This window comes from Nasonia vitripennis, chromosome 1, assembly GCF_009193385.2.
Source record: "Nasonia vitripennis strain AsymCx chromosome 1, Nvit_psr_1.1, whole genome shotgun sequence".
NCBI lineage: Eukaryota > Metazoa > Arthropoda > Insecta > Hymenoptera > Pteromalidae > Nasonia > Nasonia vitripennis.
The window spans coordinates 36,490,371-36,600,436 of NC_045757.1; the positions used below are offsets into that span (position 1 = coordinate 36,490,371).

Sequence of the window (110,066 nt, forward strand, 5' to 3'; positions counted from 1 at the left end):
ATTTTAATAGAAGCTTTTAATTTGAAAACTATCGTATGTAAATTAAAATATAGCAAAGCTGCAAACCATATAAAAATTGCGATAACAATAGTAGTGATATGTAAAGCATGCAGGCAACAAGTTGAAAAATTAAAACACAAAGTACATACACATGAATGACTGGCGCTTCGAGCATAAACTGGTCATTTGATTTCGCAAGGCATTTTAAGTTTTGTCAATGTGCGAGAAATTGTTTGGTTGTCGGTGTCGGTGATGGTATTTTACTGTTTTTTTTGTTGTTGTTGTTTTTTTTTTTTATTTGTGATTTTGTTCGCTAGTTTACTGGGCTGCCGTAGCGAGGTGGTGCTGTGTGGACCAGTGCGGTGGGACTGAGGTGGTCGGTGGTCGGACTACGGGGGCGAAAGCACTGCTGTCCCCGGACGAATAGAAAATTCCGTACTGTTCGTGCGCTAAAACGAAAAACAATCCACAAGAAAAATCATAAGTGACGGCCAGCGACAAGGATTTTAAAAGCTTGGTGCTTGCATGCAATATTGAATTCTGAGGCTCAGAAAACCTGTCAAAAGCGCGACTTTGACTTTTCACAGATTTCACTAAACCGTAAGTATTGATTGTGCTTGGCTATATCTTTTTAGTTAGAACAAGCGAAAAAACAACTAACAGCCCTGCAAGCGTAATAAGCCTGCCATAGATTCTTGCACAATATCCAGAACAGTATGAAAAATCGTTTAAATAATATTTTCATGACCCACTAAGATCGTTCGAGCATACGATAATAATTGTAATGATAAAAAAGAAGCTTGAAGCGCCATGATTATGAAAGTTCGTCAAACTTACGAGAGGTGTAAAGCGTCGGACTGCCGGTGTAAGGATTGGCGACGGAGTAGCTTCCACTGGTGCTATGACTATGGGGCGTACTGGCGGAACTTCCACAGTAGCCCCCACCGCTGGAAACGACACCTCGAGGACTGGCACTGCTACTCTGTCGGTAAGCGTCGGGGTTGGCGTTTGCACTGCCCCCGTTGCTTCCAGGTCCGTTGCCGCCGCTATTGTTGTTGGCATTGTTGTTGTTGTTGCCGTTGTTACCACCCCCACTACCGGCTCCCGTGGTTACCGATGTACCGCCGTCTAGAAATAGAAACCTGCCCGTCAGACACGAACTCGCGTGAGTGATACCGTCTGCGGCACATAGTTCTGTGATGAAGTCTGGGATATATCTTGGGTTTGTTTTAAAATTCTTAGATGTATGCGTCGGTAAAGCAGTGCAGGAAAAGTGAGTTGAATAATTTTTTGCCGGTAAAACAGAGAGCATGAGAAAACTTTTCTGAATTCGAATGAATTATACGTTAGATAGACATTGAAAATCAAAGGTGTAAGGTGTTTGATCACATAATCGGTAACGCTAAAAAGCCCATACAAGAAACATTGAGAAAAAAGCAATATTTCATTTTTTTATTCTTTTATAAAATAAAATACAAGTTTAAAAGCCTATTGCACGCGATTCGCCAACTGTAACAACACAAAAACTAATCATTACTAACCGTCCGTCCACTTCGACGACGTGCCGTTTTCCTGCACAGTGACCGCCAGCTGGCCCGTGTACGAGTTGAAAGCCGTGGCGGAACTCGATGTCGGAGGCTGTGCCGCGTGACTCGATCCCGGACTCCTCGGCGCCGAGGACGTGATGCCCGAGGCGTTCGACGATCTCGGCATGCTGTAAACCGCCTCCGCCAGGTCGGCAGCTCTCTTCAATATTATCTCTTTCGGCAGCTTGTCAGGGTCACCCGGATGCCGGGGCACCAGCTTCTGTAGCCTCTCGAAGCCGTAGGCGATTGTCGGTTCGCTCAGCGCTTCGGGAGATATTGTCTCGTTAGCTGTTGTTTGTTTGATGATGTGAGTATAAATGTTGAAGCTTGTTGTTTAACGATTGTGCATATTTTTGTGTAGGGTGAGGAGTCGAAGACACCAGTGGGTTATACAAATAAAGACTAGATGGACGGTTTTGGTATGAAGAGTTTGAATTCTAGTTTTTTATGTCGTGTAATGATTTGATTCTCGCCCTAGTGTTTCTCTTCATGTGTGGCATCTTCACCCCCTCACCCTAAATAAAAGTTGAGCTTGGCTTATACTTACAGACATAGATGAATCTACCGGGGGCGCCTTTGCAAAACTGCTTGCCCTTGTAGGACAGTATGACCTCGACTACGCCCGGGATCTGCCGTGGCGGTGACTGTACCCTGATTGCGTGTGGCGTTAACAGCTAAAAGGAGAACAAATCGTAAGTTTACGCTAAAACCCTGGATGAAGGTAAAGTCAAGACTGTCTATGATCTTACCTCGCTCCAAACGAGCATAGTTCCGAAAACGACCTGCAGCCCGTCGAAGAAGTTATCTCCGAGAATAATGACCGACTGTCCTCCCGATGTCCAACCCTCGCTTGGCGCCATCGTCTTTATGCAGGGCGTCGCCATCTGCAGCGGCGGATAGAGACCTGCGAAGCAGACACGTAAGTAATTACAACACGTTTATGGGCTGGTCTTGTAAAATCATAATCAAAACTGTCTCTCGCTTTTTATCCATTCTCCAATTGAATTCCGAATCCGCGTCGTACCGTTTGTTATTATTATTATTTACCGCGTCCCGAGCCCTACGGAAAATTATTCGAGTATTCTGTTTATTCGCCCGTATACTAGACATATAGATATATCACATTCCGCGAAGCGAAGCTCGAAAAAGGAAAGTCGAGAGGGTTCGACTCTATGTATATATACATATACGTATACGTACGTGTGTGCAAATGCGGTAAAGGTGGGCGATCGGTGTCTCCGCTCGGAATTTATAACCCAATGATATCATTTTGTATACCCCCGAGCCGGCGTTATTCGTCGCTGTTTGCTCGGTCGAGAGGGTGAGAGGGTGTGTATATATACAGCGAGTGAACGCGAGCGAGAGAGAAAGGTGAGAATCGGGTATATGAAAGAATAACGAAGACGGAGCAACTGACGTCGAGGCTTTCTGTTAAATCTTTTGAAATTTTAAAACTCCCGCAACAACGATTACTCCATCTCGTAAATTGTGTTTTACGCGTCGTCTATACAGGTGAACAGTCGCGGGGAAAAAAGGCAGGGGCGATCGAGACGCGCGACGCGATTAAAAAAGGGCTGCAAGGCGAGAGGAGGCGCGAGAGGGGAAATAATCAGGAAGACAAACCTCGAAAAGAGAGAGCTAGAGCGTAGAGAGAACAAAGAGGAAAAAAGAGCAAGGGAAGCTCGTCGTCTCTCCGGCACACAGCCGAGAGCGAGAGAGTAGCTGACATTATGTTATATTGCCGGGGCGGCAGTGACTCTCAAATGCTCCGCGAATACGATAAATCTCCGCTCTGCCTTAACAAACTGCCTCCGTTGCTGTGCTAGAGGGTGAGCGCGCGAGCGACAAACGCGCGGCCGCTTTATGCGAGAGATTACACGCCGATCGTCTACCGCGAAATTAATATTTATGCAAGCTATACACTTATCGAGTTGTTTGAATAAAAATGTAGATTTCGCGAAGACGAGAGGCAGACGGACTTTTGGACGCGTGTGCAGTTCTCGGTGTTTGACGTGAGCAAAGAAGAGAATTCGCGGATTCCGGCTTCTCATCGGTGAGTGTCAGCAGGTTGAATTTTCGCTTCTTACATCGCCCCCTCACAAACTCAGCATTTAAATTCCTCGCGGACAAGGGATCCTGCAATTACGGAAAATGCTCGGAAAAAAGGTTATACGTCAAGCCTCCTATAAAAACTGGGCCAAACGAATTTCCTCCGCGAGGTAACTTTTTTATCCCGCTCACTTTCTCCCGGCGCGATCACAAACTCATTTCAGACCTTATTTCTCCTCGTCTCTCTCTCTCTCTCTCTCTCTCTCTCTCTCTCTCTCTCTCTCTCCAGGACGTAGAGAGTTATACAGATAGGCGCGTTACGGGCCATGATTCGAGGCGGCGCGCGACTACCACCACGTATAGAAAGTCGCGCGCGCGAGTGAGAGAGAGAGAGAGAGAGAGAGAGAGAAAGAGAGCGAAGGAGGGAGGAGTGCGACGTTCGCTTTTTGTTCGCCGAAGATAGAGCGCGCGTGTACACGTCTCACTCCTCCCGCTCGCTTTACAATTAAATTGCTCGACGCGCCTGCCTGCGAGAGGCTATAAACAGAATTAGAGGACGTCGTTAAAGCCGCCGAGCGCGTGATCCCGCGTGTAGGAGAGATTGCCGATGATTTCTCGCCGAGATTGTTTTCGATGCTAGCTGGGGTGCAGGTATTCAATTTTTTGTTTTTCATTTTTGAAAAACTCGCTATAGAGAAAGAAAGAAGAAAAAACGGGCGTATCCTTCGCTCCTTCTCTCTTTTGTACCATTGATTTACATCTTGTCTTGCGGACGGAGGGCGAGAAAGCGCGCCTCTCCCTCGGCGCGATATCAGCCGTTTGTATGCGCGACCGGCGCCAAACTTTGCCGAATTGCCCGACGGTATTCTGCTACCGGTCGTTATACCGATTCCACCAAATCACTCGCGCGGCGTCTACTCCTCTCGCCCCTCGTTTCCTCCGTCTTTTTTCGCCGCCGCTTTCAGCACCGCGAGAGACGAATGGGCGATATTCTTTCTTTCTGCGCGCGCGCCCTTGGAAAATAATAAGAGAACTATAGTAGACTCACTGTTGTACTCGCCAGGATCGCTGGGATCTAGTCGTTTCGCCCTGCGGCCGTGTTTGCTGTTGTTGTGGACGAACATGTTGTCCGAGACGGCCAGCAGTGGACCGTCGACTCCGACTTGAGTGGAAATGATGACCTGCAGCATGAGCAAACACGTTGTAAGCGTTGTGGAGAGGGGAGAAAAAAAGAATTCAATTTGCCGGGACGTAAAAAATCAACAACGCAGGAAGTTTTATCTATCCGCGGCGACTTGATTTCGCGGCGAGTAGGGAGGGAAAAGTCTGAGAAGGGCGAGCGAGCTGGAATTTTAATCCTCAACTTTCGGCAATGAGCAATTCCCGAAGAAATTCATAAGTGCTGTAAATAATTTAATTTCGCTCGCGTTCAAGTGCCAAAGTTTTGCTTTTTATACTCTCTATCTCGCAGCCGTCGGTGAATATTTTATGGAGAGTAAACAAACGTCTCGCGTCTAGCAAAAAACAATTCCGGCTCATTCTACTCGCAACATCCTTCCGTGGCATTTCCAAAACAAATTACGCGAAGCTCTCCCAGCGAATCTACTTAGAAATTCCGGCCGTTTTTTCCTCGCCCTTAGCTTATACAACACGGGTAGGGAGGGCTAGGCGGTTTTTGGCAATTTACTTTTTAATTTTGTCTTTTGTTCGGGCAGAGATAGCGCTCGCGAGAGAGAGAGAGAGAGAGAGAGAGAGAGAGAGAGAGAGAGAGAGAGAGAGAGAGAGAGAGAGGATGACGAAGGGAAGGGCTGCAGCAGTACGGCTCGTTACGAGGGAGGGATAAGGGAAGCCGGAACACGCAGCCAGGGCTAATTGCCAGCCCTCCGGATTACAAGTCTTCGGCTGCACGGTGTCTATACTGCGAGGGTGAGCATAGCGCAAGAGTATAAGGTGCATCGAGTGCTGAGTAGGAATTGAATTTTAAAAATTTACATATTTAATTTTTGTTACTCACCTGGAAGCGTCTCATGTCCCTGGGATTGCCCGCGTTCTTCAGGCAGTTCTGATTGCACTTGAGGAAGAATTTGAGGAAGAAGCTGCAACAGGCAAAGCAGAAGGGAAAACGTGAGCAACGGCTGTAAATGCTGTGCCGACGAAGTACTTAACGCTTCTTAATACCGGTAAACTTAATTAAATAGGGACACGCTGTCTTTTCTGGCCCGTGTGCGACTGCGTGGTACATATATACATGCGCACGCGCGAAAGTGCGTCTGAATAGTGCATGAACCAATCGTGGCCTCGCTCTGGCCGACTGTATTATTCAGTATTTCTCTAGATTAAAGTCGGAGGGTCGCCGCGCAGCCAGCCGAATGAGCCGACCTTTTAGAAATCGGCCACGGCTTCAGGTCGCATTTTTGAAATTCATAACAACATTTTTTTTTTCAAAAATCGAGGTTTTTTCAAAACCAGCCACCTTTTGTTCCCCGGAACACACATCGTGGTTTTCCAGAGAATCGCAGCTATCTCAAGAACTAGAAAGCCTCTCCGTGACTCTGACATCGACGAGGGTATAGTCGCGCGAGAAAGGGTGGAGAATAGACACACGCCGAGCGCGCGGGAATGTCTCGAAGCCCGAAAAGAAAGGAAGAAAAGCGAGTGGATGGTAGAGGAGCGGAGAGAGAAAGAGAGAGAGAGAGAGAGAGAGAGCCTAAAAAGCCGGCGGCGGCTCAATTTTCATGAATTATGTAGAATATCGGAGGGGGATATTGAATTCCGTGAAATTTTTTCGGGGTTGCGTGGGGTAGTGCTGGTAGCACTGCGCGCGCGGGGCGAGAAAAATGCCTGTCTGAGGGAACACACGTGTGTGTCTGTGTAGGTGCGAAGACAGAGGGAAAAGTCACCAGCCGCCGGAGGCGCGTCTTCGGCTGGAAAGGATTGAAAAGTGGAAAAAGTTTGCGAATCGAGTGAAGTAAAAGAAATTGCGAAATGTCAGCTCTGATTAGAAGAACCGGAAACAAAGGTGACGGCAGAAGGGTTGCAGTAGCCCCCTGATTGGGAAGATAGAAATCGAGAGTTTGAGAAAAAAAGAAATTAAGCACCGCGAAAGAGAGAGACGGAAAGCGAGAGTATACGTCTCTCGAAAACAAAAAGAAAAGACGAAGCATACCGAGTGATAGGAGAGTACAGCGGTGTGTATATACACGTGCGCGCGCCGTTCCCGTGGGAGGCCATTGTCATCCCCTTGCGGAGTGCGTCCGGTTCTCCGCGGAAAAATCAAACGCATACTTTCAATTTGTATTCTCCGCAGCTCACGATCCTCTCGATATCCCTTTTCTCGCTCTTTCAGGGATGCGTATTCATAGTTTCAACTCGACGCACTATCGACGAAATTTTATTTATTATAGACGAAAACAGTCGCCGGACTAAATCGTCGAAACAGCTAGTAGTAGCAGCCGAAAAGAATCTCCTACTGCTGCAGGCGCGTTTAATTCCGTTCTCTCGAAGCGAACGTTAAGATTCTATCGAGACGGCGGATGGAATGTGCAGAGGCATTGTGCACACCGCTGTACGGCTTATCGGAGGCGCGAATCTCGCTCTAAACACGACGTTCCCGAGTATAGCTCGGCTATCTGAAGTCGGCTCTGCAGTGTATAGACGCGAATTCCATTCGTTTTTGCTCGATATCGCTGCTGCAGCGGGCCTGCGGAATCGAATGGAAATTCATCGGTGAAAATTTCATGTTTCTGTTTAATCCGGAGGCCGTTATAGCAGAAAATACACTCTATTTTTATTCGCTATTCCGTGCACTGCTGGAAAGATGGGAACCACTGCTCCGTATAATACACTGCAGAGAAAAAAGATTATTGTCTCAGCCCGAGCTGTCAGGATCCATCGTCGATAATTCGCCGTCGCGCGGCAGAAGAAAGGAGATTCCGCGTGCTATGAGACGCCAATGCCCTTTATTCACGCGCATACATCCCGAGGGTCGGCTAATCGCCGGCGACACATCCGCGAGTCTAGATACACGTCTCTCTCGCTTTATTTTCTCTTCCTCGATCTATTTTCTCCCGTACATAGGCTCGTAGGTATTGGCTGTTAGCGGCTAATGGATTGCGTTACAGGGCTGATTCGAAAGCGAACTGGATTTTCGTTTTTCGCGCGCGCAACTCTCGCCAAGGAGAAGAGGAAGAAGAAGAGAATGAAGTGGCGACATCGATATTGCTGAGGGTGTTAGTTTCGGGGGGGGGGGCTCCGTAGGGGAATAAACTCGATTCCACTCGGGCGACTATTAGATTTTTATCCTTCTAACGCCTGGCCGTATGCGACACAGTATATAGAGCCGAAGAGTGGAATCGCGAGTCATTTCGCATCATGTGCCAGTCGTTTGACGAGATTTTTCCGAGCTTGTCGATCGCCGACGCTTTTATCGACGCGTCGCGGATCTAATTTTGAGTTTCTGAAAAATAACCGCTGGAAACGCGTACCCGGGCGCGGAAAAAAATATGCTCGAGGCTGTGCGAATGAAAAAAGCCAAATACGTCGGAGGAAGGTGGAGTGCGAGAAGTGCCGGGCACATACACCGCAGCGAGCGCCGCCGATAAATTCAATCAAACCTCGCAATAAATCATCGACGCAGAGTTTCTGTTTGTGCTTCCGTGTAGCAATTAACGGGTTTCCGCGCCGAGGGCCGCCGGAAAAAAAGAGGAGCGATCATCTATACGATTCCCTACTCCGCAGACAGCGGATGCACGCTACTGTTTTTTAATTTATCGACTCGCGTATAGGATGAAAAATGCGCGTCAAAATTTCACCCGAAGTGTAAATGCACCGGGCTTAGTGGAGGACTTTGGCGTAATAGAAGCAAATAGGGTGGCATTACGCGTATCAGAAATCCATTTTCTCCGACGCGTCGCGCGGGAGGATCCTTAATCATGTTTTCGGCATCAGTCTGCGCCCTTCTTTTTACTTTCTCTCTCGGAGAAAGAGAGAGAGAGAGAGCTACTTCGAGGATCCCTGTTTAAGCTGACTTTCGACTCGTCTATTTTTCCTCCTTTGCTTCTCGAGAATAAACAACGCTGGGAATTTCAAGCAGGAATTAATACGATCACCGGCAGTTCATCGACTCCCCGCCGGATTTTATTCGCTTAAGTGGCGTCGAGGGTAGCTTGATACACTCAGCGATGCCGCTAATCACCTATTAATACCAGCCCAACCTCTGTGTACTCGCCCTCCCCGTACCCATACACGTACAGCTCGACCCGAGGACATTAGAGTTGGACGTCTTTGTTATCACTCTCGCGCGAAGGAGGAGGCGGTCAGCGGTAGGCGCGCCAGCTAAGCAGTTTCAAAATATTTATGCCCGGCCCTAACATTTCAGTGCGAGAAAGTCAATAGCGTCGATCGTTATTATTTCCAAGTAGTGCAAGCCAGCGGTGCCCCCGAGGCTCTCTCTCTCTCTCTCTCTCTCTCTCTCTCTCTCTCTCTCTCTCTCGGAGGAATGCATAATGGAGCTATAGCCAAGAGTCTCAATTAATAAGAATGTGTGCAGAGGCTCGCGAGAGCGCGCGATATCGGTAGGTGTACCGGTCGTTGCGAGGTGTGCATATACCCCTTGCGTATACACCTTGCCGACAGTGCTCGAGCTATACACTCGGCTTCGGGAGCCGAAGGTATCAGGGGATGCTTAATGTTTAACCAGCCTCCATTACGCCTCCTTGCACTAACCTAACGCGCTTTCTCTCGCTGGCGTATCGCGCTGCCGGTGCTGGTAGTGCTGGTGCTGCTAGTCTTCTGAGAAGGAAGGAGTAGTTTGCAGCTGAGTGCCAAACATCGGCTGCGCCGTTCGCCGATACTTGCCGGCTTCGCGCTGCGTTTTAATGAAGCTGCGGAAATTCGAGAATTTTCGAACGAATTTCGAGCATCTACCTCGAGAGTTAATGAAAACTACACTACACGGCAACTTAGCGAGGCCAAGTAGAGAAGCCTCTGAAAAAAAATATCCACGCTAGAAAGGCAGGCTAAAATTGCCCTAAACCATTTAGCTGTCGTAATGAGCTTCGACAATACTCAGGCGCTGACTAGGTTAAGTTTTCCGTAGACTCTTCTCTTCCGCTCCTTGCTGACCGAGGCTCTCCTTCGCGTCGCAACGCAAGAGCAGCTCTCCTTCGCGTAATTACGAGCATGCAAGGTAGATTAGGCAGCCTCTCCAGTCCCGCGGGAGCGCGAAAAGAGCGAGAAGCCAGCGCGCCCACGCCAAGACGGAAGTATATACATATATAGACGTGCACGCAGCAGCCTCTGTGTATATTCGGCAGTGACTGTATATACGTATATACAAGTACACCCTTGTAAGACGTTGCATAATTCATGGCTAAGTAATACGTTTTACCTGGCGAAACAGCCGCGACGCGCGCGCCCTCTATTGTTTCGGCGCGCGTATGCACGCGTCTACGTATATTCGGGGGATTCCCTTAATGGCAGTCTATCACATTAGTCGCAATAGCGACGGTTTGTATGTACACAGTTCTGTACCGCGCGCACTACTGCTCCGATTTACCGCGTTGAAATTAGAAGCGATTTAGGCGAGAAGTCGCGCGTTTATTAGCCTCAACTGCCGGTTCAGTTCAAGCGGTTATCGTTTTAACTCTGTGATGCATGTGCGAGCGGCGAAGAAAATTTATTCCAACTTTATACGGGAAGTCTACTAACGAAATGCAGTTAGCTCGATTTCCCAGCGCTGATTTGGCGAATTAACGAGCGAACGTGAGCGCGAATGTGCAAGTGGACGTATTCGCGCTTATGGAAATGTCACCGCCGTGGTAGGACCGCACGCGGTTATATGTGTCGTGATACGCGCGCCACGCATTGTCCGCCCAAGGCGCCGAGATAATTTCCCGCCGCGGCGGCGGCGGCAATTTCGCTCGGCTGAATTTCATTCTTCCTCTTTACCACCTCTTTTCGAATATCTCGCGTAATCTGCGAGACAGTATGCGCAGTGGCGGTTTAATCGAGTATCACGGCTATTTCGTTAGATGCTGCCCTGGGATATGGATTTTAACATTCGTGAGTGCTGTGCTGTCCAACTAGTGCGAAACTATAATCTACTCGAATTTTGCGGTGAGTTTTATTAACGTTGTTTAAGGAAAATCAATGTTATTTATGAAGAAACTGCATAGAAGTGCTTCGATCCCGAGCTGATCTCAATAATCTCCGAATCCACTTTCTCAACACGACAATACATATCCAAGCCAATAACTCTCTGCATCGCGATTCATATTTCACAATGGTGGAAGAGGAATAAAAGCAGCCCGAAGTAGCTATAAAACTCCTCGAGGATCAAGCGATCCTTCCCCTCCACAGCTCTTAATTCACCTTTTCGTCATTCAATAAATGCGAAACACGATAATCAAACAAGTGGCAAGGATCGAGTGCAGAGAAAAGCAGGTGTAACGGGCCGAACGAGGTAAGTAAAATCTGATTTTAATATTCGCGCGCTTCTTGCTCCTTTGAGTTCGAAGTACACCGCCACCGACGACGACGAAACATCAAAATATACGCGAGACTACCTCGCTAACTCGCTTAGGAAGCTCCTCTCCTACTCCTTGCCACACTTTGCTTCCCCTTTGAGAATCTTTCTCTCTCTCTCTCTCTCTCTCTCTCTCTCTCTCTCTCTCTCTCTCTCTCGTTCTCTCGTGACGCTCTGCTTGTTCGGAAACTTGGTAAAATCCTGCGCGCGTACGTAAATTCGCTTTCGTCCTTCGTCTCGCTTGGTTTCTTTCTTTTTTTTTCTGTCGCTTCTGCTGCTCGGAGTAACTCTTATTTTCGAGCGCGTGCGAGCTTTAACTTTGAACGTCGAAGAGAAGGAGAGATTGAATCGCGCGGGGAATTGATTTTCCGGTAATAAGGGGTATACGAGTTTCGGGAGAACTCGAGATAATCGGACCGAATGTTGTTCTTGCTTTATTAGGGCTGTGTTTCGTTTTTTTTTCTCAAGAGTCTGCAGACATTTCAGAACGTTATTATAGCATCACAAAATCAAATTCCAAATAATACACAATAATCGATGCTTTAGTAGGCTAATAATACAATATCTGCTTTATTTCATGAAATAGTATCCGAATTATCAACGTTTCATCGCGAGAGTATTATTCGACTCTCCATTATTCATAGCTCGAACCCTTGCCGAAACCGCGAGGGCCGTACGTTAGCCATTCCCGCGTAATTTTAAAATCCAATTGGTCGAAATCCCGCAGCCGCCGCCTATCTTCTTCGGGACTGGACTGCGGCTATCGCCGGGCGCGTATCTCTCGGGCAATTATACGGGGAGAGGACGCGAGTAAGCGCGCGCGCGCGGATCGCTATCGGGCTTTATTAAAAAATTTGTCTTAATTTCGACGGTCTCTACACTTTTTTCGCGTTTTTCGCCGCAGAGGACAGCGGGACGCTGCGAGTTGGAGACGAAATTAATTTTTAGCTTCCGCGTGGCTCTGGAGGATAGTAATTGCGAGTGTAACTTGGTTTTATTGCGATTAAACATATCAAATTTTCCAGACGTATGAGAAGAATTTATTAACAAATTAGTAAAGCTCGAGAGTGCGATTCGTCGCCGTAAAAATAAGCGAGACAAAGAGGCTTCGCTGGGAAAAAGGAAGAACGATTGCCATAGCATCGAATTCCCAACGATCGAAAGCACAAGTTAAAAAGAAGAAAAGCTCCTCTAAATTCTAAAGCGAGCAGCCCCGAAAGCAGCGATCCAAAACCGACGGGAAGACGCCCGTCAGGCTGTACGCTACAGCGAGAAAAAGTAAGAAGTCGCGGCGTCGTCGGCCGGGGAAAAAATTGCGCGACATAAGCGGGTTATCGTGGTCGCCATGTTGCAGCGGCAGCAGGACACGGAAGCGTGTATATACTGGAAGAGAGAGAGAGAGAGAGAGAGAGAGAGAGAGAGAGAGAGAGAGAGAGAGAGAGAGCGAGAGAGAGAAAGCTAGCCGCGCACGCGACGCGCTCGGGTGTTGCCATGGCGATGTGCCGGAGAAAGAGAGGTCCTCTCTCTAACCCTCGCCGAGTCGGAGAGAGAGAGAGAGAAAGAGCCGGATGATAATGCCGGCTACGAGCCTTTTCTCCTCGCCCCTCACTGAGTCGAGAGAGCTTGCAATAAAGCAGCTCGATCTTTGGCGTAGTTGCTTATGTAGCCCGGCCTACTGTGCGGAGGAGGGTTGGAGAGATCGGGGGAGAGATTAGGGGGTGGGGGCTGCAGGTTTGTTTACGACGGAGTGTTGAAAAAATTGATTGCGGCGGAATGGAAAGGAGAGGAAACTTTTGCGCAACGAGAATGTTGTATACTAGACACGCAGTGAGCGAACAAGTGCACGAGAGCGAGAGGAAAAGCAAGGAAAATAAAGCCACCCTCGGACAAGCTCATACTCTCTATGGAGTGTTGGTAGTCCGAGAAATGTTGATCACGCGTCGATAACGATTATCGCGACACGACCTTATCGGATGCCGCTGGCGTTCTCTTGGCAATTTCGCTCCCCGTTCTCTCTCTCTCTCTCTCTCTCTCTCTCTCTCTCTCTCTCTCTCTCTCTCTCTCTCTCTCTCTATCTTTCTCCTATATGCGCAGGCTCGCGATTGCGTCAAAAACATAGCGCGTCGAGGCCCGTAATTATACTTGCTTATTGCTCCGAGATAGCGCTTAGCCGGATACGGCTCGTTTCCTTTTATTGCCCGGCCAAATTAAATATCGCGCGGGAATATCGACGCAGGAAAGTTCGTCTCTGACACACAAGAATTGAAAAAGTTTGCCCGAGACGCACTTTTCCGCGCCGGTCTCGCGACATGATTTTCTCGCGTATCTCCATCCCACTTGCATGTACACTGCATTTCGCGCCGTATCTGCGTATACATATGCAAGGGGGTGGTAACAACGCTCGCAGTTCCCGCTCTGCAGTGTCCCAGAGGTGTCGTTACAATTAGACAGGGCTGCCAACTGCGCGCAGCCTCAACCGCTAAATAACTTAGCAGTGCTGACAACCTGACCGCCCGCCCGCTCGCGAGCACGAGCTTGTAGCCCGTTATCGCGGCCCGTGTTACGTTCCGCAGTAGCGCACGTGTACGTATACGTACGAAGCTACCTGCAGCGCGCGCTAGTTCTGACCCTCCGCACCCCCTCCCACTTGAATGCCTAACTAACGTCTGCGCGCTTCTATCGGCGTGTTATGGTTTACGGGAACGTTTGCGCGTAAAGTGCGACGATTGTCCGGTTTAACGTTTATAGCCGTCTGTGTGAGCGCGATTCGACAAACAAAAACGGACGCGAAGCCTCGCAAGATCGTCAAAATCCGATTGAAGCTCGCGCGCGTGCCGCCCTTGGTTTTTCTCTCTCTTACTCGCGAATAAAGCGAGCCGCTCGTCGTCGTCGCGGCCGCGTAAGTGCGCTTGCGCCGAGTGTTTAGAGGAGTCGAATATCGGAGGGAGAGAGACAGAGAAAGAGGGCGTCCCTGCGGAATATCGACTCGCCCCTCGGGACTCGGCAGTCGATAGTCCCGCGGGAGATTCTACGTGTGCCACTACTACCACCACTGTACACTGCTCTCTCTCGCTCGCTCTCTGCAAGGGAGGCTGACTTTTGCGCGCACTCTCTCACTTCCTTTCTTTCGGAAATTCCTCGCGTGCGAGAAAGAGCGATGTCGTCGTCGGCGCTCTGCTTTCTTCGATTTTACCGAGATGCTCCGGGGGGATGCTTTGTTTGGGGATGTTTGCATCTCGGCAAGTTTCGACTCCGGAATTCGAAAAAATTGCTTGTTTTTTTTAAGGAAATTTCGGGTACGGATCGACGAAAATCAGTTTCGTGCGCGGCAGGTGAAAAAAGCAGCTGCGCGCGCAAGACAATTTTATACGCGTATACACGGCGGTAGAGACGGGAGAAACAGAGAGAGAGAGAGAGAGAGAGAGAGAGAGAGAGAGAGAGAGAGAGAGAGAGAGAGAGAGCGAGCGCGACTCGTCGGGAATGGGAATGGGAGTTTCTCCAAGATTGTATGAAATTATACGGCTTGTATTGCAGTTAGCCGTTCCTGCCTTGCTTTCTCCGGCTTCTTAACCGAGGGTTGCCGCCGAGAGAGACGCTTTTTAAAGCCCTCGATCCGTGAGTTTTTTTTGGGAATTATACATCCCTCGCTCTTGCCTCTTTCTCTGTTTTTATAAAATTGAAAAACGAAATAAAACAAGTCCCGACGCGATCTCCGATCCTCTCTTATTCGTTGTACATAATCTTTCTTCCTTCTAAACCTCCTGGCAGACCGCGCGCTACGCGAGCATGTACACTGCGGGGGATACGGATGAGAATGGCGAGTACAAGAGGGCTGCGCGCCGGCAAGGAAAATGAAAGTGAATCTTGAAAACGTTATATTCAGTACACGCGCCGGCGAGGCGCGACGTTTTAAATAATTGAGGCCCCCTTTAACTCTCCGCTCTCTCTCTCTCGCTCTCTCTCTTTGCGGTGGGGGTGTACACTCGCTTCAAGGGCTCGGTCGCGTGTCGCGGTTTATTTTTCTGCTTCTTCTTCTTTTCTGCGCATCGAGAATTCCTCGTATACACGACGTATTCATGAAGCGCGCGTAGATAATCGATGTTTGCTTATACACAATATCCCCTGCAATACGCGCGTTCTCAACTTTTTCACTTTGCTCGCACTCGAAGGAGCTGCGTCTATATGGGAGAAGAAATCAATGGCAGAGGTTTTTAAAAATACTAAATATTCGTCTCTAGGCGTCTTCGGCTCGTCGAGCGGAACTTCTATTGACAGGTACGCGACGCGGCGGGGAAGAAAAATATTCTAATTCGTCTTCGTTACGACGCAAGGAGAACAGCAAAACGCCATCCCATAAGTCAGTCATAGGTAAAAGCTTCACCCCCCCCCCCCCGTAGATAGTTCTGGCCGCACGCGTGTGTCCTGCTTTTCGGTAATACGTTACGCACGCAGCAGCCCCTCATCGCAGACTATACGCTGCACTACTCGGCCAAAGTTTTGTCCGGCCTAGTCCACAATGCCTCCACTCCTTGCGGAGGAGCGAGAGGTCTCTCGAGACTTCCATTTTGACTCTGGGGATTAGGCGTGACTCCGCCCCCGCTAGCCCGGCTGAGAAAGTTTTGTCGCGCGACGTGTATGTGTACACGTCTGTGTGCAGGGATACCCTTCATTCTATCTTTCTTTCTCCCGCTGTTCGCAGAAGGAGACTCACCGCGCGCGTGTGGGTGATCTCGGCCGTGGTGGTCGAACGCCTATAGACGACTTCTCCGCATCAGAGGTATAATGTAAAATTATTCAGAGAGACGCTCGTCGGCTCCTAAACAAATCCTTCGCCGGCGACACTCGGCACGAGGTTTCGAGGTTGCTTGGACAGCGCGCATCATAAGTCGAGACGGCACACACGTATAGGCACACACACGCCGAGAGGTCGAGCTCCCTGGAGGCGCGGCGGCACAAGCTAAATATATCCAGCCCCGGCTACACATACACACATATAGACCGGCGGGGGGAATGTCAAGACAACATGGCCGACGCCCGTCATACTCCCCCTCGTGTGTACACTGGCCGTGTTCGCGAGAGCCTCAAGAAGGCTCAAAGACCGATGCCGCGACGACGACTTATGCTTGCCTGCACTGCGAGGGATACACAGCTTGTTGTGTGTATGTGTGTGTGTGCGTGTGTTGTCGAAGGGACGCTGCGATCGATTCACCCCCGCGCCCGCGCGAGAGTGAGTTAATCGAAACGGGGATGGATTGTTTGCATGATAGAACCGAGTGGACCTATACAACTTTCTATATTTTTACACTAAACGACTTTCACGTACGTCCCATTAAAAAATTCCTAATTTCCTCGAGCCCGTTTATCACTGCGAGCTGCTGCACTCTTTCTCTCCGCGCGCTGCTGGCGACGCTCGTCGCGTCTCGAAAGCTACGCGTTGAAATCTGGAACGCGGCTTTCCCACATTATAGGCCGAGTCTACTAGTGTACAGTATTTACACGCGATAGGCCATTAAGGAGGAGTTTGAAAATTCGCCGAGCCGCTCGCCTCGGGCGAAGCGGAATTTGTGTATCGAATTTGCCCCGCTTCTGTTTACCCGGAGTTCGGAGCTGTGTAGGGGTGCAGGGGGTGGCTCGTTGCTTTTTAAGAACCAATTGAGTTTTCGTTCTCGCGTTCCAAAGGGATGGAATTTCTCGTTGTTCTGGGCTCGCGCAAGCGACGTTTAGACGACAAGCGGCGCAGGCGAATAAGAGCAGATTAAAAGTCGGAGGAAAAAAGAGGAGTCGATGCTCTGCAGTGGAAGGAGGAAAAAAGTAGGGTGGAAATTAGCTGCCTCCCCGACGTTACTCGGAATTAACAAATTGAAAGGCGTTTCCCCCCTGTGATACTACACAAGCCTGGATTTTTTTTCCTCAGCGATGCGATAAGCTTTATGCTCATGCAAATGACTATCCTTCGAAGACGAGAATGGCGGAGAAACGGCGCAGACACATTTAATCAAAATTTCCGGAGAGCCAGATGGAGAACTGACCCTCCCGGCAAAGTTATGCCGCCGAAAAAGCAACTCTGTCGCGCGTTACACACACACACACAGAGCTGGAAAAAGAAAGAGCCGAGAGACGACGGCGCGCAGCGCGAAAAACTACGTGCCGAGACTACTGGGGGATCTTTTCGCCCCAACGTGAAATAACTGCAGCGGCGAATTGTCTGCATAAAACATTCACGAGGGAAGTGGCGCCGAATCGGGGATGAGAGAGAGAGAGAGAGAGAGAGAGAGAGAGAGAGAGACGTTAGCCCTCTCTACAGCGTCTCTGTGTGCGCGTAACCCGAAGCGGCCGACCTCGATATGCGCGCCTACTTTATAGTACTGACCTTGTGCTACTGCTGCAAGTATGAAAAATTATTTCGCAAAAATAAATTCCCACAGCAGAGCGACATTCAATTCCTCGGGAGTTTCCGAGCCATCGAGATCTGTCGGTAAAGCGCGACGCGACGTCGGCGGCGTGTAGTGGAAAAAAAGGGAGAGTAAAGGTCGCCGCACGCGAGGGGGAGAGTCTAGCTGCTGCAGACAGAATAAGACGCGAAGAAAGAAAGAAAGAAAGAAAGGCGGCTGAAGCAATGGCGGCCGTAAACTCCTTTCGGCCTTTATCCTTTCGATGGATTTTCAAATTTTTTTTATGCTTCTACATAATTATACATTATATCCAGAAATTTCCAGCCATACGTGGTACGTTCGGAGTTAACTTTGTCCGGTCCAATCTTCTCAAGGGTCTCACACACATACGCACACTACGCGCGCAGCGACGTCCTCTATACACTCCCGTCTCGCCGTTTGCCGTACATTTATTGCCCCTCTCTCTCTCTCTCTCTCTCCGGCCGTTATACGACGTTATATTTGATATTGGATAGAGAGTGAGCGTATACGCCACGCTGTACTTTTACGTATATAGGTATCATTGTGCTCGTAAAAGCCGGGCCGTAAATAATATTAAATAAATGTAATACGCCGGCGATGCGTGCTTAGCTCTCGATCGGAGAAAAACGGCCGCGCGCGCGAGGGGCGACCAATTTTTTTTCTCTCTTTCTCTCGTCAGTTTTATTGCACGGCCATCAGGTTACGACTCCGGAGAATACGTTGCTTGGATAATTCGCGACATTTTTCGTGTATAATATTAAGACGCGTCTCTTCGAGAGCCCACACACACCGGATTGAAATTCTCCTCTGCTCTCGCTCACCTATATGTGACACGTCCGGCGCACACCCTCTCGAAGCTTCAATCGCGACGACGGGCCACTACGCAGCTCGAACATTCAATTAACTCGCAAGTTTTACGGTGGCCATAAATACGCTCACCTTGTTCCAGGTGACGTCGCACGCGTCCACTTGGAGGATCAGCCGGAGCGCGAGTAGAGCGGTGGACTATCGGAGAAATTACGATGAAGTAGCTAGCTGCAGAGCGCCGGCTCATTGTATTTTATACACACTCGGCTACCGTAAATTCTCGCTGTATCCTCCGCGTATACGACGGGGCATTTTTTCTCTCGCGCTTATTCGTGTCTTTTTTCATCTCGATAAAGCATAGGTATAATAGTGGCCGATGCATTAGGAAAATTTTTTCGTAAATACCCAGAAAGAATCTCCCCGGCGCGCATGCACGCTCTCAATTTCGCTAAATGGCACATCGCGTGACGACCACGACGACGAGCGGAGCTCCATTACCGGCTCTGCCTCTTTTTTTCCCTCTCTCTCTCTCCGAGTCGCGGTGCGGAAAGTGGCGTAATTTTTAATTCCGCGAAAAATGCAGCCCCTTTTCACGATAGAAAAATTTCTAAATTCACATCGGCCGATGGTTTACAGCAACAAATCACATCTCTCTCTCTCTCTCTCCCTCGGCCAAGCGCGCGACGACAAAAAGAAAAGGCCGAATCGGCAGCGGATCGCCGCGTCGATTTTAATTCGATGCGCGTTTTTGCCGACTCGTCGCTCCCGTTTATAAGGACACCGCGGCCATTAACCACAGAGAGCGCTCGCGAGCCGCTCGGCTCGCTCTCGTCGTCGCGGCGGCGCAAGAGAGCCGCGGAGAAAAAAAAAGCGACGACGAGAATCCGCCTCACCTGAAAACGCGCGAGGCGATCCGTCTTCGCCGGCGTACAAGGTTTGTGCGCCAAAAACGCGGCCTGTGCGCGTGCGTCACAAAGAGCCCTGATGGCAAAAAGGCCGCACGAGGGCATTTTTCTATAACGGCCGTGCTGATGTCGATGATATTTGGTCATGTCGATCGAGCGAGCTCTCTTTGCCCTAAAAAAAAAAACGAACGAGCGCTATGCGACTGCGCTCATTACGAGAGGCTCGGAAAATATTTGGACAGTTATAAATCCCAGCAGTCAGCGGCGGCTTCCAAAGTGTGCATCGAAAAAAGCGATGATCTCTCGACACGTGGCCCGCTCGGTAATTCACACTCGCGCGACCGGATGCATAAAACACTTAACGGCTAATTTCCCGGTGGGTGTGACTGTTTACCACGCGGCTGTTGCTTAGCGGGACGTCGAGGACGCCTGGCGCCTCTGCTTCTCGTCGCCTCTTCCTCCGTTCGCGTGAACCGAGATTCTTTCTTTTTCGGAGAAGGACCCGGATTTTTCATCGGGAGGCGTTGGATTTCGTGGGCAGGAGGTGAGAGAAGAGGAACAGCTTCTGCGGCGGAGGATCGAGTTACCGAGTGTCGTGACGTTGCGGAAGCGGTGTTAAAAGCTAGCTGCCTGTGTATTACGTGGAACCAGCGCTCGCGCTATGATCGATCGACTAATCGCTCTCTTCCGAAGCAGAGTTGTGTGTACGAAGACGTCAAAATCTACGTCATCTCAACACATGGCCGCACGCGTCAGCGACTGTACTCGAGTTCCACTCGGCAGCATTGCGCACATGGACATTTTCCTCTCTTTATCCCGGTGTACTACACCAAGCGAGCCTCGTGTCCTTAATCCGTGATGGATGGACGGACGGACGGATGGAGAGGAAGAGAGCAGCGAGCCGATCGCGAGATCGGACCTTATCTCGGCTCCGCGATGTCAATCGTATAGCGACGCGTAAACGAGATCGTTATACCCGAAACTTTCTCACCTCGTTAGAGTCAATCTAGCGGAGCGTGATTTTTGCGAACGCTCGCGATTTGTACCGACACGCGTTAAATTTTATCGCGCGCTTCAACTTTCACTGTAGCGGCTGTTCTCTCGTGCTTTTTGCCGCAGCCCATCGCGCGCAGAAGAAAGAGCGAATCGCGAACGGATGAAAAAAGACAAAGTCCAGGAGCACACGCGGCAATTGTATAACCAGAAGAGAGAGAGAGAGAGAGAGAGAGAGAGAGAGAGAGAGAGAGAGAGAGCGAGTCGGGAGAGTGAAGGAACTCGGCTAACGGACGACGTATACACCGCGGAGACACGCGTAATAGCTCGGAGCGAGGCAGAGCAGGAAGAATAAACGACTCGTCGTCGAGAGTCGAGTCGAGTCGCTCTTAAATGCCTCATAACTAACTGGCTCCCGGTAATCCTCTCTACTCTCTTTCTCCTCGCTGATGCTCTAGTCTAATTAAATATCTATCGTTTAATTAAGAATGATTTACCGGCAACTCTTTCTCCCTCTACAGCGGCGGCCAATCAATGCAGGAATTATCCTCATTAGGTCGAGTAGCTACTCAATGTCGGAGGCGTAAGTACGAGCGGCACAAGAGAACGCCGACGAGACGAGTAGTGGCAAGACAAAGACTTTCAAGGATCTCGCGAATTTTCGATAGAATCTATACTCCTGCACCCGGCAAAAATTCGCGCTGCGCGTCTTTACTCATCCCCGAGAAAACCCGTACCTTCTAGCTCTTTAATTATATTTCCTCCTTTTTCCCCGTAATACATCCTCTCCTCTCGTCCTTTTTCCCCTATATATCCCCGCGTACACTGGCAAAAAGAGGAATCGTCGCAAGTGACAACTTAGCGACTCGGCAGCTTCGACGTCTGCGGCCACACACGCACTACAGTCCCCACAGACGCTCAGCACACACTGCACGCGTATGAATGCATTTCTCCGCGGCTCGAGAGCAGATCTACAATCGGAGAGAGTACGTGAGCGGATCGTGACTATGATCATTTGTCGGCGCGTGATCTATCTTATTACGCTCGCTCGATCCGTACGTGCTCGCCTTGCGCCCCGCTCGATCGGGCTTTATATAGGATTCGCGTGAAAGTATATCGCTCGCGTTGGCTGCGATTCTGACGAAAGACGTCTGCAAGAAGTCGGCTCTCGGTGATTTTTCCATCGACTAGAGCTACACACCGTATGAAATTTTATACGCATATTATTGTATTCGCCTGTAATCGCGAGCTTATACATCCAGCAGCCGAACGCAAATCCACCACCGCCAGCAAATCCTTTCCAAATAAAGAAAAAAAAAGTGTATGCGCTCGAATTATGATCCCCAATGATTGACGTCTCGGCGGAACCCGAGTACACACGTACCGGCTTAACCGAGCCATATGTCGTGTAGGGCTTGTGTCCTCGGGCTTTTCGTCGTCGTAGTCGTCTATCTCTCTCTCTCTCTCGCCTCTGGCCACTTTGGCGGGATATTTGTATCTCCGATGCAGCGAGCGCGGAATTTCTGTTTCTCTCTCTGCACATGTGTGTATTATTCTCTGTGCACGGAGAGGTGTGGGGGGATCGATTTACATAGGGCGCGAGAGCCGCACCTGCGATGTAAACGAGGCCTAGGAGTGCAGTTCCGCGAAGAGTGAACATTTCAATTGTTATTTTAAACTGTACTTTTTGAATTTCCGAATAGTAGGCTATAATTCAAATTTCCAAAAATCCGCGACCCAGCTGCAGCAACACGAGAAAAAAGCTGAAAATTAATCGATAATCAATAAAGCTCCAATAACTCTGACCGGCGCACGCAACGCGCCGCAGCGCGCAGATGGGATTTTGGCAAAGTTTATCCGGCCGTAAGTATGCCTGTGCGCCGTTACGTATACTGACGCTCGTGTATCAGGGCTCGTGGAAACGTCCTGTAATTGATAGCGGCGCGTATACCACACACACATAGTGCGGGCTCGATGAGCCGTAGGAAAATAATAAGCCCCGCTGCGGAGTCGGACTGGTATTATTGGCTATTGTGATGCGTGCAGGGGTGTTATATGCGCCGAAGACGCGCACTGGAGGGTCAGGCGAAGAACTGGATTTTTGACGGAGAGTAAAAATAGCGTTTTTGAATATAAACAAAAGGAAGATGTGTGAGAGGAAGAAAAGCCGAGAAATAAGGAAACGAGGCTGTACGCGGAGCAGACGCATATATATACACACACACACACAGGGAGGGACAAAGGGGTGTTAGCCTTCGACACAATGTATGCACCCTCGCGCAACAACGTCTCGGGTCTTAGGGGGTGTGTCGGACGTCTATATTCCGCAGCGACTATCCTTCGCTCGATCCGTGGCTGTGTGTATACCTATACGTATGCGCACAGAGGCGGTGTATCTAGTCGGGTTGAACCGACGAAATTATCACTCGCAGACGCTCGTATCGCCGCTTCGCTCGAAATTCTCGGAATGTGCCGCTGTGTTTTCGCTGCGCCAGTGTAACTGTTAATAGCTCTGGCGTATAAATCGTGCCTAATTCCAATGGATGAGAAGCGAAAAATCGCGAGTCCTCGCCTGTAATCGAATCTCGGCATCCTTTCCCTCTCGTCGTCACAGCCGGAAATCTCTCTCTCTCTCTCTCTCTCTCTCTCTCGGAAAAGGGCTACACTCACTGCATGCGCGCGCGCAGTCTCTCCCGATTAGATTAGGTCGGATTAGCCAATCAAAAACTACAATGCCGCGCAGCAGTGAGGGTGACATTCGACGCTTCGCCGCTGCTCCGCGGGACAGTGGATAGTCTATTAGATTTGCGCCCTCTACGTACTACTACTGCTGCTCTAACGCGATACGGAATCGAATGATCGGGTGCTTTTTTTCGCGTCGCTCGAAATTTTGCCGGAAGCTCCAAACCAGAGCCGCTGCCATTAAATGGAATTTTCCGAATTGGAAAATCGGATACAGTATATGTATAATATATAAGGTTCAACGAACCGAAGAGCAAAAAGTAATGCTCGATCGTATCGCCGAAATTCTCGCGTCGTTACGCGTGCTCTTTTCCATAATTTATTCCTCGTGAGTGTGTGTGTGTGTGTGTGTGTGTGTATGTGTCCTTTATCGGCGGCGATCTGATCATCGGCGTAAAAGCCGAGACAGCTGCGATACGCGCGTCCACTCTAATTCGTATCAAAACAACGCAGTGCTCGCGAGCATCGCTACTCGTAATAAGTCACGCGACGCGACGAGGCTGTATTATGCTCGCGCGATCCTGCGTGGGCGGGTGTGGCAACCGCCGAGTAATTAGCTTCTTGCGTTTTTGTATGGCCGTGTGTGTGTGTGTGTGTGTACACAGTCGGATTTCGACGGCGTATTTTTGTTTTATTAATGAATTTTAAAAATAAAACACCAGTGCTTTAGAGGCTCTAAAAATTTCGATCGTATATTTATATCTCCTATAGCCAGCTATATAGCGCTCGATGTTTTTCAATTACATGAATCATAGATCCACGCGCTTATCTGCTTTTAATTACGCGATGAGAAACGAGCTCGCGTGCAGGTCGTTGGACTTTTATGTTCCACGCGAGCTGGCGACAATGCCGTGTACGCTCGGTTTTCGGGAATAAAAGCGGCGTTTCGGAGCCGCAGAGAAAGAGACTGCCGAGTGACCGGAGTGGACGTATGCTAATCGGAGGAACTCAACCCTTTAAACGACCACTTGAAATTAGTAGGGGATTTGCAATTGCGATAGGGTTACGAGAGAGAGAGAGAGCGAGTCGTTTACCTCGTGACGCTTTAGAGGCAGGTGTGACTTGGCTTGGATTTTACGCGGGGGTGCGTTGTTTGACCGATTGATTTCTTCATTACGCGAGCTGGCTTTTCATATCGCTGGAATTCACGCGGAATCGCGATCGCAATATTTTCGTTTCATAAATTTCGACACAGTCGCGCTCCCTCTCGCATTGTCTCTCACCTCAGAAATTTATGGCGTATCGCGTGGCGTACTTATGAAGCCCATAAATTCGAACTCGGTACACAATAAAGCGAAAATTGAGCCGCGTTTTTTCGGGAAAATCTCCGCTTTTAACGGAAATCCGCAAGGTGAACGCGTCGGCTCTCTCCTCGGCGGACCGACAATGGCACCGGACAAATTCGGGCCATCTGGCGCAGCAGCTCGAGTTCGTTGTCTATCGCGTTGCGTCGGAAACTCAATCTAGCCGGGAAAGACACTTTATACAGCGGGGATGAACTGTAAGAGGCTACACAATAGAGAGACACGATTTTCCACCCCTAAGCGGGCTTTTTCAGCTGGAGTATCATTGCTTTTTAATTTTTTTCCTAGTCAGCCCGTTTCAATAACGAAGTCCATATAAATAATACAGCTGCGCGAGAGATCTCGTTAGCGTCTTTCCCAGCGCTTGAGCGGCGGAACAATTAAGCGAATTTGCATTATATCTCTATCGAATTACGAGATTCGTATTATCGATAAAATTGGCAATTTGGACTGGGCGGGGGTATACGGCGGACACGTATCCAGCTGGGGAGAAGAAATTTCGAGGGAACGGAAAAGGGGACGAGATCTAGACGCGAGAAGCTGCGCGCGCCTGCTCATTTGATGTCGATATAGAATTCGGGAACGTATATCCAGGGGATACTCTGCCTCGCACTTTCTATATATAATCAGGAAATAGTCCGAGCCGGTCGTCAAAAATAATTTATCGTCCTGCTGCTGGCTGTTATTTTTTTTCTCCATAGCGCGTAATAAATCCCGTGACTTTTTTCGACCTTATAGACTCGCTCTGTCTGATGCTTACACGTCGAAGATACCTCGCACTTTAAAAAACCCACTCGAATCTCCGAAAAGCGCATTCGTACATCAATACCCGTAATCCAGAGAGTCGCGAGGGTGCAGCACACGTCCTTTATGTAAGGCTGCAGAACAAGACAGAATTCGGCACGGCAGTCGACCGCTACTGTACCAGGCATACACACACACGCGCGCGCATCACAGATCGGTGTAACCTGACACCCCTTCGGGGCACCGCCCCCCGCTGGCGTTCACTTTTACGGCCACCAGATGACTGCTGCTGCTGCTGCACATGCATACTTACTCGAAATCGCGTCGAACGAATTAGTCACGCGGCGGTCGACTCGAGATAAACGCATTATGTGTAGTAGTGGGAGTTATGATCGTCATCGGCGTGTATTGTTCTTAGATGCGCTCCGGAGAGATGCGTATCGTGTGATTAATGACTCGTGTGGCTTCGCCGGTAATTAGTCACGGGCAACGACGATTAGGCGAAATTGCGAGTGCAGATAAGCTTTCGTTTCGCTAATTGATTGTTTCGCTGCAACACGACGCGTAACGCAGTACATGCAACATTCAATCACGCATCGCCCCATCCCCCAACGCTTCCGACGAGCAGAGAAGAAAAAATTCCCCGAAACCGAATAACTCAGGCTCCTCTAATAAGACATATCCCCTCCTCCCGTGACTGCCCACCTCCATACGTATACGTCACACACACCGCTAATGTATTCCGTCCAGGCAGCGCGCCGCGCGTAAACGATAATGCAATCCACGTGGCGTAGCTACTAGCACCACCACCGCCGCCGCTGCTGCAGGGGCACAGATGGTCGCCCCGGGGCACTTACGCACGAGGGTTAGACGGTGTACTGGACGTATTTATTCACGTAGCCCACAGTTGACGTGCAAGGCGAGCCGAGCCTTCGGGCGCGAGGAAGTTAGTTTGCTGCTTTTTTTCACGAGGGAGGGGAGATTTTTTCTTCTCTTTCGCTGTATATGTATAGCGGTGCGCGCGCGGGATGGATTTATTATAGTGGGGTGGATTTTCCTCTTGGAAAATAAAATCGCGGTAACCCACATTCTCCTCTCTGCTCGTTCCGCGAGAGATGCGCCTTTTATCTATTTAAATGCCGCGCGCTCGCGGCAATTAAGCGGCAAAAACTGGGCAGGAATCCCGTTGAATTAATCGCCCGCTTGAACGAGCTACTCGGCAAAAAACAGCTGACGAAATAAAAAGTGTCGTCTCTCGCGCCAGTGGCCTGTTCGCGCCGACTCTCTGTGCTCTCTTTCTCTCTGCTCTGGTCTGTTTAGTATCTCCCGATGTACTGTGTATAAACGCGCCGACGACCAGATCACCTCGTGCGCTGCGTACGTGCGCACAAGCGTCAGATAAGTTTTGATTTATTTTAAATTTCAGCGCCGGGAAATCGAGGAAAAACCGAACCGTGTGACTTATTACGCTCTGGTTTATTTTTAAAGTGCGTGGTGATTTATACGGATGATTTTATAATTTAGGCTCCGGCTATCGCGCTCCTCGACTGCTTTGTTTTGTCGGGAATTAACGATGACGTTTCAGTGGCGAATCGAACGTTGTTCCAATTACGTTCGTACTAATCGAAAAATATGCGAGCCTACTATATACGCCTCACGAACCAGTAGTACAGCGGTGGCTCCGCTGCAAGCTCTCCCGCATCAGCCTCGCTGTTTGCCGCATTAATCATGGAGTCACCCTCTCGGCCCTCGCCGCCGTAGAGAAACTAGACCTAGCACACGTCCAAGGAGATTGCGTCCCGGCTGGTTTATACACCTCCGAATTATAACTGCGCGCGACCCCTCGGCCGAACTCCTTGATCAAAAGCTCGGGAACGCTCTGAATAAATCATCATCGAGGAGAGTGACCTTACGCTTATATCGATCGATTTCTCAAAAACTCTCTCCCGAAAAATAGGGGCGACGCATTTACTTTCCTCAAAGCGGCAGGAATTAATCGGGACTTGATTACGACGGCGGCCGTGTAATACTTGTTGCAGCTCGACTCGACGGAGAAAGAGGAGAGAGTATAAGAGCTGGCGCGTTAAGGGCGTAATAAGATTCCCTTTAATGGCATTACACGCCTCATTGGGACTTTCCAAGTCCGAAGTTCGAGCAGCGAGCGAGAGAGAAGAGACTTTGCGCCCTGTTTGACTTAACCGGAAGTTACTGCCGCTGCTTCACGGACGGTCGCCTTACGGATACTATTCGCGTGTCTCTTTTCGGCTCTCCCCACTGCCTCTACCCCCGACGATTTTATTTTCTATTCTCGTACACGGTTGACGAAGCGATCGAGAGAAAGAGAGAGAGAGAGAGAGAGAGAGATCGATGAGGCTCGTCTGGAAATCCATCGTCGTGTGAGGTATAATATAATGAAAATTTCGCGCTTTTTACCCGCGGCCTCCGACAAGCGCGCAATCAGCGCATCGCATGTCTCGTTACACACTCACTTATCGACTAGCGCGACTCTCTGCCGACATTGATAGCGTGCGCGTTTTCCCATCGTTCGACAGCAAAAAGCGCCAAACAAGCGTTTAATAGCTTAATTTATAATTCTCGCGCAGGCCGCAAGAAACTCCGCCGCTGATCCGTTCTTTCTATATAAACTCTCGAGACACACGCGGGCAAAGAAAGAGGCAGACACAGAGGGCCGACCGGTAAAAAGCCCGCGGTATAAGAAGAAGAAGAAGAAGAAAGCGAGGGATATATACTGTATACGCGAGGCTCAGCTTTATATGGAGCGTCGATGCGATGGGTGGTCCGGTTAGCCTGACGTCTCGCTCGCTCTCTGCTCGGCTGATGCACAGTTGTAAGAGCTGCTGCTGCTGCTGCGAGCATTGATGACGTAGTAGCGATTCCACCTGCCCTAGTCGGGAAATCGATCATCCATGCGCCCGCGAGACGAGTTTTTACCATCTGCAACGCTAAGCGCGTGTGATACGCGCTTGCCATTTTCAGATTTCAGCGCGCCACGGTAAACAGATTCTTTATGGCGTGAAGATCTGCACGGCTGCTTCTTAGCGCTCGATTTTTATCCCGGAGCTGAGGAATATAAATCGTGCGAACGATAAACAATAACGTCGTGTAGTAGTGAATTTTCCTCTCGTCGGTTCCACTGTCAACATCTGCAGGTGGCCTTTTATTTTTAGCCCGAGAGAGAGAGAGGGAGAGAGAGGCGACGTAATACCTGACCGAGCGAGCCCGCGGGGCGCCAAACGGCGCTCTCGTGGACACCTCCTGCGCGCACACGCAGAAAGAGAAACTGGGAGGCGATACGCGCTCGGAATCGCTGCACCTCGACACAGTTTTCATTCTCCGAGAGAGCTGACAGCTCGCGTCCATTGATCGTCACCAGCCAGCTTTTATTAATTGGATCCCGCGTATGTGTCTATATGTGTGTAGGTCTCTAATTAACAAGCTGTTTTGTGCCTGCTGGACGTGTGTCCGCGGCTAATCGAGACTGCGATTAGAGCTGCTTTGGGAGAGCGCTCGATTCGGCCTGCGGTGTAAACACAAGACCTTTTTCGTCGACGATCTAGCGCTAGGTCACGCATAGAGCTTCATGAAGATAACATGACTTTTTTTGCCGCGCTCTCGCTCGATTTCGAAAGTCCGCGCTTTTTAAATCTTTTATTCATTATACGAGGCCGCGGATCGATTAATTTACTAAATTTCGAGACTCCGCGGAGGCATTCTTCTCGCCGCGAAAAAATCGGTATGCGATGGCTCGCTCCGATTCGGATGCGCTGTACCTCGCGGAAATCAAGACGAGAGAAGGAGAGAGATCAGAGAGAGAGAGAGAGAGAGAGAGAGAGAAAGACGCGCACTGAATCACTCATCGTCGTTCTCCTCGCCTCGTCCGTCTTCGTCGCTCCTGCTCCGCGCGCTGTCGGTACGAGTGTTCTCCAGAGGCGTCCTATTAACTCGGCACAGTAGCCTCCGCTATACTGCACTGCCAAGGTTACATTATTCACCGAGAGCTGCGGCACTGCAGCTTCTGCTGTGTATTATCCCGTGTTCTCGACTCGCGAGAGATAGACTCGCTGCGTTATCGCGGCGACGAGACGGACAAGTGAATGCTGGGCTCTTCGGTATGTGGGTTATATTATTATACTCCGAAACGAACAAAAAGACAGCTTAATACGACGTCCACAATCGTGCAGCGCGCGATTTCCCGATTTGTATCGTGATTCACCGCGAAGGAAGCCACGTATAGGCAGGTCGATGATAAAGTATGATGCGTCGCCGATCGATGCAATTTATTTATCGTCTCGCGATCCCTCTCTCTCGCACTCGTTAAACGCACACGTGCGTCGCGCGCTCGCTGTGTTTCTCGGATCGCGCGCGCAGCGAGTTTTCTCCTTTTTACGCTTATCCAGCTGCACATCTTGACGATATACTTTACTGCGATGTTTTACGGCTGCTGCTCGCCTCTTTGAGATGTATCGACGATTACGCTATTATCGAGCCTACGACGAATGTGTATCCATATTTTTCGCCGTAAAAAAGCTGAAAACATTGACCTTTTCACTTTTATACTCCCATCCGCGCGCAGCTCTCTGGCTATTCTTCTTTCTCTCTCGCGTAGCTGGCACGCGAAATCCGGCAATTCTTTTGGGCGCGTCTTCTTCGGAGATGATATTTGCTCGGATCAATCCATATGGTCGCCATGGTAACCCGCGCGCGGCTCTCTCTCTCTCTCTCTCCCGACGGCCACCGTTCGCTCCTGTCCACCTTCCTATCCGACCCCGGTGTGTGCGTATGTCGGCTATGGATATAGCCCACCCCGGGAACGAACGAGAGAGGGAGTATAAGAGGGAGGTACACGCGTGCCTGGCTCTGCTCACGAGTTATTTGTTGAGTGTACTGCTCGATAATCGATAGTTCGATTTCAGTGAAATTCCTGAGATCAGCGAAGGAGCTTAGCGGGAAGCGTATGTGTCGCGCACTCGTTAAGTCCGTCAGTCGCTGAAGTCGTTTGCCTCACCTACTTCTAACGAAAGCCCGCGGTAACGAAGTGCGAATACCCGAGACTCGTCCTGACACGCGGACGTCTCTCCGCGAGGCCGACAGCTGCCTCGCGAGAACAACGAATAAATTAGGCTGACGATTTCTATGCGGAGAACTGATCTCGGTGGATAAACAAAATCCGAGTGAAAAATCAGCGGCAACAACAACAAAGTACCTATGTATCCATGCGAGAAGTAAACTCGAGGCCGAAAAAAGGAAAAGACGTCGGTCGGCCGACGTAAAATTTCCCGTGTTCTTTGCAGCAGCAGCCGAGGCATTCTACATGCAAATTTATAGAGATCCTTCTCGGACAGAGAGAGAGAGAGAGAGAGAGAGAGAGAGAGAGAGAGAGAGAGAGAGAGAGAGAGAGAGAGCGAGCAAGAGAGAGAGAGAGAGAGAGAAGCGGGAGAGTCGCCTCGAGGGGACCTGCTCGCGCGCGCTCTCCTATCCTCCAGGGAAGCTCACGCACACACTCGCCAGGACTAAGAGCGCTTCCTTGTACTGTCACTCGGCTGCTCTCTATATCTCTATCTCTCTCTCGCTCGCTCTCTCTCTCTCTCCCGCTATCCTCTCGAATCAATCGCATAAATCTCGAGGCATCGATCGCTATGCTCGAGAGAGAGAGAGTGAGAGAGAGAGAGAGAGGAAAAAGGGGGATCTGCGGCTGCACTCAGAAGCCCTTATTCTTACTTAGCTGAGTGCCAGCGCCGCGCCTTTGCATATTCGCTTCTCTGTATACTATACTAGGCGTCGCTGAAGTGGACGTATTTTCGCGATATTTTTCAATGCTCACTATACAGGCGCTTCGGGGAAGAGCGATTTCCGCAAATTCAGTAATTATATCCCGTAAAAAGAACGCGATCGGTGCTGGATCATCATTAACCCGCGGCGCGCCGGGGCTGATTGACAGCGCCGCGGACTTTGCGTTTTTCCTAAAGTCAGCGACGAGGGCTTCCAGGTAAAGTGTAAGTATCGAGCGAGGAATGCGGATTGTATACCTATAAGACTGTGCGCTGCAGGTGGATGGAACTGGATTCTAACGGAGCAGAGCAGAGCTGCAGCTGGTGCTGACGTTTGCCTCTGTACTCTGGTCGCGCGCGGAAAAGTGGTCATGCAAATCCCGAAGATTAATGCTCTGTGTGTTACTACTGCGCGAAAAAAGTCTCCGTATGTAGACGTCAATCTCCTGCGGAGGTGCGGGTGCAAAACACGTAGAGCGTAGGGGCTATCTCTATCGATCGAAGCGACGCGATTGATGGACAGTTAACTCTTGTTTTGCGTTTCCAGCGACGATAATGTCACGCTCATTTATCTCGGCGGTTCGAACTCTGGTATAGTCGAAACAATTAGTAAACGCGCACGTCTCTCGAAATAAAGACACGCTGCAGTGCCGGGGGATAAAAAGAACGACATATACTCGTCAATTTCCTAATCGAATTTCGAGCGGGACAGTAACACGGATTAACCGCGTGTTCGACAAAGGCAAATTTTATGGGAGCCAAGCACGGGATATTCGCTCGTCATCGATATAAACGCAATCGCTCTCGGTGAATCCGAACAATGCGCGAGCGCGTGTATGTGTGTCTATGGCTCGGCCCTAGAAAGTAATTGAGTTGGGCACGCGACTCTTCAAGTGGCCCCCGGCATGAGGCTCTCATATCCCTAGGCGACGCGACGCGCGAGCTGGTAACCACCTGTTTTCACTGTAGCTCTCTCTCTCTCTCTCTCTCTCTCTCTCTCTCTCTCTCTCTCTCTCTCTCTCTCTCTCTACCATCGTCGAGGGGACGTATACACAGTTGCATCGTGTGTGTCGTGTTTGGAGAAAGTCTTTGACTGGTCTTGTACTTTTTTAAAAGGATCCTGGATCTTCAATTCATACGCTGCGCTGTACGAATGGTTATCCGCTTGGAAACGCAACTTCGCACGATCTCGTAGGAAGACGAACAAAAGGACGGCACTGGATACAGTGCGAGAGAAGAGCGGATTGGCATATGGTTGACGGGCAGCGGTGTCATTCATCCCCTCGCTTATACACAGAGAGAGAGAGAGAGAGAGAGAGAGAGAAAACTGCACCCTCGTGTACGTATGTATCTCTGTTTGAGCCGACGGCGCTTCTTTATCGCAATAAACAGGCCATTCTGTGCGCTCGTGCGCGCATTTCGGCCTCGGTTAAATCGTTTAGCGGTTCGCTTCATCCTCTCTATCTCGTCTGTGTGTTTTGCTTTTTTTCGCTTCGAGTGGCACTGCGCGCGGCGCGAATCGCTGACACCGGGAATCTTCCGATTGGCTGTGCAGACGTCCAATTATGACGCTCTGTTGATCGTGAGCTTTTTAAAGACGACGATGAGTCAGTTCTGTTGTACACGAGTGTGTGTGGGATGCGAATCTCAATTAAGACGAAACTTCGGTAATTCGCTCGGAGCTTCGTCATAATCGATCTGCCCGAGTTTCGGCAGAGTCGATCGATCACGACGAATCAATAAAGATACAGCTCCATCCATCAACCGAAACGAGCGCTATAAATAAGTAAACATTTTTTCAACAATCTCTCCGTGCGTCTATCCTCGATTTCGACATCGTCGCAGGGGTGCTGCTCAACGGCGGCGGCGGCGGTGGCGCAGCAGATGCCAAGCGTCACGGCTCGTCGATGCCTGGAAGGGGGTGACTCGCTCTCCGGGATTGAGACACGGTGGATGACTCCAAATGGCATTTCGGTGCTACTGCCGCTACTATTCTCTCCTGTATATACTGTATAGACGTGCCCCGCGCGAAATCGATCTCGCTCGCTTTATGTTTCGAATACACACCGCGTCTTATCGTCGCAGAGAGGGAGACGACGATTGTAGACTATGCCGGTGGCTGATGCTTGATTATCGCCGGCAGTGAGAGCGAGATTTATTGATACTTTGTTCTTCGGAAGGGGAGGACTCTGTTTCGATTGGTGGCGAGGATTCATTTAGTCGAGAGCTTTTTGGAACTGCCTCATGGTTATAAACAAAGAGCTGACGTCAGCGTTAATCAGATATAGCTATGCATGGAGCCTGGCACAAAAGGAGCTCGGGATTCGCTGTACTGCGAGGATAGACGGAGAGAAGAAAAACCTAGCCAAAAGAGAGAGACAACATTGTCGTCGGGCAAGGGGTGAAAAGGGGTAGAACAGCGGAATGGAAAGCAGAGGAGCTGCGCGGGGGAGGAGAGATCGATGGCGATTTTTCACTCACTTAGCTCGGCGCGCATCAATATGCATTAAGCCGATCGGTTCCTCTCTCTCCTTCCCTCTTTCGCCTTTAGGTTTCGCTCGGAGGGAGGCATCGAGATAAGACAGGAGAAAAGAGAATATCCTCCTGCGGAAAAAGCCTGACTCCTCGAGAGAGAGAGAGAGAGAGAGAGAGAGAGAGAGAGAGAGAGAGAGAGAGAGAGAGAGAGAGAGAGAGAGAGAGAGAGAGAGAGAGAGAGAGAGAGAGAGAGAGAGAGAGAGATAGAGAGAAAGACGAACCTGTACTTTTGGATAAATTTTTCTTCCCGAAGAAAATTCTCTTAAAATTCAAAACTTCCCTTAATCCCCCACACAGCCAGCCGTGTGCTCTATACATATAGGTATATACACTCCGCTAAGAGAGAGAGAGAGAGAGAGAGGACAGTCTGCCGGATTCGAAAGGACACCCAGGAGCCTCGTATCCGGCGCACCGCGGAATCTCAGCGCCTTACGGTTATTCGCAGCTGTCGAGAATTACCCCGCGATACGGCTATCCTTATTTTCCGAAGCTGCGCTGCCGCCGCTATGCTACTGCCAGTCTCTCGGTAAATACATACCGCGAGAGTAGGTGTAACGACCGCGTTAGCGCGATAACGGGGATGTGCGGGTCATTATGAAGTACGTTTATTACACCTCGGGAGCAAAAAATATTTTTCTCAAAAGATTTTCACCGTGAAAATATTCGGATTCGATTGATTCCACCACGAGCATCGTAATAGATTCAGGGTCAGCAGCATCGGCATAAGTTTTCCATTATACATACATATATCGATAATATCCAATATACATTCCGGAGGTATTCCGCGGCTTTTCGGCCCCCGCGCGCATTCCCCTCGATCCGTAACGAAAACAAAGCGGAGGAGAAGAACGCGAGGATTCCGATCTTTCGGCGACGAGTCGACTCCTAATTGGCCGGATTTACGAGAGAGAGAGTAGGAGGCGAGCCGATTCTTTGGTACACCGGGAATCGCTTGTGTGTATGCGTCGCATATAAGAAGCGATCGCGAGGTATACTCTATAAATTCGCGGCGATCCGCGCGCTGCTTTTATGACGACCTTTTTATCAATCGCCGCGCCGCATTCATCGATACAGTTTTTTTTTTTGTTGGGGGAGTGCGCGTAGTAAGTAGTCGCCGGTAAATTGATTTATGTGAGAGCAAGAGCCATTACTCGACTCCGGAGTATAGGATTGTTTCTCATGTTCCGATCGATGTAATTTAAGGAGGGGAAAAAATGAATCGACGATGAGTATACGCCGCGTATAGCGTTCGCGACGGTGCTTTTTGCCGCGGCTCGCTCTTTTTCCGCGAGCGGGAGACAGGCGAATTATTGCTAAACATGAAATTGCGCTTGCATTTATGTAGATTAATTTTGATGCGTCCGGCTGATCGCGATTAAGCAAACAACACATTAGAGGAATAAAGCTCTTTTTGCCGAATTTTTGCGGCGGGGCTTGAAATTGACGGTAACGAATGGCGCAATTACAAAAATTATAATCATGAGCTAAAAATCAGAATAATTAAACCGGCGAGTAATGATGTGGCGGCGAAAAACGAGGATAATCATCGTCGGAGCTGCTGACGCGACACCAATTTCGAATATAATGCGAGAGCACACGGAAAACCGAAAATAATTAGCCGCGCAAATACGCATAAGGGCTCCGGCCATTTCTCGCTCGAGTTGCCGGCGTCGGTCCACCAGCAGTCTCTTTCCGGATGACGAGGGGAGAGAGAGGCATTTATTTCACGGGGGTATAGGGAGAGAGAGAGACTGCACCCCACGTACGAACAGCGCACGCGCCCATATGCTCGGCTACGAGAGGCCTGAGTGTGTTTTGATTTCCCTAATAGACGCGTCAGGAAATAGCTCGAGAGCGTCTACTGGTATATTACGAAGACGGAGTACAAAGGGACGAGGTGTCGCAGGAAATAATAAAAGCTGACTTTTTCGTTGAAGATACATTATAGCACGCGCTAAATTTATTCGAAATAAAAATTTCACTTCCGCGAGCAGTGTGCTTCCAATAGCGGGTAGGACGTCGAATTCAGCTGGAAGCGAGGCCCGACAGTGAATTATCGATTTTTTTCCCGGCGATTGTGTACTCAAACAATTGAACCCGTGTTTCGATAATTACTCCGTATACCGGACTCGTCGGCAAATATTGATGTATAAACTTTACAACATATAATAACGCAACAACAACGGTGAATTCTGCAAAATCTACATGGCGGTCCTTCCCTCTTCGGCAACGCCCACAATGCACATCCCGATCTTGAGAAGCGCCTCGTCATCGGGCACTTGTGCAGGGTCAGAATCGGACCTACAACCGCTCATGCATACGCGCGTATACACACGGTAACGGCGAGTCAGACAGAGTCTGGAGATTTGCATGCATCAACGCCACAAGCGCGACTGATTGTCAATCCGTACGTCATTGTGACGTCAGTCAAGCCTCTCCACTGCCTCGCAATCAATTAAGGTATAACGATTGATTGTACACCCGCGCGTAGTGCGCGCCGTGAAGCTGGACGGGGGACAGTTTCATTGTTGCGCGGGGAAAAAATCTTTTTTTTTCGCGCGCACTGGATGTTTCCACGCTGGAAATACAGCGAGTGTCAAACAATCGGAGGAAGCGTCTCGTCGGATTATAATTAGAATCGGAGGAAAAAATTGTTGAGTATCTCGACGAAAAAATGAGTAATTTACGGTGACTTGAAAATAGAAGATTGTTTGAAAAGCGGCCGCCGACGCATCGGCGATAAAATTCGGAGAAAAAGTGAGCGAAGCGGTAAAAAAGCGAGCGCTCGGAAGTTTACGGCCGGTCCTAAAATTAAAGGACAGTCGGAGAGAAATAGGCAGCTACACCTCTCGCGTCTCAATTACACATGCTAATAGCTCGTCCTCGACGCAGATTCACTTTTCAACTCCCTAAAATCGTTTCCGCAACTCCGCCAGCTACATGTGCGTCCTTTTCACTCGAGGCTGCGCGAATTGAAGCACCGCAGCTTGGAATACGATTCGACGCATATTTTCATAAACGCCGGCTCTGCAATACTCGCATTGTTCCGGCTGCTCACGGCTGAGCGAGCACGTCGCAATCGAGGACGAGCGCCTCAATCAAAAAGTGCCATTGATACCCCTCGCCCATCGCACGCCTCTCTCGATTGTGTGCGGCTAGACGCACTTTTTGCCGCGCACACGCGACCAGAAATTTATTAGCCGTATGCGGTACTCTCTGATTGATCGAGCTTCGCTTATAATCACGGTGTTTGTCCTTTTCGTCCCGTCGCGTAGAATCTCAACGACCACAGAGAGGAGGCGTTACGACACGCGACCGAAAGCGTATGTAGTTATACAGTGAGGCTGCATGCGTCGTTTTACGAAATTAATTTTTCCGTATCGTCCGCGGGACGATCGGGGGAGCGATGTCATTATCGAAGATTGGACGTCTGCTCGCGACGCGTGTGCGATTCGGGCTTCTAAAATTCGGTGTAATTCTCCCGAGATAAAAATTAGTCGCCGTCGTATCAGCCGGGAAAATACGCAGCTCCTAGTCTCAACCCTAGCCTCTCTGGCAAGATGTCCTCCTCGAAGGCTATCTCCTCTGCGGAGTGTCCCGAGGGACACTGCCTTCGCGCCTTCCTATCTCCCCGACACTCTATGGCCTATTCAGATACGGCTGCCGCCGCCGCCGCTGCTGCTGCGGCACACATGCCCGGCGTATCTCACAGCCGCTAGACAATGTACTTTGCGAGCCTAAATGGCGTCTCTTTCGGTTATAATATGCGCTATACCGCCGCTGTGTCTTGAGGGACTGGCTAAGGTGCGCAGCGTTTTTACAAAGGGATTATCGGCCTGATTGTTAGGGATTGAGAGAAAATTACTCACCGGTCGATGATGACGGGGTCGCTGGGAGTCTCGTTCCTGTTGCCGCAGCTCTTCTTGTCGCAGCATCGGCTGTAACGAACAAGTCGCTCGATCAATTATACGCGCGAACAGCCGGCGAGTCGTATTTATAACCGCGATGATGACGATGATTCCACGCGCGCATCAGTCGTCGGAAGGAGAGTGAGAAAAAAAAAGCCATAAGGGAAGAGGAGCTTTCGAAGATGGTCTCTGGAGACGACGCGGAGGCTGTCCCCAAAGGGGCCCTGTTGCGACCCCCTCGTTTTGTTCCTTTTTGTCGAGCTGCTGCGTGCAGTACGTCGCGTTTAGGGGTAAGAGTATATTAAAGTCGTGAATGAGAAGACCGACTGTATGCTTCATGTGTATGCGAGTAAATATAGGAGACGCGCGAGTGGATATATCATCGGATTACAAAAACGCTGTCTGCCGACGCTTACCTGCACATGACTTCGTGGGTGAGCAGCACTCGGCACATTTCGGGGTTCTTGTCCTGGCCCTCGTACATGATCGCCTGGAACACAGAGTGCGATTAACATATCGAACTTCGTCAACATCTAACGATATTCGATCGGCATGGCAATTGACTCGTTAGCATAAACGCAGTAGGCTGCGGCTCGGTATCGACTTTCAAAAACGGCACGCACTAGACACACAACAAAGAAGATGAGCGCGGGGGCTTTCCAGAAGGTAATTTAGTATATACCAGCAGCAGCGGAGTAGCCCTGACCCTCGAGCCGCAACATCTTGCGCGTAAGCCCTGGGCGGCGAAAGCAAATCCGCTAAGCCGCCTTTACATCCTCTTGATTGATTTTTATTTAATGACAACGGCTCGTCTCTCTCTCTCTCTCTCTCTCTCTCTCTCTCTCTCTCTTTCTCTCGCTCACGTATTTATGGACCGAGGGCTTGTTGCTCTTCTTTGATCTGCGGGGGTGACGCCTACCAGTGAAGCCCCGGAGACGCTCGTTGTTGTCCGCAAGCGGCTCGGGAGTTTGCGCGTTGGAAGGTGTGTAGGGTTTCCTTGCGGGCGAGCTGTTTGTCGATGCCGGACTTCAAAGGGGGTGTGATTAGTGGTTTCGGCTCACGACGGGATTATCGACGAATTAGTGAGAGCTAATTTTCTCGAAGAACAAAAAAATACGAGAGATCGACGTAATTACATCTCGTAGGAGTTTAAAATACAATTTCCTAATATACTCGACTGTGTGTAGTCGTCCACCTTATATCCATTTCTCCGTCTCTCTATCTGCCGACTGGTTTTAAAATCTTTTATCTAAATTGCAAAAGTATCGACTTAATGGTAAAAAGTCATGCGAAGGTAATGGCGCAGTAATTAACATAAGTGTTTACGCGAGCGAGCGAGCGGCGCTCGATGCCGGGCAACGAGCTGTACTACTAGGAAAGCTGTAAAGGTCGATTACATCGTCGCGCGCGGATGCTCTGCTCGCAGGCGCTCTTAATAAAATTAATTGTCCTTCCTTTTACGAGCGCTGACACACGTGCTGTAATCGCTTCTTTTTTAGCCGTGTATTTTCACCGGCGATTTTTGGATTTTCCTGCGTTAATGAAATTACCACGCGAATTTTATCGGCCGAAAACACGTGAAAATCGCGCGCGGAATCCTCTCTTCCTTTATGTACGTCTACACATCCTCTTCATATATTTGCTAATCAATTACTTAACGCGCGGCGCTGTTTACCCTGGAATCAGGCGAAAATTATCCGGCGAAGCGTAGTCGTGAAATTTTCGCGTTGCGTGCGAAATTACACACAGTGGGACGGTGCAGTACGTAGCCGGCGATAATCACCGGTTGTTCGCGTATGAGTAATAACTGCAACTGATAAGTCCGTGTAGGTGCGGAGCTGCCCCGCGTATATCCAACGCCGTCCGGCGCGAGGTCAGGCGCGTTATTCAAACAGACGCGTAGCACCTCGTAAACGGACTCTCTGCTTGCTCGTGAATCTTGCGAGTTCTTTTTACGCGCGGGGGTGTAATTATTCTGGCTATGATTTCGCGAATCGATACCGTGCTCGAAATTAGGCTTTAGTATATTTTTATAATTACATTTCAAGTGCGAAGAGGGAAATCCGAGGACGCGCGAGATTCACAGCCCCGCCGGATTCGAGCCGATAAAAAACTCCAAGACTCCGGCGAGTCTCCTAACTTCCTCGAAAACATTCGAATCCCCAGGCGGTATCGCGAAATCAGGGCAATCGCACGCGGCGGAGCACCCGGTGGGACTAGTTCAAGGTCGCCGTCGCGGAATCCCAAAGATAATTACGAGCTCTCTCACTCTCTCTCTCTCTCTCTCTCTCTCTCTCTCGCGGGAGAGACTATAGCGCGCTGCTCCTTCCGGTCCCGGGAGTCATCGTCGCTCGCGGCGGCGCGTTTTCCCTCCCTTCTTTCGGGATGCGGGCTTATGGTTTAGTCTCCCGCGAATCGCGCACCTATAGGATGACTTTACGTCCTAGGGGTGCGACCAGTCAGCGACGATCCCCGCGGGGGCCTTCCTCGCGGACCGCTACTGCCACATTGGGACAGAGGTCGCGGTGGCGGGAGGACAGGACGCGCGATATGTTCTCTCGCGAGTACAGCCGAGAATAATTCCCACGGGAATTACTCGCCGAGGACTAATAGCGAATTGATCCACGCCTGGTCTAGAACTTTTTTTTCGATTATCAGAGCTCGGACGGCTCAGCTGTTTCCTATCTCATTAGAAACTCAAAGTCCGCGCGCTACTATCTAGTTCTGGTTAGCGACGATAGGTGGCGCGTAGGCGGCTTTTTGCTTCCCTCAGCTCAATCCGCGCGGCGAGTCTACATATAGAGGTGTGCCGAAACTGGCTGGTTAGGATAACTGCTTGAGCCAGCCATGCTATAACTGCACTAGATTGATGAAAATAATTTGGTTGTAAAGAGTACCGACACATTCTTACGTGTTCTTATCCTAGCGCGTTTTTATCAGTTATTAGCGACAGGAAAAAGCAAATCTCATTAGAGATCTTATAAAGAGCCTCGATCCAAAGTGGTTTTGAAAAAAAAACTCTCTAGACGTTCCGCGAAAAAATCTCTCTACATCCTCGCGCGCTAAGCGTGCAACAACGAAGAAGCCTTTTCCACTCGCGGTCACGGCGAATCTCGAATCCGGTTGTCCGCAGTCGTAGCTCGCTTTTTCGCGTCGTTAATACGAGAGTCAGTCTTTCTCCCTCATAACTGGTTTCAATTATATCGACTCGCTCTGCACTGGACCATCTCCTGCGTCTAATACGCGATCTACACACTTGCGCTCGATCTTCCGCGACGTTTACTCAAATCCGAAGAACCAAGCGGATTCGTATCCCATTCGTTTACGCGCCGCGGGCGACAAGTCGAGCATCGCGTTTATCTCCGAAGAAAAAATCCCTCTGCCCCGAACGAGCAGGTATAATAAAAGGCGCGCTGAAACAAAGCAGCGTAGCGCAGCTTACAAATGAGAGCGGATGCAATAAAACTGAAAAAAAGAGGGCAGAAGACGACGGCAGCTGAATTCCGTGTATAAAGGGAGGGAAAATCGCGAGCGCAAAAAAAAGGAGCAACTCGCTCGGCGCAAGGAAAAGACAGAGGACGCGAGTGGCGTATATAGCGCGCAAGCGGCAATAAAACGGGATCCGGGCGTCATTCTCGTAGCTTCTCTATGCGCGCATACGCCGGAGTAGGATAGAGACTCGCTCGCGAGATAAATTCGAAGATAGTCATTCAAATCTGCCTGTAATGATTTCCATCCCAAATCGATTCGCCGGGGAAGTCCCCTGGGAATCCACTTCTCGATTCTCTCAACCCCACACACACACACACACATGTCCGCCCACCCTACCGTTCCTTTCTAGTTTTTAGCGAGGGCGGCTCTTTCTCCGTTCGCTCTTATCTGCCGGCGGGGATTAACTTATCTCGGGCTTATTATTTCCTTAATCTACGGTTAAATACTCATATTTTAGTATTAAGAGCGACGGACCGAGCCGAGATACATGCGCATATGTGTGCGTCTGTATGTACACGAAAAGAGATCGAGAGCCGGATAGTGTGTGACGGCTGTGTATCGATTATCGGGGTGGACGAGAGATGTTTGCTCTCGATCGAGTAAATCATTGATCGAGAGCCGAGATTCCGCCGCGGGGAAAGTATGATTTATGTGAACGAGTTTTGTATACGCGTACAAAAGAACAGCCGTTTTCCTCAAAAGTTTTTCAGCGAATTTACCCTAAATAATCACACCATCGGGCAGCTCGACATCAAAGCTCACCCGACGAGCAACTTTTTCCAGCCTCGATCTCTTTAAGGACAAAATTGCGAAGAGGTAGCATGCAATCTCGCGACGCTGATCTATTTAGCGAGAAGGAGGAGAGAAAAAAGACGTCGCTTCGACGAGCGCAACGCCCGGGACGTAGTAAACGTTTTCCCCGAACTAATTAGCATTTAGCATTTTTAATCCGGCGAGGAACGAGAGCACGGCGCTAATTTTTCAAGGAACGATTAGGCTAATTTCGTCGTCGCCGAGCGTCGAGGAGCCTGGGTGATAAGCGCGCTGATTGAATTAATTTTTTAATTGGAGCATCGGACAGCTGCATTTGCATACGCCGGAGGTGTAGTAAAGTTTGCATTTTTCCTCGAAAATGGAATCTTCGAAGAGAGTCGCGAGCGAAGCTCCATAAACACAATTATTCGAAACGCACGATTATTTCAGTATAGTCGCGTGTGGCTATCTCGGGGAAACGTACACGTAACTAATAGCCGCGCGGATAGCAAAGGGCATAACAGCTGCCTGCGGCTAAAAATATCGAAGAAAATCCCGTGGCGGGCGAAAGGGCCGAGGGCCAATTATCGCGGATTTATAACTGGCTTTGCGCGCGCGCGAGCGAGAGAGAAAGCCAAATCGGGCATTTGCATGGGCCGTTATAAAGTGGCGTCGGGCTCGTAAAATTTCAGATCGCGATCTCTCTCTTTTTCCGCGGCGCGCGCACACATGCACACAATGCGCCGAGCTAGAGAGGATTTTATCGCCGCAAGACTTATGGCAAGATTTCTTTGTAATTGCGACTGCCCTTATATGAAGAATTGAAGACGCGCGATGGGGATGATTGTTTGGAAAATTGAAGAGTTATGGCCGTATTAGCGCATGCTATCGGATTTACGCGCTTATTTTTCCCGAAAACTAATAGTCATCTCGATTTCGCCTTTGTTCTGTCATAGTAGCGCGCGGAAATTTAATAAGGAGCCGCGCACGATACTCGAATCAATTTTCTTTCGGCGAGAGGAGAATAAAGAGCCGAAGTAGCAGCGCAACCAACTGCTCTCTGCGACAATAATAAGCAGAGGAAGAGCCGCAGAGCCGAGAGTTATTATCGAATGGAAAAAGCCGCCGTGGACGCGACGCGCGCAAGAGAGAGAGAGAGAGAGAGAGAGAGAGAGAGAGAGAAAAAGGAGAGGCATTCTCGAGTCGATTAATATAAGGGAATGGACGGCGAATCTTGGCCGCGCAAGCCCGTCGCGGCTTAGTAATTTAATCAGCTAAAACTAACATCGACTACTCGGGGGCCGCTATAGGTGCAGAGTATAGTAGTACATCGACCGATCCGAGAGATGATTTAATCTCGCTAAAACGGTCGTCTTGCCCTCCTTTTTCTCTCTCCTCCCACACTGCCCCTTGGCCTGTCGCCTGTTCTACTCACAGGCCAAGGGCTCTGTGACGAGCTATAGCGCCGCGTACACTAAATAATTTGATCGGCGCCGAGAGTGATTGCCTCTCGTATTCCAAACTGAAAATTCATGCTTTTCCTGCAACGACTAGGTGCGAATGTCGGCGAATAATAAAAGCGAGCCCTCGTGCATTTGCTTCGGTTGGAGAGCTCTCGTGCGATCCTTCTTAGGGCCGCTTATCGCAACAAGGATCTCGCTCCTGGCGCGTGCCGTGTTTTTGCCGAGACGGGACCCGAAATCGTGAGAGAGATAACGCCGGATTATATACGTAGAGCGTAGTGAGGCAGGAGAGAGCATTAACAGGCGTATTATGAAGGGAGCTGAGAAAGGGATGGATATGTGTTTGGAGTCGTGAGAGAGCGCGGGTGGGTGATAATGTCGTGTCTGAGGATCGCGAGTGTATCGAATTTTAGTCAGACGTATCGCAGAACTTTTCGAAAATATAATCTCCCCCGCGATAACTCACGAAAACATTTCCCACGTCTTGACAGCCTTCCGCAGAATCGTTCCAAAACAAAAACATCAAAAACGCGCGCCAACTGTCACGCGGAGCCTGCAGCCCTGATCAGATAAAAACTTCGAGAAAATCCAAAAAACAAACACATAACCAGCCGCACCTATACACAGCCCAGATTCGCCACGTGGCCAGGCGGCAGATAACGGCCTTGCTCTCTCGCCCACACGAAAATATAGCATAGTCTTTACTATATAGCATAGACGACGGCAGCGGCGCAGGGCTGGAAATCAACCCCCCGGAAAATTAAACGCTTGTACCGGCAACGATAACGGCGTCAGCGGAGCCGACGCTCTCCTCTCTCTCTCTCTCTCTCTCTCTCTCTCTGCGCTGGTGTATACAGATATAGAGAGAGGCGCATGCGCGAGTGTATATGCGGGGGAAAACAGGGCGCGCGTGCGATTCGCCGGGGTGACGTTTATGCGCTAGGCTGGAAAAAGCCGCGGAGGCGGTTCTCGATGTCATATAGTGCAGGCCGAATGAGAGCTGATGTATAATTGCCATACGCCGATCGATATAATCCTTCGAGAAAAACATATTATCGGAGATACTCTCTTACCTGCTTGGTCACCGAGTCGATCAGCCTGACGAAGATGTCCTGCTCCTGTCTGACGCCTGGAAGAGAAAATAATTACTTTATACACGTTGACAAATTGAGTCGTAAAATAAACTCGAAGCACAGCAGCCACCCGATTCATGAATTTCTATCGCTCAATTGCGCCGAAAATTTCCTCAAAAGCGTTAAACGAGCGCCCTCGATCGATCTCCAAAACGGCTTACACACTGCGCACACAACAAACTCGCGCGGTAAAGGACACCGCTCGGCCGACTCGCCGAAAAGCCGCTCCGACAAAAAGCCGCATATTAAAAAAGCGCCAAAGCCAACGACCGCTTCTCTCCCTCTCTCCTCTCTCCTTCTTTTTACGCACGAATAGCCGGATAAGACCGTATAGAAATCTGTCCCTTGCGCGCGTGGCTACTTCGAAGCGTTAATTCATCACACGCGGCTTAATTGCCGGCGCGCTGAGACTTCCGCTTTTTGCGGCGGCCGCAGCGACAATTAAAATATCTGCAATTCCAGTTGCGCGCGCGAGAGGATCGTTATATGCAGCGGACGAGCGAGTCGTGTGGGCCTTTTTTGCGGCGCGGATCAGTCGGGATGAGATATGGGCTGTTCGGCTGTAAGGAGAGGATGAGCAATTAGCGATTCTTAGATACTTTGTAAGGAAGCCGGGTGTCGCTGTCTCGATCCGAGAGCTACTCCCTTATGTGCTTTTTACACGCGTCGGAGCTGGATTTGTGATTCATTGAGTCATTATATGGAGTTTTCGCGTTGTCGAATTTTAATTAGTTATCTCTCGAGTAGACGGGGAAGTTGTGTGGCAATATCTGCAAGTTTCGTCGGCCGGACTCCATACCGCAGGGCTTAGGCCGCGGATTATGATACTGCGAGTCTCTCACAAATTACCTCGAGAAACCGTCGCGGCTTAGTAGGGCCGCCGCGCGCGGCGCAGGCTTTACCTTTGCGGCGGACCCGCGTGACCGCGAGGTGTCTGTGGCCTCGGTCAACGAAGATTAAATTTTACGTAGTTGCAGGGCTCCCGTGTGTAGTGTAGCCAAAGTTTCTCCGAGTAAGTACAAAGTTTTGTTTCTCAATTACACACTACACACGCCGTCGGCCGCGTTTACCGCCTGCATTTTGCGAAAAAGTAATATTCCTCTACCGATTGAATCGAAAATATTGCCGAGGGAGTTACAGCCGAGTCTCTGAGAGAATGACGCTTCGACCGTTCTTCTGTTTCGTCGATATGTGGTTCCATTAGAAATCTCGAAAAAATAAGATGCGATAGATTCCTCCTACCTCCGCACAATATACGATTCTCCTTGCATTACACAAAGTCGGAGTTTCGGGCGCGGCTGCCGTCCAAAGGATCGCGAGCTGCTGGTCGTCCGGTAAAAAGAGGTTCGGTTCCGGCAAAAACGACGCCCACCCGATATGGAGCGACTGCGAAGGAGCTGCTGAACGTCGGAATTGGGCACAAAATATAAATCGCGTGCATTGCCTTATTTATTATTTATAATTATGGATTTTTTTTCACGTCACACAGAGAAATTCATCGCGGCTAATTAGTTCTGGCGCGCGCTTCGAGATGCTCGGAAACGGCCGAGTCGATGTACTTATCGAAGCTTAAAAGGTTTACGATGGTAGAGTTCTTTTTAAATGAAAGCAAAAACCCGCAGCGACGTCTACTCGCGGTAATTTTTCGAGGAATCGATATAGATTCTACGCTCTATCATACCGTCGAGCTAATTTCGCAAATCGTTTCTCCTTCTAAAACTACAATAATTAAACCGCCAACGGCGCTCATTCAATCCTCCCAATTAAACCGTACACAGGCATCCACCGAGCCCTTATTCGGACACCTGCGCGAAATCTCCTCTCCCAATAACTCCAAAGCATCTCGCGGCCCACATAAATCAATCATCAACGCGCGCACGGCCCAAAAGAAATCTCCCACCTGCGCTTGTCGGTGAGCTAAAAATCGTCCCGCGCGAAACTGAAATGTCACGCGGAATAAATTACGACAGGTGCCACGCAGCAGCGAAAAACCTCTCTCGCGGTAGCAAAAAGCTCCTGCGAATTCTCGTGAAACGCGCAAAATATGTCTCTGTTCGGCGGGGCTACTCTGGCGCGGAGAGAATTCCGAAAAATCTCGGCGCTTTGCGGCCCGATCCGAGAGAGAGAGAGAGGCGGCCTGGAATGTTGATGGCCCGTCATCGCGACGTTTGACGCGGCGCGAGAGAGGGACGACATTCCGCCGATCGATTCGCACGACCCGAAAGAGACTTTTCGAGGTTGTGCGGAGCTGCGAGGGAGAGTTTTTTCACTTTCTAGGCCAAGCGCGCTTTTGTGGCTTTCTAGGCTACATTAAGCTATACTGCAGCTGATGAATGTTTATAGGAAGAGATGGCTTACCGTTGGAGTACAGCAGCTGGAGGCGGTACTGGATCCCGTTGTTCGTCTTCTGGCCCTCGGATTCCTGCAAGAAAAATCGACGACACCATGTATTCCAAAAAGTGCAATAACAGAGACGCTTCCGTATTAATTATACTCTCAAGCGTTCACCCCGTCGCGGTCATCCCCGCCACACACGACACACAAATCAATCTAATAAAACAACGCGCTCAGGCCTCCCTCTTTGATTAATTAGCCAGCTACTCGCGCGTATAAGACGAGCGGAGAGAGAGAGAGAGTGAGAGAGCAACAACAGCGAGCAGCACTCCATCCCGAGCTGATTATTAATTTCTTGATGCGCCGCCGGCTGCCATTACGCATCGCGTGCATAATTATATATCCTGACGAGTCATGCGTGATGTGTGCATCGCAGGAGCGGCGGCGCCGCGGTGCCATATGACTCCCCCCCCCCCCCTCTAATGCATTTTCAACGAACCGGGAATTAATGCAAGGAGTTTGCCCGCGATGGCTCGTGACTTTTCGGCTGTGGTTCGGCATCGCGTGCGCGCTAAGCATTCGAGTCTATATGTATAGTGTACAAACGCAGACGCGGGCGTAGAGAATGTATATTTAACGCGGCGACGAGATGCAGAGATTAAAACTCTCAGCAAAAGTTCCGCCGCATAACAAACCAGCTCGAGCTACAGCCGCGAGTCGGAGATAGAGAGGAAAAAAGGAGGGCATACTCCATACACATAAGCGCCGCGGCGGATTAAAGCGAAACCGAAAACGAGCCGGAGTTTACAGCCGTGATAAGCGACGCAGGCGAAAGCTCTCTCGCCTTAAATAATTGAGCGACGCGGGAAATATGTAAATTCCGACGTTTTCTCCTCTACCCCGCCAGCTCGTGGTTACACGCTGAGGGATGTGTGTGTACGTGTGCAGCAGTACAGCGGAGCGCAGGTAAGGGGTCAACCGTAGGAGGAGGAGGAGGAGGAGGCGGAGAGGTGATGTATGTGCGTGGTGCATGACCCTAATTAATAGGGAGGCCACGCGCGATGCAACTGTCCGCCGCCCCGTGAATTATACAGCGTGTGTGGGTGTACACGGAGTGTGAGGGACACGATTCCGGACTGGATTATGTGCTCGCGCGCGCGGAGGCTGAGGGACCGTAAACATTGACACGTGCTTGTTTGTTGCTTGTTTTTTTTTTCTCCACACTCGCGCGGCATCTGTTCAAGTGGACGCGTGTACCGATGATCGATGTGCTTCGCGGATAATTGATGGGTCGGATTCTTCCCTATTTGGCTAAATGCACGCGCGAGATTGGGGCGATTTTCATTCGAGCTGTAGCCTGTAGCCTGATTTTCTTAATCATTGTGAGAGAGGGGGACAGATGGTAGGTATATATAACTCTTACCTGATCCTTCTCGACGAATCCAATGAAGGCCGTTCTCTCGATCTCTATCGGCTGACCCGTTCGGTCGTAGAGGGCGATAACAAAGTGGAAGAAGTTACTCTTTCGTAGATTACTCGGCGGCTGCTTCTCGAAGTGCGCCCTTCCGATCACGGCTCTGAAAGAAGACAATTTTTTCGTTTCATTCAACGACTCACTACAGTCAAAGCGCAAAGGTGCTAATGCCAATCAACCTTCTAATCGGAGGAACTCGATTTTTGAGCCTTGAATTCGGCGGATCTCAAGACGCGCGAGATAAACGCTTCGTGGGGAAGTATAGGTATACATGGGCGCAGGTGGCCCCGATGCCTTAAAATCCCATTAAGGTCTCATGTGCCGAGATTAAGCCGGCGGACTCTCGCCTGCCTCGCAGTCGCATCTTTGAGTAATGGCGCGGAAGGTCCCCCTCACGAACTGTCCCTTATAACGCGCGCGCCCGGGTCCAGTGTGTGCAGCCGGACACGTCTTTGTGTCTCGACTCTCGCGTACGTGGTACACAATGATGGATAAAAATAGTAAACGGGAACATCCCGTGCGCGTTGAAACACTGAGAATCATCTCCATACGCGTGCACTCTCGCGATAAAAAATCTCCCGAGAATAGAGCTGCAGCATAAAAGGAGGAAACCGTGGCACTGGGTTTCGGTCAGAGAGACGGGGGAGGGCGACGATACAACCGAGAGAGCGTCGTTTTACGCGCGCATAAAACGCTTCGCTCGCTATGCTTGCCCGGAATTCGAGAAAAGCCCCGAGAATACACACACACAGGAAATTCTCCAGAGGCCTGCCATCACTCATCTTCGAATATCTATACGCGAGGCCATCCGCGCGCAGCTCACGCGAAGATACGTGAACACACACTCACATACACACACATAAACGAGAAACAATTTGGCAACAATTTTTCAAAGTGTCAAAATAGGCATGGCCCCGAGTCGATGTCCCTCAGGGCTTTTCCCTGGGTTTTGCGGTCTAAGGTACGTGTCTGCCACCGCCTACTTTTTCCGGAGGTCTTTTGCTTCCTCTTTTTTTCTCTTTCCTGATGCGATGAGTTTGACGAGTCGTGAAAGGAACATCCTTTTCTCGAGGTGACGAGGATACGCGCGCGCGTTCACGGAAAGTCGCTGCGGCTTTTTGTAATTGTGACAAATTTCCGTGCCGACGACGACGTCCTTTCTTTTTGTCACGCGGATGGGGAGAAGAAAGGAAACACGTGTTCCGTAATTTGTATCCTGGTAATAGAGCGGGTAAAGGACAATCGATTTAAACGCTGAAATATTGCACCGCTTGTAAAAAATAAACAGCGAAATAGCACTCGACGAAATCTCCATAACTCTCGAGCTTTTTTCCCGCTCTCTCTTCCAGGCCATAAACAACGAGCGAATAAAAAGGAAAATAACCGGCGCGAGCCGATACATCATCTGATTTTCGGGTCAAATCACTGCGCGCAGCCGCCGCCGTGAGCAATAAAAAAGAAAAACCCCATGAACGTACCACCTCGTGTGAATCACTCGTTTATTTACGCAAAAAACGATTGCGACGTTGACCGGCCGCCCGCGCAATCGCGCGGGCTGTAGAGATACTATACGTACACCCTCGCGCGCGATTCGCACGCTGAAAATCGGATTATCGGCGCTGCTGGCGTTGCGGCTCCGCGCAACAACGGCGCAAAAAAGCGCCAAAAAATGTATAGAGGAGGCGAGCGTCGCGAAAATGAATAGCGGCAGTTTTGCCACGCATTTGCGGAATAAACGATGGTATCGGCGCTGCGTTTGTCACGCGGCAACTCTGCGATAGATGTGTGCGTATGTGTGCTTGCAAATGCGCCGCGCAAGCATCGATTATTGCGACGTCCATATGTTTCTCTTAGCGATGATCAATCTGCGAGGGCGAGTTTCCCTGCTTTAATGCTAAAGAGATTGAAATGTTATCCTGTAATACTGCAAAATAACTTCTCCAGCAGTTGTAGCATGAACAGCTCAAGGATGCCAAACAAAACGCAGTTTCGACAAAAATTAGCGCACTTCTATATCTACACTCCTCGTGCTGATTTACATGAGGCAGAGAGAAAGCTGTCTGTGCGCCACCTATCGTCACTGACTAGAAACTCGGAGCCAGAAAGTAGACCAGTCATTTCTCTACGTCCATATATACTAAGACTTTATATAAAAATTATATCATATTAATAATTTATATAATAATCGCACATCGCGTACAGAGATAAAAACTTCCAATAACTTGCGCAGCATCGACGAGCCTGCCCGAACCTCTCACACCTATCAGACCACAGGATGAGGAAGAGCCGAAGGGTGGAAAAGTCGCAGTCAACCCTCCGTACTACGTATATATATACTGCGCACGCACACACGGAGGGCCGAATCCTGCGGGTGGTTCGTTCGCTTGATATACTGCCCGTGTCGATAATTATCGGTGGCTGATTAACCGGCCGGCGGTTCGCGCCCCATAACTCTCGACGTCCGATTATTTTGCCGCCCTCCCTCCACCCCAACTCTCTCACCCCCTCTCTCCATGCACCAATTCGCGCGCGCGTCTCTCGCCTCAGCTGCTGCATGAGATTTCGCGAGTTACGCGCGATCGGCTCGTATTTGATTAATTACCGCGATTAGATCATTAATTCGCGTGTAATTAAACGGTCTAGCGCGAAGCGGGAAGTAAATAATTGATGCGCCGGCTGGGCTGACGCGTTTAGATAGTTTTTTTTTAAATGGTTCAGGATTCAAGCGAGTTTTTTAAAATTAAGGGAAACTATATGAAACAGCACACGACACGCGAAAACGAAGCATAACGCAAACAGAGCAGCCCACCTGCATTTCTACCACTTTCCGAATCCAGCAGCAAAACACGGAAACAGAGGGAGATGGACGATGTCCCCTTCGCGTGATATGTATACCTCGTTCCACGACTATGCGCTAGACCTCCGGCTGGGCCATCTCTCGCTGTGTAGTATTTGCGCGAGCCGCTTGTTTGCCAGTTTCGCGCGAAGCGCCTACACAGCAACACACACTCACACAGAGCAACGGCCAGGGCGCGACAGAGGTGATAATTACGTACGCGATCCCCGTTTATCGCGCAATTTGCCACGTGCACGGTTTTGCAAGAGCGAGTACGGAGAGAGAGAGAGAGAGAGAGAGAGAGAGAGAGAGAGAGAGAGAGAGTCGATAACGATTACGGCGATGTTCGCGGCCCGCTACGCACATGCATAGGCCTCTACTCGCATCGCTTTGCCGCCGCCGGGTATTATGCTCCGCTTGCCGCTGTTTATTTGCGCGCGAGCTCGCCGGCGATCCGCTACTGTATTCCGAATTGATCCGCACTGGCTTGTTTGCGTTGCTCTCTTTTTTCCGTCGGAGCTTTTTTTTATGCGGTCCGAGAACATTTGATGCTCGAGCTCGTGTGTTTCATTTTTTGCATTTCATACGCGTCGTTGTCAAAACGAATTGTTTTTCCCGCGAAAAATTCAAACTCGTCCCTCGTACAGTAATGCGAATGCACAGTCGAAGCTTTCGAAGCACACCGACGTGTAATACACACGCATTCGTTGTTCCGCAGCCTCGACGACGGCGGCACAAAGCAATCGGTCGGGGAGAATCGCAATAAATCTGCGCGTAGCCGGCGCTAATGCACGACGCTGAGAGCGAGATACGCGCGCGCGCGAGAGAGAGTCTATATTTATGCGGTAGGCTGCCGCCATGATTCATACAGCCCGCGCATCGCGAGAGATAATGAGCAATTTGTAATATATCCGAATATAATCCGCCGCTGCTGCTGCTGCTCTGCTACGCGGCCGAGCTTTATTTAGGAGCTTTGACCGGCAATTATTGGCTGATTCACAGATTTATCGCTGACTCTTGTGTATACTCTCTCTGTTTACGGCGGGAGGTATCGAGCGAGCTTGTATCTTTGTTTCCCTGCGTTTTTTCATTAACGCTAACTTTTTCATCGCTCGAGATAACTCGATTCGTTTGCGCGTTATATGAGGAAGACAGTCGGAAAGTGAGATTCGATGAAACGCAAGTGCGGCCGCTTAGAGAGACTCCGCTCTTTCGCCTCTCGAACTCTCGATTCGACTTTTAACCTCCGTAGCCAAGTGGAAAAGACACTGACGCCTCGGCTTCCTCCTTCTCTCCTTATTAGAGGCGTAACTTTTTCACTGGGTTTTAAAAGCCGCCGCGCCTGACTTTATGCTCCCGCAGCAGCGGGAAGAAGTTTTAAAACACTTTGGAAGCTTTCGCGCGACGCCCGCACTACTGCGCAACTTGGCGTAAAAGTAAATTGTTTGCTTTATCGGAAGGAAAGCGAAAGTTTGCGCGTCGTGTAGCTTAAAATTTCTATCCGACGAGTCGATGAATTATTTCGCGTCAAAGGGTGCAAATACTGAAATTTTAATTCTTGTACTCTTGAAAAAAATAATAGAAATAAAAATAAGAGCGGTCTGGTATAACGAGGCAGAGCATTTTTTATTCAAAGAGCAGAGCGTGTAGCATCTCTGTCGGAACTGCGAGCGTTAAGCTTACCCTCAAAATCACATTAACTCGATTGCGCAGCTACATTCTCGTCGCGCCACGGGCCGGTTGGTTAGTCAAGTGCTGCTGTACATCTACGGGGATGCGGATTAGCGAAAGAGCGAAGAGGAGCTGACGGACGGGGCTCGAGGCCTCTCGTCGACTCCTCTTTCTCACGTCGTACGCGACTATAGGTATGTACTAGCTGCTGCTGTATAGAGGGACCGCAATAAACTGCGCTTTATCGTCGACGCGCTGTTTCGTCAACGCGTGACTTGGCGGATCGACAGTCACGCCCGGTGCGAACGCTTTGTATCTTGTTTTATTTTTCTATTAACGAGCTGTACTGCCTCTCGGAGGATTTTATGGGCTGATGGGCTGTGCTTGTTAAGAGTGACGGATTTGCCTAGTTTGAAAAGTTTGATTCTTGCGATTTATTTTGTAAAAGATCATTTTGTACTGGCCATTTTTTTTTTTTTGGGAATTTATTTTTGGCATAGGTAGAGCTAAATTTTTTTAATCTACTTTTGCTATGACGAAAAATATAAAGATCAACTGTTCTTATTCCATAAATAAAAATGTTAAAAAGATACGTATACCCTGAACAGTAACTCGCGCTCCCAAGAAAGCAAACAATGCGTGCCAATATTTTTATGTTGAATTGATAATATTTAATATGTAATTACAACAAATGCACTGTAGTATCATTTGATAATATTCAGCACATAATAATCCAGCATCTTTAACCCTGTTATTGTTAAAAAATATATGAATATCATACTTTGTAGATGTATTAATTTTTGAAAACTACAAAATGCATTAGGGCATAAATGCGACTCATTAAGTGTACTCATAACAAGGTATTTTTTATTTTCCGCTCAGTAAGAAGTAGTAAAAAAGTTTTAGTGAAACGAGTCCGAGCGTGATCCGACGGCAAACAGTAGTACGATCCGACGGACAGTAAAAATACGTTCTAACCAAACATTCGATGTTTGTTTTCATTAACGTCACACACACTGAAGATATCAATCTTCATATCAATTAAAATCTGAATTATTCGTGGAACACAATATTGCCTTAAATTCATGCATTTGTTTACAATTTTGGTATTTTCACTGACTGACGACTGCTTTTTGTACTACTCGACATCGCGCCTTTTGAATCTCACGATTTTCGCCGAATTTAAGGTGTCCAATTCGTAAACGAGCAATGCAAACAAGTCTTCTTGACATCAACAACCCGTACTTTTCGAAATACACTTACCGAGGAAATTAATTGGCATTAGCATGGCACAAGTAATCAACGTAACAATTAAAACAAGCATCTGTACTCACGATCCGTTATCAGTGATGGAAGCTTGAGGCCAGGCTCGTGGCACGGGTTCCTCCTTGAGGATCTGCCTCATGTCCTGGGGCGCGAAGACCAGTGGCGCTCGGGGGTGGTGATGGGGCGGTGGTGGCGGTGGCGCCACGCTGGCCCCGTACAGCTTTCGGCCCCAGTGTCCCTCCAGTTCGACCGGACTGCCACCTGCTCCGGCGGTGCTCCCGGTGCCGCCTCCTGCGGCTCCCAGTCCCAACCATGGCGACCCGCCAGCACCCACGATTGTGGAGCTGGGCAGGAGGCTGTTCCACTCGTCGGACCGCGTCGTGAGGCCGTACGGCGCGTAGCCCTCGGGTGATGTCGCGACCGTGCCGGCGCCTTGCTGGTGGTGCTGCAGCAGCTGCTGTCGGTTGCTGCCAACGCAGCCGCGACCGTTAGTTGGCCGCTGCGCCGTCGCGAGGCTCCTGCACCATGCCAACCTACCGACGCAAGCCTCCTTCGCCCCTACGATTCCGTGCTCCTAGATGACGACGACGACGTCTCCTTCGAGTCCAGAGAGCTTCGTTCACTTTAAACTGCACCCGCACAACAGCCGATCGACGTACCGTCACTTGTCATTTGTTTACTTTGCTTTCCTTCGAGGTTAGGTCCAGCCTCTCACTGCATCGCCGCGCACGAGTGTGGTAAACAACAACCGCTACGGCACGTGGCACACGCGCGCACACGATCGAACGCCGGCGAGAGTTTCTTGTGGCTGCGCGTGCTCTTGAGGTTATCCCGAGAGGAAGCTTCCAGCAGGACACTGGAGTGTCGTTTGCTCCTCCAGCTGGCTCCCGAGGATCTCCTTAACGGCTCCTCGAATGACGATCCGACTGGACTATAACCCGTCGGAGATTACAAAGAGACAGCGACGCGCACAAAAAGCCGAGTGTCGCTGCAGTCCTCGAGTACCGGGAGAAAAGAGTGTACACACTGGCTAGTCTCTCTCTCTTTCTCCTTCTGTCTCTGCGTGTGCCGCGGAAGTCCCCAGCCGCGCGTTGCTTCCCGTTACGGCGCCGCTTGTCGAATGTGTCACGGGCTGGCGAGCCGGCGTGCCCGAGGGTCCCACGGGTCGGCGGCGCGCGCGACTCGCAGCGCTATCCCCTCTCCGCGAGGGGGCGGGACCGGATCGAGCGCTGCTTCGGCGCCTTGGGGTCGAGGGGCGGAGTTGCTCGCGGCGGCCAACCAATGGGGGAGCAGCCGGTCGGCCAATGGCGTGAGGGGGTTGGAGGCGGGAGCCAATGGGAGCGAGGCTAGTGGGGCGGTGGTGGGGGGGTGGAGCGGCCACGAGGATTGTGGCGCCGCAGCGGGAGTTGACTGCAGGCTCCGAGAGGGCATTGCGGCTCGAGCCGTCGATGCGGAAGGAGCCTCCGCGACACTCGCGGATCTGGCGGGAGCGCGAAATGTTGAAATGGTACGGGTGGATTTAATGAAAAATCGTGTTTTAAAACGAGTTATACTGAAATTCTTCAAATTTACACTTTTTAAAATTTTGTTGGTATTAATTTAGAGCTTTCAAACATTGTCGCAAAACTCGGTTTGGTATCGTGAAACTGGAAATTTTGTAATTCACATCGTAATATTTTTGCTCTATTTTATTGCGTACAAGTAACGTTGTATCAAAATAAATCTGATGTTGTACATTTAAGTTAGAACGCAAAAAAGTTAGGTTTTAATGTATCCGCGCCATCTTAACGTATTTTAAAATAACATTCCAAATAAATGTCAAGAATTCAACAGTAAACGGTTAGTTCCTCGTCCCGATTTAAATCTGCAATAAACAAACCAAACTCGACTTCTAACGCAAGAACTTCTGTCGCAGCGTACTCCCGACCTACGTCAACGAGCAAATCAAATTAAAATAAATGTAACGTTCCAGTTCTAAAAAGCCACCGCGTAGCGTTTCTTTGGCTAATGAACGTTAAATTCTCATAAATCGCAAAAAGTGCCGACGCAATTAAACCGCTCGCGAGCCGTCCATAAACTCCACGCCGGAGCCACTTAGCTCCCAATAAAAAGCATAAATCCCTCATATGCAAGCGAAAAAATTGCTCCAATTTGTTTTTCAATCCCCGCTACTTAGAAGTCAATTAAAATTCCGCCGAACACTTAAAGCAGTACCGACCGTCCTTGCATCTTTCATGCGAAGCTGAGAAAAAACGAAGAAACAGCGGCCAATGCGAGCTAAAGAGGAAAACTCATAGCCACGCCTCGATCGCAAAATGTATTCCCGAACGAGGAAACGAGCCAAATGAGGCTCTCGCCGATCGCGCAACATCGAAATCGGCAAGTCCATTGGCGTGTACGTGCGTCAATCGTCGCGGGAGAAATATATGAACTTGCCGGCGATCGGCAGGCCCTTATTTATCTCGGAGAGCGAGTCGCCGTATGTCGATAAGTCTCCGGCGCGTGGACAGACGTCGGATAGCTTGATGCTTTCCAGAGGCGGTTCGAACGCGCGAGAATGCTTGCGCATGTTATTGAGAGGAAAGTTTGTCGACGATCTCAGAAAATATACTCGAAATTCGTCTACGCAATCGACAACAATCCTACCAGTTTTGGTAAGCAAACAACCCGATAAAAAATCGCATTCATTCCCTTTATTTTCTTACCACTCAGCAGCGGGATTTCTTCTGCGCATTGGGCAGAATCGACAATCGTGCGACCACAGGTGCGGCGTCACGTATATCCGGACATGCGCGCGTGAGCGACACCTCCATCGCGGCGGCGGCGGTGACGATCGGCAGGTTTTTGTCTCGCGGTAATCGCGGCGCGCAGTGTCCGGCTAAGGAAGCGAGCTCGCGATTTCTCCCCCTGGGCCAAAAACACGCCAACGAGGTGGCGATTATCGCGCGCCTCGAGGACGATCTCGCAGGCACCTGAGCGGTCTTTTCTTCTTACTATACTCGTGGCTCTTTTTGCTCGCGGTGATCGGTACGTGCTACAATGGAGACTGTGAATGCTGGTATGGATTCTCCGTTGCTGCTCGAGATTTATATGGTGCGGAGTGAGAGGTGAATGATTCTGTTTTGAATTATATGTGTTTTATTGAATTTATATCGATTCTTCCCATTCGAAGAATAAAAGTTACTATTTTGCCTCTATAACATACACATTAAGTCCCTCTTAAAAATATTTAACTTCCACATGACCGATATACCCAGCCCTCTCTCACAGTACACAGCGAGCCCCCACTTCATTGCCGCGTTATTACATTTTCCCGCTAAAATATACATACGAGCCATATACACTCTCCCGCGCATAGACACGCGACAGAGAGAAGCCGAGCTAAGTGATGGATCGGAGTTTTCGGCACGTGGAGAATCTTCCCGCGCGCGCGTGTATCTGTACGGCACACGGGTCGTTCGGGGACCGCAGCCAAGCCCCAACATGGGGCGGCACTCGCTCTCATTATGTATACCTATATACCTGCGCGCGACTATACGCTGTCTTTAAGGCAGTCCCTCTCGCCCCCCCCCCCCCTCTCCCCGCTGCTCTCGCCGCAGTTTCGCGGTGCTGAACATGGCGCGCCGCCGACTTTACGAGGTCGTTTATATACAGCCCTCTTTGGCTATGCGCTGGCCTTAAAACGCTCGTTTTTGTGCAAGCAAGCTGACGAGTTTTCGAGGATAAGTAATCGCTCGAATGACTGTTCGGCACTCGATCTAAATGCGTCTTATACACCCCACGACTCTTAGCCTACAAGCCCACAAAACCAAATCGAGCTGCGAGAGGACGAGATGAGACATCAGCTACTCGACTGTGTTTGCGAATGCAAAGTGGCTGCGCGCGAGTAGACGGAACTGCGAGCGGGAGCGAACGAAGACATCTCGGGGAGAGAATCGGGGGAAGATCAAATTACCCGGCACAGAGCGCATTATCTCTACTTGATAGACTTTCCGGATGTACGTCGGTGCTCAATCACGAAATCCGCCCCTCGGACCTTTTCTGACGAGGTGCTGGCTTGAGGAGACTATTTGTGCGGAGTGTATACTCGGAAACCTAATTCTCTTTCTTGCAATTCACGCAATTGCGAATCGAAGCACTGTAACAATCAGTGCACGCGCGACTGTATTATCACCGAAGCTAATCGAGGTTGAGAAACTCTGTCTCCTTTACCCCCGTCCGCAGGCTAAACTTGCGATCCCCATAAATATATTCAAACAAATTCTATAATTACTTTTTTTTCCCGCGCGCGCCGCTCACTTTGCCGCGTCGCGCGACAGATTTATGTACTCTCGCGCTATATCGCTTCCTCGGCTCTGCTTGCTTTAAAAGAATCCACTACCCGCGAGCCAACTTAATTTCGCTCGAGAGTGAAATTGCGCCGAGGAACGAAATGCAAATAATCGCGTTTCTTTCGATGCCGAAATTAAAACCGAATTATGTATGACCAAGCACGTTATATAGACGAAACAATGGGCCTAATGGACCCTCGCCACATCGTTCGAAAAATAATAGGGGACAAAGAGGACGTATTATGTAAATCCACGAAATGTCACAGACCCACTGTGTATAACTCTTGCTCTACATCTGTCGTCGGCCGCCGCGATCGAATTAAAGAATTAAGTAGCCGCGCTCACGTCAACGTCATATTGTGCAAAGTGAGCCCGAGACGGGTTCGAGTGGCCATACGCGTGCCGAACCGGTTTCAATTTTTGCAAAAGCGCCGCTCCTGAGTGTATCTCGCGCGTGATTCACGGTACCTTTCACGTCTGCGCCTAACGGCCTGGAACATTGCTACCTCACGCCGGTCTCGGCGTCTATTTGTACGTTATATGTGTTTTATACAGCTCGCGAAACGTAAGCTACGAACTCCATGACAGGAGGCGGCCGAACCAAACGACACTTGTCAAAACCTTCACGCCCAGTTGGATGCGGCATTGGACTTCCTTAAACATCCCAATATAATCTAATTCTATATCCGTACGCACACAGAGCGTCACTTCGTCGACGGAAGCTCCTAAATGTCCCAATGATGTCAAATGAACATCAGCGCGTCGGCCAAATCCAATTATCCGTGTGTATAGTCGCGCGCTCAGCAGCGGGGAAGGGAAGTTGGTTCGCGCACCCCGCGGTCGTTCCGCTAAGCCTATTACCGAGCTATGATAATATTTCTGCGGGTTCGCTCGCTCTGTCTGTTTGCGCGCGGCTGCTGGACCTGCATATGTTGGCCTAAAGACCGGCGTTTGTGCGAAAGAGATGTGCTGCCAGGCTGCAAGTGGTCGAGCGCTAATTCGATTGCGCGCGGCGGGTGTATCTTGCGGACCTTTTGTGCGGGGAGACACGTAGCGCAGGAAAGAAAATTTAAGTGCGTAAGGTTTTATAGTTATGCCACAGCATTTGAAAGCGATCTAACCGCAATAATCCAACATTTAGCTTAAACACACTCAATATTCCATATTTATTCAAGCATTCCACCAGCTAAACTGCATAATCCTCGCTCGAATCCTTGGAAAATAAAGCGGACAGTAATCCCCCGCAGCCAAAGTGAATCTAAAGCCAACACGTCGTATAACTAGAGCTCTGTATATCCATCCATTCTTCGGAGCACTGCAGTGTGTGTATGTACGGGGCGGGTCGCGTGCGTGTCGCGCGCACTTGTCCCTTCCGTCGAAATTTCGCCGCGCGACAACGAGGGCGCGTGCATTGGGGTTAGCGTGCGTGATAGTGCGCCACTATGCGTGTCTCTGTCCCCCCCCCCCCTTTGCATCGCAGCCCCCTTTGTATCCTTCTGCTCGTCTCCTGATGTGTATCCAGCGGGTTTTCTCGTTTTGGAGGTAAGACCAGAAGGATTTTTGGGTGGAATCTGTCGGTTTCTACCCTGAAAACTAGATTCGTTTTCGTAACGAATTGTTCGATTGAAGCTAGATTGATGAGTTGCTTCTTAAAAAGTTTCGTTTATTCCACCGGCTTTCGAGCATTATTACTCCGACAACTTTCTCCTTACATAAACCTACTCGTTTACCTACATTCTCGTCGTCTCCCTCCTCCGCAGCAGCTCCGGAGAGCGATGGATGGAGGACATGCCGGTGGGGGACCCGACATATGCGATACTTATGGGGAAGAGCATCCCCGCACGCTTTGAGATCGCGAGTTTGCTCTTTGTCTCTGTCGCGCTCCTCTCTTTGACCCGTGGCCTGAGCGCGACATGTGCGGAAAATACAGAAGCATCTCGAGTTTTATATCGGCTGTGCGCGTTTGTTTGCTCTTGCACGAGTGTTTGATTATTTTTGTTTTTTCGAGCTTCCTGCCCTCAATTATCAGCACAGTGTCAATCGCTCGTCTAATAAGACAGCCGCAAGCCTCGCCGCACTTGAAAGCCCTCCCCCACGAATTATCTCCTAACTAGCAAGCCAAATCCATCGCCGCTCGTTATTCCCGATAAAAGAAGCCCACTCGAGCGTTATCTCGAAGAACGGGCCGTCCGCACCTGCTCGATCAATTACCATCGCCAGCACCCATGATGCGTGCGTAGGTGCAGCAGCAGCTATGTGTATAGTATATACATCCTCAAAGCGACTGCAAGAGTAACGACGCGTAATGGATCTCCTCCAAGAGATACAAGGGCACAAATGCATACTCCCCAGTGTGGTCTTCTGCTACAGCTCTCGCGGCATTTGGTATGACAATGCGCGACGGTAACGCATCATCGGCCCCCCGATTGTAATGATAATAGGCCCTGCGAGCGCCTCCTGCGGCGAGGCGTGCGCGCAGATGTACGAGAAAAACGCGCGGCCCATTGAAAAAGTTACTGCGTAACAGGTTGCAGTACGGCCGCGTCATTAGTGCGCGGGTGAAGAGGATACAACCTATATGTATATACCGCGCACTTGCGATACATCCCGAGGGATGATGACTCGAGTGTAGTGGCCGGCTCTTTCGCCTCTTTTTTCGCTGATACCCGACGTCTATCGGGTTTCGCGGTTGACAGGTTCCCTTTTTTGCCACACTTTCGGCTGCATCTGCGCTGCTGCTGGGAAATTAATACGCGTATATAGGGCTCGTGTAAGTTTTTCGTTGAGCTATCGTCGAGGCGGTCTTGTTTCGTTGTTTCCGTGAGTCGAATCGACAATCGAGCCCTCTACACTCGCGCGTTTATTTATCAAACTCTCGGCAACTTTTCCGAAAAATCGAGAGAAAAAAGCTCCAGGTCTCATTATGCGCAAAGTCCGACGGGATTACCGCACTTTTTACCCCCAAAAAGGGAAGGGGCACAACCCTGCCGCGCGCACGATTTATCTCCCATAATTCCCGAAAGGTCCGCGCGCGCGATGACGATGATACTTTCGGGCGTCCGTTTCCATAAAGCGAATTATTTTTGTACATGCCGCGTGAATTAATGATAAGCTAGCTCGTGTGTGTACGTATGGCTCGGGGTCAGTTGGGTATAACATGCTGACCGCGTCGTTATGACAAATGCGAGTAGCTGTGCGCGCAAGATTTATCCCCGGCGTCTTGGTCGCGCGCGACGCGTACGTACATTCAATCATTTTGTGGGCAGTTTTTTTTTTCGTCGCATAATACACAGCGTATAGCTGACTTTTGTACAAAACAGGGGGCGTTTGTCAAGCCGTGAGTGATACGCGTCGCTATTCGTGGACGTGTAGGTGTTCCACGGATGGATTAATTTTTACTCCTGGGACGCGCTGAGGTATTATACAATACTTTTGCTTCCATTATCCGGACATCAATTTCGCTGTGTGTGTGTGTGTGTGTGTGGACTCGAACTGAATCGGTAATTAGTTGCTCTACACACAGGAAAATTTTCCGAGCGTCGAAATCGTTGTGCAGCCCTCGTAAATCATAAAATCACGTCAGCCCGGCGCATTAGCGCTCACAAAAGAGTTGCGCTCTCGAGAGCGCGCCGGCCGGGATGTATAATGAGATGCATGTGCTTATATTTATGTGCTTTTGCCAGTAGGCGCTTCGCAGTCCCCACAGCAGCCCCTCTGACGATTCTTTTGTGCCGCCGCGCGCGGTATATGCGCAGCGACGCGTGTCGGGCTGGGATACGCTTGTTACTTTTGAAAACTGCGCGGGCTTGGCTAATTTACTTTTGCGAGTAGGCAGCTTGCGATTTTCATAATTGCCTCGCGGACTCTTGCGGCTTAATTCGGCTAATTGTTTTTATTCGATTTCGCCTAATTTTCCGCGAACATAATACCGCGAAATTTAATTCCTCGCAGTTATAAGCAGAAAGTAGAGACACACGAAGCGACTCCTCCCCCTGCTCTCGCGGTATAAGTAATCGGCTCTCGAGTGGCCCTCGAGCCCGAGAAGAAGAAGAGCCGCAGACGGAGAGAGAAAAAGGCAACTTATGTAGGGCATCCTTCAAGGGGAGGAGAAGTCTAGTGCTCCGTGTGCTCTCTGGCCATCGCGTGCGCGGAGCTCGGAAAAGTCCTGTGTGTATCACGCCAATACTGCCCTCGTGGGTGCCCTGTTGGTCGAATAAGGAGGAATGCATCGTTACGCTTTGGCGAATTTCGGCGAGAGCTGTGTAGTGCTAACGAGCGAATGAACACGCGAACGACTGTCCCGTTTTCTGGAGGAGTAGGAGGAGGAGCGATGACCGGGAAATTGAGTGTAAGAGCGTGAGCTGGGATGCTTATGTGCGGATGGAGTCGATTGCCGTGGGTGGGCGATGCTTTTTCGAATTGATGCCTTGCTGATTCGGTTCTGCGGCTTTTCGGCTGATTAAAGGCTATGGGTTGGGAAATGGATCGTTTGCTGGCGTTTGTTGAATATTGATAGGATCGAGACTGTTAATTCGTGGTAATCGAAAGTTCACAGAGTGATACTATGAATAGATGAGAAGTTTACGAAATCTACTCACGATCACCTTTCATACACTCGCTAAGACAAAGCAATCTCTCGTGGCTCTGAACTAAAACTTCATTCCACAAAAGCCAGAGTATAGAGGGCGAACCGGCCGCACATCCCAAGATTATTTTCCAAAGCAAGTCCGAGTCCGTCCGCGGCCGCAGAAGCACTCGGGCATCGGCTAAATTAGTAGGGCAGAGCTGGATATCTCCCTGAAATCGAGCAGCTCATCGCTTATTTAAAGCGAAATGCCGAGCACGACGTCCCACGCGAGTACACATACACGTACCGGACTAATGACTCGACTGGATTGCCGAGCCAACTACTAATATCCGCGGACAGGTGCGCAGCCTCGACGTCTCCGAGGCTCGGCTCGCGTGTTTCTTGTTTGCAGCTCTCGATCTACGCTCACGTATGTATAAGTATATTATCGACCGGTCGGAGATTAGGAGAGCGAGACGACGCATGAATCTACATTGTGTGTGTGTGTGTGTGTGTGTGTGTGTGTGTGTGCCGAGGGTCGTTTACAAACGCAGAAATGTTCAAAGCGCCGAAGAAAACGCGTATAAGGAGAGGCTATGTCGTCGACAGGACGTGTATATACACTGGATTGCGGCCTCGTTCGAGGAGGTCTCCTGGGAAGCTGCGCCATCTTGCCTGGTCCCTCTCTCTTCCTCTTCCCTCCATACACATCTCGTCCAGCCGGTCCTTCGTCCTTTTTGCTCGGCTCGCTCTCAATCTCGAAAACGTTCATCTTTATTTATCCGCTATTGTTCCTCCTTTTTCCTGCAACGCGTATAAGGCCGCATGTTAGCGCACTACGTTAAATAGAATTACGATATACATAGAAAAAGATGCTGTACGTACACCAATTTATGAGAAACGCAGCAGTAGTCCATTGTACCGACTTCCATCTCCGCATCCGTAGTGGGAAGGGGTGCGAGGCCCCTTTGCATAAACTTGTGGACCCGCGGCGAGTTCCTTTACCGGAGTAAACGTCGTTTGCATTTTGCAGAGAGAGAGAGAGAGAGACGCCGTGAAAAATGGTCCGCGATGCTTCTGTCGTCCGGAACGAAGTTTCCACCTGAAATCCGGTTAAATAATGATGGTATGTAAATTCCTTGGGATTGAATATCGAGCGTTGATTAATCGCCTTTTTACAAAAATATATCCACACAATTTAACCACAGCAGCTATATAGGCATGTATACTTTTTGCTCATCGACGCGAATCGCGCGTAAAAGCGCTTATTAGGATTAATGAGCACTCGGTCTCTCGCAGCGCCGCGCATGAATATTTGCGCGTCCGCGGCAGTTTCAGTTTTGCAAATTACTTTCCAGTCATCGGGGAAGGATTTCGTTATGGCCATAACCGCGTCCTGCCGCTGGCGGATTGTTATTTATTCGGAAATATATGCACCAACATCCGCGCTACTCGCGGGATAAACGAGGATAATAATGCAACGCGCAGTGATTTTCTCCCATAAAGTTAAATCATTCTCCTGTTGATACTTTGCGGTCGTACATCCGCTGCGATATGGCTTTTAATACGCTGATCAATATTTATTGTTTATTGCTCACTTTCGAGACGTTTTTACACGAATTGAAATTCCGCTGAAATTCGGGCACGTATAACAGTGTACCCAACTCTCGCCGACGCTAATTAATTCTCACTCGGCAGCTCATTTAATTTCTCGACTATCTCCCTCGCCGATAGCGATAGTATTCCAATCTAATATTCGACACTATATCAATCCCGCGCAGATGTATACTAAACACACAGACAGAGGCTCGCTCGTAAAAGCAGCGATTCCCAAGAAAATTCAGAGCAATTCAAACGGATGATAAATCAGCGCAGGAAGCTCATTTCGCCCGCGTAATGTCTTATTCGTGTGCCGCGAGACAAATCGCTACTTGTTTGTCATTCACCCTCCGCCGCGAAATTTCGACGCCGTTCATTAGACTATATAGGCGCGCGCGTATGTATGTGTGTGTTTCTCACATTAGTCGTGTTTGCACAGGACCGGGTCGTGGCGCGCAATATCCGGTGGTGTTTACCCCGAGAGCTGTTGCTTAATTCGATGCCGAATGTCTCGTTCGCTGTTTTCTCTGTAAATCCATTATTGCGCGAGGCTGACGCGTGCGACTTTTGGCTTTTGTGTGGTATACTTACTCGCTACGACTCGTTGTGGGCAGATTTCGTGGGATGGGAGAGTCACGATGAGGATGTTGGAGGTTTATACGGAAAAAGCTTACTTTATGTTGCATCGTGAAAAGACTTTGATTCTTGGTATGAGACTTTCAGTTTTTTAGGTTATGTTCAGTCTGCGATTTTTTTAGTACGAATAAGCGGAAACCCCCTATCGTGACTACCCGTTATCTCCAGCTCTTGTTTGGACAAAATCTCGAAAATTTCGATTCGAGATCGAGTTTGACTTTGACATTTCGCTCTATCTATAAGTTGATTTATTTTTGTTGGACGAGCGAATAAGGTTTAATAAATTGTACAGAATACACTTTTTTTAAAAATCGTTGTATTATAAAAAGTCTTTGATTCGTGGTATAAAAATCTTAGCTTACATTTTGCATAAATACTAATCTACATGACAAATGTAGGCGAAATAAATAAGTTAATGACATGCGCGCTCAACGTGAGTTAATTATCTACATATTTACAATTATGTAAATAAACTTAAAAACAACGAGCTTAATTCATCTCTCTCTCTCTCTCTCGTATAAAAAATCACCTATATCCTATACGCTTTCCCTCCTTCGTGAGAGTTGCACATTCATAGCTTTGCAGGTCGCAATATCACTATGTCCGTCGGACTGACTTTGAGTTATCGTTTTTGTTCTTCTTGGCTTACAAAGGCACTGGTTTCGCGATGGCTTCCGATTTTCGCTTCAGTCTAATCACTCAGTGAATCCAGGGGATCGACGCACTCGCAGCCATTTGGCAGCAGATCGAGCCTGAGGTGTTGTCGGTACTTGTCGTCGGTTAATCCTAGGGTTATCAGTTCGTCGGTGTGCTTGAAGTACTTTTGCCTGCAATATCGTGGTCTGCCCTCTCGATCGGCGGTTGAGTCTCCGCATCGTGCCTTTACATTGCTGAAAACGCAGAAAGATTCGATGAGTATGGGTGCGGAGTGTAGATGATGTGAAATAAGAAAAGCGTATTTTATGCAAACTTACAGGCATTTTGTCAGCTTGATTTTTTCCTGATACACTCCATCGATCTTTAATTTGAAGAGTTCTCGGCCCTCGTCAGTCAGTACGGAGTACAATGTATCAGGAACAGTCTGGAATCAGAGTTGAAAGAAAAAATAAAATATCGCGTGTAGATTGGTGGTGAAAAAAATGGAGTAAAAATCGCACGAGATCTGTACTCACCTCGCATTTGCAATCTCCGTAGTCGTGTCGTCTGAACCTGTGACTCCTGGGCTCGTCCATCCTCAGCGCGGTAATCGTGCGACTCGAGACCGAACGGAAAATCTACAACAAAACAGTAAGTCGCACACATGAGTCACACTGCGTCAGTCTCGATAATTAAAAAAAAAATCCAAAAGAAAATCTACTCACCACCCAGGAGAATATCGCCGACACGAAAAGTAACTTGGGCGTCAAACAGCTGTGGCTTCTCCCCATCACTCGCGAATCACAAATCACTATCACAATCTCGAGTGCAGAATAGACAAAATTTACTCTCCTCTATTGTCCTCCTGCACTTATCAAGCTAATGCAATAGTTTTGCGGTACAAAAGAGCGAGACACCGCGTGGTGTTGCGCGTCGGGATGCCTCGTCACGTCTAATTGCTTCTCCGGACCTCGATCCTCCTTTTATTTCAGAATTATCATATCCAAGCGGTTATCTCGCTCGGCGGTCGTTCATATAACACGCTTACCCGCTCGTGCGTATAGCGCCGACGACACACGAGAGCGAGCGACTGCACACGAGCTTTTCGACTTTTTTCGTTACTTTATTTTTTGATACACACAATACAGTCTCCTTTTCGCTCCGCCCGGTAATTGTGCCTGATAATTCACTATTTTTAAACGGAGTTTAATTAATTTTTACGGGCTGCCGATTGCGAGGAGATTTCACGAGCTTATCGCTCGTCCGTGCATACATCTTTTTTTTTGCAATTTTCACCTAATTTTCTCTCACATAATAGAAATCACAAGGAGCGAGACCGATAAAGCTCATTAGTTGCTATGCGCGTACCGCGCTATCGTCATTTCCGCAAAAAATCTCAATCTCGATCCCTTTTGCGAATTTGTCGCGAATCAGCGCATGTGTACACAAGCGACCAGCTAAAAGTCCCAGCGTGAGCCTGTATCGGCGCATTCTTATGACAGTATAGTCGCTATATCATAGATACACCCCGTATCAACTTGTTCTTCCCAACGAGCTGCGGCGTTACGTAAGCGCCGCTTAATTAGTCACAGCACACACGACTAGTACAGGATCGCGACAGATATCAATCATCTACGTGCGATCCGTGACTAACAATCGCAGCCGCATACGTAACCCGTGCAGCGGTATCGCCGTGGGCTACTCCGAAAACCACATTATGTGGCCAGACAGGGATATCGCTCTATCGGCGTCGACGTCCTTGATAAAGCGCTGCTCTTTCGTTCTAACGTGCGAGATGCCCCATCATAGTAGTATGTGGAACCTCCTGACGTCACGTCCGACAGCACGCGGATAGCTGCTTGTGTATCCGCTTTTTTTGCGTGACGTCTTTCGTCGATGTTTTTTTCGGCTTTCGCCGAAGATTTGCAAAAGCTCGCACGCTTACGTTTGTGGTCGAGTCTACGTAAGCAAAATCCGGCGGCGTATTTCCGTTCGTCGCGATAGCGCGACTCCGTGTCTGTGTATGTTAATTAGCCGAGGATGTGCGAGGAGCGAACGCGCGTGTGTGCGTGTAGGAGAGAGAATTTTCATCGGAGCCGATATGTCGTTCCGCGTACGAGCTGGGTGAGTAACGATATTTAGTAATAATGCTTTGATTCATCCCGCTGTGTGTGCGTGTATTTATTTTCATCCCAGACTCGGATGTTGACACTGCGCTACTTCCTACGAGGATACATCAGCGTTAGAGATCGTATAGTCTGCGTCAAAACACATTCGAGAATCGGAAGTAGAAAAAATCGGCGATTGTTACCGTTCGAAAGCTGAGCCCGTAAACAACCGTCACGCTCTGTGTAGGGAAGGTTTGAAATTCCGAAATACCGTCATAGTCACGTTGAATATCGTTGAATCAAACGATCGGGAGTGCAATAACAAGTCGAGGCCCGAAAGTGAAAAACAAAGGAGGAAAAAAGTGGCGCTTCGGAAAAACCTCGGTAACAGCCCACAGACGTAGGTAGGTTCTATCTTATATCCGAGTTTGAAGCGCGCAGCATCCGAGTGAGAGCCCCCGAGTGATGATAAAACACGGGAACAATCAGCCGGCGCGAGCGAGCGAGCGTATGACGCGCGAGGCTTTTCCTCGGAGCTCGCGCAAGCAAGCAAGCGAGCGAAAAGTGCGCCAGCGGTCAGTATGGTACTGTTTCGCGGGGGCGGGACAATAAAAAGGCGCTTTTTACGGCCTGCCGGAATCACCGTGCGAGAGTAACGGTTCCACTTCTTCTTCCTTCGACTGTATCTTCTTTGTTTCATCCGCGGCGGAGCTGTACACACGGCGAAATTGCCAGCGGGGCAGTAAACTTCTATGGGCGCGAGTGTGTGTGTGTGTGTGTGTAGGTATCTGGTTTCGGGAGAGATGTGAATTATTAAGGTGTGCGCGAGATCTCGCGTGCGCACGGATTCGATTCCGGCTATTCTTTTTATGCCTCCCGAAGAGTCGGTGTAGTCTGTGACGTGGTTAGCCGGCGGGATAAGGAGACTATCTAACGTGTCAACCGCGAAAATTATGGCCCTGACTTTGGAGGATTCGGTTTTGCTTTTAAGAGAGCATCAGCCTGCAGCTGATGGCCCGCATTCTAAGGCCGAAGCTGTATTTATAGATTTTATCGGCTATACACGCAAAACTGATAAGGTACTCCTACATGGAGGAATAAAACGATCGTCATCGCACTCATTACACCGCGGCTAATTAACGCAACTCGCTCTCGATCGCGTAAACAAAGTTTTCATTAGCGTCACGTATCCCTCCGCCCGCGCGTCCAAAAAGCAACAGCTCTCTCGCAAATGAAATTACCCAGCCGATACACTCCCATTCATGCCTCGACGCTGCACTATTTCGCGCGATAGCCGCGCTTCGTCGTATTTTTACACACTCCCGCGCGCGTATTAATATATGCTCTCTCGCGTCACACGCGCTCGCACGGCGCGCCGTATAATGCAGCCCTGGGGGCCAGTGCCGTGATGCATTTGCGCGAGCGAGAGATAGAGAAAGCGGAGAGTTTCCGGCAGATCGGAGCGGCATTAACAAGCGAGAGAGAGAGAGAGAGATACCTATGCGTGTCTGCGTGGAAATTCGCGCGGCTGTTTGCTCGTGACTAGCCAGGCGATACTTCGCTAATTATGCATCTGTTTATTGTTCGCAGCGGGGTGACGAGAAGTTTGCATGTTGATTCGGATCATTTTGATTCGATGTACGCGCGCGCGAGTCCGATTAATAACAATTAATTAGCGCCGATCCGTCGGTGTTTGCGTGCGGGCGTTGGATCGATCCGCGGAAAGTTCGCCGAGTCTCTTTTGCGCTTCGCAATTTGTTGAAAATAAAGCATCCACTTTAAAACCGCCGACGCACTAATCAATCCGACCAAAACAAAACCAAAAAATTAATCCCTCCGCGACACCCCGCGAAGTCGAATCCCATCGCACTGCAACATGCGCAGTCGCTGAACCGCGTGTCTCGATATTGTTCTCCTCTCGATCGCGCGAAAGGCGTGTTTCCAAACAAACAATCGCAGTACATTACAGCAGCTATATAGCGCTCTGCTCTCGAGCCGTTGAACGGCTGAGCGGGCCGGAGATCGATGGCAATTGCGCCGGAGCATTTTTCTCGCCAGGTGTCCGCGCAGCAACGACACAATAGCTCGAGCACAATGCTACTTGTTACGAAGGCAGCGAGATGTCACCGAACGTGAATTAGCGTCCTGATCGAGCCTCGCTACGTACATACAGGGGGCGATCGCAGAGAAGGGTTTATGGGCAAGACAGAAGGCTGCGGACAGAAATTTCAAGGGTGACTTGATTCTCGTCGAGAGGGATTTTTAATTTTTGTTTTTCGCTTGCCTCGTTGGATTCGAATGCGCGGAGATCGCGGTGTTTACGTACAAGGTACAAAGGCCTGGTGATTAAAGAATTATGAAGCTTTGGAGAAGTGCGAAGCACGTGTTTGGACCTGCATGCGTGTAATCAGCCGAGCTGAGCGCACGGCAGTCTGGATCTCTTATCACGGACGCCGCGTCGGTCACAGCTCGCACTCGGCGAGCTGCATGTGCTAGATTAATTTTATCTACATAATATACACCATCGGTACAACTGTACCGCAGATAAATTCTGTCTCTCGATCCTGAAAGTAACTGAGTTCGATTTAGAACAAAAAAAGATAAGTTTCGTCGACCGATAAAAACTAGTCTGACCTTCATCAATTAAATCGTCCTCAAAAAAAGAATAACGAAGCGGAGCATAGAGAGATCGGAATCGAGCAAAAAGAAGAGAAGACCGACCGGTCGAGGGTGTGAAAGTGCGAGGGGTAGCATCCGGCGAAGGGGTTGTTGCCACTCGCGCGACTCCGCACTGCAGTATGCCAGAGACAAATGGCAGCGAGACAGCAATGAAGCAGAGGACATAAAGAGAAAACCAACTCTTCCTCTCTCTCTCTCTCTCTATCTCTCTCTCTCTCTCTCTCTCTCTCTTGCGTAATCGCTGCAGATGCCCGAGCCAAATGGCGCTCTCGGTGCACAAAATTCGAGATTTATGGGCCTTCGCTCATCGATACATCGGCGATCGGCTCTCCCTCCTCGTTCTCTATACAGCCTATGGATGTATACGCGAAGTGTATATAATGTACTGCTAGACAGTCAGTCGGATGCTTAGCGGCTTCGTCCCCGCGGAGTGATGTAACTCGAGGCGAAGTCGAATTTACGAGGGATTTGACGAGAGTACGCCATCTGCGGCGCGACTGCTAATCATTCGGATTGCGGAATTACGGCTTAATTTTCGAGCTTTTTGGAGGATTAGCCAGGCTTGAGTGGAGAGAAGCCCTCGAGGAGCTTGATGATTGCGATGAATGATGCTTTTTGACGGATCAGGCATCTGCGGGTATCGACTATCAATATTAATTGCGAGGAATAGCTGACTACGAGGTTCTTTGTTTTTCCGTCTACACAGTGAGAGGATGTTTTTGGACGATTACGAGATAAATTGTTTATCTTAATTAGCTGCAGCGGAAGCTCGTGAGTCCCTCCCTTGTATACGTGTATAAAGCAACTTTCAAGGCGATCGCAACAATATGTGTAACCGTAATTTTACAATGCGGTCCAAGTTCAATGCACTTTCAGTAGTCATAATATTATTTTTGGTTGCTTTATCAAGTATTAGTTGCTGTGCAAATAAGTCCGCCCTACTTGCATGTGTTCGGCGACATTGTTTCAGACGCTGATAAAGCTACCGTATAGTAGCACGATAACGCAGAGATGAGATCATTCTCCATGCGCTCTGTACTATACATACACTGTATGATATGCGTTAAAATTTTTATAAGATAATTCCTCTCGATAATTAAATTAATCAAACGAAAAAATTTCACTCCTGCGGTTTCGACAAGATGCTGCCAGCCACGCGAAGGTACATCCCACACATAATACGCGCGCGGAGAACAACACATGGCGAATGGTTACGGCCAATGCACACTCGCGCACCCTCTGTTTGGATTACGGCCTCGGCGCACAGAGCAGCCAGCGACCAAAGAACCTCTGCCGAGCGAGTCTATAAACAGCGTCTGTACTGTATAGGAAAGAGAGAAAAGGGAGAGAGAGAATCGACGGAATGAAGATATAGGTGCGGAAGAAAGAGAGAGAGAGAGAGAGAGAGAGAGAGAGAGAGAGAGAGAGAGAGAGAGAGAGAGAGAGAGAGAGAGAGAGAGAGAGAGAGAGACAGACAGAGGCGAAGGATAGGGAGAGAAGTGAATGCGGACGCTATGACAGATCGAGAGGAAGAGAGGCGTTTGTCCTTTGGTGGCCAACGAGGCGTCGCACGACGCCATGACTTCGACCCGACTTTGCTTCGGGACACAACGGAAGGCTGCCTCACTGAGATTCTGCACTTGCTGTGGCTGTGCTGCGAAATGAGCGTGCACTTTGTGGTTTTTTCTTATTTTCAAATGGAAATCACATTTTTATTTTAAATTTTTCGGATCGTAGTGTACCATGCAAATAATTCATAAAGAAAATATCGTTGAAAGATTCGCAAATTCTATCAAAGGCCACAGACAAAACTCCGATATGAAAGTTACAGAAATAGACAATCACGATTATTTCTGCACGCAGCGGCGCCAGTATATCCTGTACATCGAACTACGCGGACATTTCGTTCAAGTTATAAAATCGAATTAAAATCATCGCACTCGATCACCATCCCCCATCGCAGAAAAAAAAACCAATCCCCCGTATGCATTATCCCTCTTCGATTTTATCAACCGAGCCGTAAGCAATCAAACTTTCAAAAAGCCATCCCGAAACTAATAAAAAAGACCCGAGCTCAGCCCGGCAGCGATAAGAAAAAGTAGTTTGTTCGATGATCTCGCGGCAAGACATTAGGGTTGTTTGCCGGCTTCGCCCTTCAAGATGCCGCACGCGTATGATATGATACTCGAGTCGTTGCGCGGAACAATACGCCGCGCCAAAGCGCACCTCAGAGCCGCGGCAAACGGCCGACTTTCATTGAAACATCGCCGCGGCCGCGCGATTATCCATAACGCCAATCGTCTTTTCGCGCCGTCGCGGCTCTCTTTCAGCGTTTGCTCTATTGTTTTGCGGGGGGAACAATGGGTCGAGATGTGCTCTCGAGGCGATGTGGATGCCATGTAGATTTTTGTTTTCTGATAATGGGCTCGAAGCTGGAGGTTGCTGCCGGCGGGTAATTGCGAAAAGTTGAGCTATTTTGAAGAACATTATTTATGTTATACGTTCTATTCTTAGGAAGGAAACTCGTACGCTTTTCTACGATACGATTGTTAAAGATAAAATTTTAAATTTGTAGGTTACGCTTGATCTGCGATTTTTTTTAGACGCAAAGTCGGAAACCCCCATTCCGACCTTCGTTACCTCCGACGCCTATTTGGACAAAATCTCGAAGCTTTCGACTAGAGATCGAGTTCGACTTCGAGATTTCAATAGATCGACAAAATTTAAACTGCCTCAACATAAATATACATTTCAAGAGGAATTCACATTTTTTAAAAATATTTTGTGAATTTACTGACCTGTAAAATTATTAATTTTTAGTGATTTAATATTTAAAATAGATGGAAGAAAGTGGATCGCTTACGTATTACTGGTTTACAAAGGTTCATCTCTTTAATTTGCTGCGTCAAATCTAAATGTAGCTAAAATGTAAAATATTTTGCCTCAGTTGATCACTTTGAAATGCTTTAAATGTCCTGAATATATGTACGTTAGTTACGTTAGTTATAATAATTACCTCAATAATGCGATACGTAGTCTTGGCTTCGCGTGTCCATCTCGTCATCTACAGCGTGACTTGCAAAAATTCTCACTGCACAAGTAAGTGCGCCGTCGTGTGTGAGCAACTGTGCAGAGCAAAAGTAACTATAGTCGAACTTCGAGAATCGAATCGACGAGAGAATCGAGCAGAAAGGCCTATCACTAAAGTATGTAAGTAATGTCAAGAACAAAACCAACTGTCCTCTATAAAGCTCGTGTCCTCCTAAATCGTCGCCCATATCCCTTCATCTCTTATATCTCTCAATTCCGTCTCCGAAAATTAAATCCAGCATAGCACAATGCATACGCACACGCGCATAACGACCGCAGACCGATCGGAAAACGCGATTACACCCGCGCTCGCAAATGGACAGCTCCTAACCTCTTAATCGCGCTTCGAGTGGCCATCGTACAAAACGGCTTGGACGTCGTCGCGCGCTCTGCAGTGTAGTGTCGTGCCATCCACGCGTTAACCGCTAAACCCATAAAACCCGGCGAATCAAGCCACTCGTTTCAATTGCAAACAGATGTGGCAATGTACACCCGTATCGCGAACTTTCCAACCCCCCCGCGGGCACACACATACACACATAAATATACCTATACGTAAGTGTGTATGTTGCCGCTGGTGCAGGAGACTCACCCCTACTCCCCCTGTCCTTCTCCCCCTTTTCTTCTTTCGAGTATAGCTCGAAGGGCTATCGCTCACGTGCTCTTTTCATACGTCAGTTGCGACCGATTTTTCATCCTCTGTCTTCGTTTTTGTGTCCGACGCTGACTGCGGCTGCTGCTGGGTGTTTGCTTATCTAGGACGCCTAGGAAAATAAATTTTGGTACGTACATGATCCGAAAACTACACGAAATCGTAATTATTCCAATATATTTATTGCAATAAACTTACATTATGCGTTAAAAGCGAGTCGAATTAAAAAATGAAAAATTAATCCGATCCAATTATAAAATTAAACAAACTGATCAGCTCTCACCCTAGGCTGTGTCGAGTTTCAAAGGAGGCCGTCGCCAACAATGCAGACGCACACGCTCCACAAAAACCGAGGCACCATCCGTTTCGCAGCCGCATGAAAAACGGCAACAACAGCAGGTCCAGCTCTCATTGTAGCAAGTGCAGCATCGGCCCTGCTCTGGTCCATTATCCAGCTACTGCACCCGATGCCGTGCCGCACTTCGACGGCCACCGAGCCGTGAAGAGACCGTCATATGTGCCTGCTATCTCCTATTACTCATATGATTGTCGCTTGGAACAGGGGATTCTCGTCCAGTCTATAGATACGCTCCGAGGAGGGGAACTACACGCGTTGGCCGACTTACTTTTTTCGCCGTATATATACTCTGCTCTGCTCTGTCTAATAGAATTTTCTTGTAGCGCGAGGTCGTTCGCTTTTTTGGACGATGCGCGTAGGGGTCCCGGGCGAAATCTGATATAGGTGCGTGTATTGTTAGGAGGTTTTGCTTTCGGACGGCTGTGCGCGCGCGCGTTGTGCGGTGAAAAAACATTGTTGCTGAAGTGAACTTTTATTTTGTGTTACATAATGAGAAAATCCCTGGCAATTAGTCAGCGGCCAGTGACCCGGAAAATCATCATTTGTTGACAGTTATTGACTCGAAATAAGAAAATCCCGTGGGCGGGTATAGACTGTCGGTCACACAGCAAAGCGGGTCTCAAATTAATTGCCGCTGAGAGAAAACGCCGCGAGCGAGCTGCGCGGAGTCAAGTGAGGAGACGACGATGAAGGCCGACTTAATCTCCGACGAAATCCCAGCGTCTAAGTCCCGGATAAGTCTTTGTTTAAGACTCGCGCGGATAATCTCTCGCCAGGGAGACGTATCCCGAACGGACGGCTGTCGAGAAGAGAGCCATGGAATGCGGATAAGGGTGCGAGAGCGAGGCAGGTTGGTTCTGTAGGGAGCGAGGTGGAAATGTAAGCAGGAAGTGAGAATGTGCTTTTGGATTTTTTCTGATCGCTGTAGACTCGCTTTCGAAAAATATTAAATAAAATAAACTTTTTTTCTTGAAAATCATGTATAGCATAACATATTCTAATCAATAAACAACATTTGAATTTATCGTTAATCTTTGTCGCAGACTCGTCGCACGTATAACCAACAAATCTCCGCCAAATTAATCTGAGCGCAGAAGCATCAACCACAGCGAGAGCCGCAAAACATCCTTCCTCTCAAACCTCAAGCCCAAGGGGAGAGGTCGGAAGAAATCACGATACTCCGTCGGAGAAGCTCACCTACACGATTTGCCGCAGCGAGAATCTTCGGCAGCTATGGTGGACGGCTTGGAAGGAGGAGGTCTATAAGACGCGAGCGAAATGAATACAAATGATGCCCGGGTCACCTGCGCCGTAATTGGATGATCCCCTATTCCTAGGATTATCCTTCGCTGAACGTTGCCTGCTACGTAGGAACGCCCCACTCGGCTCTCTCTACACTGCAGTGTCTATCCCGTTCTCCGAGAGGCCAGAATTGAGGTAAACGCCCACGCTTCGCCGTCTTCTCTCTCTCTCTCTCTCTCTCTCTCTCTCTCTCTCTCTCTCTCTCTCTCTCTCTTTCTCTCTCTCTCTCTCGGTGCGCTGGCGCATGTCTGACAAATTTTGAAGGTAAAGGCTGTTTTTGAAATTTGTTTTTATTGTCCGGTGGCTTTGGGAGTGCGAGAGGAGGAGTAACGTAATTTGAATTTCGTTTGTTTTAGGATTTTCTCGAAGACTGTGCTGAGGTAATATTTTTGTATTGTTAATGTGAGTAAATTTTATGAATAATTTATATTTTTTCAGATTACTTTTTAAAAAGTTTTGTTTACAGTTTGATGGTTTGAATTCTCGTTTTCAACTTTTGAAAGAAATTCAGCTGGTCTTCGTCGAACAATTGACAAGCAATTCCCTAAAGCTTCATACGTGAAAAGCGTATAGAAACCGAGCCGGCCCATCGCGTAAACTCGCACAAAGAAACAAATTTCCCTCAAAAGTCATCGCACACCTTTCCAGCATCTTCATTGTAATCTCCGCATAATACAGCCCATAACGAGTCGCTTAGTACAAATTCATCGGCACAATCGGTTCCGCGCAAACAACGCTTTCTGGCTGAAAACACGGCACTCATAGCTCCGACCGCAGACTCTGCCACTCACAAGGCCGCGCGCATTCTCCGCAAAGCACGAAAACCGCAGAGCGAGAAAATAAATCCATAAATCAATTGCGCCTACCTTCGGCTTCGCGCATAATGTCGTGCGTTGTTCCGACAATGCTCTTGCATGATGTCTTTACGACGGTTCGGCTTTCTTGGTATTATAGGTGCTGCTCGTCCGGCGAAATTGTCGGATTACGGCCCGAGTAGGCGGGCCGAGAGATTAGGCGCCTGTTAGTGGGTTGGCCGGCAATTTTTCACGCAGTCACTCTCGATTGTGCCGCAGCTCGGTGCGGTCTTTGCGCCGAGAGATGCTCGCCAGAGATTATCTCCTGACTTTAGGAGTCATCATTACTGCGGTCAGCCGATGGATTAGCCGCGCGAGCTCTCGAATAATTAGCGGTGCCTTTGGAGGTATTTCACGCTTGAGAGTCCACTATACTGTGGCGCTGTTGTGCTAGAGTAAGAACGAAGAGTCACGCATAAACAGTTTTGCGAAGGGGTAAATATTTTGCGAACGCGCTAATGAATAACGTCTACACGCTAACCGTATAATCACCTGCGAGAAGCTGCACGCACTGCTTGACACATTGGGCCGTTACTCTCGTCTAAATTGATCTCAGGGCGATCGTCGTCGCGCTGCCTCGTCTGCATAATCCGACAATTAAAATTCCCGCTCGCAGACTGCTCTGTAGTAGGTATATACGTATAAACAAATAAGAAGAAATTCAAATGAATTCGACGTCGCGGATCCCCAGGAGGTATTATTCTCGTCTCGTTGTTTCGTCGTACGTCGCGAGCACGTAGCGATAAAAGGAAAGTTTCCGTTTTCGCGGCGAAACGAGGACGCGCGCGGAGTTAGGGGACTGCTGGGACGCATCCACCATATTGTCGTTCTCTCGCATTAATCGCCTGCGCGCGAGGATACCGCAGCTTGAGCTGAGAAAGATAAGGAGAGGAGGAGTGCTGCGAGTGTCGTCGGCTGTCGTTCTGATGAAGAAGAGAGTTTGGCTGGGAAATTCGTAGTTTTGATTAAGGGAGAATCTAACTTGCTCACTGCGTGATCTGTCTTCGTTTGATTTTTAGTGGTTAAATAAAATCTAAGCAGGACTTGATCGCGCGTAGGGCAGCAAAGAGTCGAAAAACCGTTCGCACAAGCTCACGCTTTGCTATGTGTCGAATATCGGTGCCTCGAGTCCCACGCCCTCAGCTGTGGGTACAGGTATAGCGATGAGCGAGCCACACTGCCCCTGTGGGGGCAACTACGCTGCACGGTGGTCTGCGCGGTTGCGTGTGCCGCGGCTACGCTGCCGACTTGGCTGAAAAGTCTTCAAGACACTCGGCGCTCGTGATTCGAATCTCGTTGACGTGCGACGCTCGCTTTTATTGCTTTGTTTTTAACTTTGCACTGCGCCGATTGCGCGACGCGAATATATACTTCAAACCGCAAACTTTCCAAAGTTCGAATTAATAAATCCCGGCAGGAAAATCCATATTTATACATCAACACATCAGCGGCGTAACTTCCATACAGCCGCTCGCCTTGTTCCTCTCGGCCACTTTCGCGCGTACCTCCTCTGGGAGATGCAGCGGAGGACGCAATAACTTTATTAATATCCTTATCAAAAACAGCAGTAGCGCGAGCGGGAAGCGAGTTCCCGCATATCTCGAGGGCACAGTGACCAGTCTGCCGTGAGAGTTTGTCGTAGTCCTGCAGGTCTCCTCGCTATCGCTCGCTGACCGTGTGTCGCTCGACTTAGCCTAAATGTACGACTGACGGGGGACGACGAGTTTCAGCTACATTATTTTTCTCTACTAAACTCTACTAAATTTTTCAGCGTGAAATCTAGCGGGAACACGGCAAATTCGAAGACATTAAAGTCTGCGGCGCGGCAACGAGCCGAGCGAGAAAATGGAAAGCTTGTGTATATGGGCTGTATATGCATACACCGGTGGACACATCATCCCGCGGGCTCGCACTTGATTAAGACCCTCGTGCGGTAAACACGCGGAGAAGTAGGTATACTACTACGGCGTGGGTGGAGGAAAGGCGCGTTAGCATATTACGACTTTGGGGGAACATCAGCCGACCTTTAAAGCCCTTTACGGTCCAGAGCGAACGACGCCGAGCGGAGTGAAGAGTGTCTTTATGCGGCGAGAGAGACTCTACTTCGCTTTCCGATCGGCACGAGCTTTTATCCCGAGGATGTATTAATAATCGAGTTCGGTAAAAATGTGCGTTATAGAGTTTTCGTTTTTACGTCGAGTAATGGTTGCTTTCGCGATTATTACAATGTTCTTGGACCTCGAAGTGGCTCGGTCCCATGTTGGCTTATAGAACAGCGCTACTTAGATGCAAGTAATAGTTCCGTATCTCGCAGCAAAGCTACTTACCGAAGTTTACGAGGTAAGACGTTTACAGTAACCTCTTCCATATACCCGATACAGCGATGCAAAAATATTGCAATATCATTTCTAAACGTTCGAAATGCAAAATAATCGAAACCGACGAGTTATCGACTTTGCAAACTCGAATAAACTGCAGCAGCCGAGCGTCCAAACAGCCGCTATACAATCGCGCATCCTCAACTTGTCCACTTGCACGTCACGTCCGCGTTAAACGGTAATGGCTCCCTCTCTCTCTCTCTCTCTCTCTCTCTCTCTCTCTCTCTCTCTCTCTCTCTCTCTCTCTCTCTCTCTCCGAAAGATACGAGAGGCGCGAACGAGCATAAAGTTATGATGGTTTATGAATACCCCGTAACGAATGCGGCGTCGCCCCCCACAAGGGTATAATGCGAAACTATGACGCGTGATTTTCTATGCTGAAAATTGTTTTACGCCTATAAACGCACTGCGTGCGTATGGGACCTGCAGCAGCGACAGTTGGCGCGTAAAAGTATAATGACCATTTTGCCGCGTCGTGCGCTTTATTCCTACGGCCGCCTGAATGCTTGCTCGGCTAACTCGATTTCGGCCGGTGCGAGCGTCATTTGTTTCTACTTTTTGCAGCTCGTAATGAAATTGATAGCGGAGGTGGCTGCGGTCTTTTGGGCTCTTTCGAAGGATTGTCGTGGGTGTAAGCAGGTGAATTATATGCGCGGAAATTTTGAATTTTTAGCGATATAGACGAGCCTTCGTTGCGATGATTCATCGTTGTTTTTTCCAAGCAGTCGACGAGGCCCGTAAAATTTGATTAAACCTTCAACGCCTCTTGTATACGAAAATCTTCTCCGGAATAAAAAGTCATACATATTCCGCGTCGATAAAGATAGTATTTCTAACGAGACAGCCATAAATTTCGGACTTCGTACCCTCCCCTGCGCAGCACAATACGAAAATATCAAAAAAGCCCAACGCGCCCATGAAAATCGAGCCGGCGACGGCTAATTTATGCCCTTTTCGTACATCGAGCAATGACGAACTCGAAAGTATAGGAAAGAGCGACGTATCATCGACATTCGAGGGGGCAGGCGACTGCCAATTTGTAAGCGGACCCCATACTGCGCCACGACGTATACTCTACTGCTGCAGCCAGCGCCGCTATACTACTGTACGTTTAGCTCGAGTGTGCGCAATATGCTGTGCGGCACTTGATTAAAACGCCGCGTCGATATGTATGCGAGCGTATACATATGAAACGCCCTTAAGTGGCATATCGCGGATATGCATATATGAGAGGAATCTCGACTGCGAATGTGTTTGTGCTATAACTTAACGAAGTAGTTTGCAGTTTAGTCGCTGCTCGAGGGCTTTGGCTGTACGGAGGTGGCGTAAAAATTATCTCCGGAAGTGGGATGAGTAGGTTAAATGGCTGATGAAATTTGATTGGGTATGGGGTATGGTAATATTTTGAAATTATGAGTTTGACTGTTTTTTCGCTCAGGATCTTCTCAAGCTTGCTGCACTTTATCGAATAAAACTAAGCTTACGTCATAAGTTAAAACAAATATCTTCAACAGTAAAGAAAATCTACAAAGTAATCAAATAATAAAACCAAAGTTTTATCCATGAAAAAATCATGCCCGAATTCTGAAAGCTCTTTTTTATACCTCGAACTCTCTTGCCTTCTCTCGGTCCTCGACCTCGTTCATCCGTTATATAACAATCATTTTTCAAAGCCCTAGAATCGAACAGCAAAGTTGATTTTGCCCGAAGCTCCAAACACAGACACACGTACACCTCGCCATAAGGCCTCTCGGCTACATGTAATATGACGTACTAACTCATTGCATTGAATAGCTCTCGAGCCAGACAGAGAGAAGACTCTCCTGCTAGTGTGTACTAGTCGAGACTTCACGAGGGTTAGGGACCTTCGGCTAGATATACCAACAGATGGAAGTGTTAATAATTGATAGTCGCGCCCCTATAGTTGATACTCTCTCTCTCTCTCTCTCTCTCTCTCTCTCTCTCTCTCTCTCTCTCTCTCTCTCGCTCGCTGGCTCGGTCTTCGGACGAAGATCTGGCGGGGGGTGAGCACAAGGGTGCGTTGTTTCGAGCGCACAGAGAGGAGAGAGAGCTGTGTTTTTACCACCTTGCTTTTTTCGGGGATGGATGGATGGAGAAAGCGAGAAACACACGCGGCGTCGTCGATTGATTCGTGCTCGCGAGAGCGGATCATTCTCGGACCTCTGCTCTGTACGCCAGCCTATGAAATATTCAGGCCTCCGTAGCGAGATGCTTTTTGAGCTCGGTTGCGTTCTGATTGATTTTTTGCGTTTTTCCCTGCTGGTTCTTCATGCAGTTTTTTATTCTCTGAGTTGCGGAGCTTTATTTTTCTTATTTGTGAATTGCTTCGGTACGAGTTTTGAATTCAATAATTTTTAGGATGTAACATAGGGTATATGAGTTAAACATTAACGATTTTAATTTGAGTACACCTTCTTCGCCTCTAAACTCAATCAAATCCACAAAAACACTCCCTAAATAACAACCCCAGCCAACCGCGCGCAGAAATGGACACCGTCCGCAGATGTCTCAGAGTCACCTCTCTATACACTCCTCGCGCATACCGAGAGGGCCACTATAATGGACGCATTAGATCCGGCGACCTCCAGTTTAATTAGTTTACATTACGTGGGAGCCTCTCGTCGTCACGAAAGGGGACGACTGCTCGACGACGTGGACGCGAGAATGGTCGGGATCTCTCTCTATCTCTCGGCTTGTTGATTAATCGGGAAAGTTTGATACCGGGATAGAGCCGCGGGAAACGATAATCACGCCTCGTTTAGCGACATAACGGCCACCGCTAGCCTTCGCGCGATCTTCGTCGCGCTATCTCCTCTGCATGCAGGTATATACATATATACACGTCGCGAGATATAATACCTGCTCTCGGGTTTGTGCAGATGTCTCTCGGGAGTCCGTCATTGAAAGTTTATTTTCCACGCGCGCGCGCGCGCGCGAGAGCCGAGAATTTCGCGGGAGTTGACGCCAGATTTGCGCTCTGTATCGTCACGCGAGGGTTGCAAGGGTTTTTAAATTATAACGTATGAGAGTTGAGGAGAATATTTAACGCGCGAGTCACTTGCGCGATGAGCAAGCTCGGCATTGACTTTTGAAATTACGCGAACTGGATAATAAAATGTAATCGTTATTGAAGAAATGGGTCACGACTGCGCTGTCGTTTGCCTTCTTTTCGAAGCTACTGTATTTTTCCTTGTATATATATAATATTCTAGAACGAAATATTGTACTTCTGAACACTAAAAATTTGTATGTGATACTCCGACTACGTATTCTTAAATTATACGCAGCTCGGATTCATAAAACGTACACTCAGACATAATGAGCAAAGTACATCAAAAGTACCGAGAGCCTCTCTCGTACAGCGTAATTTCGTCCGCCGTAAAGGCCGCCAACGTATACCTAAAGTTATTACCGCGTCCTCGTCCGCTTCCCATATCGAAACGGCCGGGCAATATCGAAATACATACAGCTCCCTGCATGCTCGCTCTCGAGGCGTCTTGTTAATTCTTAATTGATCTAATATTTATAAAATCTCGGCCGGTCCGAGAGAAAGAGAGAGCCTCGACCGAGATTTCCCCAGGTGACCAGACGGTTATTGAAAAATATCCCGAGCTCACTGACTAAACGTTTCCCTTCCGCGCGTCTATTTTTCTTCCTTTCCTTTTGCTTCCTTCGCTACCACTGCGGCGCATGAGTGAGCTTTGCTTGCTGTTTCTCGGCAAAAAAGGGACAGCGAGGCTCAATGCTTTCAGGTGCAGATTGCTTCGATCCGGTTTTTTTGGATGTTTTACCGGTCGATGAAAATAGCTGAGGGAAGAAATTTCCCGAGTTCGTCAATTTGCGATCTTGTTGCGCATATCGATTAGAAAAAAGGTAAATAACGATCGCGAATGATGTAGGATGCAGCAGATAAAGTGAATGAAAATTTAAGTCTCGCATCAGCAGGAATCGAAAACGCGGTTGACGAATCGAGCCTCTGCGGGGTCACACCATCCGGAAAATGAATATTAGAGAACCCAGTTATCTCGCCGGTTAACATGCAAGGGGTTAATACGAAGGCGCGCCCCCAGGAGTCGTAAGGTGGCTCTCTTTCCACCGAATAAGAGTCGCTTACCCTAGCCACACACGTATGCGCACGTACGTGTCGAGGCGGGAAAGAAAGAGAGCGAACCCTTTAACCTCGCATTGGAGACAAACAAACACACGAGCGTTCTCTGCATATTTCATATTTATATTAACCTGATTAAGACATGTTGCCGAGAGAGCGGCGCCACCGCTTTAATGCAGATATGTGGAGTTTGTTTCTGAACTGGCATTCATTTTAATGGAATTTGTAATTAAATGAGCTATACGCCCCGCGCGAAAGTCCTTCTCTTTCTCTCTTTTACTGGGCTCTGCTGTACCCTTACCCCTTTGTTAATTTTGACCTTTAATGCTGCGCGAGGTCCCTTCATCTAGATACTCGAGTTATCGAGTGTGGAAACGTTTCTGTTCTTTTGGATTTATAGACAATACAGGGGCCGTGTCTCCAACTAAGATTGTTGATTTATTGTAAATATTATTTTGATTTAGTAGCTGAAATTCTCATATAGTGAAACTTATTTATTAAGCTGCTGTGATTTACTTCAAGGCTATTTTTTAGGCCTAAAAACGTAGAAATCGTGCATGTTTTGCATGAAATATTTCTTATTAATTTTATAATTGTTCATTAAAACATACATAGACAGGTACGAAACAGTAAAATCCACGGCACGACGTTTCGAGTATAAATACACGAACATCTTTCAAGAATGTATTATTCTCTTTTCACACGTTAAAAGCTTAGGTGAGACAAGAAAGTTTATTAGTAGTCAAAATGTCAAAAATTTTGAGAGTCACTCTGCTTTTGCTAGTGGGTAAGTTCGTCATACACTCTTTAGGCATTGAAAGTACTTAGATAGAAACGAGCCAAATATTCATTGCATTATTCTTCCTTTTAGTGTCCGTAGCTGCATTTTCATATGCCGTAGCAGGTAAGATACTGATAAAATATTAAATTACATTATTCAATAACGCGTGTACCATTATTTTTATATAAATATTAAAAATATGATGTGTACCAAGGGCTAAGCGCGCTTTTTGACCTCGTGTGGTTGTAATTGACTCATCTTGGGCTCGGAAACGTACTCGCCTTTGGCTCGTGCTACCGCGCCTAGACGCATACTGCAAACTCCACACTCGTTCTAAAAAAGCTCACTTTACGCCCTCGGTACACAATCATTATGCACTCATCAACATTAATTGTAGTAATTAATTCGATATTTTTGTATTTTTGTACAGATAATGCTAATGATCTTCCACATATTGGTAATACATTTTTTTACACTCATTATATGTATAATGCCTGCTAAGTGTATATATTTAACGATAATTCTATTACTTTTTTAAGACAATTATGGCGAAACCAACGAATGTCCACCTAATGAATCATTCATGGATAAGTGTAATTACTGCAGATGTGGTCCTGAAGGAAAGGATGCTGCTTGCACTAAAATGAATTGCCCTTAGGTGGCCAAGTATTATTAATTTATACAACATTAAATAAAGGTTTCATTGAATAATTAATCTTGATTTCAACATATTATTAAACCACATAGTTCGTAATCGTATCTAACAGTATTGTCAAAAGTTAATCAGCAGTCCTTTTAAATTCGAAATAATTAGGCTAGTAAAAGTAGGTCATTTTTTGCTCTTTGAGATATATTATGATCAAAATAAAAAAAAATGTATATTTTTTATTTATTTTGACAATGTACATAGAATTGGGCAATACTTCAACATACGCATAGTGAAAGGCTCCCGCCTATACTTTGCCAAAAAATATATTTAATGAATATTCTAACCGTCAACAAAATAGAAAATATGTAAAACTTTTTTTATGGAACAATAAAATATCAGACACGACCATCCATTACAATGTCTCTATCGGTGTTGTGCATGCACACCTCGATTTTTATGATAAATTTTGAGTATAAATACAGGAATTCTAATGAAAGCTACTCATTCTTCTTCTACGCATTAAGAGGTTGACAATTAACAAGTCTTTTTCTTTGATAGTCAAAATGTCAAAAGTTTTGAAAGTCGGTTTGCTTTTACTACTGGGTAAGTTTGCCATACACTTGATCACATGATAAATATTTCAAATAAAAACGAGCCAAATATTTCTTTCGTTTTCCTCCTTCTAGTGGCAGTAGCTGCCTCTGCATATGCCGTAGCAGGTAAAGCATCAACGAACTATTATTTATTATTCAAAGCACGTACTATTATATCCAAATTAATTTTAATAAATTTTATATTGAATTTGTAGAAGAAAATGGAGCGCCAAAAGAAAACAAGCAACTTCCACAAATTGGTAATATACTTTTATTTGTAGTCATGTACAATGTTTGCTAAATTTGAATATTTAACCGTAATTATCATTAATTTAGACGACTATGGCGTAACCAACAAATGTCCAGCTAATCAGCCCTTCAAGTGGAATTGTAACTATTGTACTTGTGGTCCAGAAGGCAAGGATGCTTCTTGCACACGAATGGCTTGTCCGCAACATTAAGTTGCAATTGAATTGTACAAACTTGAAAAATAAATTTACTTAGTATTCAAAACCATTATTTATATTATTTTGACACGTATTTCCATTAATCCAAGTAATTATATCAATTAAATGATGAACTATTTCATTACATTAATCATAGAAAAGAATGATACTCAGTTGAATATTGAAAAAAATTGCATTATTATCATCGACAGAATACTTTTGTGTTTATATTAGTAGAAAACGTTTTTCCTTTTAGTAGTGAGCATTTAGAGCACAAAAGTAGGTCACACAAATGTTTAATCAGTGGGTATTTACATTCATTTTATTATTGTATTACTATCATGTTTTTTCCGATAGTTATAAAAGCAACCGACGCTCCTGAATTATCAACGACTGCGGTCAGTATGCGTAGTGCGTTTGTACAGTTGAATAATTGCGAATGCTAAGAGTTGTAAAATTTCGATTCATCTACATAGACTTATTTGTCTGAAAGCATACTACTTTAAATATGATAGCTTACGTTTTCGCTATGTACGTTTCTACGTTCTTCAGTAAGTTTATACATTGTTTATTTCCAAATTACATTTTTGCTTAAATTTTACATTGAATTTAAATCATTATTCTTATCAGTTTCTGACATTTACTCAAATTCTGCTCAAAGCGTACCAGGTAAAAATATTAAAAACTAAACATGTATTCTAACTACATAATATTTGCAAATTATTGCATATTGATTTTTGACTATTCGATTCTTACTAGGTCGAGACGACTGGTACAAGACTGGATTGAAATATGACGATCTTCCACGTGTTTGTAAGTATCTATATAAATTACATGCAAATTAAATTATTTTATTTATCATTATGTTTGTTATTACTTAAAAGTCAGCTTGAAAGCCGGATGTCCAGCAAAAGAATTCTATCTAGATTGTAATATGTGTAATTGTGGAGATTCCAATGAGCCGGCTTGTACCTACAAAGCTTGTCCGCAACCCCCTCAGATAGGTAAATCAAATTTTATCGTATTATATCTGATATCAAAAAAGAATATACAAATGCATCAATCATAACTTATCATTCAAGTTAACTGGAGAAGTGGGAAGTCCTGTCCAGCGGGTCAACATTTCTACTGGAAGTGCAACGACTGCTCCTGCGAAGAAAATGGAAGAGAAGCATCCTGTACTAGAAATTTCTGTCCAGACTTTGGAGACTCTCCTTCACAGTAATTCCGTTTTTGATAAAAAAACCATATTATACATAAACTAGCCAATACACGCATGGCTCACCATTACGCATCAGCCACAAAAATCCCTTCCTCGAATAAATTTGCAATTCCTCCATCCAACTCGGAACTAGCTCTATAATCACATGCCGCACCTCAATCCTCCCGAAGAAAGACGTATCAGCATATCCTTCCCGCATTTGTCGCGCGTCTTCTTGCTATTCCGCGGACAGAGCCCCTCTAAAAGAGAAGGAAACGAAGGAAGCAGCGGCGGCACGTCGTCGCGAGGAAGAGCAAGCGAGACAGAAAGTCTCACACACGTACGCGAAGGAAAAGCGAACGAGAGAAATCGAGCACGAAAAATAAAGCGAGACAGAGCGAGAGCTTGCGCGCGCGAGCGCCAGGCAAAGAATGGAACTTGCAGGAATTTGATGGAGAAAGAGAGGGAGGGAAGCGCCGCTCGAGCTAGGGGAGGAGAAGTGGCGAAAAGAGAAAGAGAGAGTGAGAGAGCGAACGAGTTGGTACGTTCGTGCGTGGTGCGGTCCCAGAGTCCCCGAGCCGATCCTGCCAAGTTATTTAAATTCAAATTCGAAATATCGTCGAGGGTCGCTAACATATTGTTTGTTTCGTTTGCGCGAGTAGCGCGCGAACGCTGCTGGCGTGCCGAGAGCGAAAGGGCCGCGCGCGGGCTTTCGAATTCGCTGACCTTTCTCCGACCGGTGGGTTCGCCGCTTTTTTTCTGCTACTTTCGACGAGGGCTATTTTTCGTGTAATTTGACGGGGCGAATGAGTTAGCAATTTGAACGAGTTTTAGGGTGTCGATTTATCGCGTTGCATAAATTTGCATGCGTTTGGAGATTTCGTTCTGTAGCGACGATGACGAATTGTGCACAAACGCGATTTATTTTTATCGGTGATTCCGCGGAGTTAACGAAGAAGCCTCTCCACCTGAAATAATTAGGTTACACAGCCGTGAAAATCGACACCCCCGGAGAAAACGAGGCTGCGACCACGAGTACACGGTAGCGCATTACCAAGCAAATAAGATGCTGACAGTGCAGCAGCTCCGCTCCCCGAAATAGACGCCCCCGCGGCGAATCCTCTTCGACATGCTACCTGCAAATTGTTAAGGGATAAGGGAATTGCGCGACGAACATGACACTCGCTGCTGCACCGGCCGAATTGCGCGACTCGGAGGAAACGGCCAACTCTGTGGGTGAACGCGTGTTGTCGCGTACATCCTATGCAAATAAGACAATGCGTTGATGCCGGCTATGTGTCGTGACTTGGGGCGGATCAGGGAAGCGAGTGATTTTTGGAATTAGGATTGACGGGTGCGTCGGACCGTGGAGAGTTGTTGCGGGGCTGTGTGCCCGTTAATAGGTGTATATGCATGATTATTCTGCCGAGTCGCGCCGGGATGCTCAATATTTTAATTCCATCGACCTTTTTCATACCGCGAAATTAAAAACCCACACAATCCGATTTCCCTCCAGAGCAGCCGCAACTTAATAATCCCAACCTCCCTCACCGACGAACAAAAACAAGCCCCGACACCTCGAGCCTCCAAAAAAGCTCCCAGACACCAAGGACGGCTGTCCCTCTCGCGAAAGCTCCATTCGACATTATCAAGTAGTGGCTACTGCACATACGAGCAGTCTTTTTAAGCCGGGCACTTGTAAGGGTCAGCAGCCGCAAAAAGACTTAATTAATGAGCTCCTGGTCCAGCCCTCTCTCCTAGCTCAGAAATGTCACGCTCTTTCGTCTTTCCTCCCCGAGGGCGACGAGAGAGAAGGCACATACGTAGCAACGTATATATAGCTGGAGCCGCGGACTGAGATGACGGAGTGCCCTCCGAGGAGCAACGGCGGCGGTAGCGGCGACCCTCTCGATGCTGCAAACTCGAGCTTCGTATGAATATGTCTCCGCTAATTCAAACTCTCCGTCCCAGAGGTGAAGGGGCTGCGCCGTTCTCTGTTTATGAGGAATATTAAAAACTTCGGCGCGACGCGACTTCTCCGCGCGTAGATATAGCGTATGTACGTGCGGTGTACGGGAGTTGGACTTTAATTAGGGCCGCCCGAGTCAAAGAACGATGGCGCTGGACCGAAGGGATCCTGGGATGACTCTTTTCACCTTCATTTTTTCGTCGTGGTGTCTTCTGCGGCGTGTATGGGGAAAGGCTATTGGCAAAGGAGGAAATTGAAATTTATATTCGTGTGTGAAGTCGGGTCTGATATTTTACGTGATTAATTACCCCTTCGTTCGCCGCGCTTTTCAAATTTATAGAAAAAATTTGGTACACAGTAGTTAGACGTGCGAATTAAAACTAAAAATGTGAGATGCTGTAATCCTCGTTCGCGCGATGGCATTAAAATTTTACGCCACTTTTAGTTTCGGAACGTATAACTCAATTCGAACTGCGCATACACATAGCGATCCGCTCGTTTTTTTTCTCGCACCTTCGCCTTTTTACGCCGCCTAACTTTTCTCATCCTGAAACCTATCTGCGGTCGGTCGTATTTTATTTACGCGATAATTGAAAATTCCACGGTATACGACCGATGGATTTGTCACCAGCGAAGGTTTTATGTCGTCCCTTAAATTTCCTGCCTCCTACGGCCGCGAGCCACGGGCGGTTTATACAACTTCTATCGATCTATTTCAGATAGACGTGAAGCTGTTTAACGCTGCCAAACACTTTCACAATCATGGGAAGCGATAACTTATGGACATCTGCCTAAATTAACTACAGAATACTCCATCGGTAAATAGTAGTGCTCATAGCTGTAGGCCAGTGTCCGAATGTCCGTTATTCGAGAATAAAGAAAATTATTTGCCGAGCGAAATTCATCACCATCAAGCATTGCTCCAAAAGGCCTGGAAGTAACAGATAGCCAGAATCAATACCTTTATCGGCGCCGCTTAAAACCCGTTAAAAGATCGCCTCTCGAAAGACACGCGGTTCGATCCATCTCCGCCAAAGCCGCTGCAGCAGCAGGTACACAGCGGGCAAAACAGCTCTCCACATACACTACCAAGAGTTTTGCACGCGGAAAAGCGGATACGAGTTCGCGGGAGCAGGAGAACATGGATTGAGGAGCCCCCGCGGGCTCGTGAAATCAGTCAGACCACGAGCCTTAGCCCGCGTGCTTTTAGTTGCTGCTGCTACTCCTGCTGTTGTAGCTGTGGGTTCATAGTAGGTGGATTTTGAAGAGGACAGCGCAGGAATTGAACGTGACGTGTTGTCGGGGGTCGGTTGTTCGCAAAGTGGAAGAGGCAAGTGCAGAAAGAAATTCGAAAGTGATTGATATGTTGGAAAGAATCGATGAAATTATACGAGAGAGAACTCGCTTGTGTGGAATAAAAATTGCGAAAAAAAGTACGAGCCAGAATTTCATTTTCGAAGCTATAGTAGTAGCGCGACTGCACAAAGCAGAGAAGAGAAAGCCGACGATCCATTCACAATTTTCAATTTTGCAGGCAGCCGTTACATAAATACAAACTAAAACTTTCCTCCCGCCTCCGCCGTTGTCGTCGTCGGCGTCCTGCGAGCTCATGAAAAAATCTTTGTTCCGCAATGAAGTATGGCGCGCACGCGAGCTCGACTACCGTCGCCAAGAAGAATGGGTGACGGGACTCCTTAAATTTGAAAAATTAAATTACGCCGTCGTAAAGCTCGCCCCTGTGTGTACGCTTCGAGCCGTTGAATAAAAACAGCATTAGTCCGTGCATAATGTATGGGTCACGGGGAGGTTTGAGCGTAGGTACGAGAGCTTCGTGTTTCGCACCCGCTCGTGCGCGCGCGCGCGATATAAAATCCAGGGAGTGTGAGGCTGGAAGGTAAGAGTCGCGAGGAAAAAGGCGGAAGCGAGAGAGAGAGAGAGAGAGAGAGAGAGAGAGAGAGAGAGAGTCGAGTTTTTATCGCGCTTCTTTAACCAATTTCATTTTCGCTTTATGCGCGGTTGCTGGAAAGATTTTAATTACCGTTGATGATGCTTTATGGTATGCTTCATTTTTGGACCTAAAAAGAGGATTCTTTTGATTCGCGTGAAGCTGTCGTAGTCAATGCTTGAAACAATCGCAAATAGCTTAATTTTAAGGAATTTTCGCATTTAGTTAGTATACCGAAAACTAAATATCTTTAATTGCTTTATAAACTGATTCACTGACACTGAAATACACATTTGAGAAAGTAATAAATATAGGATCCACTTACAGCTGATATGAAAGTATACATATATGTGTTTGAGAATAATACGTTGATATTCTGATTTCAAGGTTACGGCGAGGAAATCGTACAATGAATAAGAAAATTTTAGTTTTATGTGCTTTTTATTAATACACTTTTTCTGCTTACATTTGTATAGCATGCATCATTAAATGCATGAAATTTCAGTACTAAAAACTCTTCAGAGTTCGTTAGTACCATCTAAGATATAATAGAAAGATACTCGGTATATACAATCGAATTGAGTGATCTTATCTCTATACTATAATATAGTGCTACGCTTGTTTTCCTAATAATTTACTACAATACGTCATACATGAGTGATATTTTTCGCAACTCTTTTCAATTCATGTCTGGCAATCTTAGCAGAAGTAACCTTAGGCAAATCGTCTAGAAATACGATGCCACCTCTTATTTTTTTTTCTTCTCCAAGCACAGAAGATAATTTAATCAGATCTCTTCCAGGTACCTGAATTGAAAATTTAATTTAATAAATAATTTTATGCTTTCTCAATGAATACAAATAGCATTAGAAAGCAGTGCACATACTTTACTTCAAAGAATTATCTTAACAAAAGCTATGGGCAATTCTCCGTCTTTTTTATGAGAGATTGGTACCACTGCAACTTCGGTGACGGCTGGATTAATCATTAGTGCTTGTTCGATTTTGTTTGGAGATAATAAGTGGTTTTTGTATTTTATCAATTCATTGACTCGATCAAGTAAAAATATTTCGCCGTGCTCGTTGTAGTAACCGAGATCTCCACTGCGGAGCCACCCTTGAAAATAATTAATAAATTCTCAATTCTTAATGTTTAAAGATAAAAAATAAAATACCTTCTTTATCAAATGACTGTTTTGTAGCTTCAAGGTTTCCAAAGTAACCTAGCATCATTGATTGTGACTTGAAACGTAATTCTCCAATGGCATGCGGACCCAAAATTTTTCCTGATTTCAAACTAACTACCTTCATTTCTGTATTGCTGACGACGAATCCAATTGACTCGTACCTTTTACATTTTCTATATTGACATGCGATACTGCGACCGAACTCTGTCATGCGTACAACAGATATCCGCAGCAGTTAATATACAAAGTATTTAATCTCACCTGTCCCACATGATCTGGTTTGTTTCTCAAAAATTGTAAAATAAGTTCCCCAGTACAAAAAGGTACATTGATCGGTTCTTGAACACCTTTTATTATATTATTTTCTATTACAAAATCAAGGGAAGCCTATTCGCAATAAATACAAACATTTATAAACGAAAAGTAATTGATTATCGTACCAACATTTTTACTTACAAATATTCGATTATTTTGCTCTGTCATGATTTTGACAACGAATGTCATTGATAACTCTTGTACGGATGTTGATTTTCCTATCCAGCAAGGTGCGATAATACCCTATCAAATATTATTATAACTTATCAAGTAGTAGATCACGTCTTCTAGCACTTGTTTATTGTTATCTGATGCTCGATGAGATATTTCAAAAGAAACTATTTTAGACATACGACGTTATTTTGTGTACCAAGGGCGTAAAGTAGGCTTTTTGGAACATGTGTGGAGTTTGCAGTACGAGTCGACGGCGAGCTAGCACTAGTCTGCGAGCAGACGATAAATGCGTAGCGCGTGTTTTAATTTCTGCGTGCCTTGTGCCACTACTTTGATTTTTTTCCATATGGCACCTCATAGTATACGAGCGTTTATTATTTTACATTTTCTTGACAAAGCTGGCAATAAAGGTTTTATTTTTCCACTTGTCGCAAAAAGCTATGGGCCGTTTTTTAGGACTGTTAAAATGCAGAAATCGTGCATGGACTATAGAAAGAAAACCTACTATTAGTCGATATCGATGTGGATAGCAAACGCGTCATAACTCAAATCACTAGGTAATAGGTGCAAAAGTAGATAACATATAAAATATGTGAATTTTTTTTCCGCGAAGTCAAACATTTCACATCAGACAATCGCACAAGTGCTGAATGTATCCTATCTTCGAAAATTCTATTCGCTAGACCTCACCTATTCAATAAACTTCTCCTTATACCGCCTTATCTCATCGGAGCATTTGAAGCGAATTCGTCAAGCATTACATAATGGCACCGCCATAAAATACGCGGGAAATCATTTCTCCGGTGATATAAAAACTCCGAGATAGAAGAAGATAGAAGGAGAGAGAGAAGTCGTTACATCAGCGCCGTGAGCCTTAAGCGCGTTTCTACCACTGACGGAATACAAAATTACTCTCGCGCATGCGGATCAGGCCTTGAATATGCGGCAAAGCCGTCGCGCGCAAAGAAGTAAATCCCGAAGAAGCGCGAGTTATCATCGCCGAGGACGATTCGATTTATCAAGCGCGGGCAATCCTGTACATCCCGACAAGACTTTTCACTCCGATCTTTTGATTAAAATGCGCGAGCTTAATCATCAGGCACTACCTGGGGACACCTTTCCTCTCCCTTTTCTCGGCCGCCTCTAAACAGCCGCGCGTTGTACACACAGCACAGTCTTTTCAACGCCGACGGAGGGGAGGACAGGTCGAGGAGAAGAAAATCCGCGCGCGACGCGAATAATACGCGAGGCGGTCTCTTGTTGCTTCGCGCGCCCGGATATCTCGGAATGATAAGAGGCGCGCGCGCACCTGCAGTCTCCCCGTTTTAAGATATTAAAATGTGTCATCAGTTGATGCGCCTTCGTTACGTCGCGCGAGCTTGATTGATCCGGCCGTACTCGAGGTGTTTTTTTTTCTCACTCTGCGGGATGCTGTGTAATTTCCTTTGTCTGCGCGGAGATGAGACAAAAAGACGGGCTGTATTACCCTGAATTGGTCTCACGCTCGCTCGTCGTATTATTCCGTCTTATGAGTGATAGGCGCGGCAACGTTTCTTTGTGCTGCTTCTCTTAAGAAATTGATGAAGGCTCGTTCGCTTCCCGGAATTTCGAATTACGAGTTATCCACAACCTCACTATACCCGTTAATCGCGACAGCGCGTTCGATCGAATTAAACATAGCGCGCTGCAACAGAGTCAATACTAGAACAAATAGCCGAATTTAATCAAGCACCTCGTCCAGGCGCGACATTACGAAATTTTCAATTCTCGGCTGCTGATACGCATTCAGTCGGCGGCCGCAGCGTTATTACCCCGTTTATTAAAAGCCCCGCGAGTAAACACAGCGCAGCGGTGCGGCAGCAATCGGTGGCGCGTGTGCAACGGCGCGTGCTGCTGACTCTCTCGCCCCGACGGATGTCACGCCTCTCCATTCTGCTGCCGCGCGGAAATAAGCCGATCGACGCGACGATTGAGGAAATACACAACCACTCTGTATTCTACCCCTCGATAAATCAGTGTCCGCGAGAAGGAGCTGAGAGAGGTGAGGAAAGGGTGCGGCGATAATTGTCGTAGCGATGGATTTTTCCAATTCTTTCGATCTCTTTGACTGAGCAATTTATAGCTAGTCAAAGACATCGCCGATAGCGAGCAGCTCGACACATAGCTAGTGCAACTCGTCGCCTGGTCGAGAAGGGGTGGATTCTCCACCCCCGCACAGAGTCCACACGAAGCTCGACAGGGCCTAGAGAAAGAGAGACAGAGAAAGCAGCATCGGAAAAGAGAAGAAGCCAGCTCGGCGCGAGCTGCTAGCTGCTGCGGAGGGGTTGGGGGTCGATGAGAGCGAGAGACTCGGTGGAGTGGGGAGGAGTAGAGTCGAGAGAGGAGAGAGTCTAGCGCGGTGGGTTCGCTGCTGCAATTTCCGCGGCACGTGATTGGGGCAGCCTCCTCGGGGAGCAAAAACTCCATCTACAAATGAACAGCCGTGACAAGAGCCATAATTTCTCGGAGCCGCTGCCACCGCTGCTGCTGCTGCTGCTTCTTCTTCTCTCTTTTGATGCGCGAGATTGAGGGAGAGAGATATACTGCGAGCGAGAGTGTAATACGTAAACGCCTCGCGTGCACTTTGCCGTTGCAGCTTTTGGGGTCGACGTTGTTGTCCGCCTCGATGAAGTCGACGGGACGCGACGAGAGGCCGGATTAGGTGTGTACATTTTCTTACGTCTTTGCTGTGGCTGCGTGTATAGACGGAGGAGCTTTTATGGGTAACAAAAGCTGCGTTAACGGCCGCTGGATTGAGCGGGAACGGGTACTTCTTGACTTGATGTAGTCGTTAAGGTTTGAGATGAAAAAAGATAACTCGTGTTTAATTTATGGGACGATGATTTCAAGATCGACGAAGTGATCATCAAACTACAGCCAATTTCACCTGTAAACCACCCTCTACGACCCTCTCTGTTGCCATCAGTTCCATCAGCCGAAAAAAAGAGCGAGACGAGAAAAACATATCGGCGTTTCATTTCATCCACTGAATTCTCGTGCCCCGATACAGTAATCCCGCCACGTCTGATATGTTCGCGAGAGCCAATCCAGAGAGCTGGCTTCGTGCAGATCACGCGCACACCTCGGGATGATGTACGACTTTGGCCGCGAAAAAATTAAACGTATAACCTTTGATAAATAGACTTTGCCCGACTATCTCTTAGTCCCTCTTGTGTTTTAAACGAGAAGAAAATATCCGATGCTACGAGTTATTTTACAATTTCAACGTTTTAGTTTAGTGGTCGATTTAATGCATACGTTCTATTCGGGGCTTCGGGTATCGATTACGTGTCACTGCGCGTGATCAGCGGACGGTTCAATAACGCAATAATTCACAGCCACCAAAAATTACGTCAAAAATGACGTGTTTAACGTTCACACTGTGCATTACGGCTCGGTGCATAAATTATGGTAAAACCGCTGAGATCAAATAATGAAATTGGGAAATTACTCGCGTAAATTTACGGCTGCTGTTCTTGCACCGGCATGAATATTTTTAACCAATGCACTTTCAGCTCATGATTAATGGCTGACTTTGCATAAACTAGAAGTGCGCGAGCTTTTCAATCCAACTTCGGGAATAATACATGCTTTTGTCCAGTGTTTTCAGTCGATGTCTATGAATTTTTTCAAAATTGAAAAATGATTCGGCTAGGGTCACGCGAGAATGTAAAAGCTCATAGAATATTAATCCAACGATTATTGCAGCTCGAAAGATTCCCCGGAAAATATTATCAACATCGAAGCGCTTTCCCACTCGCGGGATCATTCCCCCGAGCGTTAACCCAGATAAATGAAAAAGTAACGTTTCGATTTACATTGTCCTCGCAGTTTAAAAAAGCCGGATGTATAATGGAGATTGAAATTCCCTGCGTCCTCGTCGTCGGAACAATCCGCGAATCCCTTGCGCCCTTGAAAAAAATAAAACGCTTAATTCGTGCAGTTGATACATCCCAAGCAGCGTAGAATCAATCGCCGCGGAATGAAATCGTCGAACCGCAACTCGGCCGCGCACCTCATACCTCTTATAGTCTCGACAACAAGAACCGCTTGCTCCGGAGATTGCAGCAGCCTTTCCTCGAGCGCGCAAGTCTAAGAAGCGAAACTTCCCTCGGCCGTATATACCTGTATACACATCGAAGCTTCGTCGGTGCCGCTGGCCCCGGAGGAGCCGACCTCCATTACGCGAGGTTAACCGCCGCGCCTTGGCACTTCCGTGCGACTTTGATTGGCCTCGGCCAATCCCATTAATTCGGCGTCTTCGCGGGCGAAATCGCGACGACCACGACGAAGACGACGGAGAGAATTAAAGTTCGACCGATAGACGTGCTGTGTGTGTGTATCTCTCGATGCTATCCTTTCTTCCCGGCGGCGTTCGGGGACCAGAGCGACGTAGTATACACGACGACGACTGCTCCCTCGAGTGATATTCCCTGATTTTTGTATCGCCTCGAGTGTGAGGGCTCAGGACGACGCTGATGTGCGAGCCTCGATCGTGATTCGTCTTTTAGATCGAGTTTGCTTTTCTTTTGTTTTGCCTCTGCCCCGATATGGCGTCCTTAGCATTTTCCTTGCTGAATAATGCGTCGCGCTGACAAATACTTTAAAAGTCCCTCTTCATCAGAAAAGAGCGTCTTCGCACCGAGGAAAAAGGCGGAAATTCTATACATCCTGCAAGAGAGCGCAAAAGCCTTTTCCATACGGCATCGTATAGTGCACTATTCAAATCCGTGTGGCGTTCATGCATCCCAATGTCGAGAGTCTGCATCACAGTCGCGAAAAAGCGAATGCTTTTTCGAATGCGTTGCGCTCCGAAGAATTCGAGCGCGAGTCATCCTCAAAGCGCTGCTGCAACCTGATAGATGAAAGTACACCAGCAGCAGCAGCAACGTCGTTTCTCGCCTTCGCTTCTCTTTCCGTGCACTGCTGCTGCGTCCCCCGAGGAAAGCGCAGTACGAGATGCATACAACCCGGTATACAGTCGGGCTTTAAATTATGCACGATGCGACCGTGTGGAGGCGTGTGCATTTTTTCCTACTCGAGGAATATTAGAAGCGCTGTGGGTATGGTTTTACGATTTTCGCGAGAAAAACTACTTTTCGAGACCTTCCGCGATTCGAAATGTTAATTTGCTAATGAGACCAGCAACGGCTCCTCCGCACATCCTCCCGAAAACATCAGAAGCATTTTACAACATAAACATCCTCTTCCCGATACCCCACTACGGTATAGTGGAGCAACAAACTGAACTCCCCACCCCGAGTCCACCCCTCCGGAGTAGCCGCTCTTCTCCAATTAAACGTCTCGCCTCTCGGCCTCGGGGCTCTCCTGGCGAATTAAGTCGCAGCAGCCACTGCACCGCGAGCGCATGTAGCTATAGGTGAGAGGGAGAGCGAAAGCGCAAGTACGGCGGGGGTGGCGCGCACCTGGCCGTGCGGGGGTTGGTCGGACACGCCCCCGCTCGAGTGCAGCTCGCCGCGCCCTCGCGGAGACCTCGACGTTGGTTCGCCGCGGAGCTGGAGAAGAGCTCCGGAGTCGAGTCTATGCAGGAGAACTGCAGCGCGACGACGCTGCAGCGAATAAGGGAACGGAGGGAGAGGCTCTCTCCGAGGTGAGGCTTCGATTTTTCGAGCAGAGAGAGGGTGTGGTGCGCTTTTGAGATTATTTCAGAGTTGGCTATGCTTGTCGTAGTTTTCGCTCCGAACCACCTTGATTCCGTGACAAGTATGTAAAATCTGTCCTGTATAAGAACCTTTCCAAACTTAAAAAAAGCAGCGATGCACCCCTAGCCCACGCAACCTCGGTAAAAGCTTCCACAGAGATAATTGCGTCGACCGGCATCGGCAGAGCGGCGACGAATGCAGCGCAGAGTATACAGCCGGTCATAAGTTCGCGTCGTAGCCCACCCTCTTGGCAGGATTCCCCGGAGACGTCGAACCCAGCGCGCAAATTGTTGCGAGGGAGGAATGTGCAGTAGGTATATGAGTGAGAGAGAGAGAGAGAGAGAGAGAGAAAGAAGCGCAGGTCAATTGTTCGCGGGAGCGAGCGAGTGACGTCGAACAAATGACGCACGAGATTTCTCCGCGCTATATACATGTACGATGCAGCGCGAGCGAGGGCGTGCAGTTTTATTCTCTCGCTGCGCACCGATTGTTCGCCTCTCTCGTTTATATACGGGCAGGCAGTTGGTGCGCGCGCGCTCGTGTACTTAGCGGTAATTGTTGAAAAGCACTCAGGAGGGATGCGCGTGCGTGGTTTTCGAACATTTTTTTGTGCGGTGTAGCTCATTGGAAAATACAGTCGATCAAATCGATCGCTTTGAATTAATTCGATGATTTGCACAAACACTGCGTGCTGATAAGACTTCCTAAATCAACCGGATATGGGATATATTTTACGTACTCCGTGATCAACATCGTAAATATATTACACAATACTATGATATTCTGCAAAATCTTACCAGCCGTACACTGAACTATGCAAATTTAAACAAACGAGCTCCCACACCCTCGATCACCCGCGGAGCATCGCCATAACACGCCGAGATGGTTTACATCCCTTTAAGAAAAATCGCGAAAGCCTCTATTCGCGCATGCAGCGCGCTTGCGGTCGACAGTTCTCATCAAAGATTCAGGCCGCAATCTCATTCGCTATGATAATCCGCGCCGCCGCGGAGAAATATTCATTACGGCATTTTTCTTCTCTCGACACGGTGTGGGCAATTTTTTTCCGCTGTTTTTACCGCCTATTCCCAACGTAACGCAGATAGCCGAGTGTGATCACGAATCGGTGCGTACACGCACAATTGATTTGATCAAGTACGCGGCTTATCTACGATGATCGATAAGAACGATAAGGAAGGCCAAACGATAAGGCCATCTAGATAATATAGACGCGTTTTTACTTTTCAAATAGTGCGTGACGCTCTTAAATAGCCTGAGTCGGCGGTTTCTTTTTAATCACTTGTTTGTCCCGAAATCCTGCAAACTTTCCGAGTAACGAAAAAAAAAGAACGAAAGAAATAGCCGTGTAGAGAGATACACGAACGCGGAAGTGGAAGAACATGCAAAGAAGCTCTTCGAGTCCGGGCGAGAGCTGACAGATAGAGGAGAAGGGAGCAAAAAAACTTGTGTTTTTCCGAAAGTTTTACGCCACCCCCCAAGCTGGATGTAAACGGGATTACGCGGGCTACGGTCACGAGTAAATGATGGATCGTTCCTACTTGCGCGAACACTGAATGTAAAACTCGCGTAAATCTTGAGCTTCTGTTGCTTCTGCCGCCGCTGCAGGGAAAAAGGAATGTGATGGTCGAGGCGCTTTCTCGCGTCGGTGGGAATTTTTCATGGGATTATCAATCGTGGTCTTCGCTGTGTCCAACTTGGATCCAAAAGTTCGGGGCTGCTGCCTTTGATAGATTTCATCTTTATACGCGAGCGTGAAAAAATTTCAAAATTACGCGTTTATAAATGGAAACCTCAGGCTAGGAAAATGGAGAACGAGCGTACAATGAAGCTTGTCATACGCCGATACTCAAAAACCAATTCATCCCGGCAACACCGCGCAGGCGAAACAACCAGCGGCAGCTGCACTCATCCACGCCACCGCCTCTCAAAACACACAGAGGAATCCAGGCGTGTACCTGTAGAACAGCCTATCCCCGCGCGCGAGATCCTCGATTCGATGGCAAAATATTTGGACAGTTCGCCGAGTCATCGTCATCGTCGCGGCCACACACGCGCGCGCGATCTTTCACTGTTCGACTATGCTCTCTCGGAAAGAGGAATCGGCATTTTTCCGCGATTGTGCGCCGCGGCGATCGAGGCAGGAGTAGAAGGGAGAAGGCTGTGCGAGTCGCCACCCCAGGGACGACGGCCGGCGCTGCTGCCAACAGCTGATTAATCGTCCTGGCCCTTCCCACGAGGCCTCCACCCTCTTCTTCTTCGTCGTCTTCTTCTTCTTCGTTTCTTCTTCCTGTAGCACTGTGCGGCTATCCCCGACGAGAGCATCGAGGTGGCTTCTTTTGTACGCGATTCTGCGGATCACGAGTCGACTGTATACCACCTCCGAGGCTGTACGTCTTTTTGTGTGCGACGTGGCGTGCGGACGCTTTGGCTGCTGCTGCATTGACGGGACTTGGCAGGAGTTCGAGTGCGAACGTGTGTGGCGTTTTTTTCTTTGGTTTTGTCGTATGCGGATTCGCAAGGACAGGCCGCATGCATGGGTGATCGAGAGCTTTTTTCTTATGGTAATGCGTCGTTTCCGTGTGGGGTGCTTTTTCTATGCAGAGTAGGCGAGTGTTTGTATACCGGGAATTGAGGAGAATAGATGGAATTATTGTTATGTTGAGGTTTACCTAGATTTTATTTCATTTGAGAAAAAAAAAACATATTTGTCTGTACGCAAAAGCTCCTCCCTTAAAGTATCGAAATCCCTTGGCTCCTCGTACACAGTTCGCGAAAAAGCGCCTGTACCACTGCAGCGGCTTAATTTGTTCGGCCGCGAAAAAGCATACAGAGGCTGCAAAGGAAGTCTAGGCCAGGAATTGCAGACCGATGTTTTATTTAAATGCGCGCGAGACAGCAGAGCGAAGCCCCGTGGGTGTCCTCTGGACCGGCACTCGCCTACACTTAATATGGGGAGCGACAGTGCCATTTTTATTTCTCGACGAGCGCGCGACGCTTCCTTTCCGGCATGGGACGTGGTGGACGGAAAAAATCGAGACGGACAGGTGAGAAATGGTTGCGGACGCGATTGTCTGGATGCCGGAAAAACTCGATGGTATACGCGTTTGTTTTTATGATATGCAAAAGTCGAATCGTTAAACGCTGCAGTTTCGAATCGACGAAAAGGGAATAAAGAAGCTGCAACACATAATTGGCGGCGAAACTAGCATTGTCCAGACGCATCGTTCGGAAGAGTGCACGTACCCGCAAGGCAGTCCCTTTGTCGCGCGAACAAAGTCGATCCCTGCACTCCCGCGCGACGAAAGGGAAATATTTAAGGCTTTTTATAAGACAGCTCGTATGCGCGGCGCTGAAATTTTTCTCGCTGCGCCCGTCGTCGTCGTCGCCGTCGTCTGAAAGGACTGTGCATGAATTCTAAATCGGCGATTCCCGCGTGGCGCAATTTGAGTTAATTCCGCTGCAGGGAGTACGAGCACTCGATTAAAAAAAAGCATTGTCTTCGCTCCTTTTACAGAGGCCGCGCGAGAGAGTGCGCCCTGGGGCTCGGCCAATTTCCGCTCGGCGCAAACCTCGTAAAAATTCATAAAAACCGCGTGTATCACGTCGGCTCATTATATGCCGCGAGCGTATGTACGCGGATACACGGGGCCGGTTAATTGAAAAGTGTCTTTGTTTCTCGAGGAAACGCAAAGCGCGGCCGCATAGCTGATCGTCTGTTTGATCGGTGCACACAATGTAACGACTTCGTCGCGGCGTGTAATTGCGCGGCGCGATTCGATAAACTTCTATTTTATTCAGAGCCGGAAATCTTTTCTATTCACAAAGCCGCTGCACCAGATTCACCTGCCCTAGCTGTAACAACCGCGCGCAAGGCAGTGCTGCAACGAGAGAAAGACTCGCTCCGCGGTACAATTCAAAGTTGAAGCCCGTGGGGTTTCCCGGCGTCTACTACTAGTTCGTACTTTTATCGCGAGTCCGCAAACACATGCTCACACACGGCAAACACGGATACGGATCTAAGATATGTGCGCGGCGAGAGGACGTTTTAAATTGGCCATTATACTATTTAACTTGAGGGGATAGGTACGGTATCGCGCGCGAGCGCGACTCGAGTGTATAGAGGGAGATCGCTTGGACTGCATTGGAAAGCCGAGCAAACATAGCTAGAGTTAACCGTATTTGCCTACGTCCTCTCCTCGTCGCTCTCTCGCTCCGCCGATGTATCTCCTAATGCCTGTAGCTTCTTACGCTCTCCTCCGCCCAAGGATTTTCCGGACTCCAGCTACTCCGAGTCTATTTCTCGCTAGATAGCAGCGGAGAAGAACAGAAAAAGGATAGACTTCGGAAGTCGGCTAACTGGACTCGAAGCGAAACTTCCGTCTTGTTTGAGGAGGTGAACGCGGCGGGGGGAGGTAAGTCAATGGGAACGTCTTTCCATTGAGACAGTGAGGCAGTTCGATCCTTCGGGGACTTCCGCGCTACCAGAAAGAGAATTTGCAATTATAGCCCGAGACGCTCGACCACGTTGTCTCGAGCGAGAGTCGCTCTGCATAAGTAGTGACGGCCGGGGATTTGCTTCCGCTTTACATGCATGGCCGATCATTGGCTGAATTTAAAAGCTCGACTCGATGTTTTACTGGCGCTGATCGATCGGAAAATTATGGCTGCGTCGAGACGATATTTCTTAAGGGATTTCGCCACGATTACATCTCTTTCTCTCGTACACCCGTGGTTATCATCCGTATCGTAAATATCGCCTCCAACCGCAATTTTCGTCCGGCTCCGTATACCGCGGGCAAATTGAATATCTCCGAGTGTGCGACCCGGTGCTTCATTATTTAGCGGCAGCTTCCACGGGTTATTTGCAAAATTATTGTTACGGAATTGGAGCAGACGAAGAAAAGCAGGAATAAGAGAAGCCCGGGCTTTTCCGCCGACCCTCGATTCGACCGCACTCGTAAAGTACGCGAACTTACACGCAGGAGCACTCAGGGGCCGCTGCAGCAACTCGTGATCGAAAAAAAAGAACGAAGGCTGCCGGGGTGTATATACAAAGGATGTTACTTACTCTCTTTCTCTCTCTCTCTCTCTCTCTCTCTCTCTCCCGAGCAGTCCGTGCGCTTATATGCGCGGGAGAACATTTTTCTGGATTCCTGGGCAGGACGATAAATTCTACATAAGGCCGGAGGGATACTTACAAGCTTTTTATGTTTACCCACCGCTCGCGAGATCAGCTCGTACTTTTTGCTTTCGGCCAATTTGACTATGAGCTCTCACTCTCTCGTTTAGCTTATTGTGAGGTAGAGTACTCACGCAGTGCGATACATTTTTATTATTTTTTCTCCTGCAAGTTTGAGCGTCGTCGATAGATCGAGCAAACTTTATAATCCTGGAAGACCAACTTTGCACGCGAGAAAAATACGAGCCTCCATTTTTCGACAGTCGAATAAAAAACACCCCCAACCAAACGACAGTAATTCATCTTTCCATTCGTCGGGGCAAAGTTGACCACCGCGCACCGGCTCTCCCGGAATACGAGAGATGAAAATCATCCGTCCCACAGCAGCGGCAGCAGCTCTCGCTTGCGCGCGAAAAGTAAGACTAATATCGCGCTAGCTCCTCTCTCCCTCTCTCTCTCTCTCCTTTTTCCCTTTGTGTCCGTACGAGGGCGAGCGGTATCGGAGAATAAAACATCGGAGCGAGCACCCCGTGAGACATCGGCGGATGATTTGTGAGCGGAAACAATAAGCGCCCTCTGCAATATTCATCACGTGACCTCTCCTTCTCTCGGCGACGATCTCCTTCTGCTTCTGGTGTAGCACCTATACGTGTTCTCGGCTTGCGGGGGAAAATTAAAAAGGTGGAATGAAATATTACTCCTCTCTTTTTGCCTACTCTATTATGGATTGGATAAAAGATGGTGGTATGTTGTTTCTTAAAAATTCGTGAAAATACTAGAACGATGCAAATTTTATTCGAATCAAACAGCGGGAGTGCGTCAGTAAAATAAAGAACGCAAGCGCAACCAGCGCCACCTACTCGCCTAACCTATAAATAAAGAAATCAGTAGCCGCGAGTATACGAGGCGCGGTAGTCCGCAGGAAATAAAGGAGTAATAAAAAACCATAAGGAAGGAGCCGAAGCCGACGCATCTCCCGGCGAAGAGAAAAAAGAGCGGGCGAAGAAGAAGAATCCACGCGCGAGTCCGGTGTACAGCGGCTAAAAGTTTGATGGGTTACCGTTGGGGGTCGCCCTTGGGAGAGGAGGCCGCGCGCGCTTTGCTAGGCAGTCCGCGTCGCCCGTTTCGTGGGCCACCTCTGAAGGATTTTGGGATTCTATCAAACTGGACAATGCAATAATGCGTTCCTCCTATTTTGCTGGCGCCGCAGCGCAGGCCGCGTGAAAAATAGGTGCCCGCGAGAGCGCTTGGGTCTCCCGGGGATTCCCCTTACCGTATGGCAGAGTCTTGGACAGCCTCGTTCTTAGCCGGACTACGTGTTCGAGCATGTGCGGCTACCCGAGACTTTAAAGCTCGTGTGAATTATTGATATTTCAAAGAAAAAAATATCTCCGGAAAGAAATTGCCTGGAAACGACGAAAAATTAAATAAAGCGCAAGAGGCGAGCAGGCAATTGCAGCGCGACAAAAGCCACTCAGCGTCCCGTCACCTGCGCCACTGCTCTTCTTCCGACCGTCCTGTTTACCTCGCGCCCCGGCGAAACTAATTGCGCGTGCACGATTTTATTAAATTCGTCCACAACGTTACCTCGTTTGCATTCGTTAATGAGTTTTCGCGCCGTGACACTCTCCACTCCTCTCTTCGCGCGCTGTGCGAGTGCATGTAACGAGAGGAGGAGAGAAAGTGAGTGTACAGTCGGTCGGGCGTCGCTTTTTTTACTCGAATTTGCATATTTTTCGCGGTAGGTTAATTTCGACGGGAAAATCGCCGGCTGGAAAAATTTGCCGGCTCAAAAGCCTGATGGGAGTTGGCTAAGTTGAACGGCGCGAGCGCGATATTTAAATTTGCACGCGGGAGAGCAGACTAATTTTTTGCCGATCTGTCGGGCTCGCGCGCGCGCGTGTCACTTTGAATTGCGAACCAATTTTATTTCGCCGTAATGATATTTGCATATTCCTCGCTTTCGTTTGAAATACATGGCGAGCGTTATTTGTTTGCAATTTCGGCGGATCAAAAACAACGTTTTTATAGCCTCTTTAAAATCAGCCGTTAAAGCATCGGAAGCCGCATCGAGCCATTTAAATCGGTCTGCAACAACACGCCACTCCAAACAAATCCCGAAGGAAGAGCCCTTCGTTCGAGCTGTATAGGTACTCGTCTTCGGCGTTCTCGGACGTTTTTCCTGAGTCGCTTCCGTTTTCCCCGAGCGCGACCGAAGACTGACCCGCAGCTAACGTCCCTCGGAATAAGTGAGAGAGCAGAGCTGCGCGCAAAGCAGCAAGGAGAATGTGATAGGGCGTCGTAGATCACTCGCTGCTGCTGCTGCTGCTGCTGTGCAGCATCTCAGGGGTCGCATTATCCTCTCGGTTCTCTCGAAACCCTTTTTGTCGGTTTCGGACCTCCTCCTACAAATTACCCCGTGTGTCTGGAGAAAAGTTTAATCGCGCCGGGCGCGAAAAAGATGGGCGTCTAAGCGATTCTTGCCGCGATGGAGGGGATGGGCTAAGAGTTAAGGGAAAGAGTTTCCGGGGGAGTCTGCTGGAGAGGTGAGCCCCAGTTTTCGCAGTTGGTCAAGGCGGACTTTTTCGGCCGACGGAGAGTAGGTGAAACTACCCTCATTTGAGGGTGATTTGTGGAATTCGACGATTCGACGATTCTGTAAAATATCAAATACCCGATCCAAAGATACTCATCGGATGATCATTTTTACTCACGCATCAATCATCCGCACGATATCGATAGGCAACTCGGCTCATAGAATACTAATACCCGCACACGTCGATTAATCTGCATATTATCACACTCACGACCTAAAGAAATCGGCGGCGATCGTATAACGATAGGCATCATCGAGGCGTTGCATCGCATCTTCGACTCGAAAACTTCCCTCCTTTACGAGCTCCGCGAAGTTTATCCGCGATAGCAAAGCCCGGGAGAGTAAAAAGCGCCGCCGCCTCCGCAATATTCACGATACGCGTGCATAATCCCTCGCCCGGCGTGCGCACATAAAAATGTGGCAGAGCGATAAAGGACATTATTCAAATTTCAGACCTTCTTCTCCCCGTTTCGCGTGTTTTTTTTTTCCACCGACTCCGTCAAAGGCATCAGCAGAGCCGGCATATAGGAATGTCGGTACGGATGAGTCCGGCTGAAGTCTGAGCAATATCACGGGGACATGGTCATCTTAATGGAGTCCGCCGCGGCGCAAAGCGCAAAGCTACGCACCGATGATTTTAATGAGATTCACAAGTCGCCATAGAGTCGAGGGTATCACGCGCGCCGAGTTTTGCCTTGGATGATGAGATGCCCGTAGAGAGCGTGGCGGAAACCGGACATTTTATTTCTCTGCTTATTTTTCACGCAGCTGTTGCGAGGTTTTCCAGTATTTTTAAATTCCAACTATTCCATCGGACGCGCAACGCTCTCGCGTTTCCATAATTACGTTCCGCAGCTCTTTCTAACTGCGCGAATAAATCTCGAAAACTTTCCACCGGTTAATCAGCATCTTCGGCCATAAAAAACCCTTTTTCCCCGATAAATCAAACTCTCTCAAAAGTTGCGCGCATCAACAAATTACGCGGAAAACAATTTCGTCGGCTATATCGTTGAGTCGCTATGTACCGAGTTTCGCTCGTTCGCGGGCGCACAAAGCGGTCTGCTGGACTAACGTGATTAGCAGAGATACCGAGAGCTCGAGACAGGAGGCTCCTATTATCCGTGGTCCAGACGCCGACCCTCGATCCGCTGTCCGACTATCTCTCCCTCCCACTACATCGAGCTCGCTCCTTTACACCCTCTTTACCTTGGTTTAACCAAGCCCTCGGCCATCCCGACTTTTGAGCTTTTTGTTTTCCGCTTTGAATAAAAATCAAGTATAAGCTCGATTAATTAACCACAGAAGCGGTGCCTATTTTAAAAATCCTCAACAAATACGCTACACTCTTCGCAGCAATACGTATACCCCATCCCTACCTCAGCAATTCCAGGAGAAACATGTAAAGTTAGCCAGCAGCGGAGTCGTAGCTCCCCATCTCTCCCTTACAGCGACTCTCAGCGCGAGTATGAAACTCAATTTGATTCCCGCGTCATCCCCGCGAAGGGGCAAAACAGAGAGAAGGGAAGCAGCAGCAGCTCCTCAGGCTGAAAATCCCAGGGGCGCGCGACTGACCCGACGACTAGTCCTGCGGAATCCAACGGCGCAGCCACTCATATTGCCAATTACCAACTCGGCGGACCAGTCGGAGCGAGACTTTGCCTATGATTTCCGGGACGACGAGGAGGTACGCTGCGCTGCAAGAGAGATCGAGAAACGGGATATCCGCGATATCTTCGAGGCGCTGGCGCGTGGAGAAGTGGCCCTGCTGCGCATGTAACTCGAGACTGCGTTAATATACGTTTTAATAATTTTTCACTCGGATTCGCGCGCTAATTGCAATCTCGCGATTGAAAGCGATTCACCAGCTCGTCTCGAGTTTCATATACAAAAACGCGACGATCTCATTAGGAAATTAAAGCTCTCGCGCAGCTCGTCACTTATCGGATGTGAATATACACGACGTCGCTCAGTCATACGTTTTCCCGGGAGGCCCAGCGCGCGACAACAATGATTCGCTAAAGCGAGCTTCATTCAGCGGCCTAGCTTCCGGAGAAAAATAAATGACACCAGCGGAATTCTCGCGCTTCGGAACAATCGGGAAGTACTCCGCTGCTGCCGAATCAGGTGACGCGTCGCTGACGCTTTATACGAGGGACGTGGACTGCGTTTGGTTTTAATTAAGCTAGGGTATAGTGTGCGCGTCGCTTTTTTCGATCTTCGAATTGGAGAGCTGAAATTATGTCAAAACCGCGCGAAAATACGAGCTCGAAATCACTTAGCTTTATTGGTAGGCCAGCGATACAGCGCCACTTTACGTCCTCGTAATATACAAACGTATAAAATCCATACAATATAACCTCTCTCTCCTCCGAAAGTTTATGCCTTATATAAAACGCATGGCGAGAGTCCAAAGCTGTCCCGGGAAACTTCAGTTATTCCTTTCGCGCAGCCGTGTGTGTGTGTATAGCGTATACGGTGGCAAAAGTTTGTCGTGCTGTCATCCGATAACTCGCGCGACGACCTTTCAATATTACATTTTTCGCTTTTACTTGGCGCCTCAGGACTGATGCATTTCTTATACGCGACACACGTATGCCTATGCAGTATGACTCCTCGTATGCTCGCGGCTCTTTCTCTTTGATCTCGATGCGTGTGTGCTTTGGATTTCGAAGGAATCCGGGGCCGTATTATGCATGTATGCCGAGATTTTCGCGCGAGCGTATAGTGTTTTTTCGAGGAAGCTCGTGTTATGAATGGTAAAATCGGCGAATGGATATGTGCGCTCGCGTTGGAATATGTATCGGGGAGTGCAGAGAACGTCTGGGAGAGAAATTATTTATCCCGTTCGAGCGATAAATACAAAACCCTTTTAATCGAGCGCGAATTGAAAAGAGAGAAGCTTCTGTCTCTGAGTGCTTTTAGAAAATCGATAGTACGGAGAGACTCGGATTGTTTATCAACTTTACGAAGCCTCGCGACGTTCGCAAACAAAGCAGTCGGGGACGGAAAATCGGACGTCGTTACGAGCGCGAGATAGAGATGCAGGTGTATGGCTGCGTTACCGGCTCTAAGATGTAATTTTCAATACTCTCTCCCTTCAACTCCCCGGAGAGGACAGCAGCAGCGGCGGCGGTAGCAGGCCACAATTCCAGGGCTTTAACGCGTGCTGTCGACGTAAAGTCTCCTCTCGCTCGCAGGCCCCTGCACTTACGCTCACCCGCGCTGCCGACGTCGATTCGCTGTTGCAGCCTTCTCGGCGCGAGCGCGGCCAAACTGTCTCGAATATATTTTATGCAAAAATCGCGTTGCAACAATTCGATCCTCTCGCGCGACGATCGTCAAGCTCTACATTACTTTACAGATCCGGAATCAGCCCGGTGTGACGCTGGCAGATCGCACGGCTCCACGCAGAAGGCAATGAAGCTCCGAGACGAATCAGACAACGGATCGAAGGAGCGGAGGAAAAATATTCCGCGCGCAGACAAAGTGCGTGATCGAATCGAGTTTGCGAGCGGCATCAGCGTGCCATCCATCCCCCGCTCGCTCTTCCCCCAGAGATCCTCCGAGAGTCACACACACTGATCTTCTTCCGCTTCTTCTTTGTCGACCACTGGAGTGCGTCCTACACTCTTAGCTCTCTCTCTCTCTCTCTCTCTCTCTCTCTCTCTCTCTCTCTCTCTCTCTCTTGGATATGGTAGTCGCGCGCGCGCGCGAGAGCGTATACAGGAATAATATAGGTGCCCGTGTCGCGGCGAGGGAATTCCGAGGGATGCCGAGTGTGTGGCTCGCGTTTCGGCGTCGATCCTCCGAGAGTAGCGTGTGTGTGCCGCGCCGAATAATATCGAGAAGCGAGCACGCGACGTCGATTCGACGAGCACTTCTTCTTCTCCGTAGAGTGGATTGTGTGGCTGATTTATATTTTTCGACTTTGCTTGCTGTGGTTAGTTATTCAGAGACATTGCCCGATTAAACCGTGAATATTACACGCGCAGGTGAGTATCGACTCGATGATCAGCACGATAGGAGCGCGAAGTGGGCTCGGATGCAAAATCCAAGGAATCCCAAAACGCCTTGAATTACCGCGCACGGAGTTGATTTCCCCGTGAGACCATAGCCGGGTTTCACGTCCTCGCGCATATAAAAAGCCTCTCTCCCTTACACTTGACTCCGCGGGAAACGCGATCGTCATCTAATTGGAATTCGATACCCCGTAACGAGGGTTGCGAACTTTTTCCTCCTCATACTCTATCTATCGGGTATAACTTCTT

At 48.5% G+C, this 110,066-nt stretch overlaps 5 protein-coding genes across 5 annotated transcripts; 2 read left to right on the forward strand and 3 right to left on the reverse strand.

Annotated features, from left to right (window-relative positions):
• Nucleotides 1-209: 209 nt before the first annotated feature.
• On the reverse strand, nt 210-53,977 carry LOC100123848 (transcription factor collier). The gene is made up of 13 exons (XM_008217386.3): nt 53,791-53,977; nt 47,899-48,052; nt 46,500-46,563; nt 44,082-44,137; nt 37,717-37,790; nt 37,262-37,330; nt 5,650-5,731; nt 4,684-4,816; nt 2,336-2,490; nt 2,134-2,260; nt 1,542-1,850; nt 838-1,128; nt 210-449 (listed from the first exon to the last, which is right to left on the reverse strand). The coding sequence occupies exons 1-13, from the start codon at nt 53,859-53,861 to the stop codon at nt 319-321; spliced, it is 1,716 nt and encodes a 571-aa protein (XP_008215608.1). The 5' UTR covers nt 53,862-53,977; the 3' UTR covers nt 210-318.
• Nucleotides 53,978-65,154: 11,177 nt separating this feature from the next.
• On the reverse strand, nt 65,155-71,651 carry LOC107980948. The gene is made up of 4 exons (XM_016984511.3): nt 66,217-71,651; nt 66,028-66,129; nt 65,830-65,936; nt 65,155-65,745 (listed from the first exon to the last, which is right to left on the reverse strand). The coding sequence occupies exons 1-4, from the start codon at nt 66,280-66,282 to the stop codon at nt 65,547-65,549; spliced, it is 474 nt and encodes a 157-aa protein (XP_016840000.2). The 5' UTR covers nt 66,283-71,651; the 3' UTR covers nt 65,155-65,546.
• Nucleotides 71,652-84,974: 13,323 nt separating this feature from the next.
• LOC100123852 (small serine proteinase inhibitor-like venom protein) lies at nt 84,975-85,573 on the forward strand. Its single transcript, NM_001161611.1, has 4 exons — nt 84,975-85,074; nt 85,158-85,190; nt 85,280-85,324; nt 85,401-85,573. Exons 1-4 carry the CDS (start codon nt 85,035-85,037, stop codon nt 85,523-85,525), a joined length of 243 nt encoding a protein of 80 aa, NP_001155083.1. The 5' UTR covers nt 84,975-85,034; the 3' UTR covers nt 85,526-85,573.
• A 206-nt stretch (nt 85,574-85,779) lies between these two features.
• Nucleotides 85,780-86,854, forward strand: LOC107980946. The gene is made up of 5 exons (XM_016984506.3): nt 85,780-86,061; nt 86,141-86,179; nt 86,270-86,323; nt 86,395-86,514; nt 86,593-86,854. Exons 1-5 carry the CDS (start codon nt 86,019-86,021, stop codon nt 86,733-86,735), a joined length of 399 nt encoding a protein of 132 aa, XP_016839995.1. The 5' UTR covers nt 85,780-86,018; the 3' UTR covers nt 86,736-86,854.
• A 4,418-nt stretch (nt 86,855-91,272) lies between these two features.
• LOC103317881 (4-coumarate--CoA ligase-like 5) lies at nt 91,273-92,083 on the reverse strand. Its single transcript, XM_008217847.1, has 4 exons — nt 92,073-92,083; nt 91,800-91,984; nt 91,581-91,741; nt 91,273-91,431 (listed from the first exon to the last, which is right to left on the reverse strand). The coding sequence occupies exons 1-4, from the start codon at nt 92,081-92,083 to the stop codon at nt 91,273-91,275; spliced, it is 516 nt and encodes a 171-aa protein (XP_008216069.1).
• Nucleotides 92,084-110,066: the final 17,983 nt, after the last annotated feature.

Coding starts and splice junctions, on each gene's coding strand:
- LOC100123852 (NM_001161611.1), top strand. CDS start 85,035: ATGTCAAAAGTTTTGAAAGTCGGTTTGCTTTTACTACTGG. Junction 85,075..85,157: donor CGGTTTGCTTTTACTACTGG/GTAAGTTTGCCA, acceptor TCCTCCTTCTAG/TGGCAGTAGCTGCCTCTGCA. Junction 85,191..85,279: donor CTCTGCATATGCCGTAGCAG/GTAAAGCATCAA, acceptor TTGAATTTGTAG/AAGAAAATGGAGCGCCAAAA.
- LOC107980948 (XM_016984511.3), bottom strand. CDS start 66,282: ATGGGGAGAAGCCACAGCTGTTTGACGCCCAAGTTACTTTTCGTGTCG. Junction 66,130..66,216: donor CGGCGATATTCTCCTGGGTG/GTGAGTAGATTT, acceptor GTTTTGTTGTAG/ATTTTCCGTTCGGTCTCGAG. Junction 65,937..66,027: donor ACGGAGATTGCAAATGCGAG/GTGAGTACAGAT, acceptor CTCTGATTCCAG/ACTGTTCCTGATACATTGTA.
- LOC100123848 (XM_008217386.3), bottom strand. CDS start 53,861: ATGAGGCAGATCCTCAAGGAGGAACCCGTGCCACGAGCCTGGCCTCAA. Junction 37,331..37,716: donor ACCCACGAAGTCATGTGCAG/GTAAGCGTCGGC, acceptor TGTTCGTTACAG/CCGATGCTGCGACAAGAAGA. Junction 2,491..4,683: donor CGATCCTGGCGAGTACAACA/GTGAGTCTACTA, acceptor TCTGCTTCGCAG/GTCTCTATCCGCCGCTGCAG.
- LOC107980946 (XM_016984506.3), top strand. CDS start 86,019: ATGATAGCTTACGTTTTCGCTATGTACGTTTCTACGTTCTTCA. Junction 86,324..86,394: donor TGACGATCTTCCACGTGTTT/GTAAGTATCTAT, acceptor ATTACTTAAAAG/TCAGCTTGAAAGCCGGATGT. Junction 86,515..86,592: donor TCCGCAACCCCCTCAGATAG/GTAAATCAAATT, acceptor TTATCATTCAAG/TTAACTGGAGAAGTGGGAAG.
- LOC103317881 (XM_008217847.1), bottom strand. Junction 91,742..91,799: donor ACAGTCATTTGATAAAGAAG/GTATTTTATTTT, acceptor ATTATTTTCAAG/GGTGGCTCCGCAGTGGAGAT. Junction 91,432..91,580: donor CCGTCACCGAAGTTGCAGTG/GTACCAATCTCT, acceptor TTTTCAATTCAG/GTACCTGGAAGAGATCTGAT.